The sequence below is a fragment of the Notechis scutatus genome, chromosome 1 (assembly GCF_049901735.1).
Source record: "Notechis scutatus isolate UNSWTSFEM ecotype Mainland chromosome 1, rNotScu1.2, whole genome shotgun sequence".
NCBI lineage: Eukaryota > Metazoa > Chordata > Lepidosauria > Squamata > Elapidae > Notechis > Notechis scutatus.
In genome coordinates this window covers 93,544,753-93,688,931 of record NC_142009.1, presented here as the reverse complement: position 1 = coordinate 93,688,931, position 144,179 = coordinate 93,544,753, and the positions used below count along the sequence as shown (strand labels likewise).

Genomic DNA, 144,179 nt, shown 5'->3' with positions numbered 1-144,179 from the left:
ATTGTTACTGTAAACTTATATTTAACAAATAATATGGTCACTATAGAACAGGGCTGTCAAACTCCCAGCTCACGGGCTGGATGAGTCATGCACTGGGCACGCCCACACCCGGTTTAGCGAAGGGGGGAAAGTCCCAATACATCACGTGACACTGCCGTGACGACATGAGTTTGGCACCCCTGCCATAGAATCATCCATGTCCTACACTTTAATAGGTGGAGATCCCAACTGTTCCTCTCTTCCCCTGCCCTCCCTTCTTGGTTGTTTTTTTCTGGTGGCTAGAAGTAAACTCTCTTCTGTCCTGATATGGACTGGAGAAGAAGAAACGTGTGATTTGGAGTGTGGGCATATTTTTAAAAGCCAGTCTGTCTTTAATTCAGTAAAAAAAATCCTTTTGGTAAAAAAAAAAATCAGGAAAGTACTTGAAAAGCACATATAACCTTCAAACACTGGGTTAATATCCTTCAGTTCAAGAGGTTTAACCATTTTAACCCAATGTTCAGTGCTTTTCTGTCATATAAACAGAAGATTTTTAAATCCAAGTTCTGTCCATCCATAAATGGTTGATCCAATGCTGATATATTTCATCTTTTCAAGTGGCTATATTTGAATTATGGTCTAAACAATTCTGACCTCCAGTAATGCTACTACTTTTAAACATTCTCATCCATCTCTGTCACTGCTAGAGATCCTGGGGTCCTCTTCATTCCTCTATCTGGAAGAACTTAAATAATACAGCACTGAAAGCTCTCAGGAATATTAGAAGTTTCCTTTGCTGTGATCAGTTGTTTTGTGTGTGTGTGTGTGTGTGTGCGTGCGCGTGTGCTGCTCATTTTTATTCAGTTGGAAAATGAAGGAAACGGGCAACTGGTGGTAGGAAAATCTGGCTCTATGAATTGAACAGTGCTAAACTTCTGAGTAGGGACTGTACTTTATATAATTGGTAAGGGTTTTACAACTGGGAAGAGGTTATATCTGAATTACTCATTCCAAAACTCAGTGCCAACTGAAATACTGTTATGTATTACCTGCTGCTGCATGTCACCTGTCAGATCTTGTCAAACGCTGCCTGCTGCATGTTACATACCATTAAATAGTGAATGCCAGCTGTTAGGTATTGTCAAATGTTTACTGCTTTGATTAAAAAAAAAGAGGGTGGAATTTATTCTAATGCTGACTTTTTTCATAGCATTTCTGTTTTGTTCGCAAGCTTTGCAGAGGACGATCCCAAAGGGTGATCATTATTAAGAGGCTTCCTTTTAGAAAGTAGAGCCAATTTGATCTAGCACACCGGTTCTCAATATTTTCTTCATGAGACCCCTTTAAATACTTTTTGTGGCTACAGACCATGGCCATGGATCCTCAAGACATAAGATTTGAATCTTAACATTTCTTCAAGCCTTCACAAACCCCCTGTGATGACATTGCGTGGCCCCCTAGAAATTCACAGATCACAGGTGGAGATCCACTCATCCAGTGGTTAAGGCCCCAGGTTAGAAACTGGGAGACCCTGAGTTCAAGTCCCATCTTAGGCCTGGTTCTCGCGGGTATTTGTATGTGGATCTTTGGTTATTCGGGTTTTCTCCCGCGTAAGATCCTGATCAGAACACGGCCAACCCCCCAACCAATCAGAACACAGCCAAACCCCCAACCAATGAGAACACACCCCCACCCAATCAGAACACAGCCAAGCCCCCACCCAATCAAGTCACACCCCCACTAGCAGTTAAAAGGAAGAAGCAGCTGCAAGCTCACATCACTCTGAGAAGCACAGAGCTGAAGACACAAGCCTGAAGATGATGAATGAGACTTCATCGAAACGTTGCCTAGATACTTCCAATCTTACGCGGGAGAAAACCTGAATAACCAAAGATCCATATATATATATATATGTATGTATGTATGTATGTATGTGTGTATGTGTATGTGTATGTGTATGTGTATGTATATGTATATGTATATGTATATGTATATACATACATACATATACATACATATACATACATACATACGTATGTATGTATGTATGTATGTATATTCTCTTTCTCATCTCACAAGACAGAACTATAGTTCACCTCCCTCTCATTCCTGAATGTTAGTTTGTTCACTAGAGGGGCTAGGTGACAATATTTGCTCTGAGTGACATGCAGTTTTATAATAAATGAAGGGACAATTTATCTTTTTGACCCTACTGTCTTTATAGTTAGTAGCTTTCTGATGATTAATGAACAAGAAAATAAAAGTCTAAGTCCATACAAAATCTATTTAATAATTTCTAGCCAGTGATCTATTTAAATGATTTGTAAAATTGAATTAGTAGTGGAATCTGTGATTGAACTAGGGACAGTAAACCTAAACCTGTTCCCACTTCTCTGATTACCTGCTGTCACTGGTTGTCATTGCAGGATTTTAATTTCATTTAATCTGGTGGCTCACTCTACAATACTGGAGCCCAATGTCCAGTGCTTTGTAATCATATAAATGTAAGATTTCTCAGACTGATTGACATATAGCAATTCCAGGAAAAGCTCAAAAGTCTGTTTGGCCAGGAAAATCCTATGCTGCCTATCAGGGGTGAAATTCAAATTTTTTCCCTATTGGCTCTGTGAACGTGGCTGTGGGCATGGCTTGGTATAATAGTAATAGCAACCAGGGCCGATTTTTTACCGATTCAAATTGTCCCTACCATGTCTCCCAAGCTGGGCCAAAGTGGTCAAATTTCACCCCTACTGCCTATTTCGACTTTCAACACTTTAGGAGTGTATATTTGCAACATTTTCCTGGAGTTTTCATTAACACTTTACCTGTCTTAATTACTGTTGGTTTTTTTAAAAAAAAATGTTGAAAAGATGGAAGGGATGGATGGCATATGCATTTGATACAAACTACAAAAATTGCAACATCACAATACAAACCTTAGTATTCTATATTTAAGTCTCAACATAGTCCTGATGTCAAATATAGGATTCCTCACACAAATAAGGTTGTGCTGTTGTATTTTAGGACTTCAGAGTTTAATTAATGTTTTAATTAAACAAGTTTATAAACTGTGTGGCATATCACATTTTGGAATAGCACTTTTTAATTTATTGATCAATAAAAAGGCAACAATGGAGCCTATTTTATTTTCTGCCCCACTGTGTGCTTCAGCCTTCCAGTGAAAGTCTCATTAACTGATGTCATCAGCCTCTGATTATTTTTACACTTTGTCTGACAGACACTTCTGGAAATATCTCCAAGTTTTACATCGTCAACAGAGCTTCCAAGCTAAGTTCCTTACATATCTTTAAATACTGCTAAGCTGACTGACATTTACTCATACTCCTCCACTCCACCATAAGAATCATGGGGTCTATCTTGGCAAGAATTATTGTTTTTTAATTGAACAGCTGCCCTCTAAAATGTAAGCTTATCTGGCTTTTTCAAGGAGGTAAAAAAAAGCAGGTAAAAATTAAAATCTCTCTCACTAACTGGAAGAAAATGCTTCATAAACAATTGTAAATTCTTCTCCTACTTATGGTCTGACATTTCCACAAAATGTTTAATTGCTTGTATGAACCTAAAGGGTTATGTTCTTTTTTTAAGCTGCATAGCATGTGCTCTGCCAAATACTAGCTTGGACATGCTGTGAGTGGTTTTTTGGATCATCAACAGCTCATGCTATTTTAAGCTCCATCACTCTTGTAGTTGCAATTAATTTCAGTGATCCTGACAATCATATTGACGGTTGCACTTGTTTCTGATAAGGCTGTCTTAAGAATCATTCTCTTGAAGAACATACCGCTTGGGATTTTCACGTACAGAATGCAGTATCTGATCACAGAGTAAATATATGAAAAATCATTATCTCAGGGAACACATATGTGACTTGGATTAAGAACTAGTGCAAGTGCACCAATACAGTGCATTTAGCTTTCATGTCACAGCCCATACCCTGTAAAATCTATAGTTTACAATCTGGAAATCATTTTAATACCTTCTCATTTTCTTCCATCTGTATTGTACGTTCTCATTTGATTTTCTTGCTAGTTTTTGCTGTTATATCGCTACCAAAACTATATTTGATGAATGAGCACAAACAAATTGCTCATTCATTACTTCCACCACCCAAATCCAGATTTTAAAATAGGTTTGGAAACCAGGATTTTTTTAAAAAAACCTTGATGAATGTTATGATTATTGCTGATGCAGATATATCTAAATTGTATTCAAGACCACTTGAAGAATCAAAGGAGGAATTTGTACTATAGAAAGAAGATGGGGACAGGAGTGTCTGGTTCCCCACCCCCTTCTCTAGAAAATATTGCAAGATGCAAGGTATCTGTCCCAAATGCCATCTGCCTGGTTTGGTTCCCGGGGGGGGGGGGGGGGGGAACCGCCCCCCCCCCCTTTTTTTTTTTTTTTTTTTTTTTTTTTTTTTTTTTTTTTTTTTTCTTTTTTTTTTTTTTTTCCCAATTTTTTTTTTTTTTTTTTTTTTTTTTTATAAATTTTTAAAAAAAAAAAAAAAAAAAAAAAAAAAAAAAAAAAAAATCTTCATATATAATCTCTGTGTTTTGCTTAATGGATATTTAATTTGCTGGCAAATAAAAGGTACAATATCATTCAAACACTAAGCAATCCTTCTCCAAGCTTTGCCTGTAAGATGTTTTGGATTTCGTTTTCCATAATCTCTAGTTAGTATGGTATGATCAAAATCTTCCAAGCCAGGAATAAGGAAAGGAAAAGATAGAAAGATAACAGGACATGCTAAGCTAAATTCATCTATTATTGCTTATTGCTAAATATACAAGAGCGTCCTCAGCTTTTACTGAGTGTTATGTATCAGAACATATTAACTTCATGTTTTAGCATTCTCCGTATAATGAAAGTTGAAATATGGATTCATGGTTTTACCATGAACTAATAATTTTAGAGATATAAGAATGGCAATGCTCTATCAAAAACAACAGATCAGTTTAGTAAGTAACTAAACAATAAAAACAGTACTGTGTTTTATAACTATTCGTATACTTTCTTTTTGATGAACTAAAATAAACTTCCTATTTCTAGTCCATAAAACATTCAACAGCACAGTAGTTCAAAACCAGTGGAAGCTGCTGTGACAAAGTTTATTCATTTCCAGATCACAATGGCTAGAAATTATCTTTAGATACTCCATATGGTGATAGAGTTTTCTTAAATCTGTGAAGCACAAGATGAATTTCCTGGATAAAAACACTAGTATGATCTAACCACATGTTTGATCCTATTAGAAATTAGATATCTGTGGGACCAGAATGTCATTACTAAATAATAGAACCAATATTCAAATTCTTTCTTGGCTGGAAAGTTATTCAGTGGGAAAATATTTCAATATTTTTTCTAATTGACAGATTATCAATATATAATGTAGAATTTAAATGAAAATAGAACAATTTCTACTCATAAGCAATACATGATTCATCACCAATTTCATTTCTTCCCCTTTCCCATATCCTTATCTTGTTATTTACATTCCCATAGAATCTGGAATCAATTGTTTATTTAATAAATTTATTCTGTATATATTCCTTTCATAATCAAACGATCATACTCTACCATACATACTGGGTGTTTCAGACAGACATTTCTGTCATATCAGTGTTTTTATATTTCACGTCATATGAAAATTCCTTGTTATGTATAGAGTCATTTTGAAGAATGTATGGCTACTATTTCTGAATTTATTAAGCCAGTCAAGTCTACTGAATTAATTTATTGAACATTCCATTACTATAAAGTTCATGATAACTTCCTTACCCATTTCCTCCTTTTTATTTTTTGCAAGAAAACAGAATGAGAAAAAGTTGCAGGGACATTTTCTCAAGGTCTTCTTTTCAGCCAAAGGAAATTTCAGTAATTTCAACTAGGAGAGATTAATTGAGCATTACCATTTGTAATAATAATGCATCTAGAGAAGTGTAAATTTATTGTCACTTTTCAGTTCTTTTCATGGTTAATCCCAATTACCTGCAACAGGAAATTTAAAGGAAATTCTGGGCCGTAAAGAGATTCAATGAAAACCATCATATTCCAATTCCAGCATTTTAAAGATTTTTAAGAGAACCACAATATGAGATGGAATCACTCTTCTATTACAAGAAATGGATATATAATATTTTTCAAATAATAATCTTAACATTTTTATCCACATAACAATCTTGTGATGTAGTGACTGGCTTGTCTCCAACTTTGTGGTTTAATGGGGATTTATACACATTTCTCTTTTTTTCCCAAGTCTGGAATGTTAATTTCCACATTATATTAGTTTTCATTTTTTTCTCCCTTTATATATTGTATTATACCCCACAGTTTCTCAAAGGTCTTTGTGGAACTTTGGAATCACTTTCCAACCTATCTGTTTTATGACATCAGAAGGTCTGGGGGCTAAGCTGATTTATTACTAGCTTTACAGCACTTATTTGTAGCAAATCTGTAGCAAATCTTCACATAGTCCATTCCTAATTTTATGGGAAGTCTCACTTCATCCTGCCTCTCACCATGGCCAACTTGCCACGGCCAACTCACTACAGCTAACTTATCATGGAACAATTCACCACAGCCAACTCACCGCAGGACAAGTTGCTGCAGGACAAGAGTTACACTAATATCTAAGAAATGATGGAATAGAATCATTAAAGAAAGGATGCAAAAGGAGGGACAATATAAAATGTAAGTGACAAAAAGTAAAATTATTTTTAAATTATTTTAAATAGTTGGCCATGGTGAGTTGGTAGATGTGAGTTAGCTGCAGCAAGTTGGCGAATTGTCTCATTCCACTCTTGATTCTCCTCATAACTGTTTACATTTCAAGACTGGAATCCATGAAGGTGATGGGACTAGGGAATGGAATATGTGAAAGATGGAGAGATCCAATTTTTTCCCACGCTTTCTGTATTCATTTTATCTTCACAAGCTTGATTTTGGCTCATGCTGAATTATAGCAATTGTCTCAGGATTGTTGAAATAATCACAATTCCCTGTGGGAATTTTAACCATGCTATCCCACACCTTAATCACTGCATATTTAAGCTGTAGTGCTGTCATTAAGTCACTCTCTGTTTGACCTAAAATACTTATGGCTAATTCTCTTACAGTTGTACTTTATGTGTTTTGTATTGTCATATTCTAACTCCTTTATCATTAATATTAATATCCCAACAGGTTTTTTTGGCTTTTGTGTTTCTCTGATACACCAAATGTTTATTTTCAGTATAAAAATATTTCAGGGTGGCCTCTGAAATTTTTAATAAGAAAAATGGTTTGATAAGAAGGCAAAACTGCATTCATTGTCATAAAAAAAAAATTAGTTTTACAGTTAATAATTTTTACAAAATTCTATGCAGTCATCATTAATGCATATCCATTAGAAATATTTTACCATTAGAGTTGTACACATTTGCACAGAGAAGGAAATGAAACCAGTCTGATCCAGTGGTTAAGGCATCAGGCTAGAAAGTGAGAGGCTGTAAGTTCAACTCCTTCCTTAGCCATGAAAGCCAGCTGAGGGACCTTGGGCCAATCACTCTTTTTCAGCTCAATCCATCTCAGAGGGTAGTTGTGGGGAAAATAGGAGGTAGTGTGTTGGCTATGTTTGCCCCTTGAGTTATTTGTAAAAATAATAAAAGTGGAAATAAGTAAGTAAGTTTTCAAACTTATGTGCATACAAGTCTGAATTAATAGAGCATCTGCTTTAATTTGCAATATACATTTAATCATCCTGGCATCATTGTGTTTAGGAATACATGCATATGAATAGGGTAAGCCTCTGGTTAGAGGAAGCTTGCAAGAAATCTTAAAATTAATATGAATTTATTTACTGCATTAATCAAGCACAAAATTCTGACCCCGTAGGAGCTATGATGGCTCTTTCAGACCAGAATAGCAACATTGTAATAATACTAACTGGATATAATTATTGATGTCTTGGTTAGGTATGCAGTATCACATATATAGTTTTGGCATGGTGTTTGATCCAATATTTATGCACTATAAATGAAAATATAATATTCTTTGATGTATACGGAAAATATCTATGTAGTAGTGTTTCACAGAAACTAAACTAAGATTCTGCCTATAAGTGAAGAATATATGTGCCAAATATCTGTGACCTGCTTAACCATCTCTCTCAAATGCGAGGCAGGTTCAGCTGATGGAAATAAAGTGTCAGGGTATATACTGTAGTTGTCACTGGTGTTTCATAAATCTCTTCTGTATTACTGACAATACTTGTTCAACTTCTTAGGCCTTACTGTTTCTGTTTTTCAAAAGGTTGCTGTGACAAAAAGAAACTCGTAAAGCAGATTCTATTCCCAACATTCTATTACGTGACCCTCCATGATACATGAATTTTCAGAATGAATTTGCTTGTCAGTTGATACATTTCTACTGAAGCAACTTTACTTTGCCAAGATTTTTTGGCAGGTATAAAACTAACAGGAATGTAGCTAATTATATATTCTATGAAGGAAGATAAGAAAGGAGTGGGAAGCAATGCTTTGGCTTAATGCATTAGGCAATATTTCCAAGAGAATGTATTCAGTCAGACCAATATTATTTTTCTGTATGAATGTAGTTTTTTTCAAATATATTAGCTGTCTTATATATAGGAGAAAACAAGGTTATCATAAAATTATGCATCTGATACAAAGTGTCACCCAGTGATGTAAAGTTATATGCTAAATGGCATATTGTCCATTTTAAATAAACATACATATTCAGAAACATATATGAATTTATTTATTTTTCCAAGCCAATAGGTAGATCAGTAATGGTTTGCATGCAGAGCTAATAAATAAAAAATCTTTGACAAAAGGGGAAGGAGAGTGAAGAAAAAAAAACTTTCCCTTTTCACTTTCATCCGCAGCTTTTTACGATCTTCTTGGGAAACAATGTATCCTTTAGAGAGCTAGATTTCCAGGGTGTTCAGATGTTACTTATTGTCCCGGTTCAGCCAAAGACTTTCACTTTCTCCACTGTCTCCTGCACAAAACTTGTCCGGCTGAGAGGTTCTTTGTGGTGGCCATTGCTGACCGCCGCTCCACAGCCTTTGGAAAAGGGAGTTTAGCCGGCTGAGGGAGGGGGTTGCGATGCCCCCAAACCCCTGTCCGGATCTCCCGTCTTCAGTTATCCCTACAGGATAACTATAGCCTCCAAATCCAGCTGGATCGGAGGCACTCCAGCAGCGAGCGCGGCAGGGATCGCGCACAAATGCGAATTCCTGCCGCCGCCGAAGCCTGACAAACCGGAAACACCCGTTATGGCAACAGAAGGTAATTAATTTTGAAAATTAAAGCCAAGGGGACATTAAAGATTTCTGAACATTGATATTTAAAAATCAATTTTTTTTTGCTATAAGTGGGAAGCGAGAGGTAAATGATTTATATTAAAATTCTGCTGGAGGAGACTGCTTGGGTTTTTTTTTTTTTTTTTTTTTTGGGGGGGGGGGTTTGGTGTGGGGGGTGTGTGGGCGTGGGGTTGGGTTTTTGCGGGGGGGTCGGGGGGGGGCCGGGGGGGGCTGGAGGGCGCTTGGGTTTATAAGATCAGAGATTAAACCGCAATAAGACTTCTAAAAAATCATTTTGGAACTGTGTATCTGAACTCTACCCCAGGAAGAGAAAGTATTAAAAGAAGAAAGTGCTAAATGAAACAGTTTGTGTTGATTTGGATTGCTTGATGACTTTGGGACTTTTGCAAACTATTTTTTGAAAGTCTAAAAACACTTGGATTGTTTAAAAAAAGTAAATAAATAAATAAATAAACAAACATATACATATACATACATACATACACACACACACACACACACACACACACACACACACACACACACACATATATATATATATATATATATATATATATAATCTTACAATGGCATTATCAGTGGAAGAATTGAAAATGGAATTTAAAAAGCTAAAAGAAGAGGAACAAGAAGGCAAGGGCTCTTCTGGATCTGTTTTTCACTTCTTAGAAATGGCGATTTCTACCTATCAGGAAATACAGCAATCAGAAAGCTGGGATGAAGAAGAAGAAGCCATCTTTAATGGACAAACTATTTTAGTTGATGAAGAAAAGGGAAAAGGGGGAAAGAAAATGGAGAATTCAATATCTAAAAAAACAACCAAGAAAGGGAAAAATAAGGTGAAAAATCGATATAATGTCAGAAAGCAACAGAAAAGAGGAATACAACAGAGAGGGGAGACTAAAAGGGTGGAGATTGAGAGATGCGGGGGTAAAAAGGCTAGATTCGACAAGAAAGGAAGGGGAAAAGGTCAGAGAAGTTATAAAGGCTTAAAACAAGATGTTAAAAAACAGGGGTTTTTTTAGAGACAAAGGGTAAAATACAATTTAAAAAGAGATTCTGCAAAAGTACACAAGATTGTATTGTAGTATTCGTATTTGAAATAGAGTTAGAAAACTGGTATACTATATGTGTTAATAGAATATTGTAGGGAATGTGTAAAATATCTAAGATTTAATAATAGAGTTTAATTAATTAATTTGTTATGGAACATTGTTTTTACTATATTATACGCTTATTATGGTTTTTTTTATTTTAAAATGTTATTTAGAATGTACTAAGCAGAATCAGAATGGAAACTATGTATTATTTTAAGTGTTAAAATTGGGGGAAAGATAGAAAGGTGTCATACTTCAACCACTGATTACAGGAAAAAATTTGTATTAAAGAGAAAAGATAAATAGACAGTTGAAAAAGAACGGACAAAAGATACAAGTATAATGATTTAAATTGAGATGAAGTAAATAAAATAGAATTAAGAGAGTGAAAGAGGGGAGAAGACATATAGAAAATATAGAATGTTAAATAAGATTGGAATAGTATATAAGGTGAGCATGTCTGTACAAAAAGATGTAACCCGGGGTTAAGCCGCTTTCTAAAAAGAAGTTTTATGTTTTCATGTTACGTGTTTTGTTTATTTATGTTTGTTTATTGAGAATTAAGATTGTTGGATGAGAACATATGAAATCGTAAATAAGACAGATGAAAGTATAAGTTTAATGAATAAAATTGAATAGAAGTAAAAGGAAAAATAGTGAGAAGTTGGAAAGAGTAATAAGATATGAAGCTGAATACATAAGATGCATATTAAATTGTGTTTGTATGGAAATGTGATAATTTGGAACTATGCTGTACTTAAATAAGATGTTTTATTTGCTTTCTTAAAAGATGTTCTATGTTCTTACGTTTTATGTTTTGTTTGTTTGTGTATTGTCTTTGAAAATTAATAAAATTTGTTTAAAAAAAAATTCTTTGACAAAAGGGCTTGACAGTTCCTAGCAATCTTAGTAAGACATAGTTTAATATAGTAACACATTAAATTGGTCTTCAGTAAAGAGCACTTGGCAGTATATAATCCAGAGCAGTATTTGCTTGCACACACATATGCCCCTTCTTTAAACCAGTCACTGAATTTCAGTGACAAGCTGAAACTGAAAAATGGATGCAAAAAAAAAAAAAATCATTTGTTTCCTATAATGCAATATAGAAACTTTTTGTCTACTGTTTCAACATTTCACTTTTCTCCTTAATGTGTGTTTACTCATTTATGCGTGTTTGTGCATGTGGTAAATCTATGAATGTAAAAATGCTTCGTGTTTAAAAGAAAAACATCTTTTTGAAGCCAAAACAAAAAGAAACAAAAGCAAAAACCCCAACTAAATGATCTCCTGAAATCCATAATCCATATTTCAGTTTGTATACAGTGGTTAGACAACATTTTTGTTGAGAGATAAAAGCAAAATGCTTGGTGCCAAGAGGAAATTATCTCTCTGAAAGGAAATGGTAGGTTGAATATCTTTGGTTATATTTTACCTCTAAATACTTAGTTTAAAGCCATCTCTGTTATCCTTCTCAGAGTAAAGACACCCATTGAGACTGAAAGTGTCATGAGGTCATCTCAAGAACAAGAATTAAGCCAACCTCTCTATAGTTCTATGGAGCCATAAAAGCAAATGTTTTCTTCAACCCAAACAATAATTTATAGACTTCCAGGTCCAGTGAGGTGGATCAAAGCTATCTTTACAGAAAATGTAAAAAAAATCTTAAATAATTATTTAAAAATAATTAAAATTGTTTCAAATAATAATTTAATTTAATTTAATGTTTTCATTAAGTGATGACTTTCCCAAATCTTCCCCTATATTCACTTGCCTGGAAACAGGTTTCAATGAATTTAATGGCAGTTTATTTTAGGAAAGGCCAGTCCTATTATTAATTTGCTTCAACTGTTTCAGACAACTCAATTTAGCAATCAATAACAACTAAACAGCTAAATAACAATAACTAATTTATGGCCAGTAATGTCCTATATATTTTGTGCCAACTCTATCATTCTTTTGAAGCTGGTGAAAAAAATAGCATCATAAAATGTATAGAAATATGTGGGGGAAACATTATTTTATACTCACCTCTTAGAATGGCTCTGCCTTTAAATATGCATACATAGTGCAATACTAATATTGCACTATGAGATATATTTGATTGGATTTTAGCCCTATGTAATATAGCTCCATCTGGAAATGTTCTAAAACAAGCTAGTTTAACCATAATTACATGGAAGCAAATCCATTTAAATATATTGGACATATTAAGTAAGTTAGCACCCAGGACAAATTAGTGAATTAGATCATTTTTTTTTTTTTTCTGTAGTGAATCATGTTTTTTTATCTCCAGCCGTGCTGTATTCAGAACTTGCTGCCCAATGGACGCCAGCTAGCAGAACGAAAAGCAAATAATTCACTGGGATCTACTGGAATGAGACAATTAAGTAAAATATTTTGATATTCCTGTTTAAAAGGTTGTAAATAACACTAGATAAATATACAAACTTAGATCCTTAGAGGCAAACAAAACATAATGCTACCTAAATCTATAGAGGAGTTTGTGTTGAGTACTGACTACATTATTGACTTCCACATGGTTTCTTTATAGCCTTTAAGTTATTTCCTTGTTGTTTTCTCATTCTTTAACACTATTGAATATTTATCGTGGAATGTATTTCTGAAAGAAAAGTGTAACTCACTGAATCATCATGTGTACCTAACAGAATTTTAATTTTACATTAATGCTTCATCTGAAATCATGAAAATAAAAATACAGTTTATGTCCCTTTTGAGAGAGAGAGAGGAGAGAGGAGAGGGAGGGAGGGAGGGAGGGAGGGAGGGAAGGGAGAGAGAGAGAGGGAGAGAGATCCAGCCAAATCTTGATGTTCATTCTGAAAGTTAAGACCGCAGCTGTGCTACATTTCACATTCACTTACGTCTCTCAAGAGGATATCCCTTGTCTCAAATTGGGTCTCTAAAGAGCTACTTTATTTTCCCCCCTGCTGTTCCATTTCCAATTATTAGTAATTGTGGCATTGAAATTCTTTCCAATTGACAAATAATGCTTTGGAATCAGACCTATGGGAGCTTTTAGTTATCAAGAGGTTTTTGGTTATCCAAATGAATAGTTGAATGGCATGCAGTACTGTAATCCCGTATACTTTTCCAATTTTAAAGTCCTAATTGCTAGGGAATGAAAAAGAAGTTATCTCCTTGACTCCTTGACACATCATGGTATACCCATATATACCCATATACTTTACCAATAACTTAGGCAATATTGCAGGCTAATTCATCTCACTGCCAGGAGTTCGATCTTTACCGACTCAAGGTTGACTCAGCCTTCCATCCTTCCGATGTTGGTAAAATGAGGACCTAGATTGTTGGGGACCAATATACTGACTCTGAAAACCACCTAGAGAGGGCTGTAAAGCGCTGTAAAGTGGTATATAAGTCTAAGTGCTATTGCTATTGCTTCTGAGTAATTTAAAAGCATTTATTCATAAAATTTAAAAAGCAATGTTTTAAAAACATAGAAACTGAAGGAGCTTTGCATAAGGGCTTCCTAATTTATACAACACAAAAAGTAAACCAGACCACATATATACCATATAAACTTATATTGACAGGCACTTTTTGATGTACTAATTAAAGGTGAGGAGGAGGTGGTGGAGGAATTTAAAATCCTTTGACAAACAAAAGCAGTTATAGAATTTGAAAGTCAACAAGAAGCATATTTACTTAAACATATTCATTCATCCAATATTTTAGCATTTTGTTAATGAGGACATCATGACAGACTATTGAATGCTAACCAACAATTTATTGGAATTGTTACTGGCTGGCCTGCTACATTTGATAAACACTTTGACCTCAGACTGGAATATAGTATCACATGAAGTATCAGAGGACTCTGTTCGGGACCTTATATTAGTTCAATATTTTTATTAATAAGTGAGTAAAGGGCTTGAGAAATGACCATCAGATTTGCAGAGGAAACCACACTAGGAAGAATGGCTAACACTTTGAAAAAGAAAGATACATGCAATAGAATAGTAGGCTGCAACCCACAGGATAAAATGTACAAGACTGCATCTGATAAGAAAAAGAAAAAAGAAAGCCGAATTTCCGGTTTGTCGGCTTCACGAGCGGCAGGGATTTGCGAAGCTGCGCGATCCCTGCCGCGCTGCTTTTGGGGCTCCGACCCAGACGGGTCGGAGCTAGGCTGCCCTGCAGGGGCAGCTGAAGGTAGGGGGATCCGGAAAAGGGCTTGGGGTGTTGCAGACCCCTCCCCGGCCGGCAGAACCCCTTTTCCCAGGACGGTGCAGCGGCGGTCCGTAATGGCCGCCACAAAGAAGCTGGCAGCCGGGTAAGAATGCGCAGGAGGAAGTGGAGAAAGTGCTTGTGAGGAGAAAGTTTTTCTTGGCTCCTAGGACTCTAAGACATATTTAATAAAATTCCTGAAAAGTATGACTTTCTGAATAATACCTGCCAGAAGAGGAAAAAAGCGGCAGTTTGATGGTGCTGAAAGGATAGCTTTCCCTCTTTTCCTACGGAATAAATAACTGGATATTAAGAAACCTATTTTTTTTAGGTGAAAATTGGTTTTAAGCGATGAGTGGGAAGAGAGGATTAAAAAGAAAATATTTGTATGCTAAGACTTTGTTGGAGGAGATGCCTTAAGGATTTGAAGACTAGAATATACTGCAATAAGATTTTAAACAGATTTGGACTTTCTTTCTCTTTGATTGATATTACCCCAGAAGGAGAAAGTGAGAACTCTGCCTTGGTTTGGACTGACTGATAACTTTGGGACTGCTTTATTTTTTTTATTTCTTTTTGAATATTCTGGTTGTTGTAAGAAGAAAGAAGGGGACAAGAAAAGAAAAGATTTATAATGGCTTTTTCTGTTGAGGAACTAAGAAAAGAATATGAACAAGCAAAAAAAATGGTAAAGATGGTGTGGAAGAAGCTTTCCTTTTTTAGAAATGGCGCTTATTAACTATCAACAAACATTACAACAGATGAAGACAGCAGAGGAACAAGAAAGAAAGGAAGGAGCCATTTTTAATGAATCTCAGAATTTGATCAAGAAAGAAGGAAGAGAGAAAAGAAGAGAACTAAAGGACTTAAGATCTAAAAAACATTTAAGAAAGGGAAAAATAAGGTGCAAAATCAATATGATGATAGTAAACAAAAGGGAAAAGGAATACGACAGAGAAGGGAAGCCAGTAAGGCAGAGGCTAGAAGAAGGAGGGGTAGAAAGGTTTGTTGGGAGAAGAAAGAAAGGAAAAGGTGGAGAAAAGCTACAACATTTTGAAATTAAATGAAAAAAGGAATTTTTATGGATAATGGATAAAGTATAATTTTTTAAAAAAAGATTTTGCAAGGTACATAAGATGAGATGGTAGTATTGTAATGGTTTAAGAGTTGATAAGAGATTAAAATGTTAAAATGTTTAATAATGATTGGCTTTAAAATTTAATAATAGGGAGGTTTAGAATACTGTTTTAATTAAAGAGTTTAATAAGATTATGGTATTGATGTTATTATAAAATTTTTATTATAGTATTTGTTTTTAATATTTGGATTTATTGTCTAATTATGTATTTAATTATTTTGGATGTACTAGTTAGATAGAATGTACCAAGCAAAATCGGATTGGGTATTGGATGTTATCTTAAAGGTTAATTTGATTAACTTAGGGGGAGATAGAAAGGCATCATACTCTGATTAATGATTTCAGGAGAAACTTATTTTTTTTTTTTTTATAAGGAATGAGACAAAGGGATGATAAAAAATGGACAAAAGATACAAATATAATGATTCAAACTAAGATGATTAATTAAGATAGAATTAAGAAGAGTGAAATATGTGGAGAAGTTAATATAGAAGGCTTAGAATGGTAAATAAAATAAGTAATGATATGTAAGATGAGCATGAATATAATTGAAGTCCATGAAGAGAGAGATACCTGGGTCCAAGTTACTTTCCAAAAAGATTTTTTTTATGTTTTGTGTGTTGTGTGTATATGTTTTTTTGGGGGGGAGAATTAGTAAAAACTTGCAGAAATATAGAATGAGAATAATGGTAACTAAGTCAGAAAGAAATAGATGAAATAATAATAATGATATTGAATAAGAGTAAAGAGAAGTAAAGAGAAATTGAATAAGAGGTTTTTGTATGTTATATGGAAATGGTTTAAAACAGAATCATAATTTATCTGACTTGTTAAATTTACAATGAAAAAAGGTTTAAACATGTAATGAATAATGATAATTTGTGTGTTTTAAAAATTAATAAAACTTGTTTAAAAAAAAAAAAAAGAAAGCCAATACTATAGGATTGTGGACTGGGGAAAGGACTAGTTTAGCAGTAATATATGTGAAATGAATCAGGGCTAATCTGAGCGATCATAACTTGAACCAGCAACATGATACAGTTACTAAAATGACAAAAAGAACAGAGACAAAATCATGGGAAGTAGCTACTTTATTCTCTCACTTGGAATATTGTACAGTATAGAGTTTTGGATACTGCAATCTAATGACATCAATAAACTGAAGCAAGTTCAGAGGATGACAATATGATAATAGAAATGACATTCCATGTGTGCTTTTTTTAAAAAAATGACATAAAATTGGTATGTTCAGTTTTCAGAAGGAATGGACCTGGTTCCTGTTGCTTTGGAGGGCAACCAGTGGGTTGACCCTACAAAGAAGATTCATTTTAAATATTATGTGAAATTTCCTGATGATAAGAGCTGCCAATAATTGGAATAGGTTGGCTAGAAATTGTTCTACTACTTTACTGGAGGTCTTCAGAGGCTGGATTGTCCTCTGAACGCGGTCCAAAATGCCTTCACCAAGAGGGAAGTAGAATCATCTTGGATAAAGTTAGCAAGCTTTTCTAAAATGTGGTCTAGCATTGTCTGGAGTAGGACAACCTACCAATTCTTTCAATCAAACAAACTAATAAACAAACAAACCAAGAATTAGGGCAGCCACAGGGAATGCCTTTTTCTGGCTCCACCAGCATCTTTGTGTAAAACATTACTTCTTGGTTAAACTGGCAGATCAAATTTCCCAAAAGTATTCTTAGTTTAACAACAACAGAATTAGCATTCTAATAATCAGGAGATGTAAATAGCACAAGGACACCTGGAATTATTTAATGCAATATGTGTGAAATTATGGAAAATTACTATAAGTATTTTAAAAAATCAGTTCTAAAATTCCTCTTTGCTTAAACTGTATCATCTTTTAAGTGATTTACTTAAAATATAAAATTAGTGTGTTAATTATGCTAATTAAAATTACTATCCTATACCCCCATTTTACCTGCTATTAAATCCCATTAAGCTCAAGGCTTAATAGGCCTTCATAAACAATACAAGACTGTGTTATAAGATACTTCAGACAGAGAAGTTATTTATACATGCCAAGTAAATAATGTGGTTAAAAAAAACAATTCCAAACAATAATTTAACCCTGCAAAAGCATAATCATTAAAAAAATATTAATGATAAAGAATTACTTTCTTTTACTGTTTATCTGACTATTAGAGCTGTAATGGTGCAGTAGTTAGAATTTCAGGCTAATTCTGCTGGCTGCCAGCATTTCGGCAGTTTTGATTCTGACTAGATCAAGGTTGGCTCAGCCTTCCATCCTTCCGAGGTTGATAAAATTAAGATCCAGATTGTTTGAGGCAATATGATGATTCTGTAAACTGCTTAGAGAGGGCTGTAAAACACTGCGAAGCGGTATATATCTAAATGCTATTGCTATTATGTCTGGTATTGCTGAATAGCAGAAAAGATCCTGCGTAACTTAACTTTTCTGTATTAAACTTCAAATGGAAAACTAGTAATGGTTCATAAAGAAAAACTGCCTCAAGCATTAGAAATTTCATTCAAAACGCATGCTTAAGTGCTGTAAGGCAGGGATCCCCAACCTTTTCGACGCCGCGCGGCCCGGTTCAGCGTCAGCTGGCGCCGGCATCTTTTTGACGAAAAATCACTTCCGGTGACGTCACGAAGTGATTTTTCGTCAAATAATGGCGCGCAGCGCTTCTGGTGAGCTTTTTCGGTAGAAATGGCTTTCTACCCGGAAAAGCTCACCAAGCTCATGGCGCCGCCATCTTTTTGACGAAAAATTGCTTTTTACCAAAAAGATGGCGGCGCCCAGCAACCAGCGGCCCGGTAAGGCTTGTTCCGCATGACCCGGTACCGTCCGCGGACCGGCGGTTGGGGACCCCTGCTGTAAGGCAACGGAGAAAAGTAATGACAACCAATCTAGGTGGAGCAAATAAGCGTAGAAGAACCTTGGTGGCGCAGTGGTTAGAGTGCAGTACTGCAAGCTACTTCTGCTGCAGCCAGCTGCCTGCAATTTGGCAGATTGAATCTCACCAGGCTCAAGGTTGACTCAGCCTTCCATCCTTCCGAAGTGGGTAAAATGAGGACCCAGATTGTTGGGGGCTATAGGCTGACTCTGTAATCTGCTTAGAGAGGGCTGTAAAGCAGTATATAAGTATATAAGAGCACTATAAGGCAGTATATAAGTCTGCTATTGCTATATCAAACAAATAAATTATTCATTTAGTGAAATTCAATTTCTTGATTGAAAGTTTAAACTCGATTCACAGAAAGCCATTTATGTAGATATCTAAACCATTTAGGTTTTATGATTAAGGCTGTTTTTAATATTTGCTTAGATATTTAAAGTATTGTATAAAGTTATATATTCAATTTTTAAACTAAGCTTTTAATAGAAAAGGCATAGCTGAAAAATTTACAGTATATAATTCTCAAAGTTGGGGAAACGTAGTATATAAACTCCATAGAAAACATTTATGATGAAGTATTGAATAAGGTGCATATCTTTGTCTATAGCAGCTGGTATTTGAGATGGGTTAGGCCAACCTTGACCCATCCCCAAAAGATAAACAGGGTAAGACCAATTTAGTGCTGGAATGAGCAATTTTCAGGAAATTCCAGGACTGTTGTTAGATTGACCTTAAAAAACAAAACAAAACTGGAAACAAGGAATGGTAATAACATTACTGTTGCCATTATTATTGTACATGAAACTCATCAGAATCAAGGTTGTTTTGTAAGAAGCCTAATACTCGTTCAGCTACTTTTCTTCATTTTACTTGACAGCTGGAGCAGAAAAAAAATAGCCTATTCCATTTTACTTTGCTGGCATTTGAGCCTCTGAAATACAGGTGAGATTCTCAGTGTATGGACTAAAACAGTTTGATGAAATTGCCTTGAGATGAAAACAAGGCCTTGTTGGGCAGAATAAATAGACAAAGCTCTTCTGGGCAGGAATAAGAATCTCATCAAAAGAAATAGTAAGTTGTGGTATCACATGAGATCTGAGCATGTCTGTGGTAAAAGAGACAAGTGTCTTGCTAAAGCAAAAAGTTTGTGTTATTAGGAAGCCCCAATTCATCCTATAACAGCTACAAATTGAGAATTTATTGTAATGTTTATTGCATTACTTTTCTTCCATCTAGCTGAGAAGGATACTTGAGGCTAATTCATATTTTAGTCATTCTTATGGAGGAGCTGCAAACCCAGGTCCAGATAGGGGCGGGGGGGAAGCAAATGAAACTATAGTCCACGGAATATATTTAAAGTCTACTGCTCTAAAAAAAGCTATGGACTTGAAATAAAATGAAACAGTGATGCTAGATAAGCTTATTCATTTCCCAATAATATTTCTGTCTTACTTGAAATCACTTGCAATCTGGAAAATGTTGGCTTAAAGATCTGCTTTTTAAAGTATATTTTTAAAAGGAAAAAAAAAAAGAAATTTTCATGCAACAAATGAAAGTAGAGGGTTACATCACTTTTTATTTACTAGATCAGGGATGTCAAACTCACAGTGTCATGGCAGCATCACATGACATATCGGGACTTTTTTCCTCTTCGCTAAACTGGGTGTGGGTGTGGCCAGCACATGATGCATCCGGCTCATGGGCCGGAGGTTTGACAGCCCTGTACTAGATACACAGAAACATCTAACAATAAGTTCAGATTAATAAGGTTAATAGTTCTGTATCTTCGTTTGTTTGCTCCTTCTAATCAGTGCTGACTTTTGGCAACTGCCTAAACAAGTCCCTGAAGTTGTCTTGGCAATATTTGAGAAGTGGTTTGCCATTCCCTATTTCCCAGGGCTAAGAGAGGGTGACTGGCCCAAGGTCACCCAGCTGGCTTTTTTATTTATTACATTTGTTTGCCTAAGGTAGGACTATAACCAGGGGTGGGATCAGACAGGGTTAACTACCAGTTTGGACATTTACGAGGTTCAGAGATTTACAATGTGCTTCCCTGCATGCTGCCGGAGCACCTGTAAATCGTCATTAGCATGCTGCGTGCAGAGAAGCAGCCTTTCAAAAAGCCCCTTTTTCCTGCTTTTTTAACTGCAGCTGTGCCTTGCATGGCAGCTGAAGTTGAAAAAATCAGGAAATAAAGGTCAGGTAAGAGCCCGGGTGGGCAAGTTGGCAAAAACATCAGCAGACATAGAACCAGTTCTATGTCTGCTGCTCTTCAGAGCTACCGGTTCTACAGAGGTGGACAGAACCGGTAGAAACCCACCCCTGACTATAACACCATATCCCAGTTTCTAGGCTGGAGCCTTAATCCCTACACCAAGCTGGCTCTATTTTAAGTAGCAGCAGTTAGTTATCCTGAGACATTTTGGTTGCTAGGTTTGCTAACAATCCAATTATTTTCTGCAAGGAATAGGAATTTATTTATTTATTTATTTATTTATTTATTTATTTATTTATTTATTTATTTATTTATTTATTTATTTATTTATTTATTTATTTATTTATTTATTTATTTATTTATTTATTTATTTATTTATTTATTATTTATTTATTTATTTATTTATTTATTTATTTATTTATTTATTTATTTATTTATTTATTTATTTATTTATTTATTTATTTACTTACTTACTTACTTACTTACTTACTTACTTACTTACTAAAGAAATGAAGTTTTCCACCAAAGAAGCAGAAATGGAAGGTTCCAAACTTATGCAAGTCACTGAGAAAAAAAGGCAGAACTAAAAGTTATATCATTATTGACTAATCTGCATAATTTCAGTACCCAGATGATCCTTTATGTCAGGGGTCTTCAAACTTGACAGTTTCAAGGCTTGTGAACTTCCAACTCCCAGAATTCCTCCTCCAGTCAGGTTAGCTGAGGAATTCTGGGAGTTGAAGTCCACAAGCCTTAAGCTTGTCAAGTTTGAAGACCTTTGCTTTATTTCAATACTATCCAGCCATATCAATCTTTAGTATTATACAATAAGAGATTATTTGCTACCTTAATCCTCTGAAGTGAAATATTAACTGTATGACCAATTTCAGGGCAATGTGACTTCAGGAATAGCTGGATGTATTCCAAAGACCAACACATTAGTGACTATGCTTACAATAGGGGAAGTCTCTTGCATATTATTTCCATGGACTACCTAACCAGTTGTTTCTGAGAAGTTCACAAGATAGGTAATGTAGGCCACTCATCCTTATTTGCCCTCTGGCATGTGGCAATCACTGAAAGTACCACTTGACATTTCATTTGTTTGCAGTAGCTGATAGGCACTAATAGATTTCTCCACCCGCTCAGAATTTGCCTTCTTGGCTTTGACTGAATGTTTACATCCAACTCAAGTTGTTGGCTCACTCTGAAATCCATATGGGGCAGAAAGGGAAACCACATGCTCAGATTGGCTATCTGATCCCATGCTTTCAAGCTTGAAGAAAAAGCAAACTAACTGAAGTGCATCTGGGCAGAACTATCCACTTCCAGAGGTGACCACTGATTACTTTTCCAAAATGAAGCGAGCAGCTTGCAAGAATCCGGACATAAAACAGAAATTGCCTAGTGGCCCTGTAGTTATAACGAGTGGTTTATGAACAAGCTTCAATGACTTTTCTTCCTTGGTTCTGGTGCAGAGGTGGTATTCAGCAGGTTCTGACCAGTTCTGGAGAACTGGTAGCAGAAATTTTGAGTAGTTTGGAGCACCAGCAAATACCACCTCTGACTGGCCCCCACCCCCATCTATTCTCTGCCTCCCGAGTCCCAGCTAATTGGCTGGGTCTTCTTTTGTTGCCCTGCATAGGAGAATGGAGCTGGAAAGCAGGTTAGCGGGGTGGAGAGGGAATGAACTTTTGCAGTAACCTTCCCTCAGGAGTGGGGAGGGAATGAGGATTTTGCAGTATCCTTCCCCTCTCAGCCCACCAAGCCACGCCCACAGAACCGTTAGTAAAAAAAAAATTGAATCCCACCACTGTATCTGGTGGGAGAACAGAAGGGTGGGGGGGTGGGGAATGGATTTAAGGAAACATTGCCCTAAATCCTAGACAGTGGAAGGGATCAGTGCTTGCTTACTACTGGCCACAACTTGTTTAATTAATTATTACTAGTTTACTACTCCTTAGGAAAAGAGGAGCTCATGGGGGTTGTTGAGAAACCTCACCCGGGGTACGGAGAACAAGGCACAGCAGACGCGACTCGCCAATTCAGCCCCACCACCAGCCAGGGGACCCGAGGGCGTCGCGGTGCCCGGGGTCAGCATCCATCCACGTGCCGATTCCCTCCCGCGCCTCGCGATCGACGCACGCGAGAAAGCAGCCAATGACAAAGCGGCGGCTGTCCAGCTGTAAACTCCGCTCGTCCCGCCCTCACCTCGCACTCTAGACAGGCACGCACGGACGCACGCACGCGCCGGCCTTCTGCCGCTTTCAGGGAGCGCCGCTCCCGAACTCGCAACAAGTCGGCGCACAAGTGGAAAAACAAAACAAAACAAAACCGGAGGAAAGGCATCTCGCAAAAAATTAGGCAACGTGGCGCGCGGTTTTTTTTTTTTAAAAAAAAACCCTTTCCACACACACACACACACACACACCCACACACCCTCCCTCCCTCTCTTCCCTGACACTAATTTCTGGGTGTTTCATCTGAGCTCGGGACTCCCTTGCAAAGAGGAGCGTTTTCTTCTCTTTTTGGAAAGACGGTGAAGGGGCGAAAAGCGCGAGGGACAAAACTAGCGACTCCTCAAGAAAGTTTAAGGAGGTTTTTGTTTTGTTTTGTTTTAAAGAAGTTTTAATCGGCCGCGCTGTCGAGCGAAGTTTCTCTTATTCCCCCCTCCCCCCCCCCAACCCCACCTCGCCCCGTTGTAACTTTGTTTCGTGAAGAAAAACAAAAAGAGGCTATATAACTTTGAGAGGGATGGTTCTCCTCTGACCAAGAAAATAAATAAATAAATAAATAAAGAGTCGTTCAAGAGGGCACCTTCGCCTTGGAGCCGGGGGAGAGAATAAACATAATTCAGAAAAAGAAGCAGGAGCAGCAACTTGTAAGAATCGACCGAAGGAGTCCTGGCCCGGGGGAGAAGAAAAAACAAAAAGGAAAGAAAAGGTGGGTAGGATCGTTTCCCTTACCTTTTTTCCCCTTTTCGTTTCTCTTTCCTCTCCAGCTTCCCCCAACCCTTTTTCTTTTGGCGGCCACTTAAACCCGTCTCTTGGTCCCTTGGCTTTAACCGCGCTTTCCTTTAAGCCTTCAAGTTTAAGGGAACAACCACGGCGCGGCGGGGGAGGGATGGGAGGGCGGCAGGGGGAGAAAGGTTGGCGACCGAAACAGAAAAGCCGCTGACCAAAGGGGCGGTCTCGGTTAGCCTGACTTCGGTGCCCGGCGAGCGGCTCTCCCCAAGTCTATTTTGCTCTTCGCGTCCCGGGACCTGGGCGCGTGTGTTGTTTGGGTCTCGAGGGGAAAAAAACACACACGCGAAGTTTTCCTCAGAGGGGCGGCTCTGTTTGGGAGGGACGGGGGGGTGTTGTCGCGGACTCGAGGGGTGCTCGGGTTGCCGCCCTGGTGCCTTTCCCGCCCCTCTCCAGAGGATCGAGGATATCGTAAGTAAGTGAGGCCTCTTCGGAACGAAACGCCGCATTTGAGAAAAGTTCGCCTTGGGTCTTTTGGCCAGAATTCCCAATTTGCCTGTGCTACATTTCCCCCCACCATCTCGGGTTTCTTTGCCTCTTCCCGTCGCTTAGGGTCGCTAGAATAACAAAACGTGACATAACCGGTAAGAGAAATCAGACGGCCGCTTTTGACGCCCTGGGTTGGGTTCCTCCTCGCTTTTCGGCTTCTGGTTTCCAAAAGGTCGCTTGTTTATCTAGCGTTGTGTTTCTTTACTGTGGCTCGACTGGACTTGCTTCAAACCGGGACGGAGTTGGCGTTTCGGCAGGGAATCGTCGCTGTAGGTGGGGTGGGGTCGGGTGGGTTGAAGTGGGGGACGAGGGAAAAAATTATGAAAAATCTCCCAAACTCTGGCGGGGGGTTATGGTTTTTTTTTTTTTTTTTTTGTAAATTACTTGTATTTTTAATTGGAGAAACTCTGTGCCAGCCTTTTTGGGAAACAGTCGGGTTTTTTCTTTTTCTGCCCTAACTTGGATTATAAATGTTGAACCTAAACCGTGCGATACTTTGTTGCATTGAAAACCTGAACTTCATGTTTATCCTGGAGAAGTAAGTTTGCCATGCAGGGCTTAATGAGGAAGTTTGATTTTTAGAGTTCGAGTAACATAGGAAATTTTTTAAAAAAGGAATGTAAGCTGCTCCACCTGCATTTTTTGTGTATGGGTTTAAAAAAAAAAAAAGCAACCAAACGTTTATGAGCGAATTTAAGCTTACAGCTACAAAACACATAGTAAACTCCTTCCCTTCTTTCAATTATTCTGAGCAACGGAGGAATTGACTTTGTAGATCAAGTTGAGTGAGGTGCAGTGAACATTATACAATCAATGACTTGTGTTTTGATCTTAAAATACTACCACGTGGAAGACTTTTTTGTGGTTGGTCCTCCTTGAAGTAATAGCTATTTTATATTCAGCCCCTTGGGCTTTAGCCATTGATGTTGCCTTCTCATTTAGATGCTTTGGTATAAAAGAAAAAGGAAGAAAGAATGCAGGTTTTATGACAAAATAGTATGTCCTGGATCTGGACGATCTCAAAATTTAGCATTTTGTGACAATGCTGCAGATAAATAGTGACAAATTTAATACATCAAGCTATTTTGTCTGTTATTAGGGCTATTGTATGTTGCTCTTCCACTTGCAACTATTTCATTATGCAATGACATTGGCATACGAAGTTTTTACTTTCCAAAGACAATGATTGTCTGGGGATTTTGTCCACCTGACAGAAAATTATTGTTAGTAAAACTGATCTAGTCCTGTTTTTATCTCTGCATTGTTAGAATGAGCTAAGGTTGGCAAAATGGATAGCAGGCAACATAATTAGACCTTTTGAAATTTTAAAATAAGTTTACGTTAGATTATTAAGAGAAAGATTGATTAATTGATTATTTTTCATAAAAGAATGTATTAGGTAGGTTTGAGTCCAGTTCCAGCATACATAGGTTTCTCTGCACTTGAGACTTTTGTATATCCTTTATTTTCCGGCCAGGCATTTGTGATTAGGGAAACAGAGATCCAAGCACTATTTTTTCCCTTTAATTTATCAGCATTGCGAACATACTCATGATATAAATATACCATATTTCATTCTAGTAGTTTCATTAAGAATGCAGATATATTTCTTAATTTCGCCCAGTCTGCATTTTAAAAATGCTTGGCGTTTTTGTTTAAGAGTTTTTATTAAGCAGTATCCCATCAATTACCAATATTCTGTTTTGTTTGTGGCAGTGATTTATCCTTATTGTAAAAAACATGTTTGTTATAAGTATTATTGGTAATGGAGTATCTTTATAGTGAGGTATACTATAGAAATTAAATAAATAAATAAATACAAGCACTAAATAATACTTTTTTTCTAATGACGCAAAGCCACAGTAATTTTGAATTTTTGTGTAATAGGAACTTGTTTTGATGGTAAGAAAGAATTGATTGATAAAATTCTAACTCATCTAACTCATTTTGCCATCATTTTTACTCCTTATTTGTACAATTTTTATACTTATATATTGTTATTAATATAATAATAGACTTTTAAGCTCTATTTTTAACGAAAGAAATATGGAAGTTCTGATATCAAAGGAATTTTTAAAAATGAATATTAAGCACCCCAGTATTATTAATACTACCGATGGAAATGAGAGATGTACAGAAGCTTAACTATAACAAATAGCACCCACCCACCCCTAAAATAGGTAAATTATTATATACAATATTGTAATCATTTGAAGACTGCAGAACCAAATTATTTTGCAAGTTATCATGGACAAAATCTACTGTTGTGGTTATTTTACAGAAGAGGGAAAATCTACATATGAAAGTGAAGGTTGATTAGATGTTTACCTTCTCATTTTCAGGTAATATCATACCTGGGACATAATTGTATTTATTGGAGTGATTTTTGATAAAGTTCTTGGTGTAACCTTTAAAAATGAAAATATCCAAACTGCTTAGAGGGCTTTTTTTTTTTTTTTTACAAGAGGAGTTTATTCGGCATACTTTTATATAGCAGCTGCTGATCATATTTCATAGAGCTGTTAAAGCACTTAAAGCCTAAAATTAGGTTCTGCCTAGTAGTAAATATTTTCAATTGCTGCTTGAAGAAATAAATGGAAGAGTTATTCTTTAAAATCCATCTTTAAACAAAAAGTAGGTACTCTTTTAAAATTAAACAAAAAGAATAGCTGAAATTTATTTTCTTGATGTAATACTGTATGCTTTTAGTCTCCTTTGAAAAGTGAGTCCACTGCAAAGAAGCTGTTAAAATATATATTTGTTTAGTATTTTGTAATGCAATTGTTTCATTATCAGTTTTACCTCCAGTTAACATTTGTTTAAAATAAATAATCTACAGTGTGGAACATATTCGTCTTCTTTGCGCAATGAAATCTTAACTGATTTCCCAAACTCACATTGCAAACCTGTGACAAACTGAAATTGTTATACAACAACATCAGAAATCTACATATTTCCATACTGTTATATTTACATTTTCTTTATTTTATTATGAATTAATGCAAATATCATTGTGTAAATCTGTTTATAATGCCAAGGATAAATAAGTATGATTTGAAATTTGATGTCAAGCATAATAAAATATCATTTATTGACACTATGATTATTAGCAATAATAAGCTCTATATAATGTTTTATATAGTACACTAAAGGCATGAACATTTTCATGGCTTCAGGCTATATCTTGAGAATAATAGATAAAGGTATTGATTATAAATATAAATATTTTTTGCTCTGGATAGCAGATAGTTATCAACAATACTACATTGTTTAGCAGCAGAAATTACTTCATGAATATTTGATCACTGATTTAACTGTAAATGGAACATTTTTACTAGGAATTCTTTTCAAAAACTGGGTATTTAGCTGAATGAAACTTTTGCATATTGTTAAGATACTATTAAACTTAAAGTATATTCATAATATCTTATTTTGATGCTTCAAACTTTCTTATAACATGTTCTTTTAAAGTATTTTTAATCTCATTGTTTTGTATGAAATTATGATTTAATAATCCATCTGGATACTAATCATATATTTGTATTTATTTTTCTTAAAAACTGGATATAATCTTTTTTTAAATTCTGTGCTTCAGGACATCAGTGACAAGATATTTCTGCATGCATTTTAAATTATGCAAGTTTATGCCTGAATCCTAAACCTTTGTGGCCTATTGAACCAATCAAGCTGTATTAATCAGGGCTTGACATTTCTGTACTTCAAAAATATGACAGTCAAAAGAAATTATACTTCATGGAATAGTAAGCTAAGGCAATTCTTTCTCCCCTCCTCAGCTCCCCATATCAAAATGCAAGAGAAACAAGAGAGGTCTTCAGGATAAGACCATGACTAATAGTGGGATCCAAGTGTAACAATCATTTTCCATTTAACTTCAATATTTAGACATCTAGAACCTTTTGGATTATTATTTTACTACATGCTAGTTTTGAAATTTTATTCAAGTAGAGTGTTGACCTTTGCTCTTATGTAATATTTACCTATTCATTTTCCAGTAGAACATTAGTTTCAACATATTTTCAAAACTTATTCTTAGCACTTTATAAAGTTACTTAAAACAAATTCCTTTCATTTTTGATAAGTCTTCATAAACAAAAGGAACATTAATTACTTTTTAAGTGGGTTAATAGTATATAAAACTAACATATGTATAATAGAGCTTTTTGATCTACACCTTTTGAAGTGACAGTAATTGCACATTATATTGTTAGACAATATTTCAGTGCAATAGAGAAAATAAGATTGATAGTTTGTGGAAGTTTAGAATAGTGATATATTTTATACCTATAAAAATAATATCAATATTCACAGAAGAGCCAAAATATGATCTATTACATTATCTTTACTGTCTGTGTAAACCATTTATATAGTTTCATTTCAACTGAAAATAAACTGAAGTCAAATATAATAATGTTTCTAAAAGCCAGGATTTGTATGTTTTTAATTAAATAGTTTACATGGCTACCTATCTCAGGACAGTGATTCTGGTGGCGTTCAATTATTAGAACAGCTATTGCTTCTGTATGTAACCCATGATGTCCAAGTTTAAAACACAAAAACCAAATTTGAAAAACTAGCCCACACCTAACTATCTGACCCAATCATCTGGTCTTCAAAGCTTGGTGAAAGGCTAACATGGTTGGGTCTATCTGGATTTCTGGAGAGATACGTTTCCAGGATTAGGTGCCACAATTAAAACACAACTTCTGGATCCAACAGGATGACCCTGTTGAATGGAGAGAACCCAGCACATGCCTTTTGTGCTCTATCTGGTGGGCTAAGCAGAAGCTATGGGAAAAATATTTTGAAAAAAATAATAAAAGTAATAAGCTGATAACTATATCAAAAGTTCACTTTGGGAATTGAGACACTTTTTAAAGCAATTTCTGATGATCAGAAAGTTTTAAAATTGTTCGATAAATCACTCATTGAATCCTGAATACACAAATGTAACTATTGTGTTTTGTTTAAATAATTTTGGTGAACTGTAGCTGTAAGTTATACCAATTCCATTTATTTAAATTTACAATTAGAAGACCGATCCATTTGGGAATTCAACCCAGCAAGTTGCTTATGTATATACAATCAAATATACCTTGAATGTAATAGTTTAAAGCAGGGGTTCCCAAATTTGGCAACTTTAAGACTTGCGGACTTCAACTCCCAGAATAGCTGGCTGGAGAATTCTGGACTTGAAGTCCACAAGTCTTAAAGTTGCCAAGTTTGGAGACCTCTGGTTTAAAGCTTGTAGGCAACAAGAAACATCTTCTGTTGTCAAGAAAGCTGTATGAACATGGCTATAAGGTTATCAGGAATCAAGCCCAACTTTTTTTAACTTTTACTTGAGGCATAAGTTTTAATTGTTCTACATAGGATAAAGGTCGGTAAAATAAAATAAAGCAATGAACAATTCCACTGCATCACAAACTGTATTTTAATGGCAGTCATCTCTTTAGGTAAGCTAAATGTTTTCCTTTCTTACCACTCTTAAGTGTAATTTCACATAGCTGTGTGCATTTGTATAAATATAAACTTATATAAATAAAACCACAGCAGAATGCTTAAAAAAGCCTTTTCATAATTTTGAATACTTTGGATAATGCAGTTTCTTTATAAAACAGATTTTATAACAGAGGCACAGATGTTTCATTGGTTGTATGCCCATGCCAGCTGCCTTAATTTACTTTCTTTCTACTTTAGTGTTCCATATTAGAGGTTTTCAATAAGAACCTCATCTGTTGGGATAGATAAGTTTTTAAAGCATTGTTTATGTGGCTCTGAACAAATCTACTTTGAAATATACCCTTTGTCAAGTAGCTTTGAAACAAAGATAAATTTCACCTGAGAGTAAATTCTATTTAGCTTAATGTGACATCCTTCTGAGCAGAAATGTATACAACTGATGACCTATTAGATTGAGAATTGGAAAAGTAGTGTTGTTGAAACATTGTATGCTATATGCAGTTAATAACTGCTTTTTTGTTATTCCTTAGTCAAAATGGGAAAAAAACATAAAATTCTGATTATTGTCTCCTATCATGAATCTGCTATTCTGCTACCTTCAAAAAAATAATTGAAGAAAAATAAAATACTTAAGTCAGTTCAAATATTGTAAATTTGGGCCCAAGACATTTGCAGTTTGTAAAGGCTTACTTACATCTATATTTCTAAATACTTAGCCAAACATGTATATTAACCCAGTTGGAAACAATTCACTTCTTGTTCTGTATGTGACAATGTATGAATGGCATTTCATATGAGGATAGTTTTCTATACATGGAACAAGTCTGATATGGAAGAAGAAATGAATGAAAAAGCTATATGTAAATAGAAAAAATGCTAATGTAATGATTTATTCTCTTTTTGGCTGCAGATATTTAGTGATCAGTTTAGATTTGCAGACTATCTTGTAAATAGTAAAACTGTTGGAGGCGATTTTAAAATGTTGGATTTGTAAAAGTTCAATATAGAAAGTAAAATTTGCAATGTTTGCCACATACAGTATTCTAAAAATTATGAATGTATGTACGTATGTATGCACATGCACAATATTCTATACAGTAGGCACAAACGTACTAATTTGAAAGACTATACGGGCCTGAGACTTCAGGATCAGATATCAACTTTTATGTCAGTTGCAAAGATAGAATTTCATGTCTCTCATACTAAAGCGTAGTTGTTTTTAATTTATGATATAGTGATGTGAACATCTGATGAAGTATGTGAACATTTGAGGAAGTAGCTGCTACAAGTGCTTGCACGTGTGTGTGCAGGAAAATGTGAATGTGTGTGTGCGCGTCCACACACACTGCTCTACTATCTATGAGTTAGGGAATGTAAAAATAAGATTAGGATATTTCCTACATTAGGAAAATAGCAACCATGTATTTATAGAAGATACATATAGTATGGTCATTATACATTTAATTTATTAAGCAAATAACAGTAACATCAGAAAATTCTATACTACACATGCTTATTAATTTATATGAATAGATAATACTGCTAACAATAATATACATAAATTGCCTGCAGATTTATTTATTTTAGTATTTATTTGATTTGTCAATCGCTTACAAGATACAGGTATAAGAATAAATGTAGTTTTGTATACATGAGATAGGTACTTATAAGAAAAATAAAAAACAATAGGACAGGGACGGTAGGCACGATTGGTGCACTTATGCACACATATCTTTTGCACACATATATGATTTATTAGGGTATATTGGATCATTTTATGGGAATATAGCTAAATTTAAATGGTGGTGTTTTGTTAAATTTCAGGTTTTTGTCATTTGACTTGTTCTTTTTTTTTTTTTTTTAACTGTAAGATAATTAAACATGTTCTCATAAATGAATGTTGTTTGTAAGGAAAGTGGCAAGGTTCCAGTGGAAATATTTTGTGATGAGTTAGTTTGGAATGGTCCACAGTTAATTTTAAAACAAGTACCCTTTAACTAATTAAAACCTAATATTTTTATCATTAGTGTTGAATGATTTTCACATGTGTTATGCAAACTGTTAGGAGCACTAGTAGTCATTTTGCATAGTAATCTTTTTATATTTAGTGTTTAGTCACTGAAACACTGTATAATCTCAAGTGTTTGGGCTGGCTTCAGTGAGGACCTCCTAAATTAATTGAGCGGATATATTCTATGTGGAAGGTACTTTCTTAAAGTTACTTCAATTTTATTATGACTATTGCTTGGTTTCTAAATTCTTATGGCAAAATTTGCTCTTTGAATAAGCTAAAAGAGGAATTGTTGTCTATCCCCGTATGTATCAGTTGCATTTGCCACAATAATGTAAATTAATCTTAGCATTCTGATAGTATTTTTCTATTGATCTGGAGTAAAATAAATCACTAATGTAGGGATTCCCCAACCATGGACTGGTAATGGCCCGCAACTTGTTAAGAACAGAGTTGCACAAGCAAGTGAAGCTTCAGCTGTGCATGTGAGGGATCTAGGTAGCGCGTGATACCATCCTTCTCATGGTCTGTGGAAAAATTGTCTTCAATGAAACCGTTCCCGTTTGCCAAAAAGATTGGGGAACAACATGAGAAAGGCACAAGATGTTGGAAACAACGTTGTATATGTGTATTAGGCAACAAAATAATATCCAGTTGAAGTCTGCTCTTAGTTTCAAAGATTTTTTTTTTTAGAAAACTCACCTGAAAGGCTGAGATAAAACTGTCAAATGTGGCTGTATTGGAACTTTATCTGGCCCATATCTCTGACCTTTCAAATTGTTACTGTTATTTTAGAGCTCTGTAGAATTCAGACAATCATATTTGTCACTTTCCTTTTCTTTGATGCTTGGCAATTTTAGTTACCATGTTGTTTATACACTATGGATATTTTCCATCTTAGAATCTAGTTAAATCACATCATTGTCTGAACAATAAAGGTTAATGGCTTCATAGTGTTTCCTTCTCCTGATCGCTGTCTCTTTGCCAGTGGTGGGATTCAACATTTTTTACTACCAGTTCTGTGGGCATGGCTTGGTAGGCGTGGCAGGGGAAGGATACTGTAAAATCTCCAGTCAGAGGTGGTGGCTTTGCCGGCTCTCTGAACTACTCAAAATTTCCGCTACTGGTTCTCCAGAACTGGTCAGAACCTGCTGAATACCACCTCTGCTCTGTGCCTGCTGATAGTTTTGCTTGCTGTATAATGTTAGCAGTCAGGTCTTATAATGACTGTACCACTGTTACTTGGAGTAGTTGTGCCTATATTGATTAAGAGTAAAGTATAAAAGCATAAATCAAGAGTAGCCTCACTTCTGGTTTTGCCTGTTAAATAATCATCCAAACAGAGAAATGTTTGGGAAATATGTGGCACTTGGTGCCATACGAAAACATCTTGGATGGTACTTAGAAATTCTGCACATCGATAAAATTCCATCTGTCAATTGCAAAAGACCACAACTTGTATCCAGACATGTCAATTCATTACAACATGCAAGGTTCTTGATGCATATGAAGGTCAACACTGACTAAGGAATTTGCAGTTGTGACTTCACATTGTTGTGAACAGATAGTAATCTGGCTAACAATATTACCATCCATAATAAACGAAGCACTGTTGATGTACTTATTGAAAGAGGTATGTGTGTGTGTGTGTGTGTGTGTGTGTCTGTAGGTATGTATGTATGTATGTATGTATGTATGTATGTATGTATGTATGTATGTATGTATAATATGCTATATCATTGTTAAGTGAAGTTTTTTAATGGAAAAAATAAAATAACCACAAAAATATTTTACATTTATATTGAAGCTTCAATTAATTGATGGAGCAGTAATATAACTAGTGTGATGGCTAGAGCATCAATAGCAAATTCAGAAGAAACTGATACATGACTTCGAAAGAACAGCTGCTTGATGGTGGTTGTGCTGGAGAAATAATTGTCATTTCTGTTTTTGTTCAGATGATCTGACTGCTTTGTTGCTGTTTTCTGAGAGCAAAAAATCTATGCTTGGTGTCATTTCAGCTCTTGATGCTTAATAGATAAAGCATATCTTCTGGATCTATTTTAATTTTATTTATTAATTATTAAAAAGATATTTTATTCACCTTTGATACATTGGTTATAAGGTGTAAATTCTAGTGGGTCACTTTTATTATAATTATTTACTTGATTAAGATGTGACTTAGACTCATTAGCTTATAACTGCTTCAATCTATCCTGCTCAAATGATTTCAAAAAATGGGACTGACCTTATTTTTGATGCTATGGCTGCTCACCTGAAGGAGTGAAAAAGGGTGACATGGCTTCACTAGAAGACATTTTCAGTTTTAGAGTTCAATGCCAGTAGTTTTTTCAGTAAGAATAAACTTTATTTACATATACAAGAACCTTTCTATTTAAATTTCCAGTTTTGAAAATAGGATTGTATTTGCACAACTATGACCTCTGTGTCAATTGTATATACAGTAATTCTGAACCTTCCAAATCTGACTATCATTTGGCCTATTTTAATGCTTTCTACATGGTATTGAAACTGCAGCCAATTTAGAATGCTAGATTGAATGCTTTGTTGACTAAGGCAAATAATTTCCTCAGCACTGTCCAGCTATTTACTAAGTCTGCATTACTATTACTATCAATCCTCCCATCCTTCCTTTCACCCATCTCCTCCTACTTATTACTATATTACTGTAGCATTGTTGCTTGTATCCTTACGATTTATATTGACTGTTTCCTAGTATGATTTGATTGCTTATTGTACCCTATGACTATTGTTAAGTATTGTACCTTATGATTCTTGACTCTTGATGAATGTATCAGGGAGCAACTTTATTGTCTAGTACTGGAGTACACTTTTAGGCATGTTTCATGAAAACAGATGCAACTTGTAACCATATTATCATAACTTTCCCTGGGTTTTAAAATCCTTTGGAGTAATCTATTCTTCAGAAAGGCTTTTTCAGAGGTCCTATGGACAAATTTAATTATCTCTCATGCCATCATGAAAATATTGGTTAGTTACATTTTGATGGGTTTGTGTAATTGTTAGTGAATATGTTATGTTTGATATTTTAAATAAAGCGTATACAAAAAAACCCATCTTAAGAGAAAATTCTCATTTTGAAATTAAAAAAAAAAATAAGAAAAAAAAAAAAATTTTTTATTGGCCAAGTGATGGACACACAGTGATCGCTAGTTATATAAAAGGAAAGATATATTCATCAAGAGTCAAGAATCATAAGGTACATTACTTAACAATAGTCATAGGGTACAATAAGCAATCAAATCATACTAGGAAACAGTCAATATAAATCGTAAGGATACAAGCATCAATGCTACAGTAATATAGTAATAAGTGGGAGGAGATGGGTGATAGGAAGGATGGGAGGATTGATAGTAATAGTAATGCAGACTTAGTAAATAGTTGGACAGTGCTGAGGGAATTATTTGTTTAGCAGAGTGATGGCTTTCGGGGGGAAACTATCCTTGTGTCTAGTTGCTCTGGTGTGCAGTGTTCTATAGCGTCGTTTTGAGGGTAGGAGTTGAAACAGTTTATGTCCAGGATGTGAGGGGTCTGTAGATATTTTCACAGAATTATTCCATGTTGTAATAAAAGGTACTACTTAGCAAATTATCACAGGAAAGAGTGGATGTATTACTTACCATGTAGCATGAAGTTATATTCTAATTAACTGAAGTGCCATTTTTATCTTGCTTTCATGAATTGGCCATAAAAGTGGACTATCTTCCTTTTTAGATACAAACATTAACAATCCAAGTAATTCTTTTAAATGGAACTGTTAACTTATATTTTTAAGATCTGGATCACAAATTTAAAATGTTGTATTTGATATTTCTATAACTTTTTCTACGTTCGGATAGGGATTCATCAAATCTTAAGCTTATTTAGTTCTGATTCTTATCTAATGCCTTTGCTGATTGATTTTAGAATGATTTTTCTACCAAAGACTCTCATTTGCATATGAAAACTGGAATTTGGTTTACATTTCACATGGAGTTGCCACCAAAAATTGAAAATGCAGATAAATTCTGAAATTTTTGATACAGTTTTCTATTTCTATGAACAAAAAATGATTTGAAGGAAAATCATGGCTGAAAATGAAAAAAAAATATTGATAGTAAAATGTGTACCTTCTACTTACTGATGTCAGTTCCAATTTCAATGTATTATATACATTGTTTATAGATTTGTTTTGAACATCTAGTGCCAATTAGTTGCTGTACTTAAATTTTCTTTCAGCTATGAACAAATGAATCTACTGTATAGGCATAGAATCTAGTTTCTAATATGTAGGTTTTGTGTGTGTGTGTGTGTGTGTGTGTGTGTGTGTACAACTGTAGAAACCAAGTAATACTTTGTCTTGTTGTTTTTAAAATTAGGACATCCAGTTACTTCTCAACCGGTTCTCTTTGTGGAAGAAAAGTGAGTAATCTCCATGGAAGATACTCAGGATTTAAATGAACAGTCAGTAAGTAAATATTTGGTTAAATTGTCACACATTTATTTTTAATGGGATTGGTTCAACATTATGTGAGAAAATTGCTTGAACAGCCAGACTTTTTATTTCACTTGTAATTCCTCATGGAAGTTTGTAAGTCTCCCCATGGAAGTTTCCATAGCCTTGCAGAATAGATGGAGAGATTTACAGAACTGTACCATTGAAGATGCAATTTTCATACCAGAGTAAAAATCCATATGCTTAATAGCAATAGCACTTAGACTTATATACCACTTCACAGTACTTTACAGCCATCTCTAAGCAGTTTACAGAGTCAGCATATTTTCCCAAACAATCTGTGCTGTGTCCTGGCACTATCTATCTTTCTAATAAACCACAATCAGTTCCCATTAACAGCCACAGATGTGCGTGGCTAAACATTCTGCTAAGGACAACATTTTGTCACAAGTACTGGACTGGATGAAAAGGGAATGGCCACTGGGGCTGGTGAGCAAGGGTCTTCGCCCCTTTAAAAGCCATCAGCACAAACTATCCATTCTTAAGGGCTGTTTAGGAGGAAGTACAGTAGTGGTCCCAGCCCCGTTACATTGCCCAGTCCTGAAAGCCCTTCACAAGAGTCATCCAGGCATTGTCCATATGAAAGGGTTGGGCCGGAACGACATGTGGTAGCCAGGAATGGACCAAGCAGTCTCCAAATGGGTGTCAGGCTATAAGCAGTGCCAGGAATCAAGGCCTACATGCCTTCTAGCGCCAGTCAGGGAATGGAAAAGCCCTCAAGCCCTCTGGTCCCGCTTACACGTAGATTTTGCAGGGCCATTTAAAAGGCAGGATTTCTTAATTACAACTGACACCTTCTCAAAGTGGCTAGAGGTACTGCTGATGCCCTCAACCACGTCTAAGGCCATGATCACCACCCTACAGAAACTCTTTGCCACACATGGATTCCTGGATCTCATAGTCACAGACAATGTGCTTCAATATATGTTCAGAACCTTTGAGTTATTCTTAATAGGGCATGGGATCTAGCACACATTGGTGGCCCCCTTCCATCCTGCTGGAAATGGGATTGCATAAAGGATGGTGAGGACCGCCAAGGAGGCACTAGCCAGAATGGGCCCAGGGTACTGGCCAGCTAAAATAGCACAGTTCCTAATGGTAAAGCACTCTGCTCCCTGACCCACAACCAATTACAGTCCAGCCAAACTCTTAATGGGCTGAAGGCTGAGGACTGACCTAGACAAGCTTCACCCCAATTATGCTCCAGAGAAGCCACTTGACTCCTCCAGCAAGACCAGGGTTTTTAAAATAGGGGACCCGATTTATGCCCAGAATTATGTAGGCAACCCTCTATGGCTAGCAGCCACTATAATAAAAATAACAGGGCCCTGTTCTTTTGTAACTGAGTTGAAGGATGGCAGAGTGTGGAGACTCCATATTAACCAGTTAAGGGAGTGAAGAAACCCTGGGCCTGAACATTATCCACCTTGGAACAACGTTAAGGCCCCACCAGCAGAGCTCGAGCTGACCACGCCCGCAACATGCCATCCAGCAGAGATTCCAGCTCTGGTCGAACTCATTCCAGGCGAAGCACTGATGCAGTCTCCGGTCATTCCAGAAACGTCGACTTCTCCAGCAGCAATGACTGAACCTACTCTGCACAGGTCCACGAGGGCCAGACACCGCCATGCTTACCTCCAAGACTCCCAAGACTATGCATGCACTGTCGAGGTGGGAAGGAATGCTGTGTCCGAAGTTGTCCCTCTGGTCTGCGCCTGCAGGGAGCACACTGCTGCAACCTGATTGGCTGCCATTTTTATAGCTCAGTATAAAAGGAGCTATCAAACAGGCCAACAGCTGTTGCTTCACAGCTAAACAAGAACTGTCACGTTAGCGTGCTCTTTGAAATAAACCATGAGCAACCTTTAAAGCCACCTTTCCTCAGTCTGTCCGGTTCTGATCTTAGAATAGAATAATCTGGCTCCTCATTTTATCCATCTTGGAAGGATGGAAGGACTACCATGCCATCAAGATAGGTATCAGTGCTGAGTGAGTCATCCAGCTCCCGAAATGGCAACCCGTGTGTCCCAGGGCTGACATGCACCCCCCCTACCACAGAGATGGCAACTATAAGACAAAAGATAGAATTAGTTCAATCCATTACACTCTGAACCCCTTTTTGTGGGATTCTGGCGGTGAAATCTGGCAATCAGATGGGGCGCTGTCATATTGGAACTGTGTACCCAGGAGGCCTCCGACAACAGGTATCCCTTCCATAACACTAGATATTATAATTGTTTTTTGTGGATTCTGGACATAGAGGAGAATTGGAAGTCCATTGTTGTAGTAATTGAGAGTATCATTCTGTGACACCACTCATGGTTTTCTATTAGTTTTTGATTATGGCTGTCTTAAAAGCTGGTGAGGCTTTCATAGCAGAGGAGCTGCAGCTTCTAGTTTTCTTGGCTGGATGTCATAAATGGCACAAAGTTTCTTTCATAGTATCTTTGTAGCATTTGTGTGGTTGTCCTCAAAGTCTCTTTCTGGACTCAGTACACTCATGGACCATACACCAGTCATTCATTCTGATGCCATGTCCCACCTATCGCATCTGGGCTCTGATAATCAGAGATTCAATGCTGATAGACTCTGCATGATCCAAGAACTCAGATTTTCCCCTACAGTCACATTTTGAACAATTGGCATCTGGCTCACATTTGCAGCCATCTGCGTTTTCCTGTAGTTACATGGCCAAGATTTCCAACATTTTTTGCCAATTTCCAGCATTTACTTCCAACTTCAAGCAAAAAATGTCCATTAGTGAAAACAGCTTTGCTTAAATGTCCACCATATCAGCAAAACATGTTGTAAAATTGTGTACAATTACTTTGCTTAACAACTACCATGACTTACAACCATAATTCTAGCTCATTTTAACTTAAACAATAGATCTAAGAATTGGAAATAATACGTTCACAATACTATGCAATTACGGTTGATTTAATTTTATAATAATATTGAGGGAAGAACATTAATATCATACATGTACATTTGTTTTATTTCTTTTACTGTAGATGAAAGAAGGATTACCCACCATATCTTTAACATCTAGAAAGAATTTCATAATATTGTTACTAAAAGTCTGTTCAATTTGATACATTAGGAATCTAGCTGGAAATCTTTAATATACACGCTAAGAGGTTGCATTGTAAATCATAGTTTTCCCATTTTTACTTAACAAGCTAATTATCAAAATGTATGTCAAAATATGTATAAATATTGATACTAAGTTGCAACTAACAGTACCAATAAAATAATTCTAGGTATTCTATGAGACAGCTTTCTCTTCATATAGCGTTACAAAAGGAAAGCTAATGAGAAAGTATACTATTTCTGACATTTCTTTTTCTAATTTATATAAAGTAATTACAAAAAAATAAAACATATCCCAGTGGCAGCTTGATAACTTCAACTGTGCATGCCCTAGCCTTGCCTTAAGCTGAATTTTGGTTCACATTAAATGTGACTTGGCATCATTGTACAAATTGCACTAAGTAGAATATTTCATTATTCACAATAAACTTGCGTTAATCATGATCTATTTTTACTACAAATAATTTAACTTTTCTATGTTATTTTCTCACTCTTAATTTGCCTTCCCAATTCCACATTTCCATAATTTTATGACAACAGGTTCTATTGCAAGATTCCCCACATGTCCTTCTAATACAGGGGTCCCCAACCGCCGGTCCGCGACTGGTACCGGGTCAGCGGAACAAGCCTTACCGGGCGCTGGTTGCTGGGCGCCGCCATCTTTTTGGTAAAAAGCGCTTCTGGTGAGCTTTTCCCGGTAGAAAGCTCACCGAAGCGCTGTTATTCATAAAAGATGGTGGCGCTAGCTCGTGAGCTTTTCCGGGTAGAAAGCCATTTCTACCCGAAAAAGCTCACTGGAAGAAGTTGGCGCCGCCATCTTTTGACGAAACAGCGCTCGTGACGCCACCGGAAGCGCCTTTTCGCTCATAAAAGATGGCGGCGCCAGTTGACGCCGTACTGGCCGCGGCGCCCAGCTGATGCCGGAACCGGGTCGCGGCGTCGAAAAGGTTGGGGATCCCTGTTCTAATAAACAAAAACTAATGCAAAGCTTCCAGGTTTGTGGTCTGTATGCTCTAATGTCTTGCATGGAAGGATTACCTCTTTGGGAAAAAGTTTACAAATCCTAAAATTGTTTTTCTTTCAAGTTTCAGAAGCACACACCATTGTAACACATGTTTTCAGTCTGAAATGGCAAAATGAATGATTAAAGATTACCAGGAAAGATTCATGAATAGAAGCAGGAAGACAAAAGTTTTCCCCAGTGAAATTTTTTAAATAATGGAATAAAAACCTCTCATTATATTTCTTCCAATTCCTAGCTTTTCAATATCAACTAACAAAGCAGAACACAATATGGGGTGAGACTTTTCTTCTACTGTACTAGCTCATTCAGCCTTCTAGTACAAAACATAATCTCATGATTGTTCAGTTCTTTGAAAATATGTTCTGGAATTATACCCTTAAACATTAAAGCTGTTTTAAACTCTTTAGCTATGTCATAAAGAGTTACTATTCCTGTTTTCAGGGAAATCCAGAAAAAATTAAATAGACCTCTGCCTCACTCTGAAGTATGTGTGTGTGTGTGTGTGTGTTTGTATGCATATGCACTGCAGTATGCAATTATTTAATACATGATTGTAAATGTTGGTGAATATTTCTTCTTTTGCAAAAGATTTGTAAGCCTTTCATGTATTGCTTTGAAGAAATAACTACTGAATTGCTATAAGAATGCTTTGAATTAAAATCACAAAAATTTGCAGCCTATTCAGAATTGGGCCATGGAAGTGGTGGGTGAGTGTGTGTGTGAGAGAGCAGGTGCAGCTGCATTTGTGAAAGTGGTGCATGTGCACAAAACCATCCCTTCTCCTCCACACCGCCTCTGCCTCCAACTGTCTACCAAATCGGAAAGGTTGGAGTCTACTGCTATAGTCCAATGTGATGCTTTTTATCTTAGGAACCTAGCAGGGATGCACTTCTGTTTTTCAGCCAAATGTAGATCTAGATGCCTTAGTTATGGCAATTTAATGGAGGATGTTGGTGAACATAGCATTTGATAAGGGACATTTCTTTCTTGTCCAAGAGTATTATGAATAATTCATATTAGATTATTAATAATAAAAGGACTTCTAATTTTAACATTATCTAAGTGATGTTTTAAGTGATTAAAATAAAACAAGCCATAAAGGTAAATACTATCAACGCATCGTTAAAAAGGGTGAGCAGAACCTTAATAGTAATGTGAAAATTGTATTTAGAAAGATATAAGCACTTTTTTCTAAGAGTATGTGGGACTATTCTTTTCTAAGAGAACATGAGGATTTCAATTAAATAAAATTGGGAAGAATATTGGATAATATGCCATCTAAAAGTATCCCAAATTGGTATTCTTTTAAAAGCTACCTGGTTTTCTTTACAAGAGCAAAGAACATATATTTTAGCTAAGGTACAAAAATAGGTTTGAATGTGAACATAAGAATTCATTTTTAAAAAGTCACGGTTGAAGTTGTATTTCTTTTTTGTTTCTCGTAATAATATACAGTAATTGGAGCCGTCTAATGAGATCAATTATTCCAAAGAAGCCATAAATACATTAAAGTCATTTCTCCATTGTTTTTGTTTCCTTTCTAAAGCTTTCTCCTTTTGCTAATTTTCGTTCTTTTTTTCTTTTCCATTTTTTTTTCTTTTGGGTATTTGCAGGAAGTCTACATATGTAATGAAAACTGAAAACTAGTAGGCAATCAATATGTAGGATTACTTGTTGAAGTTGGAGGTTTAATTTTAGATATAAATGTCTTGGGATTCCTAAATGGTATCTCAATGTTTGAACAGAAACTTAATTCATAGAACAATTCTCAAGACAAATTAGAGTGTCCTGTATCTTAATATAAAAATATTGATTAAGGTTGTAATCTCTTAAATACCAAATTTGTGCATGTTGGGTTTTTTTAACTTGGTACAATATAATTGTAGGTAGACATGTATAGAATTATGCTGTAAATAATGTGTTAATTATATGGCAAATTAAAAATAATTTTATACTTGTAGCGCATGTTGTTGGAATATGATAGGATAAAATAGAATAGGATAATTTGTTTGGTTTTTATTTGTTTTTAAGAAATTTGCTCAGATAGTGGTTACAATAGTAATTCTTTTATCAAAAGTAGGTCGTTTGATTTTTTTTTAATCAAATGCATTAAGGTAAACAGCCTAATAATCATTTGGGTATCTAGACAGTCACAGATCTACCACAGTAACATTTTTACTACTTGAAACTTTGATGAGTATATTTATCATATGATGTTACCTACACCATGAATTGAGAACTAACTTGATTATGAGGAAGTGAATTGCTGCTCAGTTTATAATATCATTTTTCTGTCAATGAGGGATCATAATAATGAATTCTAAAGTTACGTACAGTTCTCTTGAAGAATTATGTTGACACCAATTAGTATAGAAAAGCTAGAACTGATCATTGCTGTAAATACAACTCTCTACATGTACAGTAAAGCTTCACATCAATGCTTTACAAACCTTGCACAAAATAGTTGAAATAATTTGGGTTGTGTATGTGTGTGTGTGTGTGTGTGTGTGTGTGTGTGTGTAATATTGGTAAAGCCTGAAATTTTAAGAAATTGAAAAATAATGTAATGATTGCATACATATTGTTTTGTTTGATGAGAATTCACAGAACTTTCTTGTGCTAAAGTCAGGCAAGTCTGAAGACTGATATTTATAGCTTCAAAGGAAGTCCTTTCATTGCTTCTTTATCTCAGAATGCCTTTATGTAACTTGAGACCCTAACACATGGCAAAGTACTATCTAATTAAGCTTGTAACCTTTCATTACCACCCTAAGCCTGAAACAATCTTCATATAAAGGCTTAACACCATGTTCACATATTAAATCTTTTGTCTTTTTCTTTGGAGAGAAAGTGGTTTATAATCCAGATATTTGGAATTGAGAATCACAGAAGCTATTACTTCAATGAGCCTGTGAATTGAAATGTATTTTTTGCACATCAAAACCTCAATTTGATCCATTGCATATATCAATATAAAACGTTTGAGTCAATTTGGCTCTATGCTGTTTTTACTTGGGATGAAACTGCAATCAAATCTGTGTTGTATCAGCTTTATTTAAAATATGGTACAAGTGGTGGCATCTGGGAGGCAATTCACCGTTTAATTAAATTAGACTGTAATAAAATCTGCCATAATGAAATTAAAATCAATTATTAATCAGGAGCTGACATAGGCACAAAGCAGCATAAATAATAGATAAAGGCTGTGTCTGCTGTTTCTAGCTGAGGACCTACTTCACTGTAGAAATACTTTTTAACAAACTGGCATTAGGCTTTCTGTAGTGGCATTATATACCTTCTTTAGACTGCAAATTTAAATGTAACATCTCCATTGCGGATGGAATGTTTTAAACTAGCAAATCGTAACCTAAAGTATTTTTTATTACTTTGAAAATATTATAGAACTTTAAATATTTTGGGGGGAAAATAATGAAGTTATGTGAAGAACCATATACTGGGAGAAATTGATGCCTTCCTGTATCTCCAATGACTCCATTCTAGTTTTTCTTTATTTTTCATCATACTTTTTCTGGTGTTCATTTACTTCCTTCTTTGTCTTGCTCTCAGTATTTAAGAGAAATTTGGGCGTGCTTCTTGAATTTCTTGGGTTAATTTATTCCATACTAATTTCCCCAAGACTTGCGTATTATCTGTTTGTTTTCACTACCTTTCTTAAAAAACTATCAAAGGCCTATGTGGAGATACACACAGAGACAGAAATGCAATAACATCATAAAAACAAACCTTAAATCCCCAAAAGATTATACTATTGCAAGTAACCTCAAAGCTTTTCTCATATCTTCACGGTTTTCCTATTTCTGATTATTGAGTCATGGAGTTGAAAAGGAATTTATAATCCATCAAATCCAACACCCTGTGCAATAGTGGAACACTTCCCATGAAAGGAAATCTACTACTTCTCTGGGAATCAGTTCCAATGACAAATTTTTAGAATTTTCTTTAACTAGTCAGTTGGAATCTACCTTCTATATGACATCATTTCAGCTATTTGAAGAGTGCTGTGTATCTCCCTTTAGTCATCTTTTCTCAAGGCTAAATGTACACAGTTAAATGTAAATATGCACTGCTGCTGCTGCTGCTTTTCTTTATGTCTGTCTGTTGGCTGATGATGCAGCCATTCTGTCTGTTTCCCAAGGAGGCACCTAGCAATATCCTAGAATTGTTATTCTTGCACTGTGCTAAAGAACATCTTGAAATTAACTATTCCAAAATGAAAGTCTTGATATTCTGTAGGAAACCCTTTAAGTCTCCAAGTAGATGGGTATTCAGTAATAAACTTACTGAATAGGTGAAATATTTTTAAATGTGAGAGAGATTATTATAAAAGCCCCATTTAGTTGTTAAATTCACAAGTCACTTCAGAAATAACTATCTTTGTCATCATTTAATTATTTAAAGCTAAAATTCTGGGTTTGTTGCTATATGATGTTCAGTTAGGTACTGAGGACAACTCTTAAACTTAGATGTTATCCAGTCAAAAGTTTTTGGTTTTTTTACAAATTATAGAGGGTATCCATTACTTGACTTTTTAATTATTCTAATATAAGGTTCATCTGAGATTTAAGTCCTTTTCAAGTAAAAGTGGCATTTCCTAGTCATGTTTTATTAGTCTCATGCTTTAGCCTTGCTCCTTCATTCTTCCTTTCACAGATTCCTAGCAGAGCATGCAGTTTTTGTTGGAGATGACTAAACCAAAATCAGAATTGAATAGCTCTTCCATCTCTGTTAGCTTTTTGTTTGTTCATTGAACAGCTGGTATATACCAAGTCCTTCTTTATCTTGAATATTATTTGTACAGGTACACTTTGTAGCTGTTGTTCGCAGCATCATTTGTCACCACATGTATCCTCAAGAAAAAATAATTATAATCGCACTTGGAAGTTGTTCTGTCATGTTTGCTTCAAGCAAACACATGAGCTCAGTGGTGGGTCTATTTGCTAAAGCTTTGTTTCAGCTTCTGGTGGAGAATCAACAACTTTTGTGGCTCTTCCTTTAGAGGACTGCTGCATTCTCTTTTAGAGATTTCAAAATCAGAATCTGTTTTATCTGCAAGAGTCTAAAATTTAGCTTGTTATTGGCCAACATCTTCCTAGTCACACTTAAACAAATGTATATGTGTAATTAAAGATAGCACGAATATTGCTATCTTACCCTTCAGAAGGATACTGTTATTGTTCCTCTATACAATCGTTAAGTACAGACAAATAAGTCACAAAGCTTTTTATAAACAAACCATATTTTAAAGTGTATGAAGTTTAAACTTACCACCCACCATTTATACCTACCCTGTTGTTATCTTTGAATGAATTTCACAGCATTTATTGTTTTCTTTTTCTTTTCTTTGGACTAACATTTCTTTCCATTCTGACATTCCTTTATTTCAGCCTCATCTCAAACTGTTTCATTACTTTTTTTAATTCATTCAGTCTCGTGAAAACTCCTTGCTTAATAACTCTCTATATCTACATCTGAAGCTTTTTTTAAATGTCCATCACAGTTGTTGTATACTTTTCCTTTCTTTCATAATCTTGTTTACCTTAAGATCCCTTTTCATATTTCTCATTAACATGATTACCCACATTATGTCATTCTATAATATAAATTCATTTCATTCTACAACAGGCAGATTTAACACCTGTTTTTTCTTATGCTTCTCATTCTTTTTGGAAAACCAATCTGTCTCCTAATACTTTCTCATTCAGGACACAAATTGCTTCTTCCTGCCTTTGTTCTATTTTACTTTCTTTTCTTATTCTTTTTCCAATGTCTGATTTGTTTTCTCCCCAAGATCTACTTTTGGCACTACCAAAATGTTCTTTCTTGCATTCAGAATCTCTCATCACCCTTTCATCATAAACGGTCAAACAAATCATGCTTTTAGACTGGTGTTCATCTTTTGCCCCGTGGTTGTATAGACTTATGCTTATACCGCATATTCAAGTAAGCTGATATTTTTTTCTAAGGATATGCTTACTGAACAGAATCATTCCCTTTAATTCTTGGGTCCTTAAGTGACTCGCCACTCTTTTGTCTCATTTCCATCTATTCAGGTCACTTAACAAACATGGATTGCAGTCATTCAGAATGTCCCGTAATTTCCCCTAGAGTCATTTTTAATTCATCCATTATCACCATTCCCTGCTGTGTAACATGGCAACTATCATCAAGCTAGTTGCTGGTTCCTACTTTCATATGCACCCTCAGCCTAAATAACACCAATTAATGTTTTAGCCCTTTCATTCATAATTAAGCCTATAGCTTCACTTCCCTGCACATATTCACCTACCCCATTCCATGAAATCAAACCACACTCATTCATCTTTTATCTTTTCATTGCATAGACACACAACATGTCTAGTTTTTTTTTCTTCTTTATTTCATCTTGAACCACTTATTTATCTAAATTATAAGTCAGTGTGTTCAGTATTTCATAATCATTACCTGATCTACCCATTGACACTGATGTTCAATGGCCATCATGGCCTCAGTCAATTGAGACTTCCACATAAATGTTTCTAGTGGTGGTAGGGAAGATATCGACCAAATTGCTACCATGCAGCAGTCTCTCCTAACAGTAAAGACAGTATTAATTACTGGCACATTTTGGCTAGTATGGCATATTGCAAGTGGTATGCAACAAGCACTTTCAAAGAATATTTATTCTGTTATATTCACACTATTTTATAGAAGCTGGGGTTTCAAACCTTCAGTCTACTTTCCAAGCCAATGGATTTTCCCACATACTATAAACAATGAACCAAAGCATTGGATATGTCTTGCATAAGAATATACAGTATGTTCAAAAGTCTGAGTGCAGAAAGGATATGGGGATATTTGTGCTGGTCTTATTGTTTACATTTTTCCCTTTACCAATTTTATTGTTCTGTACCAGAAAACCTGAAGAGAGATTGAAGTCACACACAGTTAAGCTTGATTTCTGTTTTACACATAATGAGGAATCTTGAATAGATTTATATGGACGTCTGGACTGGAAATGGTGTTATGCTATCTGGACAGACTCGCAGACTCAAATATATGAATGCCAGAACATTGTTAAATAGAAAAATATAGATAACACGTAGAAGTTAAAGCATTGTACATTATTCTTACATGCTCATTATTTTTGTTGGCAAAGCATTACTGGAACCAAGCAAATAGTAACATAGAATCAGCAGCTTTTCTATCTGTGTGAATCTCTAGCCTCTGGCATGAAATTTTTGTCCCCCTGGGATTCAGCAAAAAGAACAGTGTTTGTGCAGCTAGTGTAAATAAGACCAAGCTAGGCTTTATAAAACTATTGAGTATTTTTCTATTTTAAATTAAAATAAGTTGGCAAATTGTGAAATGCTATGTTAAAACAGTTATTTTCTTTTACAGAGACTTATAAGCTGTGATCATATTTTCAGTTGCAGGATACTATAGAGCTCAATTGTTCTGTATAATATCTAGTTTGGTCCTTATTTCTATTGTCATATAAACTACATCTCTAATTTAAATACATTATTTTAAACAATGGCTTTTATTGAGTTACTTCATTAGTAAATTCTTTCCCTGGAATTGCAGGATTCCACTCTCTGTTTTTCAGGACTAATTATTTATTTAAATGATATCAGTGGGATACTTCTAAGAACATTTAAGTTTGAATCAATGTTTTAAAGGATAATAATTCAATTAACTGAGATATGTATAAAGCATTCTCCCAGTTAGAGGCTTTACAAAATATATATATTTTCCAAGAGTCAAGCAAATGAAGTTCTTACGTTTCTCTTTGTTAACCTGTGAACAAAAATACTTCTGACATGAAGATTTGCCTGCAAAATATAAGGAATTTTATTTCTTAATGAAGCATAAGATGGTTGATCTTGGTTGTCTGTCTCAAAATGTTATAAATAGAAACAGATTATTTTTAAATCTTTTTGCATTTGCATTCAGCTTCTTAAAAGAGAGATTTGGGCATTCTAGCAAATATTCCACAGACCTACAAACCTTTCTATGTACTGATCTTTAATAGTCTAGTGCCAGAGTTTCTCCTCCATGCTGCATCGAGAGCCCAGGATGGATGGGTTGACTCCTTCCTATGACGTCATTTAGCTGAGTCTGCACTAAGATATAAAAGCCAGCCCCCGGAAGAGACCCCAGCTTTTGACTCAGCTCCTTTCAGTCAGTAGCTGTGTCTCTGAAAGCTTCTGTTTGATAACACTCACCAGCGATCTTCAGTACCGTTTTTCCTCATTTCAAGCAGCTCCCAGGATCTGGGCAGCTGCTCTTCCGGGGAGCAGGGCTCTCGCTCTCTCTCCTGCAGCATTGGGAGCAGCGTTGCCAGAGTGCTGTTCAGGCAAGTTGGGCAGCGTCTGTAGACCTCCCCCATGCCTGCGGTTTGAGCGGTCATAAAAAGCGATTGGCAAACCGCTGTGTCAGCCAGCTGATCATGTGGCCAGCGGCTGCCCTTTCCTTTGCTGACTTCACTCGGGGCTCTTTATAGCCTAAGGAGCGATTCTTCGATCTTGGGGCCTGTTTCCCATAGTCAGCAGCCATCTTGGATTGAAGCCTTCCACCATGAGGTGAGCGGCCATTTTGTAAGGCCAGGGGCCAATTTATACCCTAAGGGGCTTAATACAAAAAATTTACAAACAGTTTCTTTCCATCGTAAGAGCCTTTATTCTTCAAATGGAGCAAGATAAAGGTCAGGCAGAGTCCCCCCCCCCAGTGGAACAGTCTCTTAAACCCAATAAGAGAAAAAGTCATAGGCAACGCACTCAATCAGTGCAGAGGGAGGTGGCTGCTAAAATGAGAGCTAAGGGTCTAGCCCCTAAGAAGGCAACTCAGGCTGAGTTGAGGGCAGAAAAGCACAGACATGCAGCCCTAGAGAGGCAGCTCAACAGAACTATTCAACAGAAGGGAGTGCAACTACAGCAGGTTTCAGGTGATACCCGTGGGCCCCAGCCAAGCCCTCCCAGGGGAGAGAAGTTATCTATGAGCCTTTCCATCTTCCATCCTGGTCTCCTGAGGCCTTTGCAGTACAATATGATCCTTAGGATCTAAGCAGATCTGGGCCTTATTTCCAACAGGCTTCTGGGCCCTATGCTCCTCCCCCTCCCTCCAGGCCTCTAACCTCTTCTCAATCTAGGCCTGAAGCCACCTTCACTCCCACAGCAGCGGCCTTCTGCCTTCTGCCTCTACTTTTGAGCATAGACCAGGGGATATCCAAGATGTTGTCTCCTTGGCCATTAGGCAGGGATTGGCTAAAGGCTTCAAGCAAATCCTTCGACCTCTGGAAAGGGTTCAGGCCCTTCTCCCTTCTCAATCTATAACTTCCTTGCCTCATCACCCTGATTTACACAGGCCCCAGGACCTCAGGGTCCATTCTTCTCTACCAGAATGGGAGGAGGTTGATGAGGAGGGAAGGGCTTCTCCATCTGAACACAGTTACTCCTCTCGTTCAGAACCTGAAGAGGGTGAGACCTTTGACCAAAATCTTTCAGAGGGAGAAGACTCTCACCCAGAGCAGACATCCTCTGCATTGGTCTTCAATCCTTCTCTCTTGAGGCCATTACTCAGCAAGGCCTTGGTCACTGCCAAGCTGTCGCCAGAGAAAGTGGCTCCTGAGCCACAAGGAATTCCCTCTTCTCCAAGCCTGTAGTGCATGCAGGGGTTTTGCCTTCTCCCACTTTGTTCCTGGACATGGTCAAGGAACAGTGCGCTTCCCCTTTGGCAGGTCCTTGCCCATCTTCTCTGGATAAGCGTTTCTACAACGTCAGTGCAACCCTGTTGACATTCCGGTTCTGGCCTCGCTCTCATCTACTGGCACTCTCACATGGGCATCCATATGGTGGCTGCACCAACGCCAGATTAGATTGCCTACATCTGACCTTCAGTCTCACCAAGGCCTTAATAAGATTATCGCAGTGGCGGAATTCACTGCAGATGCCACTCTCAATTCCACCAAATTTGCATCTAGGGCCATGGCATCTTCAGTAGCAAGAAGACTCAGAAATTGGCAGGCAGAGTCACACCATAAATGGAAGCTGGCTTCAGTTCCATTCGCGGGCGATAAGCCTTTTGGCGATGCTCTGGAACTTTATCTCATTGAAACCAGAGATAAACATAAAATTCTTTCTTCCTCTGGGAAGAGAGCTGACTATCGCCCAGCTCCTTATACTGGTAAACAGCCCTTTCGGGAGGGTGGGGGTCATTCCTTCCATCGCTCTAAGTAATCCCTCGTTCTCCCCACCCATCAGAGGTTGCCTAGCCTTCTTTGCTTCCAAATGGGAGGAGTCACGGTGAATGCCTGCGTGCTCAGCACTATTAAGTCAGGATTACAATTGGACTTCCTAATGCCACCCCCAAAATTTTTTTTGATCTGTCCTGTCTCTCAGGACATTTCAAGGCAAGACCTCATGAATCAGGCCATTCAACTACTTCTTGAAATCCGAGCTATTCAAACCTGTTCCCTCCTCTCAATAGGGATGTGGGCTAACTCTCGCCTTTTCATCGTTCCCAAAGCCTGGGGGGGGGTAGCGAACCATCCTGGATCTAAAATTTCTCAACCAATTTGTAAAATACAGGCAATTTAAAATGCAGACTCTGCATTCTATTTTAGAGAGCGTTCGGGAGGGCGATCTCCTCTCTTCCATTGATCTCATGGAGGCTTCCTCCACATCCCCATTTGGCCTCATCATCGCCAGTTTCTCCGTTTCTGTTATCAGAATACCCATTACCAGCATTATTATCAACAACTCCCAGGCTGACTGGCTCAGCAGGAGCCTAGTCGACCGGGCAGAATGGTCCATTCCTCTGTCTCTATTCAGGTCCTTTCCCTCAAATTCAGAATGCTGGAGATGGATCTCTTCTCCACTCCTTAAATCGCCCAGGTCACCAGATTCTCACCAGGTTTCCTTGCCAGGGAGCGGAGGGGACCAATGCCCTTCGGTGCAGATGGCCCAAAAGTCTCCTCTATGCCTTTCCCCCGCTCCCCATCATTCTGGCAGTAATTCGGAAGATGTTGGAGGAACGAGCGGAGCTCCTCCTCCTGGCACCCTATTGGCCAAGGATGCCCTGGTTTGTGGACCTGGTCAACCTATCGGTGGCTTCTCCTTGGAGGATCCCAGCTCATCTAATCTCCCTTCATCAGGTAATTCTGCTCCACCCGGAGCCCCAGTGGCTCAAGCTGACCATGTGGCACTTGAGCGGCAGTGGCTAGAGGTGGCTGATCTTCCTGAAAGGGTCATCATCACTATCCTGGCATCTCGCAAATCTTCCACAAGGTGCATCTATGATGCCACCTGGAAGGCCCTTTCCCGATGGTGCCTTAGGGAGGATCTCTCTCTCTCCTGCTTTAGCCCAGTTGGCAGAGGTTCTTAGATTCCTTCAGCATGATCTGGAGAAAGGTTTTGCCCCCAAAACCTTACGCAGGCAGGTTGAGGCCCTCTCCTCGGTTCTTTCATGGGGTTCGCTTCCTTCCTTATCCCATCACCCTTCAGTCAGGAGGTTTTTGAAAGGGGCTTCCAACCTGCACCCACCAGTGGTTCACAGGTATCCTTCCTGGGATCTTCATGTGGTCCTTAATGCCCTTACAAAGCTCCCCTTTGAACCCCTTAGAACATTGTCTCTCTGTTTCCTGTCTCTGAAGGTAGTGTTCCCTGTTTCCATCACTTCAGCCAGGCGGGTATCCGAGCTCGTTGCTCTTTCCATCAGACAGGACCTTTGTTCCTTTCATGGTGATAGGGTTGTCCTCAGTCTGGACCCTTCATTTATTCCAAGGGTTAACACCTGTTCCACAGGTCCTAGGACATTATGTTGCCTGGCTTCTGCCCCCTCCCGCACCATGACTTAGAGCAGCAGTGGCACATGCTAGACGTAGGTAGGGCTTTTAGAATATCCCTTAAGCGCACTTCCTCCTTCAGGAAGTCGGAAGCCATTTTGTTTCCTTTTCCCTTCTCACTTGGGGCACAAGGCCTCTTCTACTACTATTAGCAGGTGGGTCAGATCTTGCATTGAGCAGGCCTACAAAGCTGCAGCCCTTCCAGTTCCTCGAGGTCTGATGGCGCACTCTACCAGAAACGCAGCCACTTCGGCTGCCTGGGCGACCCAAGCAGCCTTGGAGGAGATCTGTTGTGCGGCCACGTGGACATCTCCGTCTCCTTTCATCAGATACTACCGTCTGGATGTCTTTGCCTCGGCAACTGCAACTTTGGCAGATGGGTGCTTCAACAAGTGGTTCAACAGTTGGTGTGATGAGCCGGACGAGGACCTGCCCGTGGACATGCAAGCTTTGGTATGTCCCATCCTGGGCTCTTGATGCAGCATGGAGGAGAATGGGCGTTGGTAGAAGTTACCCTGAACGCCCTTTCTATCTATGCTGCGAGAGAGCCCAGCCCCTCCCTTGATTCGTCCGGAGAGGGAAAGTCATATTTCTGTATTCATTTGTGCTTTCAGTCTGTCAAGTATCTTCGCCAAAGCTGGGGTCTCTTCCAGGGGCTGGCTTTTATATCTTAGTGCAGACTCAGCTAAATGACATCATAGGAAGGAGTCAACCCATCCATCCTGGGCTCTCTCACAGCATAGATAGAAAGGGCGTTCAGGGTAACTTCTACCAACGCCCATTCATTGTTTTGCCAAATTAAACATAGTTGATTGAGCAAGTCTAGCTATAGAAATATACTTCTGAAAAAATGCAGTCTCTTTATATTGACAAAGTGATAACTTTCATTGGATTCCTAATTATATTGGCACAATATCAAAATAATTCTGAGACTATTACTTTAATTGTGGCTAGACTTCTGGAAAACCACATACCTTGGCATTTGTGCATAGGTATGATTTTGTATCCCAATTTTGTAATTTTAGTCCTCCTTCCTCTATTCAAAAGCAATATTTTGAAAAATCCTAACTGGTTAGTTTTTGCAGACTGGTTTGTCTTTTAAGAAATGGATTGCTCATTTGCAAATATATACAGTACATGAAGAATCTAAATTATCACAAACTTACATGAGAGAAGATTGTCTAGAATGTTTCCAGCACATTCTTATGTTCAGAAATAAGACTTATTTTGTATAAATTTTTATTCTAAGAGTGTATAGCATATGATTGTAAGACTTTTGTATTGTCTGAATGATTGACAAAGGGAAGCAGTTTTCTGTCTGAATGGCTTTCACTTCCTGGGAAATTTCATCTTTATTTACTTGGGGGTCTAGCTGTTTCCATTTCAATCTCTTGATTGAATGAATGAATGAACTTGTTCCCTGACAGGAAAGTGCACAATTATGCCAAGCATAAACTGATGACATATACTCAAAAGGCAGTAACTCATATTCTGAGCAATAGATGGAAAAACTGCCTTCTATTCTCTTAACTTTCTGTCTTCATACTAGATATTGTCAATAACTTTAGAAGTGTTTTGGCCCCAGAACAATCTATCTGCTGGATCTTTTCCAGTTGACCATTGTTCAAGCAGGACTAAAACCCAGAACACATTGATTGTTCCATGTTTCAGTTACTATAAAATATAGAGGAGGTAAGTAACCAAGGATGGTGTACATTACTCATTCTATTCCCTAAGCAATTTCCAATAATACATATCCCACAGGCCAACCAAATCCTTGAATTTTTTATTGCATTATTTTCCCTTCTTCCCTTCCCCTAGTGTTACTATTAATGTTATATGAACTGTGTCCCACAAGACTTTTAAAGTGTTTCCACTACCAATGTCAAAACTCTAGAACAACATATACCAGTGATGCACCTGCCCTGTGTTACTTACTCTCAGCACCTTCCTTTTGATACTTCTGCTCAGCTCTCGCCACTGATAACTTTTGAGATTTTCCTGCTTTAATTCACTCAAACCTTATGGGACTAAGAGTAGGCTCACCCTACCAAATCTGGTAAGATGGGTAGATGTCCTTCAGAAAAGATTGTCCTGTAAACTAAACAGTTGGTGGAGATTCCTAGGAGGACACATAGCCAAAGAATGCAATTGTGCAATTTTTTCTAAATGTATATAAATAAGTAAATAATTTTCAAACTCAAAACACTAAGCAAACAACTTCCTATAAGAAATATGAATAGCCAAAAAAGGTTGCTAAGCTAAGAATATTTAGAGATGCAGATATGAAAATCAGATGACTCCTTTGTATTCACTGAAAGTTCATCCTGGGAGGAGACAGATTTAAAAGCAATGGATGATGATGGGGGGGAAATGCTGGATGTCCACTTTAAAGCTCAGAGTATGTGTTTTAAAGATGATGGTGGAACCCCTATGCCTGACATATGGGAACATCACATGTTTAAGTTTTCAAAAGTCCTTCCTGCCTTTGGTGCCAATTGGGTTTGGCTCATACTCTTTTTTGTTGTTCTACAACTCCTGTTGTTCATTTGCACTATCCATGTATTTCCATACATGGATTAGAAATTGTCTAGTAGTTACTAACACATTTTTTTCATTATTTTACATTAGCTTTTTTGAATGCTGACAATAAATCCAACCTTGAGTCCAGCGTAGTCCAGTATTGGAGTTAGTTATTTTCTAATTTAAATAAGACCTGTTTTCCAAAACCACTGAAATTTTGCATGACGATCAAATATGTAATTATGTTTCCATATTTGGTTTCATCTTTGCCAATACAGTACTTTGGACCTGCTAGTGGATTTATTAAACTCAACCTTGTAAGACTTTAGATAACAACAATGAAACAGCTTTGATAAACTTTCTCTAATTTTTACTTATATTTAATTTAAATTGTTTTGGGGTCAGTGGAAACTAGCCCTTTATTGAAATTAACCAAGTTCCTTATTTATCATTCCTCAATTCCTAAAATACAGCATCCCAGTATATTTATAGTTTGCTTACTTTGAATCCAAACCATAGTTTGCTTATTTTTACAAAACTGTAAAAATAGTAGCAGTAAAAGTAATAATGACAGCTCAATGCAAAAATAAAGTTATGCCCCATCTTCTATATTTGCCATAGTGATCAATCAGTATTATATGTCAGTATACTGAACATTCAGCACAGATAATGAAATGGTAATCATTCCATGTCAAACTCCAATAGCAAGTGGAAAAAGGAAGAGGGGGAAAATATACATTAATTATAATGCAGGAATGAGCAACATTATTGACCCAAAACCATACTGTGATAATTACTTAAAATGCAAACAGGTCTAACATCTAAAATGGGCAAAGAGGAACTTCTGAGTTACATTTGAGAAGCTCACTCGCCTGATTAAGGGTTGAGTTTTTCTTCTGGATGAGTACAATGCATGCTTATTGCTTTGCTAAACACACAGACAAAAGACGGGGAGAGAGGGAGGGTGTTTGTACATCTCTGCAGCTAATGGATAAAGTAATTTTCTCAGCCAATCATCTAGTCCCATTGAGCATTCTTTAAAAGAGGAAAGCAAGCAAACAAATTGTAGAGCAAGCAAGAAAAGGGTGCCTGAGCCCTGGTGGTGCAGTGGTTAGAATGAAGTACTACAGGCTACTTCTGCTGACTGCCAGCTGCCTGCAATTTGGCAGTTGGAATCTCAGGAGGCTCAAGGTTGACTCATCCTTCCCATCCTTCTGTATTTTTTTAAGTATCTGTATTTTTTATGTTGAGATGGTACCGCTATCAGTATTGCTTCATAACTCTGTCAAAAGAGTTTTGATTAATATCTGGTATTTAGTTTCAGCTTCCAAAAAGTATCCATGATTAAAAAGACTGAAAAAGGAACTAAATATGTGTGTAGAAGTATATTAAAAATGAGAGTTGTTGACTTAAAACACTTCTCAAATAGTTAAAACAACCCATTTCTGTCAAAGTGCCTCTTTGGAGCTTAGAAGATACTACACTGAATTTAAAGTGTTTTGCACAATTTTATAAATTTAGTTTCTTCAATTTGTACTGTCATTTTGAATGATATTTATTATACAGTTATGCTTCACTCTTATCCATGATATCTAGGCAACTGAGGTTGTATTTATCCATCAAGAATTTCAGTATGATACCAGGATATTCATTTTAAAAACAATTCAATACTTGTGTAATATTTGGGAGACCATGGCTTCCTATCTATCTTATATAACCAGAAACTGAACAGACCCAAATGGTCCTTCAGTTATGAGTGACAACGCAGATATTATTACAACTTTAGCCATCCATCTTTTAAATAAATTTGAGTTTAAATGATCAAATAACATATTGGTTGCCTTACATTTTTGGATGAAAAACTCATCATTGATTAACAGGTTTAATTAATGATTTAAAATGTTTTCTATTTTTAAAATCAACTACTTTATGTCACATTTAATTATCCCCTCAGTGACATATTTGTGAGAGCATGGAAGCTATTTATACTGAATCACATGATTGGTTCATCTGGCTCAGATTGACATCATTTTGTTAAAGAATTTTTTTTTTTATTCATGGATGTTGAGAAATAGAGTAGCACGTTAAATATAGGGACCCAGCTGTTAATGTTTGTTAATTCTATTTATGTTGCAGTAGAAAGCACAAGATCCATATTGCTTTACACTATAGATTATATATTTAAATATACATGTTAAATTTTAAATAATAGAAGTATAATCTGATTGACATTATCAAGATATATATCACTGGCATTGTGCAGTATAATACTCCAGTTTGACCTTTTCCATCGTACTCATAGATTGCTCTGTTCATTTATAGAAAAATAAAACATTTGTGTCCTTGTACTATGTTATTTGTCCTTTCTCCGTTGTTTTGTATCTAGTTTTTAGAATGGCCATATGGTGATTCTGGCTGGTTGGTAAGAAGCCCCATATATTAGTGGTTGAAAGTGAAGCCAATTACTAGTGGAATGGTGTGCTCCCCTTGATTTCATATATTTAAATAAAAGGTATAGCATATTACCAAATGCAGGACACATTTTATTTGAGATTCCTACACTGAGCAGAGGACTAAATTTGATGAGGGAAGGGGCCCTTCCTTTTACTTTATCTGTGTAGAATCTAAAGGTGCCTACTTTTATTTTTGGCATAAATCCTTCAGGTTTGTTTTGATCTGCTGTAGCTTCTTACAAGTTAAAAGAGTTCTCTGTTATTCTCTGTTATTAGGGAAACCTGAAACTGTGTGTTGAAATCTATCCCAAGGCATTTAGGACTTCAGTGTACCTCGAGTATCTCCATAGTATGGTTCATAGAACAGGGGGGAAGAAGGGGAAAGAGGCAAAAAGTAATGGTATCTTATTCTCCCGTTCCTTGTAATGTGTTTATATAGTGTGACATCTTGTATTTTATAGTACACTTTCCCGTATAAATTTTTTTCAATACTATACGTTGTGTTGTTGTTTTCTTGTAGCAGTTCTTACTTATGTAATGCTCATCTATGAGTGGCCTTATTTTGCTTCTCAGTTTATAACATAATGGCAATATGTATTATTAGACAGTAGATATATTCTTCGTACAGTCCTCAATTTACAACCATTTATTTAGTGACTGTTCAAAGTTACAATGGCACTGAAAAAAGTGACTTATAACCTGTTCTCATACCCACAACTGCAGCATACCCATGGTCATGTGACCAAAATTTGGGGATTTGGCAACTGCATGTATTTATGATGGTTGCATTATATTCACTGCAAGGGGATTGTGTGATCACCAGTTGCAACCTGCTCAGCCAGCTTCTTACAAGCAAAGTCAATGGGGAAAGCCAAATTCCCTTAACAACTGCAATGATTCACTTAACAACCTTGGGGAAAAAACCTTGCAAAATTGGGCACAACTGATGTAAAAAATTGTCTTGTTTAGCAAGACAGTTTGTGGTCGTAAGTCAAAGACTATATATATATGTATATGTGTGGATCTTTGGTTATTCGGGTTTTCTCCCGCGTAAGATTGGAAGTATCTAGGCAACGTTTCGATGAAGTCTCATTCATCATCTTCAGGCTTCTGTCTTCAGCTCTGTGCTTCTCAGAGTGATGTGAGCTTGCAGCTGCTTCTTCCTTTTAACTGCTAGTGGGGGTGTGACTTGATTGGGTGGGGGCTTGGCTGTGTTCTGATTGGGTGGGGGTGTGTTCTCATTGGTCGCATCACTCTAAGAAGCACAGAGCTGAAGACAGAAGCCTGAAGATGATGAATGAGACTTCATCGAAATGTTGCCTAGATACTTCCAATCTTACGCGGGAGAAAACCCGAATAACCAAAGATCCACATACAAATACCCGCGAGAACCTCAGAAAACAAATTTATATATATATATATATATATATATATGTATGTATGTATGTATGTATGTATGTATGTATGTATGTATGTATGTATATGTATGGCCTTCAGCTTTGTTCGGGTATTTTCCCACGTCATTATAGTTGTGCTTTTAAAGTTGTAGCAACGTTTCAGCAGAATCTCATCTGCCATCATCAGGCTTCTGTATTGTGTCCGTCTGTGAGTCAGACTTTTACAGTGGTTTCAGATTTAAATTTGGAGCATCCTATTGCTGTGCCAGAATGGTTTTTTCTTCATCCTGATTGGTTGGGAGTCTTGGTCTGTGTTTATTGGTCTCGGAGTTTGCTGTGTTCTGCTTGATTGGTGTCTCTAATATCTTCTGTCTGTTTTTTGGCTCTTGTTGTATCTTGATTGGCTGGCAGCATTGTGTTACTTTATTGGAGGTCTTTAGTGCAGCTTGGCTTCGGGTAAATGGACGGCTATCATTAGTTAGGAAGCTGGGTTTCATCTGGGTGCCTGGTTGGGATGTGTTTGAGCTGGAGGTATCAGGGGGATCTGTTTGTGCCCAGGTGTTTGCCTGGCTTGTGGTGTGGAGATTTTTTGTTTGTGAGTGCAGGCTTCCAAATGATTGACAGCCTGGTGGAATCATCTCTTCTGTTCATGCTTTCTGGTCTTTTTCAATCTCTATGGCTTCTCTGATGATTCTGTGGCTGGAATTTTCTATAGTGGCTAGGGTTTTGGTGCCATTGAAGTTGATGCTATGACCTGTGGCTTCCATGTGTTGGACTAGTGAGGAAGTGTGTTCCAGCTTTTTGACTGCATTTTTGTATTCATCCAGGCGGGTGCTTATTCTTCTATTGGTCTGTCCAATGTATGTGGCCGGGCATGATGCACAGGAGACTTCGTATATGCCTTGGTTTTCCAGGTCAATTTTGTCTTTGGGGTTTCTGAGGATGGCTGCTATTTTTCTGTCTGTTTTGAAGGCAGTCTTGATGTGGTGTCTGTATAGTATCTTACTAATTTTGTCTGTAGTGCCTCTTATGTAGGGCAGGACAGCTGTTCCATGGGTCTGTTCATCTTCTGGGTCTCTATTATGTCTCAGTGTGTTTTTGTGGATCAAGTTGGTGATTTTGCTTTTGTGGAAGCCGTTGGCTGTCAATATTTTAGTCAGGGTGCATAGTTCAGTCTTAATGTGTGTCTTGTCTGCCAGGCGTTTGGTTCTAGTAATTAGTGTTTTAGCCACGGAGTTTATCTGTGCTGGGTGGTGGTGGGATTGGGCGTTGAGGTAGCGGTTGGTGTGTGTTTTCTTCTGGTATATGGTGTGTCCTAGTGTGCCATCTGTTTTTTGTAGATTAGTACATCTAGGAATGGTAGTTGTTTGTTTGTTTCTGTTTCCATGGTGAACTTGATTTTGGGGTGTGCGCTGTTTAGGTGTGTTAGGAAATTGTTTAGGTTTTCTTGTCTATGGGGCCAAATCACGAATGTGTCATCGATGTATCTTAACCATAGTTTGGGTTTGAGGATGGCATTGGCCAGGGCTCTGGATTCGAATTCTTCCATGAACAGGTTTGCAATGACAGGTGACAGTGGTGATCCCATGGGGGCTCCTTCTATTTGTTTGTATCTTTGTCCTTTGTATATGAAATATGTGTTGGTTAAGCAGTGTTCTGTTAGTTCCATGAGGTGTTTATCTGGTTGGTATTTATTTTTGATGATTTCAAGGGTCTCTTTTATCGGGACTTGAGTGAATAGTGAAACCACGTCAAAACTTACAAACAGATCTTCTTGCTCTACGTGTAGATCTTTGATCATTTCCAAGAAGTGGTATGAGTTTTGTACATGAGAAGCTGCTGTTTCAGCATGGGGCTGTAGCTGTTTTGCTAAGTGTTTAGCTAGGTTTTGTAGTGGTGCTCCTCTGGAGCTGACTATGGGTCTGAGAGGTATGCCTTCTTTGTGTATTTTTGGGAGGCCGTATAGTTTGGGGCATCTGGAAGATTTCTCTCTGGGTATGATCGTGTGTTGGATCTCTTTGCTTATGTGGCTGGTTATAATTTTCTTCTTGGTTAATTTTTCCAGATATGTGGTTGGGTCTGTGTTTATGGGTTTGTATGTGGAGTCTTGAAGTAGGTCTGTCAATTTTGTTTCATAGTCTTTTCTGTCCATTACTACATATATATATATATATTCTTAAGTTTTGGCTGGCCATGTATGGCATTCAGCTTTGTTGGTATTTTCCCACACGTCATTGTAGTTGTTCTTTAAAAGAACAACTACAATGATGTGGGAAAAATACCCGAACAAAGCTGAATGCCATATATATATATATATATGGATCTTTGTTATTCGGTTTTCTTCCCATGTAAGATTGGAGAATGTCTAGGCAACGCTTCGATGAAGTCTCATTCATCATCTTCAGGCTTCTGTCTTCAGCTCTATGCTTCTCAGAGTGCTTCTCTGAGAAGCACAGAGCTGAAGACAGAAGCCTGAAGATGATGAATGAGACTTCATCAAACGTTGCCTAGATACTTCCAATCTTATGTGGGAGAAAACCCGAATAACCAAAGATCCACATACAAATACACCAGAGAACCTCAGAAAATATATCTATCTATCTATCTATCTATCTATCTATCTATCTATCTATCTATCTATCTATATATATATATATATATATATATATATATATATAAGTATATATATATTATACATACATGTGTGTATACACACAGTCTTATTGTTGAATTGGGTAAATTGATTTATAGCCATATCAGAGGGTAGAGAAATACTTTATACAAATAAATTCATGCTGAAATGGGTTTTAGTATCCTTTGCAATAAAAATAAGGAGTATATTCAGCATTTTTCATCTAGTTTGTAAAAAAAATACCTCTCCTGATGTGCTACCGCTGAATGTGGAATGTAAGAAGCATTATATATATTTAAGTCATAAATTATTATTTATTATTTTATTTTATTATTTATTTATTTTGTCAAAAGCTTACAATACAATAGAAATAAGAATAAGCATAAGTTTAAATATAAGAAATAGGAACTAATAATTGGGGACAATAGGACAGGGACGGTAGGTACCATTGTGTGCTTATGCATGCCCCTTACAGACCTGTTAGGAATGGGGTGAGGTCAATAGAGGTTAGTTTGAGGGTAAAGGAGTGGGATTTTGAGCAGGTGACAACAGAATCAGGTAGTGAGTTCCAGACATTGACCAGTCTGTTGCTGAAATAGTACTTCCTGCAATGAAATTATTAGCTACTTTTCCAGAATAATAATATAAACACCTGATTTTCCTAACTGTTGGCTAGGAAGTGGCTCAGGAGTGTTTTCTGGCGGAGCCCGGAAGGAGAAACTTTTCTGCTGTGGCACCTTCCCTTTGGAACATAATTCCTCTGAGATGAGATTGGCCTTTTGGTAAAGCCTTGGAAAATATGGCTTTGTGCCCAAACTTGGGACTCTGTACATGAGTTAGAGCCCACCTTCTGGTTGATGATGATAAATTAAACTATGCTCAGGTACTATGTATTTCTGTTTTTATTTTATTTTTTTAATATTAATATTATTTGTTTTTATTTATTTATTTGTTATGTTTATATAGCTGGCCTCCTCACAGATTTGTTAATACTGGGCAGTGTACAATAAAAGAACAATATTAAAAAACTAATATTAAAAAATACAGCAATTAAATCACCAATCATTGTGAATGCCTTGAATCAAATAAATGTGAGATGGGCTATATAAAATAATGAATGAATGAATGAATGAATGAATGAATGAAAATGGGAGGGAGGGAAGGAGTGAATGGATGAATGAATGAATTTAACATCTCGGTTCTTAATCTGAACTCTTATTGAATATTGTGATCTCAGAAATCAGTCTTTGAATCACAAATTTTTGCAATGATGTATATTGTATAGTCATACCTCATATGATCACAAAAATAAACTGAATAGGATCTTGGTGTTGTGTCTAATGCAATGTATTCACAGCCTTCTATTTGTAGCATATACGGTATTATATCCCACTCTCATATAAATTAGATAGTACGGTAGTCAAATTTTATTAAGTCTTTGGTCCTTTAAATTATTCTGAAGCCATTTAGGTGAATAATTTCTGGGGTTATAAAATAGATTGGGATGTTGAGAAATATAACACGTAGATAAATGCAAAAAAAGATGGGGAATTAACCCTTTTGAACATCCCCTTCTTTTGCGTTCCCTCCATATATCTACTGTATTGGAGTGGGCTCTCAAAATGTTGGGAAGGAGGCATCATTAGCAGCTACAGGTAAGAGGGAGATTGAAAAAAATTGCACTCATCTCTTTTCAACTGATGTAAGATTTACATCAGCAGAGGAAAATTAGTATTAGGCTGTAGTATTGTCGTGTTGGTTCCTATTTGGGCAAAGTTCAGAAAAGGCCAAATGGGTACGTTTTGCCTCATATTTACAGTTATACAGATTTGAATGTACAGAATATAGAATAATCCTAGTAGAATGTTTGTTTAGGTCTTCTAATATGTAAAATGATGTTTGTCATTATGTTCTTAAGAGTTCAGCAATATACTTCCAACTCTATTTTGATTCAGCTTATATGTTGTCTAAAACAAATTCACGTCTTATACAAAATGATTAAACAAAAAAAATCTTTAATGTATTATATTTATTGAAGACCTTTTAAACTGCTGTTTTAATGCTGTATTACATTAATTAAATCAATCCATCAGAGTATTGGATTTGGGTCAGCACTTATTTTCATCTGTTTGGCAAATATTAAAAAATATTTAATTTTTCATGGATGATTATGGAAGCTGTAATTTAAGCAACTGTAAATTTGATGTTATTGATCTCAGAATTTTCTGAAAAGAGAAAAAGACTTTTAATTTAGCATAATGGCACAGGCCACTATGGGATGAGTAAAAACATTTTAAAAATTGAAAGCCACTTAATAATTGTTTTTTTGTCATAGACCAGTGTTGTATTAGGGTTTTGTATGGATTATTCTAGTTATCATTGCATTAATTGTCTTTCTTATATTTTTAATATTTCTGTGGTTTCAAACACTGTAAATTGTTTTTAAAGGACATAATTAGATAGCTGTATTCCATGTTTTGTCATTCAACTTCATGTTTTGTCATGCAACTGCTGTCCTTGCTATTATTATTTCACTATAACACATTATAAATAATGACACGGAAAATAGCCCTAAATTTAACTATTATTAATGATACTTGTAGTCCTGGCAATTCTTTCTAATAATAAAGGCTTGGAACTGTCAAATGATTGCACAAATATCCTAATCTATTTAGATAGCTTTTTAATCCAAGTCATCAATCATACTTATTAGCTTTTACAGCTGCAAGCTGCTGTCGTTTAAATATTGCTTGTATTGGGACATTGTGCTGGCAGTGGTCTGCAGGTGTAACTTTCACTCAAACATTATTCCCCAGTAGCAAACTAGTATCTAAGTTTGGAGAGAGTGCCATCTTCAGTTTCAAATGTCTATTGAAGAATAACATTGAGCATGTTTGTGTATTGAGGTTGTTGCTTTTTTGTCCTTTAAATATAAATTTATTCCTGATGGCTTTCTGCATGACAATAGGATGGGAAATGTATACATTTATATCGATTAATATTACTAGTATTGAATTGTAACTTTATAAATATTTTGTGTATATTACTTTCAATAGTCTCAAGAATTTTAATGTTTACATAATATTTTCAGTATGGGTTTTATATTGTACCTCAACATAGTAATAGTTATTGTTTTAACTTATTTATAAATATTCATCAGACTGTTGAACTTATATTTGTGTTTTTGAAAGGATAAATGAAAAATGATACAACAGTGATATCAATGAAATAAAATTATTGTATTCTTTGTATACATTTTATTCTGCTCATTTGTAACTTCAAATGTTATTTTTCTATTTCAGTTGGATTGATATTCCACTTTTCAGTAGATGGCTGTAGTAGAGAGTCTTTCCTTTATTTCTGATATTTTCTATAAGAGATATTGCAGTAGGAGTAGGGTATTGTTATTATTATTATTACTACTATTCCTTTAAAAAAAAGTCCCAACCTCACAATCTTTAAAAAAAAACCATTAATGCTACTGACCATTTGTCTATAATGAAATATAATACTAGTTTATGTAGATCTCCTACTTGCCTTTAAATTAAAAAGACTTTGTAAAATACAAAGCACATGTGTCATAGTGACAGCAGGCAAGTAGGAACTGTGGAACTGGCTACATTAAAAGAGCCTTGAAATATATGCACCGCATCAGATAGGTGAAAGACAAAAGCTGTTGATGTGAGCAACCTCTGAACGCAAGTCATATAAACAGAAGCATGGAGAAAGCTTGTGGTCTGAGACAAATTTGCTTCTAACTCAGAATTGGCTTTGATTAATTTAGAATTTGTTCTCAAGGAGGAAGGAAATATCTTTAGCTCTACCTGAAATGAGACAATAATGCTCTCTGCAGTTTTAGCTGATCTGGTATAATTCTGTGCATGGTAGCCGAATATTAAACCTAATATAATGTGTGTATGTTTTGCTAAAAAATGAAACTGTTGTGCTTAGGAATTCTCTTACTCTACTTAAGTCTTTTAAGAAGAAAATGAGGTAAGCTTGAAATTTATTTCCATATCATTTCTTATTTATCAGAAGCAAAGGAAGACAAAAATATATATGTCTTAAAGAATAATTATGGTTTTAATTATTGATATGTTAAGGGGACTAATGTTGTCATGAATTAGATCTTTTTAAATTAAAATATAAATTTCATATTATATTTGCTTATAGAACTTCAAAACTGATTATATATCTAGCATTGTTTTATAAAGCTGTGTATAATCTGAATGTATGTTTATACATTCATAATATAAATGACCATTGATAACTTGGATAATTTATAATTGAATTATTCAGTTTTATTTTGTGGGGAAAGCATTGTTATCTATAATTTGAAAAATTGGTTTTCTAAATAACAACAGCATAGCTATATTCACAATTACTCGGAAATCCTGTTTAATGAATAATCAAAATGTATCTGTGTGTATAAAGATTTTGTGTGTGTGTGTGTATTGCAATAGCCAATAAACTGTTGCTATTTAAACCAAACAATGACCCATGCCTTTCTTATTAGTACTTTAAAGGAGTTGTATAAAGCATTGAAATATTTTTGTTCCTTTTAGAAATAGATTCAGTACTGTAGAGATTTCACTAATGTATCTGTCTATAACACAATGTTGCCTATTGTTGCTTTGGCACAGTTTCTTAGACTGTTTTTAAAAGAATGTGCACTACAAGTATAAAGTTAAATGGTGTATTATATTCAGATTCTATAATATTAGTAGATTCTAACAAATACTGATTTTGAAAAGTTTCTTTCCTTCAAGATAATTTATATTCAAGATAAATTATGGATTTTAAAAATTAATTAACATTTGTTATATAGGTATAGTATTTTATTACAGAAAAGTTTAAGAGAGAAAGAAAACAGATTGTGAAAACAGATTGCAGTTACAGGAAGTTGCTAAAGGACAGTATTTTGTAGAATAAGATGATAAATTATTATAACCAGTTTGTTCCTCAGTTTAGTTTATATGATCCAGTGAACAGCATGCAGGAGTATCAGATGGCAAGTTTCTTTAATTAGGATGCGCACTGGGTAGATCTGATATTTTTATCAGTTACAAATTTTAAACTAAAAGTTTATAAAATAGGATTTCATGCATTTTATTCTGATAAAACATTGATGTTTGCATTGTTTTTAAAGGCATATTTTTACTTAGAATTATACTGCCTCCACAAAAATAGTTTTTTGTAGAACTATTTTCCCAGCCTGAATCACAAAAGAATATATGCTGAGAAAAAGAAGTCCATGCTTAGATAGTTGTAAAAGAATTATTAAAAAGTATGTAAAATCATTTAAAAATATTAAATCATTCACCATGCATATATTAAGTATATATCGAATGACAAATAAGAGTGTACAGTACAAAATAAAAAACAAAAGATAAGCAATTAAAACATGAGATTTTAGAATTCAGTAGCATTTATTGACAACTGTTTAATTTTCTTTATGTAGACTTGAAATGTGGACAGCAGTTCTCAGAAGCTTTACAAAATATATCACTGGAACATATTTATTATTGCTTATTTGAAAATGATGTTTAGGGAAATATACTTGGAGTACGAAATAACATTACATACAATTGTTACATACATAGGATGTAATCATATGACCTGCACATAATTACTGTATATACTGAGTATAGCCTAGTTTTTCAGCCCATTTTTGTGCTGAAAAATCCCCCCGGCTTATACTCGAGTCAGATTCCCCTCTGAAAAAAAATGGTGTGGAGTCGCGCCTCCGGCGGCAGCGACTCCCAACAGCCCCAGCCGGGAAGGAAAGGCAAAAGCGCTTTGCCTTTCCCTTCCCGAGGCGGCGGACTGGGGCCGCCCGGTGGCAGCGACTCCCAACAGCCCCAGCCGGGAAGGGAAAGGCAAAAGCGCTTTGCCTTTCCCTTCCCGAGGCGGCGGACTGGGGTCGCTCTGGCGGCAGCGACTCCCAACAGCCCCAGCCGGGAAGGGAAAGGCAAAAGTGCTTTGCCTTTCCCTTCCCGAGGCGGCGGATTGGGGCGCGCCGGCGGTAGTGACTCCTGACTCAGGGGGCCTCCGAGGAGGGGAAGAGAGTGACTCCTGCCTCCCGCTGTCATCATCATCTTCTTCTTTTGGGTTAGTGAATCAATTAAACCTTTCATGATAGTGAGATCGTTTCCCAAATTAATTATTTTTATTTTTGAAATTTACCAGTAGCTGCTGCATTTCCTACCCTTGGCTTATACTCGAGTCAATAAGTTTTCCCAGTTTTTTTGTGTAAAATTAGGTGCCTCCGCTTATATTTGGGTCGACTTATACTCGAGTATATACGGTAAATAATTAAGTAAATCCACTTTGTCTTAACCACACCCATTTCTTTGTCCTTCAAGTTTTTGGAACATTATCTTCATACCAAGATAGAGGATTGAGCATTAATTATTTTTAGCTACTTGCAGCTAAACTTTGTTTTGTTTTTGTAATACAATATAAAGAGAATATAAAATAAAATTGCGTTATGCTATTTAATATTTGTTACTGATATAAATTGTATGCTGATTAAAGTTATTTGAAATTGCAGGAGTTTCCTAGGACTGAGTAATAAATAATTGTATCAATTTGAGCATCTTCCTTCTTGTAGCTTCTGCAAATAGGGCTTATAGTTTATGTTCTAGGATTGCTGTAAAATAATACAGTACATGTTCTATTGTAAACCCAAGCAGCATGAGTAGAGCATGTAAATCTTATCTGATTTACTTCCATAATTTTTTAATACAGACAATTCTTATCTAAGTGGGACCAGCAATTCTGCTGCTAAGCAGAATAGGAAATCATATGACTGTGACTGAGTTTTCAGACTAGAAAAAGAAAGGACTATTATGCTCAATTTCACACCTTTGGTTTTTGTTTGCCTCTTAACCACTGCCCTACTCTTTGAAATGTTCAAGTGCTTACTTGCTATCTTGTAGACATCACAAGTAATGCGATCGCATCAGAAGCCCAGGGCTGGGGACCACAGGTATGCTATTCAAACAGCTTCTCTTGAAATCTCTTCCTCTCCAATCTCTCCATTCTACAAAGAGGAGGGAAGGAGAAAAACGGGTGATTTCTGTAGGCAATTTCTTTGTCTCATCCTTCTACCCCACCACCTCTGAGAACAGGGAGATTAGAAAGGAAGGGATTGCAAGGGAGTAAGTTTTTGGTCTTCTACACATTGAAAGCAATATGATCCCACCAGCAGTTCCATGCTGGGAGCCATGGGTGCACTACACAAAGATCTCACTTCTAGAGATAGTTTCAAAATCTGAATTCTAAAGAAAACATTGAATTGAACTGTATTTTATATCTTTCTATCATTAGTGACTTCAGAAGTGTGGTTGATACTTGAAATTCAAGTCATTTTCACACAGGGAAGCAAAAGTATACAGGTAGTCCTTGACTTACCACAGTTGGGCCCAACATTTCTGTTGCTAAGTGAGGCATTTGTTAATTTTTCCCCATTTTATGACTTTTCTTGCTTCAGTTGTTAAGTGAATCACTGCAGCTATTAAGTTAGTAACATGGTTATTGAGTGAATCTGGCTTCCCCATTGACTTTGTTCACAAAAAGTAATCTCATGACTCTGGGACACTCTTAATTGTCATAAATACATGTCTGTTGCCAAGTGTCTGACCATGGGGATGCTGCAATCATTGTAAGTTTGAAAAAATGGTCATAAGTCACTTTTTTCAGTGCCGTTGTAACTTTAAACGATCACTAAATGAACTGTTGTAAGTCGAGGACTACCTATATATGAAATCATGAAACTTTGCATTGAGATCCCACTATTGAGACAGGAATATTACTCATATATGTTAATAAAATAGTTTCAGTGAACATATTTTCCAAATTTACACCATCACTCCCATTGCGAGAAGATAATACATTACACATCTGTTGTAACTTTTATAAAAATCTGAAGTCAGAATTAATCAACCCCAATTTGGAGAACTTCCTAGCAATGAAAATGAAGCACATTACATTCATTTATCATTTTCATGTTTTTCTGGGTAGATATAGACTGGTCAGTGACCATAAATAAATGGACTAAATTATGTTATACCCTGCCTTTCTATTCTAGCAAATACCGGCCTGAACCATCTAAAAAATAAGCCAACTGGGAACAATGGAATGGGAGTTAAATACTGATGTTTTCTAGAGAGATCAGAAAAAAATGGGAGAAAGTTAGGTTAGTTGGCTAGATGGGTTGGAAGAGGAAATTACAAGGTTGTTTGTTGTTTTGTTGTAAAATCCATTTCTAACAATGAGTGTTTTTAAATACTCCAGGAGATTAACACTTGATAATATATTGTCCTCTTCTAGCTTTGATTTAATATTACTAATGTCTTTGAAGTATTTGATATCAGGATTTGTTTATTAATACAACAGAGATATTCCATAATATATTCTTAAGTTCCATTTATATGTGCAGGTCTTATAAGTTTGGTCTGGAGAGAAGTAAAAATCTGTATAGAAGCAATGTAGGTAAATAACTTTTGAAGATTTGAAGTGTCCTCAAAGTATTAGAAAGGATACTTCTCAGAGTATGTTGAATTAAATGAAGTACTCCTCTTTGTATAATTAAAGCAGCTACTTCCTCTTGACTAATGGTTCTGTGCTGCATCAAAGTCTTCCTCTAGCTCTGGCTGTGTTTGTGCACACTTGTTTTCACAAGTGTCCTCAGAAATGTATTATCTTTACAAGCACGTATGGACAGTCAGCCCTGGAAGGACGTTCTGTGGGATGTGGCTACCTTAGCTCTTCACAGAGACTATTTTCCTTGTGCCCAATACATTCTACAAATACTTGGTTTAAATTGTTAGCACAGTTCTATTGTGTACTATCTGAAGTACTTTCACTTCCTTATGGATAATTTACCTATTTTTCCTCTCTTAATACTTTTCTTTTTTACTCTACTGAGCACCCTAGTTTGTTCTCATAGTATTAGGTAAAGGTTTACCCTCTCTGGTTGTATCTGATTCAAGGAAGTAGTGCTCTTCTCTGTTTTTTAGTGAGGGAGCCAATGTTGTCTGAAGACATCTCCATGGTCATGTGGCCAGCACAACTATACTCCAAAGGCACACAGAACACTGTTACCTCTCCACCAAATTAGTACCTTTTTATATCTACCTGCATTTGCATGCTTTTGAACTGCTAGGTGGACAAGAGCTGGGCCAAGTAATGGGAGCTCATCCCGTTGCATGGCGCTCAGGTCTTGCCATCTTTCCAGCTAATAAGCTTAGTGTCTTTAATCACTGAGCCATCGCACCCCCATTTCTAAGTATTAAACCATTCCATATATTTGTAAATCATGTACTTTGGTGCATTAAACACTGGCAATGAATTTCTTTTGAGTTTTTGATAACAGGTGCAAAAGAAGAGAAAGGGGGAAGCTAAGGCTTGCTATTTATTGGTCTTAAATAAAATTTAGCGATGATTTTCATTTGTATTTTGAACATTGTCAATAAATATTTCTTACTGATGAAAGCTTGAACTAGAAGCTTGTATCTGATCCTTGAAAAATATTTCTGAGTTTATGGTTTCTAACTTTGTCAATATTGAACTGTATTTCTTTTACTAGAAGAGTATAGATATGATCAGGCTTATAAAGTATCTTCTATCAAACATGTAACATGTAAGATAATGGTAGGGCTTTTATGACAGTTTTTATCCAAACTGCATTAATTTTGTGTAAATTTCAATTATAATTGCTTACATGAGTTTCAAAAGACTCAAACCCTATGTAAAGCATAAAAATTTGAACCTCTTCATTTGTGTTCTTTTAAAATATAAATTCATTGAACGCTGTTTTTGCATCTATTAGATAGATTGAAAAAGTGAAGTACATAATATAAATGTCATTAGATCACTGCAAAATATTTGAACTTGAACACCACACAATGGCAAAAAAATGTACCCATTTCAGAAGACAAAACTTAGTAACTAGCTCTGCCCATTTTTTCCATTTTAGAGATAGTCTTTGACTTACAACCATTTGTTCAGCAATTGTCCAAAATTATGTCAATGCTGAACAAATGGCGCTTATATTTAATCCTCATAGTTATGGCTGGGCCAACACCTCCACAATCACATGTTCACAATCTGGGCAATCATTTCTCAATTGGCTTGCACTTATAACTAGTTGCAACACCACATGATCACATGGAATAATTTGTAGACATTTAGGCCCCCTTAGAAGCCAAACTATAATTAAGTTTGCTATGCTGTCCCCCCGTGTGTGCACACACATACATTGTTAGTTTTGCTACTGTTGCATATTTTCCAAATATAAATTCCCAGTCAAATATTACCAGAATTGTGTTGCTCTTCCAGTGTTGAGCAAAATTTATTCTTGCTGCTGTAAGCTTATATCCCATGATGTTTTTTGATTTTTTTTCTAGGATTATACCCAGTAAGAACAGCTGTGGTCCCATTTTGAATTTAAACTCCCAAAATTTTCTGCATTATCCTGCACTTTTTTCACAGAATCTAGTATTTATTATTACAAGACTCAGTAAGAAATAGAAATGATATCAGTTCAGAAAATAATTCTATACAGAATTGAAAACAATCTAGCTTGCGGATTTTGACTTGGAAAAATGTAGGCATTTGATTTGTTTATAGGATAATTAAACACTGTACATCATATGTCCGTATTATAGAATATGAGAAGCATTTTCCAGAGATTGTGGTGAATAATAAATATTCATTTTGCATGGACTTCAAATGAGGAAATCTTTGTGGTTATGATCACTTGTAAGCATGATTCTTCTTTTATTTCTTCTTTTTGCAGGTGAAAAAAACGTGCCCAGATTCAGATGTTTCAGAATCTCAGAATTCCAGGTATTTGACAAATTTTAGTGATAAGCAGCTATTAAATTATTTATAAAAATAATATTAAAGCCAAAAGTTAATGAAAATAAGAGGGTGAATTATTATCAAAAATTGTAAATTCTACATATAAATGCCATGATTTGGACTATACATACATATATATATATATGCCAAGCTTAAAACTAGGGCAAAATATAAATTACGATTTATAACATCTGTTTCTGTCTTTTACATGGAATAAAACTGGAACAGATATTAATAAAATATTCCATATAATATATTTCAATGTTTATTGTGTTGGTCTCTAGTTTTGCAATAAAATAAGACCATTACTTGCCTGTTAGAAACTGGGTTGTACAAGCAATAGGAGAACAAGCAAAACTTCATCTGCACATGTGCAGGATTTCAAAATCATCCTTCCCTGGTTTGTGGAAAAATTGCCTTTCTGCCCTGATGCCAGAAAGTTTGGGGATTGCTGCTGTATACATTTCAAATGAAAATTTGTTGGTACAAAGTAGAGCAAAGTATTACATAAAGTCAACAATAAACCTTAAACCAGAGTGACACTAAGAGTGTGCTATGATAGAGAATATATTCCTGGAGCATGATAATTCTTTCATAAACAGGGCTTAAGAAAATATTATACATAAAGTAAAATGTCAGCATAAAAATGGGTGTTGGAGATGCTTTTCCTTGCAGAATAGCTGAGGACTTTTTATATGGGTTTCAATCTTTCATTTATTTAACTGACTTTATTGTGTATTGGTTTTGGACTTGAGAGTATTGGAATAAGTGCAGATGGAATATGTTTTTACAGTAGGGAAGTAATTAGGTTGGGTGTGGGAACGTTGTCAGGAGAATTCTTGGAGCGACATGAGTGTATCAGCAAATTCTTTGTCTTAGCTTTTCTTTTACAAGAAATATGCAAGCTGTTATTTGTGGCCAACATAATTATCTGAAGGAATTTACTGATATAAAAATACATCTAGGGGAAGAATGAGTCCAGTATATACCTGCTATGAACAAAAAAGAGAATATTTAATTTGTAGTTTAGTAAAGGGAAAAAGGGAATAATAATGAACTGTTAATGTTATCTTTTTGTAAGTTAATAATTTTCATTAGATTTTCTACAATATTTTAATATGTTTTTTGCAAATTCAAGGAGATATTTACTAAAGTAATTATTTAAATAGGATCTTGTTAACTTTAAAATACGTTTATGTTATCATTAAGTAAATTGTATATATGTACTTTGAAACATCAAATAAATTTCATTTACATTATGAAGATATACAGCATTAAAATAATTTCTTTAAAACTGATGCTTCAATATTAGTTGTGTAGTCTTGGACTGCAGATCTTTCTTCACTAATTTTAAATCACATTGCAGTGCTTCCTATGGTCATCTGATTTGTGATAATTTTTCCCCAATAATTCATCCAAATATATGAAAGTATTTGTTGTGATTGCCAAAGAATGAATGGGGCTCTTCAGAGTGATTTGCTTTTAATTAGCTCCTCTCTCCTTTAACTTGTTATTCGAGTAGCTACTGGCTGAGACATTATTGATGTATGATCTCATAATCATGCCCTGCTAGGAAAACTATCATTATAGTGTATTCCATTTAAACTCTTTATCATAGTTATCAGGTAAACCTATAAGAAAACCTACCTTTACAGTAAACTGAGCATATCTAGCCATAATATTTTAATATTATTATATATGGCTTATTATAAGGAAAAGATTATTCCTGAAATATATTGACAAAATGTCTATTATAACTAGTCTTCTCACTAAGAAATACAGGTTCATCCAGTATCATTTTGCATTGTGCTTGGTCCTGTTATGTAAGACTCTGTGGGTGAAGGAAAGGGCAATTTATATTTTTTTGTTTCTTAGTAACCCCAGTTCTTACTATATATTCGTTGTTTTGACAAAATCAGGGGGCTTTGTCTAGAAGAGATATATCTTCCGCTTTTCCATATTGCACATTGTTTTCATTTATACCGCAACTCGAATTAACTTGATAATATCTCTAAAATGTTAAAATGTAATGTTAAAGTACTAGATGAAGATGTAGGGGAGCAAAGTCCAAATCTTTTCTCACTCATCCACAGTCATGTGAAAAAGTAAGTGCATCCAATATAAAGCGTCTTTTCCTTTTTTAAAAAGAGGAATAGATAGATATAATATCTATAATAATATGTTGTTTTCATTTTAACAGTATAAAACTGATGTGATTGAACAAAAAAAAAACACCAAAAGATTGCTTTCAGTCATTTATTCAACAACAAATTAACAGATATGCCATTTCCTTCTGTGGAAAAAGTAAATCTACCTTTGGCTTTAATTCTTGGTATTGCCTCCTTTAGCAGATATAATATCATATAGGCATTATTTTTTAATTGTCTACCAATCTTTGACACTGGTTGAAAGAATATTTTCATCCTTACACAATATTATTTTTAGATGTGTGATGTTTTAGGGATTTCTTGCACAGACAGCCTATGTCAAATCACCCCACACCTCTTGATGGGATTTATATTCAGGCTTTGATTTGACCATTTCAAAACCCTTCATTTTTTCCTCCAGCCGTATTTTGATGGGTTTACTAAAACGCTGCAAGCTAAATTTTCAGTTGAGCTTCAATCTTCTCACTTTATACTCCAAATCAATTAAGAATTCATAGTGGTTTATGTGATGGCGAGCTGCCCAAGCCTTAATGCAGCAAAGCAGCCCCAAATCTTAACATTTCCATCACCATGATTTGCAATTAGTATCAAGTTCTTTGATGAAATTCTGTCTTTATTTGTTGCCAGTTTTTCTGGTACTATAGCCAAATAACCCTATCTTTGCTATGTCTGTCCAGAGCACAATGTTCCAGAACTCCTATCTTTGCCTAGAAGTACATGAGCAAATGTTAGTCTTACCCTGATGTTCTTTCAGGACAGTAAAAGTTTATTATTGGTACTGCCTTAGAAATCTAATTTGTTCAGCTTTTTTTCTAATGGCAGGCTCATGTACTTTGCCATCAATAGTGGCAAATGCTACATGTAGGTGACGTGATGAAATTCTGGTGTTCTTAGTGATTTCTTTCAGCATCTTACATTCCATTCTGAACTTGCTGTGTTGGTCTGGCCTGGGCAGGTTGATAGTTGTTTGAAATCGCCTCAACTTATAAATGATCTTCTGGACAGTGGTATGGTTGATGCCCAATTGTTTGCTGATCTTTTTAAATCCCTTCCAAGACCTATAGGCATCTGTAACCTTTCTGAAAGTCTTAGAGAGATATTTCGACCTATGAATGGTGATACCACAAAGTTCAACAACAAAGAGCAAATCAAAGTAACTGTCTGACATTTAAATTAAAGAGCTTCCTCCCAGATTGTCTCTAATGATGTTCTAATCATTTATATCTGATCTGGTACACCTGATTCTAATTTTAGGTATTTGAGACAGTGATGAATGTAGGAGTGTGCTTAACTTTTTCCATATGTATTTATGTTTACATAAATTACACAACGGACTACAAATGGACTACAAAATATAAAAGATGTATGACACTGTTACATTATTAGCATTGTTTAAATGAAAATCAAATGTGGAAATATGTTGAAAAAATAAAAAAAATCAATGGGGAGTACTTTTTCATATGATGGTAAGGCTACTGAATGACTTGAGGTTATTGTGAGGAAAATGAATAAGGTATTGCATATCTTCTTGAATTTACATATTGCATATCTTCTTGAATTTCCAGAAGAAAGACATAGTATTAATAAATAAATGAAATGTATCTCTAATTAATCAAGTAAATTAGGCTTCTGTTACTGAGCAGAATAACTGTAATTTACTAGTGTATTTTGTTCTTTTTCTCTGTTTTTTGTTTCTTTTAAAACCAGAGGCACTTAAGGCTGGCAATGATCTGTTAAAATCCATAGGGAAAAATAGATAGTTTCTAATTTCTTGACCCTGAAACTTGCTCATAAATATTTTTGGCCATCAATTGATATGCTAAGGAAGTGAATATAGTAACAGATGGTTACAGATAATAAAAGTATAAGTGACAGGTTTCCCTTAACAACATATGGTGACCTTTGTGGAAATATGTATTTATGTGCTTTTATGTGCCTATGTTTCTAATATACAGGTATTCAACTTATGACCACAAATGATCCCCAAATTCCTGTTGTTATTTGAGACAGTTGTTAAGTGAGTTTTGCCCCATTTTGCGACTTTTCTTGTCACAGTTGTTAAGTGAATAACTGCAATTGTTAAGTTAGCAACAGGATTATTAAGTGAATCTGGCTTTCCCATTGATGTTGCTTGTCAGAAGGTTACAGAAAATGATCACATAACCCCAGGACACTGCAATGGTCATCAATATGAGTCAGTTACTAAGCATCTGAATTTTGATCATGTGACCATGAAGCGGCTGCAGTTGGTTGTAAGTGTGAAAAACGATTATCAATCACTTTTTTTCAGTGCCATTGTAATTTTGAATGGTCACTAAAGGAAGTCGAGGACTACCTGTACTTAAAAAGCAATTTCATAAAAAGATATGGGAAGAGCAGTTTTAGAATTATTGTATTGCGGTTTGAATATGCTAAATATCATTTTTACGGATATTGTGTATTATTGAAATCACTAAGTGCAGTACTTTCATAGTTCCTAATGGGAGCTTTAAAAATGCATATTTCAAAGATACCTGTAGAATATTACACACACACACACACAGTCTCAAGACCTCAACAGTTAATTAATTGGTTGTTTTCAAATTCAAAGGTTTAGAACTTAAGCTATGACTTTTTAATAAAATACCCAATAGTTCTGAAAAAAATTAAGAAGCATGTATTTCTTGTAGAAACATATCCTCTCTCAAGTTTACTGTCTCAATGCAATTATTAGCTGTGTTGCTCTTATTCTAAGGTTTATGATTTGCACTATAATATTTAAACATTAAACTGTCACGAGGGGATCTTGGTGTTGTCTGAGCTTGGTTGTTTTCTTACAAACATTTCTTTACCCAAATTAGGTAACTTCATCTAGTGCTAGTGTTTAGCTGTCACATTATGAATTTGTAAGAAATCTTATGCCTTATATAAAATCTGTTAATCTCTAAAAGCTGGTACCAGACTATTTCTTTTGACTAGCATAGAGTAGCACAGCTCTCCTTCTACAATGCCTTTAAAAGAATAGTTGACTCTTGGCAACCAGCTGTACTGAAAGCAAGATTAGGTTACAGAAATTTCAGCAACTGGATTACTTTCAGTTTAAAATCCAATTATCTTTCAGCTTCTTATGTCAGAGATTTCTTCAATTTCTTTCTCATGCTCTTTCTCTGAACTTACAAACTGGCTGTCCCTTTGTAAGGCAATTGAAGAAAGGGCAAATGTCTTTAACATTATTCTATTTTTGTAATTCCAGAGCTAAAAGAATAGATAGAGTTTTAGTTCATACTATAGGCTCTCTGTCACCAAAATTCCAGAAAATTTAGCCAAGGGGATGATTTTTAAATCAGTTTTACTCCTGCCCGTGGAGGAAAAATATTTTCTTCTTCTCAATGGAGAGAATAAATGAAGATAATTTCAGTTTAATTAGACCCTATGAGAAGTTCAGCAAATTAAAGCATAGAAGAAAGATAAATTGATTTAACATCATATTTTTCTTTTTGCACATATAATTATGCTTTTTTTCTTATTTTTATACATTATTTTCTTGGCCTTTTGGATATCTACTTACTTAATAAGAACAAGGAATGAATTTGAATTCTTTTTTTTCATAACCTACCATTTAGGAAATAGTTCAGGAAAAGGATCTGTGTTGTTCTTTGCTGATATCTCTGCTAAAAAGGGGAAGAATCGGGTGTTGTAAGATTAAGCACAATGGCTGAAGTAGTCAAAATTTGTCAGGTTTTATTCTGAGCTCAAGACAAAAAGTGCAGGAGATGACCAGACTGAATCTGAGGGAGGAGTCAAACATGTCATTAGTCTTAAGTCTCTTCACACTCAACAAAATATCTAACTCCAGCCCACCTTAAATTCCATTGACTCTTATCTCCTGCCAATTTGCTTTTGACCATTAGTTCAGGTTATTGTGGAGAGGTTAAACTTGCAATAAACCTTTATATTCATTTGAACTGCCTGTGTGCTTGACAAGTATGCCCTATCTTGTGCTTATCCTTGCTATGTTCTGCGAAATAGCATTTTATTTTCAAGAACTTCGGAATGCTTTTGACTGAAATGAATTATAATCTGTCTTTAGAAGTAAAACATAATTTCAGAACTAAAAACACCATCAGAGAACTAAATGGCCATTCTGTTGCTTCAGTTGAACCTGCCAGCTACTTTTAATTATATTGGTGGGTTAATTCATTAATGGAACTGATGTGCATGAACCCTTAAGTCAGAGAATGATGTGTGGGTATATTTTTGTGTTTGTAGATATCTGAAATTGCTAATGATCTGCATGCTCTAGTCATCAAAATTAAGAAGCACGGAGGAAAAGATTGGACTAAAATTAAATATAAAGATCAAACTAGTGACAACTTATTCATCCTTAACTTTAACAAATACGGAGATAACTTCTGCCTTTTAGGATCCATTATCAACAATAAAGACACCAGTAATCAAGAAATATATTACCAACCAGAAGTGTGTAGGGTGACAGTGAAGGCCTTGGAAAAAAATATTCTGATACTGGACAGGTCAATATCTACAAAGATCAGTATTGTGCAGGCACTATTTTTCCCCTGACACAATAGGAAAGTGAAAATTGGACATTGAAGAAACAGAATAAAAAGAGTAGTAATGTTTCCAAAATTTAGTGTTGGGAAAATTCTTGAGAATATTATAGACTGCCAAGAAAACAAATTGATTCAGAGTTCTCATCAAATGACCAGGCTCAAATATGGATATATTATTAAAATATCCAGCTCCCTTGAGGAATCTGTGGTGTGGGGAAAGGTGAAAGGAAAGAGGGAAAAGATGACAATAACAACAAAGTGGCAACGGATCCACCATTGGAAGTCTTAAGTGACTGCTGAGAGTCATTACCAGTATGATAATGTGTGTATCTGAGTGTGTGTGTGTGTGTGTGTGTGTGTGTGTGTGTGAGAGAGAGAGAGAGAGAGAGAGAGAGAGAGAGAGAGAGAATCATTAGCTGTAAGGAGGCTTTCCTTTAAAGAATCAGATTTATAGAGAGAAATGGAATACTGAAATATTTTTCTCCAGCTGATGATGATACATGGATAGAACTTCTTTTTGGAAAAGATAATAATATGTAGCCTGTTTACATTAGTATTGATATACTAAGGTAACCAACACTAATAGAACTCTGTATTTAGACACATTTGAATTTTTTTTTTGAAAACTCAGTTATCTAAGAATTCATATGTGAAGTTATTTATTAGACCTAAATCTATGGAGCTGTAACCATTACAGGTAGTCCTTGACTTAATCACGGTCATGAGTTGTAAAGTAATGGTCATAAAATGGGTCAGTTACATGACAGACAATTTTACAACCTTTTTTGTGGTGGTCATTATGTGAATACCACAGCCATTTGGTAACTGCCAGTTTTTAGCATTTTTAGCATTTTTTTAGCATTTTACCATCGTAAAATGTAGTCATGTGACTGGGATATTGCAAATGACCATAAATGTAGCCTGGGTGCCAAGTGTCTGAAGTTCAGTCATGTGACTCTCAGAACTTCAAAGGTAGCTCCTACGTAGCCTCTGGTAGATCCACTGTAACTTCAAGTGATTGCTAAGCAACCAGTTGCAAGTCAACTATCTGGTATATACTGACTTATTTATTTCTAATGGAATCCATTCTAGTTCTAACTTCTAAAAATTTAAATTGGGCTTGCATAACTGGTAGAGTGGAAAGAATCACAATGGCATATTAAAAATAAATGTGGGCCACCAAAAATAACTGGCACACTAATTAGCTATTCACCAGGTAGCAGTAATGAACGGTGGCAATAAGATGGGGAAGCCTGAAGTCACTTGGTATAAATTTGAGATTCTGTAAAACATTCTTTTTAAAGTGGTTTTTTTTTTTAGATTGAAGGTTCAGCGTACTTTCTCATAATTTTTTTGTTAAATTTATATAGGCAGTTATGGATATGATAGCCTAGAATTATAAATGGGAGACAGTGGAGCTGCATTTGAATATGCTGTCTGTAAATTTTAGCACACCACAATCTTATCTTGTACTGGATAATGAAAAGTGGATTTCTGTCTATTTTATTAGTGTTTTAATGACTTAATGAGAAATAAAATTGCTACTATTATTGCCAAATAATAGCTTGTTTTAAAATTGCAAATGGTTTATCAAAGAAAAATGTAGTGCACAAGAAGTATATTCAACTTTAACTCTTCATACATTTAAATACAGATGTATTATTAGCTGCACATTTGAGCAGAACACCATTATTTTATGAGCTGAGAGATTTGCTGTTCAGTGATAACCACTCTCCAAAAAGTAGAAGGTACTGGGACGATAGTTAAATTTTTAATTTTCACACACAGAGTATACAGTGTATGTGAATACTTTCGAAATATGTAATCATTATCTCTTTCTATTACATGAAAAATAGCAAAAAACCATTTTCAAGAAACCATTTAAAACTGCATATAGCTCTGAAGCTTCAAACTATGCACTACATGTTCTACACTATATGTTCTACAGTCAGAAGGGGATGGTAAAAATAAGGGAATTATAGAAAATCACAGGTCCACTTCCACATCCGAGAACTCCGCATGCAAGTGGGATAAAGTCAAACTTGTGTATTTTGAAGCAGTTTTAGTTGTTCCAGATTTGTTGAAACTTGGACAACCTTCATATTAAATTGTCACTTTGCTTCAAAAATTGCTTGTATGTGAGATCAAATTTGTATGTATGGTATGTCCCATCTCCAGCAATAACTTTCAAGGATGGATGGAATTTTATTTATTTATTTTATTTGTTTGTCATGCGTGTATGGGAAAGCAAGTATAAGTATAAACCTAACAATAAACATATAAGTATAAACAGGTATAAGTATATACATAATAAATGAGTACAAATAAATGGGAATAGTAGGACAGGGATGGTAGGCATGCTAGTGCGCTTATGCATGCCCCCTTACAGACCTCTTAGGAATGGAGTGAGGTCCATGGTAGACAGTTTAAGGTTAAAGTTTTGGGGGTTTGAGGATGTAACAATAGAGTCAGGTAGTGAGTTCCAGGCATTGACCACTCTGTTGCTGAAGTCGTATTTTCCGCAATCAAGTTTGGAGCGGTTTACTTTAAATTTGTATCTATTGTTTGCCCATGTATTATTGTGGTTGAAACTGAAGTAGTCGTTTACAGGTAGGATGTTGTAGTAGACAATTTTGTGTACTAAGCTTAGGTCAGACCATAGGCAGCGGCGTTCTAAGTTGTCTAGATCCATATTTCAAGCCTGGTGGCATAAGATATTCTATTGTGAGGGGAGGAGTTAAGTATTCTTCTCATGAAATACCTCTGGACTTGCTCAATTGTATTAATGTCTATTATACAGTGTGGATTCCAGGTAGATGAGCTGTATTTGAGAGTTGGTCTGGCGAAGGTTTTGTATGCCCTGGTTTGCAGTTCAATGTTACCAAGAAGAAGCTTCACAAAATTAGGTTAACAACTCTTAATGCCTCTTTGGCAAAGCTGTTATAGTGAGCTCTGGGGCTTAGATCTTTTGAAATGAGTACTCCTAGGTCCTTGACAGGGTGAAGGTGGTCTATGAGGTCATATCTGCCCAGTTTGTATTTGGTGTTCTGATTTTTGTTGCCAATGGGTAAGACAGAGAATTTGTTGGTTGAGATTCGAAGTTGCCAATTGTTCGACCATTCTGACACATAGTCAAGGTTGCTTTGTAGGGTTAGCAGTATTGACAGTGGTGTTAAATAGAAGGTGGTAGTCAGAACAGACCTGAATAGCCTGTAGAAGTTTTTTTTTTTTGGTAGATAATTTTACTTCAAAAAATAACTGATACAGCATCTAATCAGTGGTAAAGAAAAGTAAGTGTTGAGGGAGTTAAAAAAATGAAACATAAAAGCAGCATGGACTCTGCTTAAATAAGGGCACAGGAAATCCTGTTTTAATAGTAATTTAATAATATAAGGGACAGTTAATAAATAATGCTATCATCAGCACACATAGCTTCACTACCTTTCACATCATCCTTTTAAACAATCCATTCCTGGATGCAGATGGTCATTTGGTAGTACTTAAGTAGTACTCATTGCATCTCACATTATAGGTCACAATTTTTCATATTGCCCATATTTTGGGTGGCAGTTAGAAGATTCAGATGACAGCTAAAAGAGAAATTTTGCAATCAGTGCATCTGGCTTCTTGGCAGATTCCTCAAGCACTTCTCTTAATGTGTTTGGATTTGCCCACAAGACGCTTATGTGGTTGAACCACAGATGGGATGTTTGGACAAAGTGAGTATCCCAAAGGATTATTTCCCACTCCCCATTTCATTAATTCTTGACCCCACATTCTTTCTTCAGTAGATAAGATTCTTTATGAGTTTCATACAGTCTCTCTTGAGATATTTCATATAACAGCCAACAGGCTTCTATATATTTTAAGTATGCACCCAACATTACTATAATCAGATTTTACAATATAATGGATGTATTTCAGTATTCATGCTGTATTTTTGCGGAAAAGTATTGAAGGTGACTAAATGTAAGGTCAATTCCCAAAGAACAGTAACTGTACCCAGCGTTTTCAGCAGAAATGGATTTGCCTTTCTGTAATCAGTTCTCTACCTTAGATTTTCAAAGGTGAAATCTGGATTTGGTTAGAAGTGAAAGTGAGTATGGTGGTCTCAGTCCAGTCCTTAGAGGTTTCGTGTCTGCTGCTCAAAAGAGGCCCAGAACTAGAATAATGAGGTTGTTGCAGGTCACAATTAAGTTATAAGCTGGAAGAGGTATATGAGAAAGTGCACGCCTCAATAATGGAATCTGGATAGATGGAGAGGGGGGCTTAGCTGACTGTATTCACATTTATAATACTGACAAAGACAGTGAGCCAAAAAGTATGAATTCTGAGGTATTTTTTCCTGAGATGTTGGAACTGCTATTTCTTTTGCCTCTACATTTAGAATTCTGTTAGATCAATATAACAGGGCTGAAGTTTATCATTTACAAGATACTGATAAAAATAAAGTGTCACTTCATTTAGTGACTGTTTGAAGTTACAGCGGCACTGAAAAAAGTGGCTTCTGACTGTTTTTCACACTTACAACCATTGCAGCATCTCCATGGCCATGTGACCAAAATTCAGATGCTTGGCAACGGATTCATATTTATGATGGTTGCAGTGTCCCAGGGCCATGTGGGAAGCCAGATTCACTTAACAACCATGTTACTAACTTAACAACTGCAGTGATTCACTCAACAACTATGGCAAGAAAAGTCATAAAATGGGGCAAAACTCACTTAACTATCTCACTAAATCACTATCTTTCCACTCATTGGAGAGCTATATGCCTTGCCATTCTTACCCTTTGCTTCAAAACAGAGAACACCGTTTCCTTATATTCAGTCAAATTATTAGTCCACCTACTCACTGCTAATTATATTGATTGGCAACAAATATCTATTTTTTTAGACAGGAATAATAGTTGTACTTGAGAATGCCAGGAATGAAACCTGAGAATGGAGGAGCAGCTGGAATGGTATTATAAATATATTATACATAAATATAAATGTTATCGCTTATAAAAGCCCACTGTAGCATTATTACATCATAAAGCAAGGCTTTGAAAAAAATAATTTTAAAAAGTGGTCATAGAATATGTATAAATATGAGATGGGATACGAATTCTGTTTCCTTCTGAGACAAACATTCATAGTATATTTTTGTTACAAATGTGTAGTCTCCACATTTTGCTATGCAATGAAACCATAAGCTTAGTTTTGCTGTCTGACTCAGCCACCTATTTCCAAGATGCATTTCTTTAAAAAGTTACCGTCTTTTCCATTATATAAATTATTAGTTATCGTTATTATGACAAACTGTAGGAAGTTTTCATTTGCAAGAATTTTCCACTATTCCAGAATATACTTGGTGTTTAATTTCCACTATATGAATTTTCTACCCTCAGCAAATACTTTTGGAAAGTAGTAAATTTTAGTATATTGTCATTTTCTCCAATTAGCATGCCAGTTTTTGGAGATTTGCTTTCATAATACTGCCACCTTTTGCTATTCATGTCACTGTTTCACTGAGATATAAGTTCCATATCTTAGTTACTGTTCCAGAAATACATGGAGAGTTGTATGAAAGCCCTTACATTAATTGGCTATTAAATGCCAATTACATATTATTTTTACAAAAATACTATATTAAAATTATATCCCAATATTGTCCCTGTTGTTTCAGAAGAGGAATATTTCCTATTGATATTATTATTCTTTTTTTAAAAAAATGTAATTTTTCTCAGGTCTTTGTTTAACTCCCCTGGAATAATTCAAAATATCTATATTACTACATACACATACCACATTTACATTCTGAGTGAAATCAGCCGTGACAGTTACTACTTGTAATTTCCACTTTTAATTGAAGATGAACTTCAGTTAAATCACAGCATGCATAATTGCAGGCTGCTATCCAAAAGGCATTTGAAGTTTCCTGAACAAAACTTTTAGATGCCCCCCTCTCTATCCCCCCATCGATAGAAGAATATGATTCAAGTGGAATGCTTCTAATCTCTTGTCTTTTCCTTTTCTACCAGTTTCTCTCTCAAGGATAATGATGATGATAATCATGAGGCTAATTACAGACTAGTATTTGTTTTCATATGTAAAGTTTTCAGGAAATGTTCATTTTCAATTTTTACTTCAAAGTATGGCTAGCTCTGTACTTTTATGATGCAAATAATATAGTGATAGTATTTCTTTTTCTTTCCTTTTTATTTGTCCTTTAATAGATCTATGGAAATGCAGGATCTAGCAAGTCCTCATAATCTTGTGGGAAGCAATGAAGCACCAGGTAGTTCTAAACTGGACAAATCTAATCTTAGCACCACATCTGTTACAACAAATGGAACAGGCGGTGAGTGAAAATCTACCTCTTTCAGTTTAAATCCAGAAAATACTGTAGCATTTTACAAGATGTAACTGCTTTATGGGGAACAATAATCAGATTCTTTTAAAAGCTGAAAAATTTAGATAAGTATACATTATATTTTTTATTTTAAAAATCCATTAAATATGAGGCAGCAAGCACTATATAAATATATTTTGTTTGTTTACTGAATAGTGCCTTATTGTATAATTTTAAAATACATTCTATGGTCTTCTGAATACCCTAGCTATTGCTGATAGCAATATTGCAGATATTGCTTTTCTCCCCTTTCATTTCCAGTATGACACTAATACCTTTCATATTGTTCGTATTGAACATTGCGCCTGTTTTCCTATTGTTTGTATTGTAATCTCATTATCCTTTTCCAAATTTGCTACTTCACTACAAATAGGTGAAATTTGTTTGTATACATTCATTGCTTCAAACCCTATGCCCAGCTTCTTCTTAGCTGTTTTTCTCCTGCTGCTGACTGGGTACACCTGGCCTTACATGGGGCAACTGCTGGCTACAACAGTCCTTCCTCCTGAGGCTGCTGCTGCTGTTCTCCACATAACATGTCCCATTTTCAACAATGCTTGGGAAGACCTTGGAAGTTCTGAAGTAGAGACCCAGCCATGATATTGGGTGGCTGAAATTGCTGAAGGCTCTGGACCTTTACTTCAGCTTTAGCACTGCCACTGAGGAGTGCTGCTCAGCCAAAAAGGCAAGATTAGGGTTTTGATAGCTGGCTGAGAGGAGGTCAAGAGGAAGCTGAGGAAGCAGCCTCCCACCTTAACTTCACATGAAGTTTTGCCTGAGGACCGTATGGCTTAGTGATGGAAATTCCAGTCCTAATTTCTGTCATAATTCGAAGACTACTTATACTAGAAATATTGAATTTTACATGGAAGTATCAATTTATTTTACATACCCACTTCCAACAATATGAGTCAAAGAAGTTTGTTTTGAGAACGGTGACCCCTGAAAACATACTATAGTAGACTCAGACCATTTTTCATGGTATCTAAAAACATACTAGTGAAAATAAGTGATTATTTTAACTTGTATAGGTCTATCTGTCTGTATGTGAACATACAGTATAGCCCAATGTTAAGGCAGTGTGTGGTTGGTTTTTTTTTATCCTGAAAAATATTTATTTACATTAAGGAGATATTCAGAAAATGAAACATTGTACACCATTTCAATTCTCAGGAGACAACATGACTGTTTTAAACACTGCAGACTGGTTGTTGAGTTGCAGCACTCCTTCTTCTGCAACAAGTATGAGCAATCCTAGCATAATGCATGTGTGTGGTTGGATTGATGATTTATTGTGTTGAGCATCTGATAATTTGCTTTATTGTTTTTGCTTCATAGCTGCATCCCCTTCTTTTTCTATAAATCTTTCTATAAATTTTGTACAAGGAAGTTGTAAATTTGGTGCAACAGATTTCCTGCTATATTTTACATCAGTATATATAATATAAAATTAAATTAAACAAAAAGAAGCAAACACAGGTTCAGCTTCTAATAGGAAAAAAAACATTGTGCGTGGAAGAGAATGGACCTGTGTACTACACACAAATCATTATAATATTAATAACATTAATAATATACTGCTAACTACTGATATCAAAGGTATTTGGAGAAATTTTATAAATGTAATTAAGAGCAGCTGAGAGTTTTTGGAATCACCAGGACTGGGAATGTTCTATCTTTAGTTCTGAATGGAGATATAATTCCCCTTCAGAAGAAGAATTTTCTTTATCTCACAGCCAATCATTGTGCTAGGAGCACCTTACATATAGACTGCTGCAATACATGAACCTGCCCCTGAAAACAATTTGGAAGCTTCACCTGGTCCAGAATACAATACCCAGAATTATAGATATGCCATGTCATGCCCATGTAACACCTTTGGTTCATACAATAGTTACCAGTAGATTTCTAGTTGCAATTCAAGGTTCTTTTGATTAGCTATAAATAGGGCCTGGTTATCTAAGAGATCTTCTATCTTCTATAGTTTTTGTTCGTAGGTATGATCAGAGTTGGCATGCGCCAGGCTGAGGAAACCTGAGAAATGTGTTTCTCTGTCACAGTGTTCACTCCCTGGACCAAGATTTCCTCCGAGGTCCGTTGTGCCTTCCCCTGACCATGTTTATAAGAGTCTTAAACCTGGGTCTTTCCTCAAGGCTTTGGGCTAGACTAGATGATGGGTACTGTGTGTTGTATTATTTTTAGAATAAATGGCCTTTCTTCTTCTGCATGATTGTCATTTTTTATTTTTACCTTTTTTATTAATGATTTTATTGCCACCAGAGCTATCATGGAATTGGATATCCTTATAAATTGAATAATAAATAAAATAAAATTAATATGGTCAAATATACCTCATATCTATAGTAAACGTAGTTTAAAAATTCCTTCCTCAGATTTCCTGAGAAAGGAAAATAATTCTGAGGAAGAAAAATAATTAATTATGTTTAGTTAAGCTACAATTTTATTTAATCATGTATTATCTGAGTAAAAGCTGGAAATTAAATTGGTAATTTATATCTAACAATCACTTCCTTGCTTTTCTGAACTGCCTATGAAGTAGAGATTGGAATTGCTGTTAACAACATCATAGTACATTTATATTTATGAACCTAAAATTATTTTTAGTTTACACTATCATTTTGAAAAGCAATCCATAATAAATTATCTGTGATTAAAAGTTATCTTTTTTTACTAGAGAAAAAGTTTATCTTGGCTCTGACATAAATTGCAGTTAGTTAAAATGGAAGTAAAAAATTTGCTATTGAAGTTTCACTTTATGTATTTTCTAAGGTTTTAAAAACATGAATTTAGGTTAATAGAGAAACTATGTGCCATATTATTGATATACAAAACACATGCTACAAACAGATATGAAAAAAATCTCAAAAAAGAAAGGTGAACATCATAAGCACATTATGTTTTATGTGGAGAGTTTGGGGATAGAGTTGTTTGAGTCTATTATCTTTTACTCTTAAAACAGGGGTCTCCAAACTTGGGAAATTTAAGACTTGTGGATTTCAATTCCCAGAATTCCTCAGCCAGCATGCAAGTTTGAAGACCCCTGCTCTAAGACATAGATCACTCTGAAAGAATAAATTTTAGAAATCAAAAGGAGGTGGGATCAAGAACCTGAAAGTGAAAAGGGTGTGTGTGAAATAGTCTTAAAAAGCCCGTCTCTTTTTGTTAGACGGATATTTGAAAAATGTAGTGTAAGTACTTCTAGATTTCTCTGTTGATCAAAATCAAATAATAATCAGTTTAAATTAATAAATGTTAGCATTTTTAATTTTAAAAAGTAGTGCATGGTTTTAAAGCTATAGTTCTATGGCTGAAGATTATTCTAAGAATCTTACTAATTTTTTGAGTGTGTGTATAGTTTGACTTATCTCAAATTTACTGACTTTTTACTTTAGTTGGCATGATATATGTAAATATAGAAATACAATCTCACATCTGCTCATTCTTCTATACAGTGTCTCTTCTTGCAGTCAAAACAGAGCCTATGAACAGTAATGACTCAGCAACAACAACAAGTGGAGATGGATCTCTTGACAATTTTACTGGGTCAGGTAAAACACATAATTTGCTCATAATACTGCATGTAGGTCTATATCTATAGTTTTTCAAAGTATTGTTTACAAAAATAAACAGTAAATCAGCTAATGCATGGCAAAATATGCCGGCAGTTAGTTTGTACCATTCTTATTACCTTGCTCAAAAAAGTGCCTATAGATACAATATATATCTGATGACACGCTTTTCTGCTACTAAAGTTAGATATAATGAATGACAGTAACAGTAATGACAGAAGAATTTAGGGGAAGTGTAATTTTGCCTATGGACTGCTTTCCACAATTATTATCTCACAGATTATTATACACTAAAATCAGTTTCTATGCACTATCTTTCCACAATATGAAATATTATGAAATATTATGGAAATAAATATGACATAGCAGAATTTAATATTTAAAATCATTAATTTTGGTCGAGTTCTTCTTTGAGGTGGCCATTTCTGACCACCGCTGCAACCGCCTTCGGGAAAGGGAGTAATGGCCAGCTGATGAGGAGAGATGCGGCTCTCCTCAACACTGCTGGCAGTCTCCCCCCTCTTCACCATGTGCAGGAGGAAGATAAGAAGTGAAAGTTTTGGCTGACCAGGTTAAATTGCAAAAGCAACAACTAAGGTACTCTAGAATTTAAACTTACAAAAAAAATAACATCGCTCCCAAAGAAGAGTCAGAAGCAGTGAAGGAAAGTGAAAAGGGAAAGGTTTGGTGTTTTTTTTCTTCTCTCCCTTTCCCTACACTGACAACTAAGAGACTTAAATAAGAAATCGGAAAAATCCGCTTTGACATCAACAGGCAATTAAGCTGAAAATAAAACAAAATGTCAAAGGGATAATAAAGATTTCTGGACACTAAATTTTTTTTTCATAAGCAGGAAGGGAGAGAAAAAGAATAAAAGGGCAGGATCTGGAAAGAGAGAGGAGACTGCCTGGAATTAAAAAGAATCTACAGTAAAACTTCAACAAGACTTCTAAAAGATACATTTTAACTGGAACTTTGTAACTAAACAGTAGAACCCCAGGAAGAGAAAGTGAAAAAAAAGAGCAAAAAGAAACAGCTTGTGTGTATTTGGATTACTTGGTGATCTTTGGATTCTTGGTTATTGCATTTGAATGACTAAAATTAATCGGGTGGTTGTTTAAAAATTTATACAATGGCACTACTTCTGGATGAATTGAAAATGGAACTTAAAAAGTACAAAGAAGATGCACAAGAAGGGAAGGGTTCTTTTGGCTTCGTTTTTCAATTCTTAGAAATGGAGATTTGGAACTATGAGAAAAAACAAGAAACGTCTGCAAAACAAGAAGACTGGGACAAAGAAGAAACCATCTTTAATGAACAAGTAATTCTATGTGGGGCAGATAAAGGAAAGGGGGGAAAGAGAATGGAGAATTTAAGACTTAAAAAAACAACCAAAGAAAAGAAAAATAATTTGAAAAATAAGTATAATACTGGAAAGCAACAGAAAAGGGGAATACAGAAGAGAGAAATAGAGGTAGAGAGACAAGGGGGTAAAAAGGGGAGAGAGAAGAAGAGAGGGAAGAAGGAAAGGAAAAGAAGTTACAAAGGACCGGAACAAAATATAGAGAAACAGGACCTATTTAGAGATAATGGGTGAAAATGTAACTGAAAAAGGGATTCTGTAAAGGTACATAAGATTGTATTGTTATATTAGTAATAGAAATAACTTTAGAAAATTGGAAACAACGTATGATTAAAATGAGGGATAAAATAGTTAGTGTAATTTAGTGAAATGTTTGTTAATAAAATAAGTGAAATAAAATAAATGAGAAAATTGAATTAGGAAGGGACGGGGACATTTTAATTAGTTAATGTTTTATAAAATATAAGTGAAGAGGGGGGAGGAATTAATTATGGAAAGCTTATAATTGTTCCCATAGAAGTATGATATTTAATTGAAAAGTAATGTTAAAGAAGTTAAGATTTTAATGAATATTAATATTAATGATAGAATTGAATTGGAATGGAATGTGTTGTTTTAATTACATATATTTATAATTTTTTCTTTTTTTAAGAATATAGTGTGTATTTTAAGAATGTACCAAGCAGAATCCGAATGGAAGTTATGTATTATATTGAATGTTATAACTTTAGGGTATATATTGAAGCCTAAATAAGAGTTAAATGGATAAACTTAAAAGATATAAAGGTGTCATACTCCAATCAGTAACTACAGGAGAAACTTTGTTTAATGAGAAGAGATAATAGATAATTGAAACAGGACAGACAAAAAATATAAATATAATGATTTGAATTGAGACGAGATAATTAAAATAAAATTGAGACAATTAAAAGAGGGGAGAAGCTATGCAGAAAATGTAAAACAGTAATAAGATATGGAATAGAACATAAAAATGAGCATAAACCTGAATTTGTGTCTGTACGAAGAAATGTAACCCAGGATTACGCTACTTTCAAAAAAGATGTTTTATTCGTATTTTTTTTGTGAAAACTCAAATAAAATTTACAAAAAAAAAATCATTAATTTTATTAAACAAATTAAGTATAAAATTATTATTAAAAGTTGCAAATATCACCCAGATAGCAAGGAAGCAGAAGACTTTCTGGTTTAAGTTCATAAAAAGAACTTCATTCATCTAAGAAATATTATAATATTTAAAATATAAAGAATACAAAAACAGTTTCAGGATAATATGGGATGTTGGCTTTGCTGTATGTAGCTACAATACATTAATTATACTCAGTTCTCAGATTAATTAGGTTCTAAAGTTTTTGTGAATGGCCATCATCTGAAGTTCATATTTTTCACAAAACTTAGAATTGTATGCTGTAATATGATGACTTTTATACTACTTACAAAACCTTGTATATCATTCTGCTGGGCTTCAAAAGCCATTTCAAATATTTTCAATGTTTAAAAAAACTTAAAATATAATTTAAAGTCTATAATATTTAGAGTTTATTTTAAAGTCATGTATTAAACAGACATTTAAATACTTTGTAAAGAGGGAGACAAAAATTGTCAATGTACCCAGCAAAAAGTTTTGATTTTCTTTCATTATCAGCCCATTCATATCGTATCACACAGTGCTTTTGAAATTAACCATGTTTCTCGAGATGTCATGAAGATGAAGTGGAAGAAGCTTAATTATGGTTAAATAAATAAATGTGATACTCAGATAATTCTGTTCCAGAAACTAAAGGTCTTAAGTACATGGCACTTACTCCATGTTTCTTTGGTTCCTGCCTACAGTGTGTTTTGCAAAATGATGAGGAACCTGCGACCCACATTATCTGTAAAATGCTAAAGGCTGGCATATTGAAAAAAGGAAACTATTTGAAGTAAAAGTATGATTGATTAGACACTAAGGGATTTTCAATACTATATTTTATACAGTGCTCTTATCTTTTTAAAAGTGAATGAAATGCAGATGGCATAATAAAGACTCTCTATGTTAGAATGCTGATACGGAATGGCTCTGAAAGGTTTCGTTCACATTTTGGTATATATATTTGGAACACATTTGCTGTAGCCAAGACAGATGGTTAGACGAAAGAGAAACTTGACATTTTTTGGAATCAGTCCAGACTACGCAATATTCTTGAACGATTTTAATAGGATATGATTATCATCATTTAAGCTTCTGCAGAAAAATACAGCTGCTCTTTGTGTAGGCATGTATGCAACTGATAGTTACCCTGCTGGTGCATTTTCTGTATAAAATTAAATAAATGTATTACTTTCTAAAGAAAAATTAGTGCTGCTTTCATTCTCACTTCATGAAATATTGTATTTTTATATGTGGAAATAATAAGATAAACACTGTCAACATAAGCCAGAATCCATTGCCCTAGCTAAGAACAACGCTGTTAACCAAAATCCAAAGAAATGCGAAAATATTTTCATGAATCCTTTCAACAGTATTAGCAGGGGGATGAGATGTGTCAAACTAGACAAAAAACAGTGCTACTGGTTCAAAATGAGCAGTGTCTATGATCCCACACTGCTTTTGTCATTTTGATTTGAGTAACATGGGCTTGTAGATACCCATGCTTCATTTTCTTTTTTTTAAACTAGTTTTCTTTGCAACATATAGTTCTGTGCACAAGAGCTTTTGAATCTGAGCTTAGTGTGGAAAGTAGATCATACAAAGTTAGGTGCTATATGCATTAGTTGTTTCCTGGTAAAAATTATGAAGAATAACACAATGCTACCAATTTTATTTAGAATATTCAAAAATTGTTAGCCTTTTAAAAAATCTTAACAGCTGATAAATTGAACATTGTAAATGCTTTCTGTTTTACAGTGATAACAAGTAACAGCTACAGTCCAAGATCATCACATCAATACTCACCGCAGCTATATCCTTCCAAGTTAGTTTGCATGCATATCCTAATATTTTATTTGTATATCAGTACTCGGTTTAAATATTGGTTTAAATTTTGAAACTACATTGGGTTTGCATAAAATGCAATGTTATATGGAGATTTGCACTTTGGCTCAGTTTAAACTCATTTCTTGCTAGGTTAGATGCCGTTGATGTTAGAGTGATTTATTTATATGAAGAATCAAAGTTTTAAAATTCTGAGTTATGTGCACTGGCATCATTGTTTTCTGGATTTGTATACTCCAATCATTACTACCACAACTATTCAGAAAGCACACAAGCTTGGAGGATGATGAAATCCTGCTGACTGAATCTGGGGCGCATAGACTAGGGGAAGTAATGGTGTCAAGAATGGCACCATATTGTATATATCTCTAAATCTGGTTATGGTTAGGCATAGCCCTCTATTAATCTTATTTTTGTATCTTTTGCCCAATTGGATAATAGTTGTAAAAGATTTTGAGTTTCTTGTGTAAATTAACTACTCACACATCAATTTCCTCACTACTTAAGTGCATAGTAAAACCATTGCTATTCCCCAGGACATTTGATATCTAAGGACTGTGTTGCAGAATTTAAGGTCTTTATTATATTATTGTATGTACTTTATTGTTTTAATGTGCCTATATATAATTTATAGCCGTTTTAATTCATTATTGCATTTGTAGGTAATTTTATTGATAGAAATACATTAACCTGTATAGTAAAATAGATTACAACAGACTTAAATTACTTAATTTAGTTTAAATCATTTATTTTTCATTCATCTCATTTTTCATGACAAACACAGCTATGTTAGTCTTTGATGCATTAATTTTCAGAACCGTATCCCTTGCTATATCCTGCAGTCAATCTAGTATTTACTAGAAATTGTTCAATCTCGGCTAATAGCACAGCACCATCTCCATACAAACTTACTTCCATATTCAAGTCCCCAATCAATGCACCCCTAACATCACTATAGCCATCCTTTCCACATTTAATTTTTAAAAACCTTAACCAAATATTTGTTCTATTCAGTGTTGAGTAACAAAATAGCCAATTTGGAAAGGACTTTGGAGGGCTTCTAGTCCAGCCTCCTGCTTGGGCAGGAAACCCAATACCATTTCAGACAAATGATTGCCAGTATTTCTTCAGCACAATGTGTATTGTCATGCATGCATTACTTCAGTCATACGTTGTTGTTATCACATTGAACAACCAGCCTTCAACTCCATGTTTGGGTAATAAATTCCAAAATTCAAACCTTTACACCCTATCATATATTTTCTATATCTACAAACATCCAGTAAACTTTTTTTAATCTAATTTGGACTCATAGACCAAGTGGGCTGGAATAGTAAAGATTCATTCAATTTCCAAGTGTGGATCCACATATATTTTGAAATACCTCTTAAATCAACACTTGGACCCAAGTATTAACTTTTACCATTTATTAACACACTCATGCTTGTGTCATTTTCTCATTCAATTATAAATATAAAATTATACATTTCAGTTCCAACATTTGAGATGTTATTGTAAATTTCTTATAATTCTTAAAAATACAATTGCTAGTAATCCTTCACTTTAGTTACTATACATTCCTAGTTCTTACCTTTTACAGTCTAAAGCAGGGGTATCAAACTTGCAGCGTCATGTCGTCACATGACATATCATGACTTTTTTCCTCTTCACTAAACTGAGGGTGGGGTTAGCCAGCACAAGTTTGACATCCCTGGTCTAAAGCCTCATGCCCACAGTCAAAACAGCAATCCCAACTTATAAAAACAATAGAGCTTGCCTAATCTTGTTCCAAACACCAGTAAGAACAGATATGTCTTCGGTGCCTTATGAAAATCTAATAGATCTTGTTTTCTTGAGGGATACTGTTCCACAAGGCAGGTGCTTGCCATAGAGAAATCACGACTCTTAGGTTCAATAAGATACAATTGTTTGATAGAAGGCATATGGAGCATGCCCTTGTTGCTAAACTTGGTGGGTAGTAGCCAGACCCACAAATAACCTGGCTGTTATTTCATGTATGGTTTTATAGGTAATAACCAGCATTTTGAATTGCACTTAGAAGCCCACTGGAAGCCAGTGCAACTTGCAGAGAAATACTGTTATGTGTTATAATGAGAAATGCCAAAAGCTGCCCCTATCAGTGCATTCTGGATCAACTACAGCTTCCAAGAACTTTTCAAGTGCTATTCCATGTAGAACATGTTTCAGTAATCCACTGGAATTACTAAGGCATGATTGCTTGAATCAACAATCTGTATATTATCTTATATGACTGATTGTTTTTTCTCCCTTTCCTGCTGTTTAGGCCCTATCCACATATTCTTTCTACTCCAGCAGCTCAAACAATGTCTGCCTATGCCAGTCAGACCCAGTATTCAGGAATGCAACAACCAGCAGTGTATACAGCCTACTCACAGACTGGGCAACCTTACAGCCTACCCGCTTACGGTATTTAACTTCCAGTTGTTCTTTATTTTCTTATGAATATTTTTGGCATCATGGAATTTCTAAGCTTCCCCTCTCTGCTTCATTGTTAAGAATGAATTGAATATTAATTTCTTACACAGATTTGGGTGTAATGTTGCCGGGCATCAAGACAGAAAGTGGACTTTCACAAACACAATCACCATTGCAGACTGGGTGTCTTAGTTACAGCCCAGGGTTCTCCACACCACAGCCAGGCCAAGCACCATACTCATACCAAATGCCAGGTGAGTAATTCTTTGTAGATTTTTAATTTTCTTAAGATTCATACATTTCTTACATAATTGTTAAGTTTTGTGGATAAAATTTATTATTGGTCCGAGTCTTTTACATTAAAAAAAAGAAAGCTATGATGATCTGAAATTTTAGTTAGATAATTCAGTTGATATTTTTACACATTTAGTGTAACATTTAAAATTTATAGAAGAGTTATTTACCAAAATTATTAGAAATGTTCAAAAATATTCATTGATAGTAATAAATCATTGATTGATAATGAGAATAATAATGGCAATAATCATAACTAAAGCCTATATGAAATAGTTTTTGGGGATCCATATCTTGAGCGTATCTCTGTATAATTTGTGCATCTTTTAAAAATTCTTGGCCTGTAATACTATGCACAAAATTAATATTTTTAATATTTATGGCACTTTTATATTTATGTACTGCTGTACCCTGACAAAAAGCAGCTATAATGGGTTTTTAAATTTAAACTCTATTCAGTTCCCAAAAGTTTCAATAATAAAATGCTTGTAGATCCAGAGGTATTTGGGAAGGTATGGCAAGTGATAAAATACATATCACAGGGCAAACAGAACTTGTTAAATATAGTGTTATGACACAAGCATTAAAGCACAGACTTTATGTTATGACATCATCATGCATATTCTGTTACTTTGGTTTAGTGGTTGGGAATAGAAATGTGAGTAGGATGAACATGTCTCCACATTAGAACACTCTATATTGGAACATTAGATTCTGTTTTAACAGCATCAACAAGGATAAGCAACATTTTGGTGGTTGAAGATGGTACTGAAGATGGGAGGCTTATTGAGGCTGTAAAATGAGTAAAACCACATTACATTAAATATTCGTTCACTAAATTTACATAGTGTCCGAACTCATTTTTATGTGTAATAGGCAGTAAAAACATGTAGCAGCCAGTCATGATCAGTCATCCATACAACCAAGAGATGAGCTATAACCCACACGCGCCCAGTTCAACACCAGGTCTTCACCACCTGACAAAAGGCCAACAAGGATGAGGCCAATCTAACTTCAGGGGAATTAAGCAAAAACTCATCTTCTGGGCCCTGCCAGCTGACACTCCTCAGCTGATGGTACCCAGAGCATGTCCTTCCTGCCCAAAATCAAATCGGACCGGTAGAAACAACTTGGGAGAGATAATCCCTTATGTAACCCAGTCCTATGCCATGAAGAACTTTAAAGAAAGCCAATATACTCATGGGGCAGTGGTTCACATGTGCTGAGTAAATGGCATGAATACACCAGTTGAAACTTCCAGGAACAGCCCTACGCAAATTGCATTTCAGTAGTCCAATTTGCATGTCACAAGATGTAGTCAAGGCTGAGTTTAGAGAAGATTTTCCAGAGTTTTCTTTGTGGGTTTTTTAATAGTGATATGCCTGGTTCAGGGCTCACAATACAATTTTCATATGCTCATATACCAAAAAAAATGCCCATGGTTTAAAGCACCTTGGAGGAGAGAGATTACCAAAAACAATAAAATGAGATTCTACACAACCCAAGACAACAGGTTTCTCAGCCTTAGCTGTTAAATATTTGAAGACATCTTTTTGCTGTCTTCACCATGATTCTACTCCTTAGCTATTTATGTTGAGAATGTTGGAGAGTTATGAGCTACTCTCTGTTTGATAATGATATGGCCATCTTAAATATGGTCATTTCGTGGACTAGAAGTTCTCTTAATCCTTGAAACTACATTAAACATCCTGTACCTCCCAAACTATTATCAATGTATTTTGCGAGTAGTTTGCAACAGCTGTATTAAAGAAAAGGAAAGTCTGGGGATCAAGAAAGGACAAGCTTTGAAATGGAGTAGATTTGCTGATACATAAATGTCTGTTTTCAGTGTTTCTGTGAAGCTTGATAGCAAGCTGTTTATGAAAGATGAATATGTGGAATATATAAAAGCAATTACAAATATTATTGATAGCTTGTTCAATTTTTAAACTTCATGTTCTTTACAAATAATACTATACTAAGCTATAGTTAAGTATATCAAATTTTCTTTAAAAAAAATTGAGGTGAGATAAGTGCATATTCTAATTATATACTCTTAATTTTCATCTGAAAATTTCATTTCTTATATGTATGAATTTTGAATAATGTATTGCTTAGCTCTTATAGGGAATTATTCTTTTAACTCTAGGTTCTAGTTTTACACCATCCTCCACTATTTATGCAAACAATTCAGTATCAAATTCTACAAACTTCAATAGTTCACAACAGGTATGATTTTTTTTGTCTATAAAGCACAAACTTGATTTGGCAATTGATTTGGACAAGACTGTTGTCCTATTTCTATCTAGGTTAAAAATGATGTAGTTTTAAAGGTATTAGTCTTCATTAAAATATTGTTTGTAACATTCTAGGATTATCCATCATATGCAGCTTTCAGCCAAAATCAATATCCACAGTATTATTCAACATCAACATACGGAGCATACATGACGTCAAATAACACCACAGATGGTACCTCTTCATCCTCATCAACATACCAGCTCCAAGAATCCCTTCCAGGTCTTACTACCCAACCAGGTACCATTCATTGATTTTTATTCCAGTCATTTAGAATCACGGTATAGATTCATGTGAACATTAATTGTAGCTAAGTGTACCTAAGTGCATGAAAACAGACTCCGGTATAAATTTGACAAATCTCATCCAGTCTTAATCAGCAAAAATCCATTAAGCACGAATCAACTCTTTAGTACCCAACAAGATATCAAAAGATAAAAGGTTTGGGAGTAACAAAAAATAAGAAAACTGCATTAATCATCCTCGCCAAAGGCCTACATGACAAGTCATATTTGGAGGGCTCTTCAAAATGCCAGAAGGATGGGAATTAGTCAGATATTGGGGAAATTGCAAAATCCCATGTAGAACACATTGAAGTAGTCAAGCCATGAAGTGATCAGAGCTTGAGGGGCTATTTGAAGTGTTCCTCCGTCCCTCATCCCAATCCATGAAAGGGTAGAGCCAGTGCTCAGATGAAGCAGGACAAAGGCCCTCTTGGATACAGCTGTTTATCAAGCAGGAGCTATGAGTCCAGAAAACTCCCAAACTGTATATCACCATTGAATGGAAGTGCCACCCCATTCAAGATCAAAGGGGAAATGTCTTCAGATCTGGACAGTATTAACAGCCTCAGCCATTCCAGTTTGAGAAGAATTTCTGATTTAATATTATCTCTGTAGAGCCTCTGTGGTGCAGTGTTTAGCGTGCAGTACTGCAAGCTACTTCTGCAGCTAGCTGCCTATAATTTGGCAGTTCGAATCCCACCAGGCTCAAGGTTGACTCAGCCTTCCATCCTTCCAAGGTGGTTAAAATGAGGACCCAAATTGTTGGGGGCATTATGCTGGCTTTGTAAACCACTTAGAGAGGGCTGTAAAGCACTATAAAGCGGCATATAAGTCTAAATGCTATTGCTATTGCTATCTCAAAGATTTGCATCCAGAAATGTACCATATAACTATTTTGTAGCTGCTGCTACTGATAAACTCTAATGTATTTTACCCTGCTAGTTTCCAGGTCTTCTGGTAATAGAGTATAAAGCTCATAGAAGATACACCATCTGGGGAAGAACTCATCAAATAGAATACAAAGTCAGGGAGTCTTAATTTGCAATCTGCTCTTCAGAAAAGAGTTAATGCTGAACTGTCTGCATTTGTTACTCTCTTAGACTATAAAGTTAAAAAGTAAGGTTACTCATAGATAGAAATCATTTACTATGTTGTGGTAGACATTTTCAATCTGAATACTTTCTCTATTTCTGCACAATAGAGTGTTACGTTTCATTCATATCTGTAATGCTAAAAACTATTTCTTGGTGGCCTTCGCATCTGCTCCTAGAGTTTCAGAGATGGGAGTTCCTTTGGTAAACAAGTGTTTGGGCATGTTCCACTTAGTTCTTGACCTTTAGGAAGTAGGTATTGCATAATATTTGAAAGACGAAATGTTAAAGGACCCCTATCCTGGAACAGAACTGTACATCCTATAGTATGGAAAATTGATTGATTGATTTAAATTTGTTTCTAATTTAAAAGATAAGACTGCTCAGATATGGTTATATGAGAGATTATACTCCTACGATATCCTCTAACGCTTGCCTTTAAATTTGTTTATGCAATCTTTGTAGTTTGGCAAATACTCGTAGTTAAAGAAGGTGAGGAATTTCAATAAGCAGATTATGTTCATTCCTCTTGAATAATTAGGGATTTACAGATAATCCAAATTGTCCATTTAAAGCTTTAGGAGCAGAGGTGGTATTCAGCAGGTTCTGACCAGTTCTGGAGAACCAGTAGCAGAAATTTGGAGTAGTTCGGAGAACCGGCAAATACCACCTCTGACTGGAGATTTTATGGTATCCTTCCCCTACCATGCCCACCAAGCCACGTCCACAGAACTGGTAGTAAAAAAATTTGAATCCCACCACTGTGTAGGAGTACCTTATTTAAACTATAAAATTGAATGAGGAATACTTTGTTTTTTGATAAGTGTTTGTTTGTTTATTTTACAGGAGAGTTTGATGCTGTGCAGAGCCCTTCAACTCCAATCAAAGATCTTGATGAAAGAACGTGTAGGAGTTCTGGGTCAAAATCAAGGGGCAGAGGGAGGAAAAATAACCCATCTCCTCCTCCTGATAGTGACTTGGAGGTACATTCTTTTAAATTAATAGCAATATGAAGGTCAAAAGTAATCCATTTGAGGGAGGGAGGGAGGGAGGAAGGGAGAGAGAATGAATACATATTAATAGAAAATGCTGTTCACTCAAAATTAGATTAAATACTGTATAAGAATTTTTAAAACATTATTTCCATAAAGTTGCTACTTGATAACATTTTCTTTTTTCCCTCGTAATGCCTACTCTTGGAGTGTAATTGAAGTATGAGAAGCCAGGGAATCTACAGATCTCTATCTCAAGCTTGAAACCTCTCTATTTCAAGCTTGAAATAGTTTGAGCACTTCGAATGTCCACCCTGAATAAATTCCCTGACACATTCTTCTCCTTTCAAACAATTATTAAAGTTTAAAATATCTTTTATTGGATTGAAAACAGATAGAAAACTTTTTTCTTCCTGGTGCTAAAAGATAACAGGCAAATTACGAAGTACATCTGTATGGGATGTATTATTAAGGAGTTTGTGTATGTATGTATGTGTGATTTCACAGAATAGTATATTTGATCATTTGTTAAAAAGCATAATTGCCTTCTTTAATATGACCATGACAATTTATCATAAATGAAAAAAATACGTTGTAAAAATTAAAATAACTGTTTGATATTTCTACCTAACAAAGCTCTTTGAAAGTGGGACACAAAGAAGAAATTTAGAATGTGTATATTCAATCTCTATTTTTGGCTTGATAATTCAAATATAAAAAAGCAGCGAGAGGACTGGGCAGTGCTCTGCAGTTAAAAAGATGCTTTGGAGTGTAGTTCAGTATTCATGTATCACCTCTCTGCAGCTCCTTAAAGCATCTGCAACTTTTTCTGGAACTATACAGCTGCCTTTTGTTTTAGTAGCATCTTTCTTGACTTGAAGTACAGAATCATAACAACCTCCCCCCCCCCCCCAAGTCTGTTCGGGGCTATGCATATTTCTGGATAGCTGCCTCTAGTTCTTGTGTTATTTGTATATATTGATTTGTTGATTCTTTTGTTTTCAGCGTGTATTTGTTTGGGATTTGGATGAAACTATCATTGTCTTCCATTCGCTTCTTACAGGATCTTATGCACAGAAATATGGAAAGGTATGTGACTAGCGCTTTTATTGTACCTAATTATTGTGCAGTACAATAATTTATTTGCTAAGTTGAAAGTCATTGAATCATCCCCTTAGTATTTAGCAGTATTTCTGGTACATAAAAAAATTTGATTTTAATAGTCCTAAACAGAATTTTTTTCATTCAGACTTTACTTCAGTATTCACTAAGTTTGATTGCAATTGATACTATTTAGATTAATTACATAAAAATCAAGTAATATAACTTCACATACATGATACACATTTCATTTTAATGGACACAATTCCCTATATCTCCCACTCCTAGCCCATTAAATACAGGATTACTCCCACTCCTAGCCCATTAAATACAGGATTGCTTTAACTGGATACTTAGTAACACTTTGTCCCATTGTTCTTATAACTTCTCAAGGCTTTGCTGGTTTTTTTTTTTACTACAATCAGCTTCCTTTTCTTTATTTTACTAGCATTTAGGTGTCAGTCTGAACACTGCTATTGAAATATTTTGTGATTGATTGAGAAAATACTCAAATCACTACATAACTTCTGCTTTTAACAAGAAGTTACAGTAAAATAATCAGTGATTTAAAAACATGTTTAATAAGAGGAAGGAAGGGAAGGAAGGAAGGAAGGGAGGGAGGGAGGGAGGGAGGGAGGGAGGGAGGAAGAAAGGAAGGAAGGAAGGAAGGAAGGAAGGAAGGAAGGAAAGGATTCCAAACACTTTCCAAACAGCCTGGTGCATTCACAACCCAACAAAAACTTAACACAGATTGTAATAGCTAAACAATTTATGGAGATTTGGTACAATAAAAAAGGAAATGTTAACATATGAAAAGCGCCATTTTATGCTTAGGTACAAACTATATCCAATATGATTGTTGCTTTATTTAATATTTCCCACAAAACAATTTGGAAATCAAATTGGTACCAAATTCTCCTTAAAAAATCTTTTCTTCACTTCTGTTGCTCTAAACAAGTTTTGATTCTCTTCTGATATCTTTGCATGACTTTCAAATTTTGGCATAGCTTTTAACATAGCTCAGGCTTCCTTCTCAGCCTCCTGAGATCTTTGAGTATTTGTCTCTTAAGGGACATTCTAGTAGAGATGGCCCAATCCAGCACAGAAGTCAACAGACAGACTGTCTGGCTCCAATTTGTGCCAACTGCTAATGCAGCCAAAGCATTTGTATTTTGATATAGGGAAGTGTTATAGTTGATCTTATCTCTCTTGCAATGTTGGCAATCTCTGGATAAGGCCCATATTCCCATGAGCCAATAACCTGAGAGGGCTTTTCCATATATCTATAGTAGCAATACCTGCAAGAAAAGTCAAAGCAGATTAACACAGAACCATCCCTGTTGGATTTTGAGTAATTTGACAGTAGTACGTTATTAAAATGATGATTTCTTTACTATCTCTTAATGTCCTTTTATAATATGTTTAAAAATAATTGCTCACATTTCATTTTTTATGTATGGGTAAATGGATGGAATTCATCTCATGCTTGATTAATAAATTACTTTGGAAAAAAAGCTGCACAATTTGCTACAGAAATACAGTATATTCTGTAATTTCTAGATTGGAGAATTGACATGAATTTGATACAATGAGATTAATATTGATTATATTTGATATAATGAGCTTAAATATTCAAAGAAGTAAAATGGTACTTAACAGTTAATTTACTTTAAACTTATATTAATGTAAAACTAAATATTTTATTTAGTTAATTATCTGTAGCTAACCTTTATTATTTTTACAAATAACTCAAGATAGTGCATATATCCAACACAACTTCCTCCTCCTATTTTTCCCAAAACAACAATCCTTTCAGATGAGTTGGCTGAGAAAGTGACTGGCCCAAGGTCACCTAGTTGGGTTTCACGGCTAAGGCAGAACTAGAATTCACAGCCACCTGGTTTCTAGCGTGGTATGTTAACTGCTGAACAAAACTGACTTTCTTTGAAAAATATTATTTTCTCAAATGAAATATTCTTTGTTGGTATGAAACTTCCAAGAGATAACTCAGTTGTGGGGGAGGGGTGTGTGGAATTGATTGACCTTTCAGATTGAATTTTCAGATGCAGATCATAAATTCAGGGCCTTCAGATAGAGTATAGAAAGGAAACTCTACTGGAGTAATGTGATCTGTTTCTTCTGCTTCACTCTTCTTGAATTTGATTAGGTTGGAGAGAAAAAAGAGAAACTTAAATTTATTGCACTGTTGTTTTTTAATCACCTTGCTCTTATGTCTCTCTGACAAATTCTCTATTTGTCCTGTGGACCTGAGATAGTATGCTTGCTGGTAGATTATGTACTGTATATTTAAGAGTATTTTTAATTGGCATTGTATATTATATGTGCAATAGTGAATATATATATGTGTGTGTTTTCTTAAGTTTTTGCGGGTATTTATATGTATGCTATTCAGCTTTGTTCGGGTATTTTCCCACGTCATTGTAGTTGTGCTTTTAAAGTTGTAGCAACATTTCAGCAGAATCTCATCTGCCATCATCAGGCTTTTGAATTGGGTTAGACAGACGAACAGATTTCTCAGATTTGTTTTTTAAAAAATTGTTGGACAATCAGCATATAACACATTATTCCAAAATGTCACTAATTTTTAAAAATTATTTTTATTGAACTATGATTAACAAGCATCATCATGTAATTAAAATAACATAAATCCAATATGCATAGAGAAAAGATATAGAAAATGCAAACAAATGTAAACAGAATGTACTATACATGTACAAATTTGCCTTATATATTATATTATAATCGATTACTGTTGAGGTAAACCATAAAAATCCATCCAAATTTGATAAAACTGTGATTCCTTCCTCTGATTACTCATTGTTTTTAAATTTGTTTTTAATGCAGCAATTGAAATTTTTTTGTTAATCCACATCTCAATTGTTATGTAATCGATTTTGCAATAAAATTAAGCAATTATTATTTTAACTTTTAAATAGATAAAAATGTTCATTTTGGTTGTTCTAGAAGAAGAATAACACTAACATTTAAAAGAGAAAGGAATAATTTATAAAATGTATTGCTGTGGAACCTTTGAAGATACTTTACTGTATACTTTGCAGTGTCTCTCCTCCTTGCTATTTTCATCCACCTTTGCCTTCAAATGAATTTGCTGGACACATTTATGATGTCTCCCTATTGTAGGCTAAATTAAATACTTCATCAAGTTGAACCTTGAATTTCAAATCAATTTGAATTGAGTCTTGTTGCCTTTAGTCTTTAATTGCAAATAGGAATAGAATGTTGATACCTATATGTCAGATCAGATCTTGACTAATTTGTGTACCTCTTATTTTTATTGGAATATTATCACTCTCAGCCGGTCTTCTGAAAGCTCACAGATTTGCACACAAACCACCATACAACAGCAGAAAGAAGGTTTCAAGGTGTTTAATGCCAAACAACAAACTTCCCATCTAGCAAGAACGGCATTACAATGCCGTTCTAGATTAGCACTGGAAGCTTCTGCCTTCCAATGTTATTTAAAGGTATAAACACACCCACCTAAACGCTCCTATCTCCTGTACTCGCCCCAAATTAGCCCCTTAATTACCCTCTAGGTCACCATCTGGTTATACCTAATATGTCCATTGTTTCCCATCTCTGCAATCTATCTTTTGCCTATGAATCCTACCTACTCGCAAGTAAACTATATACCCAGATTCTCCTCCCCCATCATCCATTGCAGCACTACAGTTGATTCCAAAAGCCACAAAAGGACGGGGGGGTTCCCGGATTCCCCTCTCGTCACCGTCGACATCCCACTCCACCGACGATGCATTTGATGCAGCTAAACAATCCTGGAAGTATATAGTGTCAAGCTTCAGCGGCTCTTGCAAACGTGCTGACGGGCTCAGTTTATCTATCAGCACTAACGGAGCCCAACAATCACTTTATCTACAGAAGAAGTAATAACCCACTCTGTTCAATTTGTTATAGGATGTTATTACCAATCAAATATTTACCCTGGTACATGTATTCTTTCTGCTGTTTCATTTTAATCACAATGCTATTCCTGGCTTTTTTGTTCTATTAACCAGATGGTTATCTTTTTTACTCTGGTCACTTACTACATAGATTTTTTTTAAATTAATCTTTGTTTCACATTCCCTCTATTTGTATTTCCAAAATAATATATTTTTTAAATAGTTCCTAGGGAATATCCTTCTGTAACTTCTTCCCCTTTCATAGCAGTCTAGGAAGTTGTTTTTGGCCCAGGGCCGCCATTCAGGCAGGTGAGGGGTGGCCAGCTGGGACATGTGCGCATGGGCATCAACAGCCACACCAGACTGCTTTCCTGGCAGGGAGGAGCCGCCAGCTGAAACAGCATTCCAGATGCACGCCTGCATCACATGGATCCTGCATCCATGGAGTTACTGGCTGGCTAGCGGAGACGCAGACTTTACCCAGCTGATTGTTGGCTTGTGAAGGGAACAGCTGATTGTCAGATCATGGAAGAACAGCTGAATGTCAGATGGCGGGAAAACAGCTGATTGTCATATTGTGGCTGGAAGCAAGAGGCTGGGTGTGATAAGCCAGGATGGGCGGCTGGGGGCATGGTTGGACTACGTCGGCCGTATTGGCAGCAAGCAATCAGTGGGACGGGAGAGAAGTAACATGGGGCAGTGGAGCACAATGTAAGGAGTGGTGAAGTAACCATGGTAGCACAAACTTTGATTCCTTTCTAGTTGGTCGCTTTGTGCCGGGTCCACGTTCCCAGATAAACATTATCACATGTGTTGCTGTGTTGCTGTCTTTTCTTTACATGGGACACCAGAACGTGACAGTTGTATTCTTCCAGTTGTGTGCAGCTGTGCTTTCTTATTTTGTATTTAATATATTTCCATTCTGCTCATCATTATAAAATATAACAATAATATTGCAAGATAAAAGTAATTCCTTAAAAAGGAAAGACGATAATGTGTTGGTACCTGGAAAGAGGCTATAAAAAAGGTATCTTTTTTTTTCAAAGATGTGGGATGGATAGGAAAGGTTCACATCCATAATTCAGCAAGTAGCAGTCCATACTGTATGACACACAGAGCAGGATTTTTCCTCTCCCCTCAAAGAGTATAGTAACCACAAAGATGATGTAATTGACTATGTTCTTCAGTGTAACTTGATCTGGGACTTTGAGCCACAAAATTCTATCAGTAACCTAGCTGCCACATTCTTCCCTAATTTTAGCTTCCAGAGCTTTCCAAGGGCAGCTCCCCACTGAATGCATTACAGTAATCCAATCTGAAAGTATTGATCATTCTTTTAAACTAAAAGCAGCATTTTATTATTTAAAAAGAAGAAACAGCACAGCAAACATGATGTGAAAAGCTTACTATTCAGTTTTTGCATACCTACTTAAAACTTAATACCACTGAAGAAAGAACAGAATAGAATAGTTTATTGGCCAAGTGTGATTGGACACACAAGGAATTTGTCTCCGGGGAATAAGCTCTTAGTGTATATGCAAGCAACAAGTGATGAAGGATTATTTTCATAGGTAAGTGCCATAAGCATTTCCCTTATTTTGTTTATCTACTCAAAACAGTGAAAAAGGATAGTGAGAACAATTAATCAGGGAATTACCTCCAGAATCTGTGGGTCTCTATCATTAGAGATTTTTAAGAAGCAATTGGACAGCAATTTGTCTAAAATAATAGTCTCCTGCTTGATCAGAGTTGATCAACTCTGTTATTCTGCTAAAACTATTTCTTTTTTTTAATAAACAGATTGAATTGGGTATTGGGTGAACTAGATGATAACCATACCATCAAGGATCTATGTAGATTAGTTGTTAGAAAGGAGTTGATTCTTGCCCAATTAAGCTTTGCATTTATTATATAATCCTTTAATGCATCTTCATATTGTAGTCTTAATCTTGTTCCTCTATATTTGATTGATTTAATCCTGCCTTTATTATTTTTACAAATAACTCAATGCAGTGAAAATATCTAATATATCTTCCCCCTATCTTCCCTACAACAACAATCCTGTGAGATGTGTTGGACTGAAAGTGAGTGACTGGCCCAAGTTCACTGGCTGGCTTTCATGGCTAAGGTAGAACTTGAAATCAAGGTCTCTCATTTTCTAGCCTGGTGCCTCAACCACTAGACAAAATTGGCTCCATATACTGTATGCATTTATATCATGTTTATACAATAAAGTACATTTATTGTTCTTGGACTTCTTTTATCATATGTTCATATAAAATACTGGTGTTGAAATAAATTAATTTTGAAATAACAAGATTTATTGCATTTGATCTAAATTGTTATGTTTTCATTGTTCTGTCTCAACGTATTAGTAAACATTTTATTATTGAGAGCCATTTTGAGTTGAATTTACTTGTGGCCAAATTAGCATGCAAATAGTAAATCAATATAGATTCTCCTTGCTAGTTTCCCACTTCTGGGAGGATAAACTAAAGGACCTGCTGCTCTTTTGCTGTAAGCAAATTAAGCAGATAAACAGCAGGTTTGAATGTTGGGATGTGGAGACACTAGTCTAAAGACCCATTTCTTTTCTTAGATGGTGAAAACAAGGACAAGGTTCAAGAATAGTCACAGCAAGACTGTATTCCTTGTATTCCTCTCCATTATTAATGTAAATCAGGGGTGTCAAACTCGCATCGTCACTGTGTCATCACGTGATGTATCACGACTTTTTTCTCCTTTGCTAAACTGGGCATGGCCTGCATGTGATGGATCCGCCCCACTGGCCACCAGTTTAACACCCCTGATGTAAACCATTGGGGTGGTCATGGCTAAGTAAGTCGAATCAAAACGTCAGTAGGGTCTAATGATTACTTTCTTCTATAAGGGTTTGAAATTGCATTGGCATTACTCTCTCAAACATCTTCCTATAGGAGATTGTGTTAGTTGGTCACTGTAGGACTATCAGATTAGGACACAAAAATCCAGGTGTCTAAAAGATGATAGCAAAGAATTAAAACTTTTTTTCTGTCATTTAGTGGTCATCTTGATTTTTTTCAGCCTAGATCTAGTAAATAATTAAGAACTCCAAAAAGTACTGTGACTTTTTTGAAGTAGCTCTCTCAAACATATATCCCTCCATGCAGTATACAAGGGGCCCATATGCTAACCACCTTATTAAAAGGAATCAGGTGTGAAGTTCAGAGTTTTAAAAAACATTCAAATAAAATAGATATATCCCATTGATTGTCTTTGCCTTGTCCTCAGATTTTCAATAAGTGAAATAAATTTAACAAAACTGAACTAGATGGCATCCACTTCGTACTTGCACTAACAGAAGCATCCAGTTTAGCAAATATTAGCCCCTTATTTTTCATACTCTAGGCCAGTGGTGGCTAACCTTTTTGGGCTCCTGTGCCAAAAATTGTGCTCGCGCACCCGCTCACGTGCCAGCACCTAGAAGGCAATGTGTGTGCCCCCCCCCATGCCCCCTCTGCATGCACGCACAATCCCCCGCCACCACCCCCTTACCTGCACTGTGCCTCCCTGTGGTTTTTCAGCCTCCCAGAGGCTTGAGGACAGCTTCTACAGCCTTTGCAGGTCGAAAAATAGTCCATTTCATCACTTCCGGTATTACAGGAAGTGATGAAATGGGCCTATTTTTCGGCCTGCAAAGACTGCAGAAGCTGTCCTCAAGCTCTGGGAGGCCGAAAATCAGCTGGGAGCTGCGCGCATGCACAGTAAGGTAAGTTTGTCTGCGGCTCGCGTGCTAGCACAAATGGCTTTCCGTGCCACCTGTGGCATGTGTGCCATAGGTTCGCCATCATGGCTCTAGGCAGAATGCTGTGATCACACTACTTGAAATCCAGTTCTTCATTGTGTCTGATGATCCAAGGGGGAACACAAAGGGAAGCCACTACATCTTTCCTTTAAGGTGTTTTACCTTTTATCACTTTATTTTCACACACCTTAACAAAAGTTTATGGCCTCCATGCTCCCAACTCAAATTCAATTTTCCTGTTGTGTCATTAGTGATTTCCCATTATATTAGAATATTATTTTTCCTCTTGCTGGTTATATATCATTACCAAGGGATGGGGTTACAAACTGGAAGTTTTTTTCTGCACTGAGGATGTAATTCTTGGATAAGCTCTTTAATTTGGATTTTAAAAGTATTTTGTTTCATAGCAATATTTTAATAGTCACAGTAATATTTTAGTTACAACAATTAGATTGTAACTATTATGTAATTGCTCTATCTTAGGTTAACCATGATATACATTTTTAAATGCCTGTTTTCACTACCTTAACATTCTTTCCAGTTACTTAAGTTTCAAGATTTTGATAGTAAGAATTTCTGCTTCAAGTGTAACATTACACTCCACAAAGAAAACACCTATTTCATTCTCATGTAGAATTCTTATTAATTTATTGTGCAATTATTTGCAGTTTTTTATTTTTCTATTATATATGTCTATTGTACAAAGTAAACTTTGTATTGACCATTACATGGTACTGAGAATATGTACCTTTTCTGTTCTCTCCAAACCAATAAGGATCCACCTGTAGCAGTGACTCTTGGACTTCGCATGGAAGAAATGATTTTTAATCTTGCTGATACTCATTTATTTTTCAATGATTTAGAGGTATGTATAAAATATATATTACAACACCTATATCCAATAATCTCTATTTCTTCCAATTGTTTGTAGCCAGAAATAGAAAGTGAACCAGGTTAACTATATCATTTTCCCAGATATTTTTTAATATAGTCAGATTGGCAAAATATGGACATCATTAACTAGATTATGTTGCTATTAACTTTAAAAAGAGAAGCAGGTCTATTTGGAAAATTCCATTAGATTTAACTTTCCATTGTTCTACTATAGGATATGATAAGAATTAAAAAGAAGCCTCTTGCTTTCTCATTTTCATCCTAAGACATTAAAATAGATGGGCTAATAGTGTATGCTCAGTTCTACTATCACCCAACCTACAAATATATTTGCCAAGGGATGGTGTTAAAAAGGAATAAAGAACTTTTGAAACTTCCCCAGCAAACAATAGGAGCAACATCTATTCATGGTTTTTGCAGCCTGTCCTATCTCAACATATAGTTCCAATTCCTAAATCTAACAAAAATAGCTACTGATAGCTCAGAAACAAAACAAGAAGAGGTGAAAGGACAGGCATTTCTCATTATTACCTTAAACATGTATTTTCACTTGCTCATAAAAAATATCAGAATCCTGACATTCAGGGTATTCGTCTTTTGATCAGGGAACATTCTGTACCCTAGCCTCCTTCCTGTAAATTTTAATTAATACAGGAAAACATTCTGACTTTCAATGAGTGTTGAACTTAGAAAGATGCACAAGAGCACTGTACAAAGAACAGTGTCTAGACTCAGTTCCACTTTTAGGCAAAATAAAATTTCCATGCTATTGTTCCTTAATGTTACAGAATTTTGCATTGGGATAGTTTTATAATGAATTTTAAGAAAACATTTCAATGATTAGATTTGCTAAAGTTATATTTACATGTTGGATTGATAAGTCCAATTTTATTTTCCTTATCTCTTTAAATTATATAAACAGTTGGCCTGCATTGTATCGTTATTGTCAAGGAAATCTTTTCTCTTATATTTGGCAGTTAATCTATACCAAATTTGTTGTTATCTGTCAGATAAAGATGAATAGAATTTGTTCTTCACCCTAAATTCTGTAACTGCTAAGATCTGCATAATAGAGTTTTTGTTTTTACTAGCAGTGAGTCATTGTTTTTATTGGATAATGAAGTTACTGATATTTCCAAAATGGTTTTTTTTGTGTGTGTGGGTCAACTGTAGGTTTTATACTTCTTAGTAAAAATGTCAAGTTCTGAAGAATTCTTTGGTAAGAAACTAGTTGTACTGAGACATAATTTAATTTAATGTTATAGCAGTCAAAATCATTTTGCACATGAATTTGTAAACGCTCAGTAATGGAAAATATATTTTATCTTTCTTAGTTTTGAACTTGCACAGCCAGTGGCCCACTGTGACTTGAGTATAGCCAGTTCTGTAGCTGTTTTAAAAGGTATTTTACCTTAAATTAACATTAACAGAGAGCTTCCTTACAACACAATTTCTACCTCATTTCTATTATAACCACATAGCAGTATTCTGATATTATGCAAGCAGATTTTAAATTTCCACTGGGAATGGGAGGGAATTAATTTAGGTTGATGTCCTTCAAATCTTTCATTATACATGAATTGATTTATGTATAGTTAGCCTAAAATCTTAACAGGCTTGGGATTTAGCATAAATAACTATATAATTTTTCAATAATAATTCTGAAAACAGTATAGAGCACAAAACACTATTTTGTGCCTCAAAGTATGTAATAGGAAATGACAAAATAATAAAAAGGGTGTACCACATAAGTCAGAGAAATAAATAAGCCACATTTATATCATATTTCCAGATTATAATTGGATTTTTAAAAGAAAGAGAACAGCAGACAAAGTAGATGTCCCAATTTTAAATAATATTTTTATAATATTTTTTAAAAATGAAAAAAAAATACATGAAAACAAAAGGCCCATGAATCATTCATGAAAGACAGCTTGATAATCCATTTACGAATACCTTCAACTGGGATTCACATCAAGGATTTGACTTACTTAAATATATTCTAGCTAGACTGAAACACCCCTGTAAAATCTTATGTATTAATAGCCATGTTTCTGCTAGTTTGCCTATTTACTGTTTCCTCCTAAATTGCTTTCCTAGTACTAGGAAGAGACATGAGAAATTAAAAGGGGCAGAATGCTTTTTTTGTTTGTATCCAAAATCTTTGCCTTTTTGCTACATGGAGATTAACAGCAAGATTTTTTTGTCCCTAGGAAGTACAAAGGCAAAGGAAAGTTTGAAATGTCTTGGTGGCATCACTCATCAATCATTTCCATCCCTTTCATCACTGCTTGCATGCTACACCATACTGTAAATTTGAGCCAAGGGTAAAGTGGATGTTCAAAACTGCTCTATAATAGTGTAGAGTTGAACAATAGAAAATGGACTAACAGAGAAAAACAAATGAGATCACATGAAGTAACGTCAGGCAGATCAGCAAAAAACAATTAGGAATAAGCAAAATAATCAGTCTAGCATAAGAGCAGTAAACATTGCAAGGATCTCAGAAAGACAAACCTGGGACAAAGACTCACTTTGCAAGAGCTTTCTTTTCAAAGTTTAAGTTTCCATTATAATGGAGGACCCAGATTGTTGTGGGGAATATGTTGACTCTGTGAAATGGTTGTATTATTATTATTATTATTATTATTATTATTATTATTATTATTATTATTATTATTATTATTATTATTATTATTATTATTATTATTCCTTAACAAGGTGGTGAAGCAGTCTCCTGTGTAACTCTTTAATAATAGTTCTACTCTGGATCGTGTGATTGATAGTTAAGAACTGAGAATTATGCAATTGCCAATATTCTAACACAATGCTCAGCCTCCTCTTCCATAGGGATCCATTGTGAACTTTTGTTTTTCTGTAGTGCCTGACCCATTTTTGAATTTGATTATTTATTGTAGCACCCTGACACCAAATTTGGTTTCATGCTTCTAAGCCTTTGGAAAGTTACTCTGCTGATGGAAGGACCAGATACCTTTGCATAATTTATGTCCAACATTCCTTATGGGTCTCAAAGAATTAAAAGTGGGTTCAGCTAGATAGAATGAAAAGCAATGAGGTAAACAGTTACAATGGAAACAAATGCCAGAGAAAGAAAAGAATAGGAAGAAGAAACCAAGGAAAGAACATCAAACCTACTTTGATTGGAAAGTGTGATCTGGAATGTAATCAACAATGTATTTGTTGGAAATCTGTGATCTATAATCTATCTAACTCTACTGGGATAGGAAAGGAATGTCATTAAACTAAACTATTAAACTATTTCACATATTCTCAATTCAAATGGAACATTTAACAAAGTAGCAACAGGAACATGACCATTGGCGAGATATGTGGTCTGAAATTCCAAATTCATTCTGCTTTATGATGAATGGAAAATGAAATTATAATTCAAGATGAAATAGAATTGCAGATACCTACAAGTAAATAGAATAAAGCAGAAAAGAAATTAAAGATAGGAAGCAAGGGACTAAGATAACTAAGGGAAAAAGACTTTCGGTTAGGATTGTTCCTAATTTGACCACTTACATCTTCATGGCTATGGCCCAAATCTTCTGTTTCAGAATCTTTGTACTTTTATAAATTCTAGAAGAAAAGATGAGTTTTTAATAGAAAAGGGAGCGTTTATTCCACACTCAAATTGTGGAAGAAATTACAATTCCTCACAGGAATTTTTTCCCATATAACTTTTCTTTCATTCATTATTTAACTTTTATTTTGTAGTGCTCAGATTTTAAAAGACATCTTAATCTGATTTTTTTAAAAAAAAACCTATGCATTGATTATCCTACTGAAACTTTTGCATCATGGCCTTTTGTAAGAAATCAAGGTAATTAACAATAAAGTTTGCTGTGACATAATTGTTTAGACGCTGATACAAAAATACTTTCTAGAAACAGCAGGAAGAAACCATAAATGTAAAACAGTACAAATTCAGTAATAACTGTTAGAACCCAAAAACTTAGCTCTGATATTGACATTAAATAGCTATATTACATCACTGATGATGATTTTTTTTAATCAACTAGAGATGGAAAACTAGTTGTGCTCATGCATCAAGAAAGGACACCCAGCATCAGAGATATATGCCCTGATAATATCAAGCCATACTGCAGTGTCCTTTTTATAGCTTGTTCCTAGTAGCCTAAAAATTGCCTCTGGCCCATAATGAAGCAGTGCAAATGATATTGATTGACTGATTGATTGATTGATTTGATTTGTCAATCGCTTACAAGATAATAGGTATAAGTATAAACATGAGTAAGAATACAGGAAATCTGTACGAATAAATGGGGACAATAGGTCAGGGACGGTAGGCACAATTGTGCACTTATACAAGCCCCTTACAGACCTCTTAGGAATAGGGTGAGGTCAATAGTGGATAGTTTAAGGTTAAAGGAATGGGGGTTAGAGGAGGTAACAACAGAGTAAGGTAATGCATTCCAGGCATTGACCACTCTGTTGCTAAAGTTGTACTTTCTGCAATCAAGTTTGGAGCGGTTAACGTGACCTTCCCCTGAGTCAAAACAACTGAACAAGATATTGGTTGCTTTCCAAGCTCAGTTCACCACAGAAGACAGCATCAGATCCTAGATTTAGCCACATACAGGCTTTTTATCTAATCCCAATTGAGTATGTTTCTGGAGATGTTAGTATAGAGGAGGATTTCACCAAGTGGAAGAGGTTAATATAGAGAAGAAATCTTTCAGACATGCAATTCGGTTCTTTTAACAACTGCTTCAAGAACCAGCAATAGCATTTTATATGGGAAGACAGCATAGTTTTTCAGTAAAAGAGTTGTTCGTTTCCTTCATGCTTTCCCTTTTAACAGCCTGTCCGTCAAATTCTGGACAGGTTACAGTTCTAACTGCTCTAAAGAAAATTCTGTGCATCACTCCAGTTATTATTAAATTAAAATAAGTATCTCTGTGAGAAAGATTTGTTTTATCTCATGAGGGCACTGAGGTCATTGGTTATGACAATGATCAAATGTCACCATTATCGTTTTTGAAAATTGTCTTTGGTCTTATAAGCAAGACCAGAACTATTATAACCCTGAGTGCTCAAGTCCCAACTTAGTGAACCAGTAAACATGGGTATTATTATATTATGAATTTCACATAATCATTATTATATATGAGTAATTAACACTTATATTCAGAGTCTAAGACTGGTAGAAACTTAACAATTCAGGTCCTAACCAAGGGCCTAAGAATTAATAAAGTAGCATCTAAGAAAATAGATGCTATTTTCCAAGCAGGGTGATTTTTCTAATTGGGTGTTCAGGTCTGATAAATTCAATATTTTCAGATATGATTTCCACTGATAAAACCATGCACAATCAAGAATTAGTTGCAGTTTGATATATTTTTATTTAAAGTTATTTTTCTTTTAAAAGTCTATTTCTCAAACAGATAAATATGATTGCCTGCCAGGGCAGTCAACAATGGGACATGAAAAAATAGAGTTTGAAAGTTATACATGACTTCTTTTATTTATATAAATACATTGATGTGAAGTTCTGTTTATTGACATGGTCCTAATAATAACTTTTTATTTCTCATTTTGTGTTTTATATTGGGGCTTCTTGTGCAGGACAAGCAAACATAAATTTAAGTATTGTGTTAAAACTTGTAAATCTTAATTTGAGCAAAGAGGAATCATTCCTTTTGGTGTGTGTGTGTGTGTGTGTGTGTGTGTGTGTGCTCACTTACTACATGGAATTGTTGATAACCATAGCAATCTTTGAAGTATTGCAATATATCTAGGAATATACCAGTTGATCATATTGTGGTGGAAAAAAGAAATTATAGCTTTACCTTATGAAATTGTAAATGCTCATATTCTGCCATCTGCTGGCAATAAAGGTGGCAATCCTCATTTAGATTTTTCACATTAAAGCACCAATGTAAAACATTAAACAAGATATAGCTGCCCTATTCTAAAACATACTCTCTTACTAGGAATGTGATCAAGTACATATAGATGATGTCTCCTCCGATGACAATGGACAAGACCTAAGGTAAGATGTGCCTTGAAAAAAAAATGAAGCAATTTTAAATAAGTATGTATTTTTAGGAAGAAATAGTATTCACTTTTGCATATTTTGGGTGTTTGCAGTACCTACAGTTTTGCAACTGATGGCTTCCATGCAGCTGCAAGTAGTGCAAACCTTTGTCTGCCAACAGGTGTAAGAGGAGGAGTTGACTGGATGAGGAAGCTGGCATTCCGTTACAGAAGAGTCAAAGAATTATATAATACTTATAAAAACAATGTAGGAGGTAAGAGGGATTTTTTTCCTATTTGACATTAACATCAATCTTACAGTCTTCTGAAAATAATTATATTTTACATTACTGTTAAAATATAAGAACAAAATAACCATGGAGGGAATTGGAAATTTTGTGAAAAAAGTGGATGAAGAAAAAGGAGAAACAATGTGCAGTCTTTCATTAACAAGTTGAATACGGCATCCAATTTTGGTTAAAAGGTAAAGGGTTCCCCTCACACATATGTGCTAGTTGTTTCTGGCTCTAGGGGGTGGTGCTCATCTCCATTACAAAGACGAAGAGCCAACACTGTCCGAAGACGTCTCCGTGGTCATGTGACCAGCATGACTAAATGCCAAAGGCACACGGAGTGCTGTTACCTTCCCACCAAAGGGGTCCCTATTTTTCTACTTGCATTTTTACATGCTTTCAAACTGCTAGGTTGGCAAAAGCCAGTTTTGGTTACCATGTTACAAAAAAGATGTTGAGACTTTTGAAAAAGTTCAGAGAACAGCAACTATGGTGATTAAAGGCCTGAAGACTACAACATGAAGAACGGTTACAGGAACTGAGTATGACTAGTCTAGAGAAAAGAAGGACAAGGGGGGACATGATAGTAGTATACCAGTATTTGAGGAGGTGCCACAAAGAAGAAGAGATCAACTTATTTTCCAAAGCACCAGAAGGCAAGACAAGAAACGATGGAAACTAATGAAGGAGAGAAGCAACCTGGAATTAAGGAGAACCTACCTAAAGATGACAATAATTAACCAGTGGAACAGCTTGCTTTTAGAAGTTGTAGGTGCTTCATCATTGGGGCAAATGTCTATGGAAATTCTCAGTCATCCAGGTCATGGTTGTCCCAAGGTGCTTTTTCAAGAGGCAACTAGACTTTCTTGTTTTTCTTTGAAGACATTTTGCTTCTCATTCAGTAAGCTTCATCAGCTCTGACTAGATGGTGGGGAATGGAAGGATTTATATTCCTTGCAGACAGCTGGTCATTTACATTTTTTATAGACTCATTGAGGCCTCTTGGAGATTTATTGGTGTCCTCAGTGTCACCTGAGTAGTGCCTGCATCTTCATCATTGGAGGTTTTTAAGAAGAGACTGGACAGTCATTTGTCTCAAATTGTATATGTACTTGAGCAGGAGGTTAGAGTAGAAGACCTCCAAGATAACCTTCAGCTCTATTCTGAATGAAGTTTGGAGCTTAAATTGCTGGTTTCTTCAGCTCCCCTTGCATTTGTTCATTTAAATGACAAATAGTCATTTTTAGCTTTTCATCCCAAGTTAAAACAGTCCTCTGTGCCTTTGAAGAGAATCTTTGTAGAGAAATTGGTCTAGTATAGTTTTCTCCTTGATATTGTAGCTTTGTATATTCTGGATTTTCATTACAGATGTATCTCATTTTGTGACTGCTTTGTACAGTGACCATTTGCAGTTAAGTCAATGAAGAAAACATAATTTTATGACTAATCCTTGTGTGTATGACCTTCACAGGTCTGTAAAGCAAAGGAAAGATGAAGTAAGATCATAAGCACAATCGCAGTTTCATTTAGCAACCACTTTATTTTCATCAAGTTGCCAGACCCAATTGTGAATGCTAGATGAGGATTACCTATATTATTAATGTAGAGTAGCACTCAAAAGCATTATTCTTCACATGCACTCCAATGTAATATTTTAGATGTCACTTATGTGTTATGCATGTTTTAACTCAGCCACAGGGCTCAAGACTAAGTACAGATGCCAACCTAGAGGGTTGTGAAAGACAAAATCCACATTTCCTTAAGAAATTATATTTGGCATATTTTAGAGCAAGGCTGCGGCTATGCATAGGCATTGTATTAGACAACAGACACAACTCTTTTTCTGATTTAAAAATATCTAAGTTTAGGCAGAAAAGGGATATTAGAGGAGAAGAAAGGGAGAGGGCACATTTAGAATATGCATAGATTTAGAAAATCTCTATAACCAGTAGACAATCCCTTTTCAGCAAATCCAAAATCCTTTATGTTTTGGGGTGTTTCAGTTTCAAATAAAACAAACCTTGACAACTCCTTGAAGTGATATTATTGGATAAACAGAGCAAGGTGGAGTACCATCTCCTCAGCTCCTCCAGTGTAGCATACCTTACCAGTCCATCTTATCTCCTCATCTTCTAGTGCTTTCTTTTCCTTTCTCATCTCATCTCATCACTGTGACCACCATGGGATATCTCACTAGCTTTCTTGCCCCTTGTCTTCTGAAGGCCTGCTGTTTCCTCCTTTTAGCCACTATTATCATTGATATCCAAAATGATCATCACCCAGATGAAGCTCATCACGCAGATAAGCAGAGATTAACACTAAGATTAACATTAGACTAACAGTCAAGAAGCAAACAACATCCCAACCAAGGAGCGACCAAACAAGCTAACAATAAACAGCCCAAAGAAAGAACCACTAAGGCCACTCCTATCAATACTGACAATACCCACTCTCTAGTACTTACCTAGTTTGTTAAGGAAACGTCTGCAATAAAACAACCAGGCTCAGAGAGCAACAAGGACCCCTTATTGACATCCATGCATGACACAGCCTATCAGCCTCCTTGCTCATGAACTTTTCAGCATCTTCCCTTTCTCATTTCAACCATTATTAGCACCACTGCCAATCAATCCTGCATGTTATATCTCAAGGCTGATCCATACCCAGTTTTCTCATTAGCGTCCCACTCCTTTCTTCCCTTGGCATTCAGTACAATTGAACCCAACCAACCTGCTAGCCCATTCCTTGATCTTCCCAAGGCCTTTTCTTTTGTCCTTCCCCTCAGTCAGCCAGATTGTGTACCTGTTCCAAACTGCCCTAATCTCAATAGCAAGGATTGGCTTCCCATTCAAGATAGCCTCCTACAACACTGTCTTCCTTCAATTCACGTGCCTTCCCAAAGGGGCCATCAGTGGCCTCGGCTTTATCCTAATGTCCTACCCCAACTAGTGCATGGAACATCTTTCCCTATGATGTGAGGCTAGCCCCAGCCCTCCTATCCTTTGTAAGGCCCTAAACACCTGGCTCTGCCAGTTGACCTGGGCTCCCAATGGAGAAACAGCACAGTGGAGGTGGTTGATCAAGTAACAACAGACCCCACCTTCCCCCACTCTGCTACCACCCTCCCCATATGTCCTTTGATTTTAATCTTTGGTTTTAAGTGTTTATCCCAAAGGTGCTTTTCCAAAGGGCAACCGGACTTTCTTTGTTTTTCCTTAAAGATGTGTCTCTTCTTATCCAAGAAACTTCTTCAGTTCTTAATTTATTTATGTTTTAATGTAGATATATATTTTTATGACTATAAGCCATCCAGAGGATTTTATGGTAAGATGGGTGACCAGTGAGTGAGTGAGTGAGTGAGTGAGTGAGTGAGTGAGTGAATGAATGAATTGAATGAATGAATGAATGAATGAATGAATGAATGAACCAACCATCACCTTTTGGACTGCTTCTGGAACAAAATAACCTTTAATATGTATTATTAAGTAACTTAGTAGTAGTAATATGCATCAAAGACAAATTTTGTGTTTGTCCAATCACACTTGGCCAATAAAGTATTCCATTCTATTCTATTCTATTCTATTCACAAACAAGTGAACTGAAATATTTTTGTAAAAAAATATGTTGTAGGCCTAAATTGACATGGGACTATAATTCCTGGTAAACAGAATGCACTTTTAAGAACCTTTTCCTTTATGAATCAGGACTTCTTGGCCCTGCAAAAAGAGATGCATGGCTACAGTTAAGAGCAGAGATTGAGGCTCTCACTGACTCCTGGCTGACCAATGCACTTAAATCATTATCAATTATTAGTACAAGGTGAGTACAAACTTAATTTAAAAAAAAACAAATTTGCTATATTGCAGAAGCAAAACAGTATTAAAGGCAAGAGCAGACAACAAAGATGCTTATAGGCACTCAATTTCCTGTAGATATGTTCTGCACACCCATTAGGTTTCCTGTATTTTTTGACTTGGCATTTTTTATTTCTGTTTTAATCAAAAATAAATGGATGATAAAATGCTAGCAGATAGTATTCTCTTTATTAACAGGAATGGGCATTCTTAGAAAATAAAAATAGAGGATTACTGCAACACCATACTTGGTGTGGAAGCATGGCTGCCCCTTGAAAATAGATTAGAATGGTGAGGGGGATGTGACATTGTAAGCAGAACATTGGGCATTGAGGTAGTTCCCAACCTAATGTTCTACTTACAATATCACCTTTGCATTATATAAGGGATAGTTGGATTTTTGTTCAGTGACCATTATAATTATATAAGTATAATTATAACTATTCCTCAGAATAGTTTCATTTCAGCACCCCAGGAAATACATGATTCATTTCAGCACCCCAGGAAATACATGATTGTGATCCAGAAGCTTGGCAAGTGGATCATATTTCTGACTGGTTACAGTGCCTGATGATCATATGATTGCTACTTGCAACCTTTCCTATTGGCTTCCCCAGGAAGTGATTTGGGAAGTCAGCAGGAAAGGTTGCATATCACGGGGATAAGTTTCCACCACCTGCCTGCTTTTTCCAAATCCCTCTGCACTTGTGCTGTGCCTCTCACACACATCCTCACACACTTTCCACAACTGCACTACTGTCTCCCAGACCCACAGCTTTGGGGACCCCCTACCAACTGCATCACTTAGCAATGGAAATTCTGGTCTCCAAATTTTGCTGCAGTAAATCAAGGACGACTGTACAGGGAACTGCTCTACAGCAAACCAGGCTATTTGCCCATCTAGCTATCATACTCTATAAATTGTATAGCCTGTAAAATTATGTTGATTTATGTGTAAGTTCAAAAAGTGATAAATGAAAATGATATCTCAGACAAAAAGGCTGTTTTTCCATTCATAAAGTAGTTCATATTCTATGAATTTAGAAACTTAGTTGAAGGTGTGTGTTTATGGATCATCACAATGACAAAATTTGCAACATGCAGAATATTGCAATATTTATTATTACTGCAGTAATAATTGAAGTAGTAACTGATGGCTGATCTATAGCTAATTTGTTGTATCATTATGCAGATGTATACTCTTATCTTTCTCTATAGGAGTAACTGTGTAAATGTCTTGGTAACAACAACTCAACTTGTACCAGCCCTAGCAAAAGTGCTTCTGTATAGTTTAGGAGGTGTTTTTCCTATTGAAAATATTTACAGTGCAACTAAAATAGGTACGTATCTCAATTCTTTTCAATTTACATAATTTGCTGATTGTTTTCAAATGTCTTCTAATCTACTAATGGCAGTTAGTTAAGAAATGTCTTCACTTGTAAGAATTGTATGTAAAAACTATGTATAAAGAGTCAGATAACTAGAGTGAGATTCCTAGTTACACACACACACACACACACACACACACACACACCTTTGGATGTACCAACCATATTATTATCATTAGTAAGGTTGTTCAATCATTTGAAAGAGGTACTTTACAAACATGTATTCTCATTAAAATAAGCTCTGTTTTTTGCAAGGCACAGCTATTTCTGAAGCAAAGTGACTGCATGTTTGAATGGCTTTCAAAGCAATTGTACGAATATACAGCTGCTTTGATGGTTTGAAGAGACATGTTTCTTCATACACCTGCATATTGTGGTACACCTTTTTAAAAAAATGCTTTGCATGCTTCATTGACTCACAACATCCTTATTCAGAAACAGTTGACCTTCTCCCAGGATGGAAAATTTATTGAACTTAAAAATGTTAAACTTTGAAAATAAAAAGGTTACTCTAAGAAAACAAGCACAGGTTTTGAGATACCCAGATTAAAGCAGAAGTTTATGTCCAGAGGAATAAAAAAAATTATTTGCTTTGTTAGAGTTCTCAGCTGGACACCTTGTATGTTGTCTTACCATACCAAATATTAGGGTGCATGAGTTTCCACTGAGCTGTAGCAGAAAATAAATTTTTAAAGCACCAATACTATGAAAGGCTTTCTGGAGCCTCAGTGGCACAGTGTTTAGAGTGCTATACTGCAGGCCACTTCTGCTGACTATCAGCTGCCTGCAATTTGGCAGTTCAAATCCTACCAGGCTCAAGGTTGACTCAGACTTCCATTCTTCCAAGGTCGGTAAAATGAGGACCCAGATTGTTGTGGGCAATATGCTGACTGTAAAACCACTTAGAGAGGGCTGTAAAGCACTATAAAGCAGTATATAAATCTAAGTGCTATTGCTATTGCTAGTGTATGATATTTTGTACATATATAATGTATCCCTTAGCATTTTAGAGATCACTGTGATGTTTCTTTTTTGAGAGCTCAAATAAATAGTGTATTATTTTTCAGGAAAAGAAAGCTGTTTTGAGCGTGTAGTGTCCAGGTTTGGCACTAACATAACTTATGTTGTGATTGGAGATGGCCGAGATGAAGAGCATGCAGCTAACCAGGTAACTTCTCTCTGAACACTTATCTCATTTATCTTCCAGGAAAAGAAAGTTGCTTTGAACGAATAATGCAAAGGTTTGGCAGAAAAGTAGTATATGTTGTAATTGGGGATGGTGTAGAAGAAGAACAGGCAGCAAAAAAGGTAACTTGTTTCATGAAATGTTGGTGTGTTCTATAGATATTTACGCAAGCTTGTTTTGTTTGCATTTCTGTTAATATGGCACATTGTCAAATTATTTCATATACCAAGATCATAAGAATAAGACATAATCAAACCATTTGGATTCAAGCACAGGTTTTATCAGGATGGGCAAGATATGGAAATTAAATAAAATATATACTGATTATAGATCTTTTTTAAAAAAAACTAACTGTAAGCAAATTAAACATATTACATGGATTTGCAAGGCCCAGAAAAGTGTATTTTGTGTCATTTAATGGAAAAAGCACATTGATCTTCTAACAAATCTGAAAAGGGAATAATATGCCAAAAGCTACTTATTTCAGAGTGTAAGCTATAAATATATTTTAAGAATAAAAAATTGAATTTATTTCATTCTTGAGACCGGCACAGCTGTATCTATTCCTCATTTACATTTAGAGAGCTGTGATTTCTATTAAATTGAATATTTGATCTTTGAACACTTTGTGTTCAACGTAGAACAGTCATATAGAAGATTTCAGCACTGTATACTTGATTATTAAAGTAATTTATGATCGTATAAGTGCCCAGTAAACATTGTCCTTAAAGAAATCTAGCAGGAAGTCTACTGTACTTCAACACACTTCCTACGGTACTTCAGAATAAATATTAGCAAAGTGAAGAAAGCATATACATTCAGATATACTGTACCTAGAGCATGAGTGCCCAAACCTTTTGGCTTGCCTGGGCCACCCTGAATGAAAAGGACTTGTCTTGGATTGCATATAAAATATATAATATAGTTAATGTATATCAGTCACATAGTAATGTTAAACGTTTATGATCTTGTGGGGCTGCATTACTAGCTGTCCAGGGCTGCAGGATAGACACACCTGATCTAGAGCAATCTTAGAGTTGGAGAACATAAATGAGATTTATAATAGATATTATTTCCTGGTTTTCATTTAGCAACTTTAGATCCAGTGCTGGTTCCAAATGGTTGCCTTATACGGTTGCCTTATAGATGCAATATGGTGTTGAGGTTGTCTAGTAGCCTATTTAGGAAACTGGGTGATTGATTATTTTAGAGTTGGCATGCTTTCCTCTAACTTTACCTGTTCTGTGCATGAACATTGGTAGATTTTTTTTAAAAAAGGCAAATTATCCAAATAGATCTGCAGTCAGTAAAAATAAAGTTATTAAAATGCATATCACACATGCTCGTGATCTTTTGCAATGTTTTTAATTGCAGAAAAACTCCTTATAAGAGTTTACTTTCCTAAATTCACTGAAGTCAGAGTTATACAAGGTAATCATAGTAGAAGTTTTGATTGTTGAATAATACAGTCTAAGTGACTATGTTGCTTTCAAGGAAAGTTTCATACATGACAGCTATTTAATTCCATATATAACCAACATAGGGGGTTTTTGTATCTCCCATGTAGACAGAAGTATAGGTTCAATTTGGAGATATATTATGGGCAATCACTGACAGAAATCTGCTGTATTGTAAAGGTTAAACTGAAAGTAAGCACTAAAATTAAATGTGTGGTACATTCATTTGCCTGCTTATTCTCAAGAATTGTACTTTCTGAAGAAATCACAAGGCATGATAGTTGTAAATTAAAACTAAGCAAAAGTCATTAATATTTTATACATCATGGATTCCCCCTGTATTATACAAAATATATTTTGTAATGAAGATTATTACATTCTTGATTTACTGCTTACTTCTTTGAAATATAAACAATATTATTCCTAACATATGCTTGATAAATAAAGTTGAAGTAACGGTTTGGTATAGTAGTTAAGGCATCAAGCTAGAAACTGGGAGACTTTTGAGTTGTAGTCCCCAGCTTAGGCACCAAGCCCAGCTGGGTGACCTTGGGCTAGTCATTTTCTCTCTGCCCTAGGAAGGAGGCAATGACAAACCACTTTTGAAAAACTTTGCCAAGCCAAGAAAACTACAAGGACTGATTTAAGTAATCTGTGAGAAACAGATAAAATTGAACAGGATTTAAAAAAAAGTTGAATTTATTAAGGTACTTACATAGCTTTTTGTATATTTTTTCAGATCTATTTGGACATTTGCTTTGTTTTATTTTATTGTCTGTGTCTTACTAAGAAAAATCAGGATAATCATAATATATTAAAAAAAATACGGGATGTATGATAGATATATTGTTCATTCTTCTTGCCTTCTCTCTCTCCCCCCTAACTAATGCAGCATAACATGCCCTTCTGGAGAATATCTAGTCACTCCGACCTCCTGGCTCTACATCAAGCGCTGGAATTAGAATATTTGTAACTGTTCTTTTTTTATACATATTTCAAAGTACACTGATTTTTTTTTAAACTTTGGATATGGTGCCTCTGGCTTTACACATATTATCGTCTTAAAAAGAAAGAGCAATATATGGATTCCATTGCAAAGAATTCAAATCATCGAATGAAGACACACGTTTTAATATGACATAAGGATTCTGTCCATGGTCTTATATATTCAGCATTTTGATGATTAAAAAAACTAGCAAAATGATTGCTGGTCCACACCAAATGAGCCCTAGCCAGAGTGAACAAGGTTTGCAATAGACAAGGAGAAGGAGAAGAATGAATGCATTTTGTGAATGACAAGGGTGGTATTCAACAACATTCCTCACAATGGGATATATTCTCAGCACGGAGGTTTGAATCAAACTTTAGGCTACCTACCTGACCCAGAGAATTGGGATGCACTTGGACTATACAATGGCAGTCCTGTCTCAATCCATAATAGGTGTAAATTATTAATGAAAATAATTTACTGTGACATTAGCAACTGACTTTGGAAGTGGATGCAATTTATTATATTGTTTTGTTTTGTTTTGGAGGTGTGTGGGAAGGGGGTATATAATAATAATTGTCTCTTTTATAAACTTGGCAGACAGAATGTGAGTAATGATGTGTTGTGCCTTAAATGACAAGACCTTGTTTGTGTGTTACAGTGTAACATTGGTTTAAAATTATGTAGATAAAAAGATAAATCTTTGTGATAATTTTTGACATGACCAAATTTCAAATTCAATTAATCAGTACTGCATAAAAGCAGTTTTAAGTGTTTGTTGCAGTAAGAGAAAAAATATATAACTGAAAGTTAGTGCTTTTATTTAGATTCTTAATAATTCCACTGATTGTATGCAAATATTTTTTTTTCAAAAAAATGTCAAAAGGTTGGAATATTCGGTATTGTGAGAAAATAGTTGACATGACAAATTATTTGACAATTTTTCCTTAATTTTTGCGTTTAAAAAAAATTAACTTGTGCTGCAATGAGTTTAATTTATGGTATATATGCAAAAAAAAAAAAAAAAACCCTACTCTTACCTATTGACCTGGTATCAAATTATAATATAGTATACTTAACATTCAGTAAGGTACATATAAACATGGCTGAATGAGGAAAGTTTAAGTAAAAGAAAACAGCAAAATTTAAAAAAAAAAAAGGAATTGTTGACTATGTGTGCAACAAAAAACAAGTAGACATACAAAAAGATCACTAGATGAACCATAATGTTCTCCTAAAATTGTCAAGTAAAGAAAAATGCAATCTATAAATTGCCTATTATGTGGTCCATTCAAAAAGATCCTTTCAGTTCATGAGTTTCTACCAGCACTTAAATCCTTCATAACTGATTTTGTAGCTGTAGGTCAGCATGAATTTCAGTTGGAATGCTCCGTTCCTCTCTATGCAGCATGCATAGTTTTTCCTATGCATATTGACTATGCTTACATTTATTTGCAGCAATGGTTTTTCTAACATTGCACTATATTATGGGTTCTTGAATAAACCAGAGTTGGTTTGATTCATACAGTATATGATGTCAAAATCAAACAGTCATATTATCGCTTATTTGAATGTGTAAATTCAAGCCCTGCATATTATTTTGATCTCGTGTTTGCGTAATAATAGTGTACAAGTCATTTGTTACAAAGGAGATGGGCAGTGGCAACACCCCACCTACTTTAGAATCCTACCCCTCCCCAAGATTTTAAACAAGCTGTGACTTTGAGGTGGGCAACAAGAGTACTTTCGTTCCTTCTCATTTCTAAGGGCTTCTAATACGAGATAGATAGTTGTAACGCCACTCCATTTAGTTTAATGATTGGTTTTACAGATAGTCCTTGACTTACAGCAGTTTGTTTAGTGACCGTTCAAAGTGACAATGGCACTGGAAAAAGGTGACTTATGACTGTTTTTCACACTTACGACTATTGTAGCATCCCCATGATCACATGATCAAAATTCAGATGCTTGACAGATGGACTCATTTATGATGGTTGCAGTATCCCAGGGTCCTGTGATCCCCTTTTGCAACCTTCTGACAAGAAAAGTCGACGGGGAAGCCAGGTTCACTTAATGACCGTATTACTAACATAACAACCGCAATGATTCACTTAACAACTGTGGCAAAAAAGGTGATAAAATGGGGAAAAACTCACTTAACAAATGTCTCCGCAACAAAAATTTTGGGCTGTATTGTGGTTGTAAGTCGAGGACTACCTGTACTGATTTTGTTTTCAAGTCCATTTTGTGATATTTTCTTCTTAACTGCCTTGTACACCTTTCTTAGGGCCAGATTCTCTCCTCTCTACAGTAGTTGCCACAACTTGTTAATTTCAATTGAGTGATTGTGTGATTTTTCTAGTGATGTATATGGGCAAGCCTTGTGGGAGTAGGGGAAAGGAATGAGACTGGGTAGGATTTAAGAACAGGGAGCAGCCTCTTGATGTAATTAATGGCTATTATGCTTTGCACACGTGGCTGACGGTCAGTTGGATATGGGACAAAAAGAATGGGCTTCCAAATAATTAGCTGTGGTAGCGTATCAAGTTAAAAAACCACGACCACAAGAGTTTAGAAAATCTGAAACACCTTGAGCAAACATAAGAAAATGAAGGAAGATAAAACTGAGAATCTGCAAGATGAATTGGCCCTTTGTTACCAGGGGTGGGATTCTACCAGTTCGTACCTATTCGGTAGAACCAGTTGTTAACATTCTAAGCAGTTTGGAGAACCGGTTGTTTGAAGAAATTACTGACCTAATCCTGTAAGGAAGGCAGGAAGGAAACATTCTGGTGTTGCTTACAGAAACTGCCTCTCCGTTAACCCTTATTGCATTCTCTAGACTTCCTGTCTCAGGAACCTCTCTGGAGTTTTCCCCCTCCTTTGCTGGTACTTTGCTTGTGTGGAGTGACCATTCAAAGTTACAATGGCACTGAAAAAGTGACTTATGACCATTTTTCACACTTACAACTGTTGCAGCATCCCCACAGTCATGAGAGGCCAGGTGAGGAGATGCGTGCCTCGATGTGAGTAATATTGAGTTGGCCAAGCCCAGCCAAAAACATGACCATCAAGCCATGTCCACCCAGTCACATGACCACCAATCCATGCCCACCACCTAAGCCATGCCCACAGAACCGGTTGTTAAAAAATTGAATCCCACCCCTGCTTGTTACCACATTTTTCTGTAAACATTTGTGTGATAGGACAGTGGATCTACACAGGTAGTTCTTATTTACCAATCACAATTATATGTGGTGGAAGCTCTGAATCCAAACCACTTAGTTGTAGAGTGAAGCATCATGATTGTGCCCAACTTCATAAATGAATTGCGGTCATTAAGCAAGTCCCTGCAAACATTACCTGCGACAACGACTTTCAACTATCAGCCAGCTTCCCCATTGATTTGTTAAAAGCCAGCTGTAAAATCCACAAATAGTGATCACATGACCGTTGCAAATGTACAACTGTTGCCAAGTGCCCAAATTACACTCTAGTAACACGGGGATGCTGCAACAGCCGCAAATATGAAGAACAGTCATAAATTTCTCTGGCTGTCATAACATTGAGCAATCACTGCAAAGAAGTTGGTAAGCTAGGTCTATCTGTACCATTATTGACCGAGTGAAAATCCTTGCAAAATTCAGAGACTTAATTATGGAAAACACAGGTGCCGTTTTTGCCTTACAGAATACAAAATGCACTCTGGAGTGAAATGTTCATTTTTTTCGAAGGTAAGATCCTTTGATGAGTACTAAGACTAAGATACTTAACATTTATATCTTGGGAATGCACAAAATAATAGTGTTCAGGTATGAATTGGTCTTCAATATGAATATAAAACCTATTATCAGTTGAAGTGAATTTCTTTTCTATGCTATCCTCCACATTAATAAAATTCATTCTAGTTTAAAAGAGCTTAGAGATGGTGTTCCTCACAATTTCACTTGTGATTATTTTTAACGCAGCAAACATTTTATTTTTTTCAAACTTGTTATTTTAAACTTGTTTTATTTGCCCAAAGGCCCACTGAAAATTATTGTATCAGCTTGTCAATATAGAAATGTTTTTTGGCCATCTTTGGATATTTAGAAATAAATAGGTAAAAAATGTCCATAAAATGTTCATAACATCTGCAAGCCATCCAACCAACTTTATACTTGTCATATATTTTAGTTTGTTAAGGTGAAAATTCATAAGCTCTTATCCCTGGTCTCAGATTATAATAAAAAATACCTATGAATCATTGAACAATGTGTATTTTTAATCTCGCTATAAAATCAAACTTCTTATAAAAAGTGTTCCTCAATAGTTTCAAGATATTCTATAAAAATGTAAATGGAAGCTGTTTTATCAAAATAACAGAATGACACTATTATTTAGTACAGGTTTATTTGGCAATGATGTACCGTTGAGATATTGCAATGTTTTCAATTGACACAATCACCTTTGTTTATTCTGCTTTACATTTGAGTTTGCTAAACATTGCCCCGCTATTATTGTATCCATTGATGTTTTGACAAAAACTTATGAAATCCCATGCATAATAGCAAGGATCAGAATTGCCAAACTTTTAGATGCAGAAATAAGCTGTGTCAAATACTGACCTTTTAAGTGATTCCTTAAAAAAATGATAATGGAGAAAAACAGGACACTGCTACTGAATTAAAATTTGAGGCAAATTAAATTGACCTGATTTTGGCATTTGAGAAAGGTTAAAATAATTGTGTGTGTGTGTGTGTACACACACACACACACACACACACACACATATATATAAATTTGGATTGCCACTGGTATTTTTATAGCTTTTTCTCTTGCATCTACCTATGCATATGCACACATACATGAAGTTTGTTAAATAGTTGTGCACTTAAACCAGTATATTCTGAAGATTATGCTTTGCAATTGCTGTACCAATTTGAACAGAAATGGCACTTAAATATGAAGCACTTTAAATATAGGGCTTGAGATAGAGGAACAGCACAATTTAGTTTAAGAAAAGTACAAAATAATAATGGATAGAGCAGAGATCTCCAAACTTGGCAACTTTAAGACTTGTGGACTTCAATCCCAGAATTCCTCAGCCAGCATATGCTTAAAGTCTTAAAGTTGCCAAGTTTGGGGAGCCCTGGAACAGAGGGTTCAAATCAATAAAGTACTATAGGGAGATGGGAAAATGAAGTATGTAGACAGTTTTCTACATTTTTCCACACATTTAGGACTTAATATGTCTTCCTTTCTCTCCTTTTCATTAGTCTTTGGCATAGTGCATCAACTGTTCCTTGCCATGACAGACCTATCCATGGCTTTCCATTGTCTGCATCCAGTTGTGTGGAGAAAATTTTTTTGTAATAGTTTTAGTCATACTTCCCAAATAATGGTAGCAATTAGAGCAGATTTAAATAAGTAAAATATGTTGGCAAATTCTCTAATAGGGTAACATCTTAATTAGGGCCAACTCAAATATTATAAACCAAACATAAATTTAAAAAGAGTTGTAGTTCAAGGTAAATTTGCTCTTCAAATAGGTTGAGCCACAGAACCCAATCTAAATCTTTCTGTATGTTGAAAAATATGGGGCTGTGTCCTTTTTGATTTTAGATGTGATTTTCATTTTGGATTCCGGGGAGGAAGGTTGGAGCCACATGTAAATGCTTGAATCAATGCAGTACTTAGTACTTTAGCGTGAAGCATAACTGACATGAGCCAATATTGCATTTGAATGCCCAGCAATAGCAGCCTTATGGAACTTTTAAAGCCAAGGACCTGTGTAATGTAAATCATGATTTTATCTAGGGATAATATTATTTAAGAAATTGTAAATTAATATTGAAAGCTTGTACAAAATGTGTATATCTTTAGTATTTCTCAATAAATACATGTGGAAATATTGTCATTTTCTGCACAATCATAATAGTCCTGTATCCTTGATGTTCTTTTTTGAAATGTCGTGTTTTGCAATGCATTGTAGAAACAGTTGGCCTGATCCAAAATGGCGTGCCTCTAATATAATTATTACCTAAATGAAAAGCCTTGCTGATCAGCTGTTTAAGCCAGAAATGATATCCTACCCTTTTTCTGATTGAACAATTAACCCTTGAAAAAGGATTTTATGCATCCCAATCTCAGCTATTAGAACATACATTCAGGACTTAATTTCATGTGTTTTATGTCAAAATAAGATTCCTGGGTAGAAGAGTATTTTCCACAATTGATTGCTCTACATAAACTTTTCTTCACTTTAAAAAAATTCAAAGTCAGTTCTCCTTTCTCCTATACACTTAAGGCATTGTTTTCTGAGCATTCAGGATCTATCGGGACATTTTCTATCAACATGTTTTATTGAAAAGCTTAGGCTTCTGTATGCTGATTCTGGCTTACAGCGCAAGGGAGGTTTTGGACTTGGGCTTGAGGGAGGTCAAAATAATTGCAATAAGATTAGAGAGAGAAGCTAAAAGAAGTGTATCAAATAATTTCAGATTTTTTAAAAAAAAAAAAGCTTGTGTGAATTAAATCTATTATCATTTGGATTGCTATTGGTGCTTTATAGCTTTCTCATGTGTGCCTGTGAACACATGTACACAGTATTTGGGTACTTAAACCTGTACTGAATACCATGCTTTTGTAATTGGTGTACTGATTGAAACAGCACCTGAAACACATATAGTATGGTTGATGTTGGTCTTACTATTTAGCTGCAAGAAAAAATGCAGTCTTGCTCTAATATTGTTCCATCATCTTTTCATTTTTATTTATTTATATGTCACATTTATTATTTTACAAATATTTCAAGGCAACAAACATATCCAATGCACCTTCCTCCCTTTTTCCCCAACCCTGTGAGGTGAATTGGGCTGAGAGAGAGTGACTGGCCCAAGGTCACCCAGCTGGCATTCATGGCTAAAGCGGGACTAGAACTCATGACTCCTGCTTTCTAGCCTGTTGCTTTAACCACCAATCCTAACTTTCTCTTGCACAACTTGAATTCTTTCCAACTGAAATCAGCCTTACTTAATATCACCCTTGGCAAAATTGTTCATTGGAAGGTGAACTTATCATAACTACAGCATACAAATAATAGGCTGGCCTATGGCATTTAATTTCAGTTACCACTGTAAATTTCCCTGCATATGTTTCAATGGATAATTAAATAGTGTCATCATTTGCATGTTTAATGTTTAGCTTATACAATCCTCAAATTCCTGTAAACAGAATTTTACTTGTGATACCCTGTGATATAGGCGTCTGTTCCCCTATGTTCTACAAACTGGCTGCAAATAACCTCCCTTTTTACTGAATTAAAGGCAAGAAATATTGCTTTGAAAAGAGAGATAAGATAGGCAGATACTCCTAAGGCCTCTTCAGAGAAGTTCTTATATCAACAAAACATTGACACTCACACACACCCCAAATTGGAAACTGATATGCTCACCCATTCCTATGAATAAGAAAAATGTAGATACCGGTTTTTATTAGTGATGTCAATATTTCAGTGCCACTCTGTAGCAGAAAATATGCTCCACTGTAACTTCAATTTTCAACTTTTGGAGTTTTCATTTAGAGAGAGTGATTCTTATAGCAAGCTGCTCTGTTGTGTGCATTTATTCTTGCATTTCTTAAATTGAAAACTGCAAAAATTATTAGAAGGACTAAACTGTGCTAAAAGGACAAAGCTTTAAACTGTACAGTTTAAAAGTATTAAACTGGCTTCAATTCCATAACGTTTGCACACAGAAGACAGGCAGCTAGGCTCTAGCTAGTAGGAAAGGCTCTAGTAGCAAAAACTCCGCAGATCAAATTTTTCATTTTATAATATAGAGTAGGAACTTTCAAGACAATACTGCAATGGAAATAATTAAAATATACTGGTACATTTTCATGGTATAAATTTGAAATGAAAATTTTCTTGCAGTATGCACTAAACCATAAGTCAATTTATAGAGGTGATTAACTTTTTAATTGGCAGCACACAAAAATATACCGGTATAAGAACAACAAAGGTATATGCTATTGAACAGCTGAGGCAAATATAGCTAAAAATAAGCTGCCAACAAAATAAAATCTAAATATTTTAGATGCAAAGCTTGAAAAATTAGCTCCAACATAACTGACTAAAGCATGTTGCTGGGGCTCTGCCTATTTTTAAGGAGTGACTACTTCTATTCTGGGTTAGATAAAACAGATCATATTCTAGGGCCTCTTTCCCAAAAGTAGTTTATAGGAATTGCTTTTAAAAGACCCAGAGATTTATTGGATGGAGTGACATTATAAATGTGATCTTCTTGTGGAATCTGAGCACATTGGACATGATGCAGCTAAGTTTAAACAGAGCACAGGCTATGTTGTCTATAATTGGCTAAGAAAGGAAGAATTGGTTAACCATCTCTGAGCTTGTTGAGGCAGGATGCTCCTGATCTGATGTTGGGTTGTAACCACCAAAGCCCCCTCCCCAAATGTGAGGTTTCTTCTTTCTTGTACTAAGAGAGCTGTGGCAACTATAGCTTGAATACATACCGGCCACCCCAGTATTAGAGGGTCCATTAATTTGGATAGGAAGGCTACTGGTTTTAAGAGACTTCCCCATTTTTTGAGCTAAGAACCGTTTTCGTTACCCCATCACAGACTGTTACAAATAAGTGGAAAGGTTTTTTTTTTTTTCCCAATCAGGTAGAGAGAACTGGAGCTGTTTTAAGTGCTGTTTTCAATTTTTTGACAATTGCCTAACAGTCCCTAAAACTTTCTCGTCTCTCTTAGTTCCTCAATTCTAGCAGGAGTTATTTTTCTACTCCCTTCACTAATCAAGTGCCCAAGATATTTGATCTCTCTCTCTCTACATACTATAATTTTAAATTTGATATGGCATGGGTTGATTTTTATTTCTTGATTTTGAAATTCGAATTGTGGCTAATGTGGCATCTCAGAGGGATTATGCTTCAAGATGTCCAGGATGCCCCAGTATCCATTAAAAATTTAATTTTGCAATTTCTTGGTCCCACTTACAATTTTATCCAGTGTCCTTGGTGGAAGCAAATGCAAACCCCGCCCCCTTGTTATACATACTATAAATTATTTAAAAGAATTCAAAGTAATATTTCTTTGATCCACATCCTTCAATACTTATACTTGTTTCCTCATACATGCTTGACAAACAAAATAAAATAAATAAAGCCTTCTGATTAAAAAAAACAAAAAACTATACCATTGCTCAAGGATAGATAAAAATGCTTGCTTCTATACAAGAAGCCCAACAAACATTGTTGGTTTTGTAGTATTCGAATGCATCAGGGCTGATAAAGGTCAAAAAAAGTTAAGATGGCAGTTTTAGTCGCACAGTTGTGGCCAATCGTCTTTTAGAATTCTTCCCCCATAACAGCAGATGCCTGATATTACTGCTAAGCAGTATGAATGTAATTTTTGAATCAGTTCTGGATCCTGAATTATTCCTGAATTATTTTAAAGGAGCTTCAAAGGAACAACTAATGCTTGGATGTATCCCATTCCATTATTCTTCCAAACTTTCACTTTGTGTGAAAAAAATAATAATACGCAGAGGATATGCTGCACTTCTGAGCTATTTGATTACCAACTAAACTGTTTTAAGTAAAAACTGCATGGGTGTACCTCTTAATAAACAAGAAACAAAATACGCCGAATTCCCATTTGCACGACTCAGTTTTATATTTGCTTTTGTTGCATTCTAAGAACATATTCTTTGAATTCTCTCATAAATGGTGTTTAATTATTGTAATCTAAATTATGGTATGCTTATAGTACCATTATCAATGTTCCACCCATGAAGGTAGCACAGATTTGTTACTATCTCCAGAATGAACCTAACAGCAACTTCTGAAACTTTTAAAGATGACCTTATGTCCATAGAAGCAAGCTACACACATGCTTTATTCACTCATCTTCATCAAGTGTTCGTGTAACCTGGGTTTCAGATTAGAGTTTCACCTTTTCTCTACCTCATATTTATCCTTTTGATTAGCCTAAAACTATGGTGTGATCTTCGATGCAATAGTTGGTTCTGTTTCTTTTTTAAAAAAATTTTTCCACCTTTAAGATATGTGACCTTGCTATGTGCCATGATATACAAGACAGATAAGCCTTCGATTGATTTTCTTAAAAACAGTCTTTTGCACTAAAAAGCATTCTGTATATGTATTTTATATTTCTGTTTACCTCTCCATCTTTGTAAGTGGAATTGTAGAAAAAAAAAGTGAGGTGTACTGATTTTCTATGTGCATAGTTCCTCCCTCCTCTTTTTTTTAAAAGGTAGTAAATGTATACAGACTGTAAGAATTAGTTAAGTGTATCTACTTGATGTCTTGAATCTTATTTCTGCTGCCTTTGCTTTTTGGGGACATGATAATCAGCACAGCATAATGTCAGAGTTTCTTCCAGACTCTTCATGAATTAGTTCAGCCTATCAGGATTTCAGATCTTCGAACCCAAGTTTAGCCATCCAGAGCAGGGGGTTGACTCATACAGTTAGGTGGACTTCTTTTCATCCATGTGTAATGGAATGTCTGAGGCATGTGCCAGCTGCTGGGAATCAATTTTTTCAAAGCAGCAGATGTGAGTAATCCAGAAGAACAGACAGACAAGCTCATCCCTGAGAGAAAGCCTGCATGGTGGGATCCCTGCATGGTGTTTCCACCTAAGCCAGTTTCAGAGTTCATCTGATGTGATCTATGGCAGAACTGTCAAACTTGCAGCCTGTGGGCCAGATGTATAACGTGCTGGCCATGTCCACGCCCGGTTTAGCAAAGGGGGAAAAAGTCCCAATATGTCATGTGACACCGCCGTGACAATGCGAGTTTAACACCCCTGATCTATGGGCTTTCTAACAGTTGAAGAAATGTGGCATAGATCAAGGGTCTTCAAACTTGACAGCTTTAAGACTTGTGGACTTCAACTCCCAGAATTCCTGAACTAACATGACCGGAGAAGGAATTCTGGGAGTTGAAATCCACAAGTCTTAAAGCTGTCAAGTTTGAAGACCCCTGACATAGATCTTCATTTTATCTGCCTCTAATATTATTCATTCTTCATATCTTTTCAATAACCTATTCAAGAAACTTAATCCAGCTGGGTATTCAATGTATCTTCTCTTGCCACCTGCTGCGTCCGGGCAAAAACAGTGTCCAATTTTGTTTCAGATTTTATATACGCATAGTCCTTGCCTTACAACTGTTCCTTTAGTGACCTTTCAAAGTTACAATGACACTGAAACAAGTGACATGACCATTTTTCACACTTAAGATCATTGCAGCATTCCTGTGGACACAGGATAAAAATTCAGACACTTGGCAACTGACTCCTATTTACGATGATTGCAGTGTCCCAAGGTCAGGAAATCATCTTTGGCAACCTTCTGACAAGTCAATGGGGAAGCCAGATACACTTAACAACTCTGTTACTACCTTAACAACTGCAGTGATTAACTTAACAACTGTCATGCCCCTGGTGGAGACTGACTCTGAGGAAGAGGAGGAACAGCCAACAGGGAGTGGGAGTGTGGCTCCAGAGGTGGTGGAGGAGGCTGGGGAAGGGCAGAGGCCGGCTGAGCAGTCAGAGGAGGATCCAGGCCCATCCCCTATCCATCCTAGGGCACGCAGGGAGGAGAGGATCAGGGAAAAGTGAGGTCTACTCAAGAGGAGATTACCATGACCCTCCTCGTGGCTTGCAGGTGGGAGCTATGTATATAAGTTTGCAACTGTGCAGTTAGAATTTGCAGGAGTCAATTTAGTGTTCACCTTGAAAGAAGTCTATCTTTGCTGGTGTTCTTCCCATGGACTTTTCTCCGTTATTTTACTGGAGTTTATGATTAGTTATCTTGGCTTGCTTCGGAACTCTCATCAATGCGGTTTGTTTTGGTTTTTCTGTTTGCCTCATTATTTACTTTTGTGACTTTAAACTGTGCCTAATAAAACAGTGAAGTTAAGTTGAAGGCCTTACCGGACTTTAATATATGTTTTGGGTTTGGGGTTATTTTGAGAGACTGCGGGTCATCACAGATTGAGTCCTGCCACCCCTTCAACTTATTTTTGCTTTTTGTGGGGTGACCATGGATCAGCTCAGAGCAGAGATTGCCCAGTTAACCCAGCAAGTGGCTCTTTTGACTGCACAGGTGGCACAAATGCAAGCTGCCCGGCCACGCTGAAAATGCCCAGTGGCAGTGCCAGATAAATTTGATGGTTCTCTGGCCCAATTTCCAGCATTTTTTGGGCAGTGCCAGCTTTACATGAGCCTTCGGCCTGAGGACTTTCCCACTGACCGGGATAAGGTGGGGTTTTTGATTAGTTTGTTGTCAGGCTCTGCAGCATGTTGGGCAACGCATCTGCTGACCCAGCCCAACCAGGTGTTGGACAATTATGCTGAGTTTTGCCATCAGTTTCAGGCCATGTTTAAGGACCCTGTTCGAAGCCAAACAGCAAACAGAAGTTTGAGAGAGTTGAAGCAGGGGCGTAGCTTACTCATGGATTATATTGCTAGTTTTTGGGTGATTGCTCAGGATGTACAATGGAATGAGGCAGCACTGTTAGACCAGTTCCAGGAGGTTTTGTCGTCGGAGCTCCTGGGTGAGTTGGCACGCACTGAATGCCCTCACACCCTTCAGGAGCTCATGCATTTGTGTCTTCGTATTGATGCTAGACTTCAACAGCGACGGGTGCGACGACAGACAGAGACCGTATCTGTTTCCAGCAAGATGGTGCCCTTGGTGGAAGTGCCTTTGGAGGAACCCATGCAGTTGGGGGCTGGCCACCCTTGCCTGACTCAAGTAGAAAAGAATAGACGTCATCGTGATGGTTTATGCCTCTATTGTGTCAATCAAGGCCATTTTGTGGCCAAGTGTCCTGTTAAGACATCCACAGCAGTGACACTGCGGTGGTGGGAAATGAGCATTGCTTGGCCTATGGGGGTCTGCAGGTCAGGGTGTAAAGTCCATAGGCCCGCCATCTTCACCAACCTTGCCACCCTCACCACCTTTGACATCTTCGACATCTCCACCACAGTCGCTATTGGTGAAGCATCTTGTGCTGCCAGCAAGTGTGTTCGTGCTTGGTGTGGGAGCGGTGGAGATCCCAGCTTTGGTCGACTCAGGGGCTACAGCCAATTTCATGGATGCTCATTTTGTCAAGCAGTGGTTCATTTCTCAGCAACAGGTATCCCCACCAGTAATGGTGGAGACGATTGATGGTCAGCCCCTTCATTCGGGACCTGTGGTTGCTGCAACCAAACCCCTTTGCATGCGTATTGGGCAGCATGTGGAGGAAACCGTGTTTTACTTTGCCGCAGTGCCTCATTTTCTGGTGGTGCTGGGTTTGGAGTGGTTACAGGCCCATGATCCATAGATTGTCTGGTCATCTGGAGCTGTGTAGTTCCTTGATAGGAAGTGTGCCAACCATTGCTTGCGCTCCTGTGCAGGGAATGTGGCTATGCCCGTGGACTTAGATCTACCTGCGGAGTTGGTGGACTTTGCTGATGTGTTTGGGGAGAAGGAGGCAGATCAGTTGCCTCCGCATCAGGCGTATGACTGTCCAATTGACTTGTTGCCCAATGCAAAATTGCCGGTGGGTCAGATATATTCCCTGTCGGAACCTGAGTTGGCTGCGTTGTGGGATTTTATTGACAAGAACCTCCAGAAAGGGTTTATCTGGCCTTCTACCTCCCCATTGGCTGCACCAGTGCTTTTTGTGAAAAAGAAATCAGGGGAGCTATGTTTGTGTTGTGATTACTGCAAGTTGAATGCAACCACAGTGAGGAATCGGTACCCACTTCCCATCATCCCTTAATTGATTGAGCGGCTTCGTCAAGCTAAGATCTTTACGGAGTTGGACTTGCCTGGGGCTTACAATCTGGTTCACATTCGTACAGGGGATGAGTGGAAAACAGCTTTCCAGACGAGGTACGGGTATTTTGAGTATACCGTGATGCCTTTTGGATTAACCAAGGCCCCAGCTGTGTTCATACATTTCATGCACGATGTTTTCTGTGATTTGTTGGATCAATTCGTGGTCATTTATTTAAATGACATTTTGATTTATTCAGACTCCCTGCATGAACATTGGCAGCATGTGCGGCTGGTGTTGCAACATTTGCGTGATAACCACCTGTTTGCTAAACGTGAGAAGTGTCAGTTTGCACAAACCATGATTGACTTCTTGGAACATCGTATTTCACCTGCTGGGGTGGAAATGGACCTGGAAAAAATTCAATCATTGCAGGAGTGGGAACCTCCACAGCGGGTTAAGGATGTGCAATGACTGTTGGGGTTTGCGAACTACTACTGCACATTTATTCCCTGCTTTGCTGCCTTGATTGCTCCCCTTTCTAATCTGCTCAAGAAGGGAGAGAAGTTCTATTGGGGAGCTGAGGAGCAGGCAGCTTTCGAGGCGTTGAAAGCCGCCTTTGCTTCTGAGCCTATCCTCAAACACTCTGATCCAGGCCAGCCATTTGTGGTGGAAACAGATGCTTCCGATATGGCTGTTGGTGTGGTGCTCCTCCAGGCCTATGCTCCCGCAGGCACCTTGTTCCTGTGCACTTATTATTCCCGGAAGTTGTCGGCTCCAGAGCACAACTATATGATTTGGGACAAGGAGCTATTGGCAGTTAAGGTCGCTTTTGAGACATTGGAGGGGGCTCGTCACCAAATTGAGGTTCGGATGGATCATCGCAATTTGGAACACCTAAGTACAGCTCGGACATTGAAACAGCATCAGGTGAGATGGTCCTTATTCTTTGCTTGATTCGATTTCTGGGTGACCTATGTTCTGAGTGGGGGGAATCAATGTGCTGACGCCCTATCTCAGAAGCCTGAGTATACCCGAAAGGAGGATAAAATCTTGCCCCAGACGGTGATTCCATTGGAGCAGTTTGCGGCCACTGAGGAACCTGTGGACCTTCGAGTGAGGATTCAGGAGGTGCAGTGGCAGGACCCATTTGTGGCAGCTCGATGTCGAGAATTGGATGAGAATGGGAGACAAGAGACTCCTTGGGCATATATTGGGGACCTGTTGCGGTTCCATGATCACATTTATGTGCCTGGAGGTCCTCTTCATGGCCTTATCCTACGTCAATGTCATGATAGTCCGGCGGCAGGACACTTTGGGGTGTTCAAAACACTGCACCTTATCTCTAGGACATTTTGGTGGCCGAGACTTAAACATGATGTGTTGGGATATGTGGCATCCTGTGGGATCTGTTGCCAAACCAAGTATGCTCCTGGTGCGCCCCCTGGTCTCTTGCAGCCCTTGCCCATGCCAGAACAACCGTGGGGGGCAGTTTCATTGGATTTCATCATTGAGTTATCACCATCAAATGGTGCCACAACCATTGTGGTGGTGGTGGATATGTTGACTAAAATGGCCCACTTTATTCCATGTGCAGATCTTCCATTGGCCAAGATCTTCCATTGCAGATCTTCCATTGGCTCAATTGTTTATCTCCCATGTTTTCTGGTTGCATGGGTTACCAGACCACATGGTATCAGATCAGGGGCTACAATTTACGGCACGCTTCTGGCAGACCCTACTCGCAAAACTGCAGGTTCAGGCAAGTCTGTCGTCTGCTCATCACCCCAAAAATTATGGGGGGACAGAGAGAGTGAATGCTGTTTTGGAGCAGTACCTCTGCTGTTTCAGCAATACTCAACAAGACAATTGGGTGGAAGTGCTGCCGGTGGCAGAATTCACTTATAACAATGCTCAACATGCATCCACCCATATGTCCCCTTTCTTTGCTAACTATGGGTTTCATCCACGACTTTTCCCTTTAGCCCCATCTGATTCCCCAGTTCCAGCAGTGGATATGATTTTGCAGGAGTTAAAAGCCATGCACCACATGGTCTGCGATCAACTAGAGAGAGCCAAGGAAGACTATAGAGGGTTTGCAGACTGACATCGTCACGATGTTCCACCTTTAGCGGTCGGCGATCAGGTTTGGCTCTCTACTCTATATTTACCAACAACGCGACCATCGAAAAAGCTTGATCACCATTACTTTTTTCCGGTCGAGGAGGTGATCAATCCTGTGGCTTATCATCTCTCCCTGCCACGGACCATGCATATCCATCCTGTTTTTCATCATTCCCTGTTAGTCTCTGCCTCAGCTGACAGTCCGCATAGACCGGCTCCATCACTGCCGGCCCCAGTAGCCCCTCTGGGAGAGTACGAAGTGGATAGCATCCGAGATTCACACCAGTTGCGGGGACTTTTTCAGTATTTGGTGGCATGGAAAGGACTTCACCTGGGTCGATGCCACTGATGTTCATGCTCCTCGTTTGGTCCAGGACTTTCATGCTTGGTTTCCTCAACATACTCGTCCGCCTGGTCCCGGGGGAGGGGGCCCTGCAGGGGGGGGATAGTGTCATGCCCCTAGTGGAGACTGACTGAGGAAGAGGAGGAACAGCCAACAGGGAGTGGGAGTGTGGCTCCAGAGGTGGTGGAGAAGGCTGGGGAAGGGCAGAGGCCGGCTGAGCAGTCAGAGGAGGATCCAGGCCCATCCCCTACCCATCCTAGGTCACGCAGGGAGGAGAGGATCAGGGAAAAGTGAGGTCTACTCAAGAGGAGATTACCATGATGCTCCTCGTGGCTTGCAGGTGGGAGCTATGTGTATAAGTTTGCAACTGTGCAGTTAGAATTTGCAGGAGTCAATAGTGTTCACCTTGAAAGAAGTTTATCTTTGCTGGTGTTCTTCCCATGGACTTTTCTCCGTTATTTTACTGGAGTTTATGATTAGTTATCTTGGCTTGCTTCGGAACTCTCATCAATGTGGTTTGTTTTGGTTTTTCTATTTGCCTCATTATTTACTTTTGTGACTTTAAACTGTGCCTAATAAAACAGCGAAGTTAAGTTGAAGGCCTTACCGGACTTTAATATATGTTTTGGGTTTTGGGTTATTTTGAGAGACTGCGGGTCATCACAACAACTGTATCCACTGTATATTACCAGTGTAAAATGGTGCAAAACCCTCTTAACTGTCTTGTTTAGCAACAGCAATTTTGGGCTCAGTTGTGGCTGTAAGTTGAGAACTACCTGTAATTTTTAATTATATAAATTATATTCCTGAAACCACTTAGAGAAACAGAAACTTTCCAAAAAATATTTATATTAACCACAAAATTTATTTTAAACATTTCATAGCCCATGATTTTTTCCCCCTTTCTACATAGGAATACTTCACTACTTAGCATAAATGGAATATATGAATGTATCATAAGCAGTGTGAAAACAACTATAAATCTATAAATATCATATGAGGGAAAATGAGCATGTAGTTCTAGGAACTGGAGTTTGAGTACAACATATTTCTTTTTTTAAAAAAAAAATCAGTTCATCTGATTCTGTTTATCCAGAGTGCTTATGATATATTAGAAATCTGCAATACATTATTGGCAGCAATTATAGTTTTAGATTAGTAAAGTTTTAGATTATGTTTTGACTTAGGCCCAAAAGCAAAATAGGTTTCAATAACCTGAGATGGTCTGGATTGCTCTAGGTATAAAAACTTTACAAAGCTTCAGCCCTCTTTGTGCCACACATATTTGCTTCTTGGTTTTGGAGAGGAAAAATGGATTCAGAGATCAACAGGGCCATTCTTAATAGACTTGGTGTTCATACACTCTCAGTTGCTCCAATCACAACTTCCTGGATGGCTCATGAAATCAAGACTTCTTGAGAATGTTAAGTCAATGCTGTTATAATGATAGCATATGTCTTGGCCAGCACTGGGTGCTTATCAGTGAGATCTAGCTGCTTTCAGAGGCAGTTTAATTTAAAGATAAAGTATCTATCATTCATCATTACATTGTTCAGCTGCATTGTATAGGTTCCATAGAAGGAGAACATTTCAACCTATATCCCCAATGGAGTCGATTTGTAGAAAACTATCTGTGAGAGCTGCAAGGAAGATGCGCTTTTTTTCCATGCTGGGATACCCATGTTCATTTGTGAGTGATAGAAAAACTACCATGATCATTATTTCTAGTTTCATTCTCAGTTGTGATTCAAATACAAATTCCGGTCTGCTGTTTGTTTTAGATGTCGAAAACCTGCTAATGGCCCAGCACTGATCCATGTTCACACAAATCTTTGCCTAAAGTGTGAATTATACACGAAACAAAAGGTGGAGTATTGCAATTTTCTGACTTCTACCATATTTCTTACTTCTTTACTTGCAGTCATACACAGTTTTTCTGTGCCAGAGGGCAGATACATTTTTGACTTAGTATGATTCCAAGGATAATGGGAGGCACACCTTTTTTAAGTGGGTTGAAAACACTGCATGTAGAATTCCATTAATTAACAAAATCAAACTAATAGATTGTAATATTTTAAAATACGATACTTCTTTGTAGAAATATCTTGCAACGTTTGATGGCACAATAGATGTACAATTCCTTGGCCAATCACAATCTAGAACAGGGGTCTCCAACCTTGGTAACTTTTAGACTTGTGGACTTCAACTCCCAGAATTCTTCAGCCAGCAAAGCTGGCTAAGGAATTCGGGGAGTTGAAGTCCACAAGTTTTAAAGTTGCCAAGGT

At 36.1% G+C, this 144,179-nt stretch overlaps 1 protein-coding gene across 14 annotated transcripts; it reads left to right on the top strand.

Annotated features, from left to right (window-relative positions):
• Positions 1 to 23,115: 23,115 nt before the first annotated feature.
• EYA4 (EYA transcriptional coactivator and phosphatase 4) lies at positions 23,116 to 131,536 on the top strand. Of its 14 annotated transcripts, none has more exons than XM_026666126.2 (20): positions 23,170 to 23,806; positions 36,268 to 36,356; positions 72,173 to 72,222; positions 85,176 to 85,300; positions 86,525 to 86,593; positions 88,825 to 88,920; positions 93,210 to 93,276; positions 95,602 to 95,744; positions 95,864 to 96,007; positions 98,197 to 98,276; positions 98,420 to 98,585; positions 100,567 to 100,703; positions 101,718 to 101,801; positions 110,317 to 110,406; positions 116,417 to 116,475; positions 116,574 to 116,734; positions 120,457 to 120,571; positions 121,825 to 121,946; positions 123,202 to 123,302; positions 125,530 to 126,784. In XM_026666126.2, the coding sequence occupies exons 2-20, from the start codon at positions 36,324 to 36,326 to the stop codon at positions 125,608 to 125,610; spliced, it is 1,923 nt and encodes a 640-aa protein (XP_026521911.1). In that variant the 5' UTR covers positions 23,170 to 23,806; positions 36,268 to 36,323; the 3' UTR covers positions 125,611 to 126,784. The 14 variants fall into 14 exon arrangements, with proteins under 14 accessions (XP_026521914.1, XP_026521915.1, XP_026521911.1 ...); XM_087971394.1 differs by lacking the exon at positions 23,170 to 23,806 and adding an exon at positions 24,036 to 24,301; XM_087971417.1 differs by lacking the exon at positions 23,170 to 23,806 and adding an exon at positions 24,234 to 24,470 and having other exon boundaries at positions 125,530 to 131,536.
• The last annotated feature ends 12,643 nt before the right edge of the window (positions 131,537 to 144,179 follow it).

Coding starts and splice junctions, on each gene's coding strand:
- EYA4 (XM_087971417.1), top strand. CDS start 36,324: ATGGAAGATACTCAGGATTTAAATGAACAGTCA. Junction 86,594..88,824: donor CACTCCTTCTTCTGCAACAA/GTATGAGCAATC, acceptor TCTTCTATACAG/TGTCTCTTCTTGCAGTCAAA. Junction 93,277..95,601: donor CCGCAGCTATATCCTTCCAA/GTTAGTTTGCAT, acceptor CCTGCTGTTTAG/GCCCTATCCACATATTCTTT.